At 36.7% G+C, this 144,179-nt stretch overlaps 8 protein-coding genes and 1 long non-coding RNA gene across 10 annotated transcripts; 2 read left to right on the top strand and 7 right to left on the bottom strand.

The window, feature by feature from the left end:
• Positions 1 to 5,021: 5,021 nt before the first annotated feature.
• On the bottom strand, positions 5,022 to 8,239 carry PM-ANT (Mitochondrial substrate carrier family protein). Its single transcript, XM_079029689.1, has 2 exons — positions 7,497 to 8,239; positions 5,022 to 5,897 (listed from the first exon to the last, which is right to left on the bottom strand). The coding sequence occupies exons 1-2, from the start codon at positions 7,854 to 7,856 to the stop codon at positions 5,268 to 5,270; spliced, it is 990 nt and encodes a 329-aa protein (XP_078885815.1). The 5' UTR covers positions 7,857 to 8,239; the 3' UTR covers positions 5,022 to 5,267.
• Positions 8,240 to 42,155: 33,916 nt separating this feature from the next.
• LOC145094344 (uncharacterized) lies at positions 42,156 to 43,058 on the top strand. The gene is made up of 2 exons (XM_079032582.1): positions 42,156 to 42,387; positions 42,475 to 43,058. Exons 1-2 carry the CDS (start codon positions 42,277 to 42,279, stop codon positions 43,018 to 43,020), a joined length of 657 nt encoding a protein of 218 aa, XP_078888708.1. The 5' UTR covers positions 42,156 to 42,276; the 3' UTR covers positions 43,021 to 43,058.
• A 2,866-nt stretch (positions 43,059 to 45,924) lies between these two features.
• On the top strand, positions 45,925 to 48,663 carry LOC145095131 (uncharacterized). Its single transcript, XM_079033065.1, has 6 exons — positions 45,925 to 46,081; positions 46,150 to 46,234; positions 46,320 to 46,431; positions 47,609 to 48,340; positions 48,441 to 48,529; positions 48,651 to 48,663. Exons 1-6 carry the CDS (start codon positions 45,925 to 45,927, stop codon positions 48,661 to 48,663), a joined length of 1,188 nt encoding a protein of 395 aa, XP_078889191.1.
• Position 48,664: 1 nt separating this feature from the next.
• On the bottom strand, positions 48,665 to 52,160 carry LOC145091869 (beta-fructofuranosidase, insoluble isoenzyme CWINV3-like). Its single transcript, XM_079029688.1, has 7 exons — positions 52,015 to 52,160; positions 51,851 to 51,859; positions 49,914 to 50,773; positions 49,659 to 49,817; positions 49,331 to 49,572; positions 49,156 to 49,246; positions 48,665 to 49,058 (listed from the first exon to the last, which is right to left on the bottom strand). The coding sequence occupies exons 1-7, from the start codon at positions 52,088 to 52,090 to the stop codon at positions 48,867 to 48,869; spliced, it is 1,629 nt and encodes a 542-aa protein (XP_078885814.1). The 5' UTR covers positions 52,091 to 52,160; the 3' UTR covers positions 48,665 to 48,866.
• Positions 52,161 to 75,383: 23,223 nt separating this feature from the next.
• On the bottom strand, positions 75,384 to 82,320 carry LOC145094343 (uncharacterized). Its single transcript, XM_079032581.1, has 12 exons — positions 81,937 to 82,320; positions 81,732 to 81,822; positions 79,461 to 79,557; positions 78,236 to 78,311; positions 77,939 to 77,994; positions 77,549 to 77,764; positions 77,327 to 77,453; positions 76,886 to 77,241; positions 76,694 to 76,798; positions 76,168 to 76,353; positions 75,735 to 75,944; positions 75,384 to 75,638 (listed from the first exon to the last, which is right to left on the bottom strand). The coding sequence occupies exons 8-11, from the start codon at positions 77,024 to 77,026 to the stop codon at positions 75,744 to 75,746; spliced, it is 633 nt and encodes a 210-aa protein (XP_078888707.1). The 5' UTR covers positions 77,027 to 77,241; positions 77,327 to 77,453; positions 77,549 to 77,764; positions 77,939 to 77,994; positions 78,236 to 78,311; positions 79,461 to 79,557; positions 81,732 to 81,822; positions 81,937 to 82,320; the 3' UTR covers positions 75,384 to 75,638; positions 75,735 to 75,743.
• A 5,925-nt stretch (positions 82,321 to 88,245) lies between these two features.
• Positions 88,246 to 90,125, bottom strand: LOC145091868 (thioredoxin domain-containing protein 9 homolog). 2 transcript variants are annotated; one of them, XM_079029686.1, is made up of 5 exons: positions 89,973 to 90,125; positions 89,510 to 89,680; positions 89,148 to 89,423; positions 88,774 to 88,932; positions 88,246 to 88,704 (listed from the first exon to the last, which is right to left on the bottom strand). In XM_079029686.1, exons 2-5 carry the CDS (start codon positions 89,528 to 89,530, stop codon positions 88,528 to 88,530), a joined length of 633 nt encoding a protein of 210 aa, XP_078885812.1. In that variant the 5' UTR covers positions 89,531 to 89,680; positions 89,973 to 90,125; the 3' UTR covers positions 88,246 to 88,527. The 2 variants fall into 2 exon arrangements, with proteins under 2 accessions (XP_078885812.1, XP_078885813.1); XM_079029687.1 differs by having other exon boundaries at positions 89,510 to 89,646; positions 89,973 to 90,104.
• A 24,421-nt stretch (positions 90,126 to 114,546) lies between these two features.
• On the bottom strand, positions 114,547 to 116,951 carry LOC145091866 (beta-fructofuranosidase, insoluble isoenzyme CWINV3-like). Its single transcript, XM_079029684.1, has 7 exons — positions 116,840 to 116,951; positions 116,686 to 116,694; positions 115,722 to 116,581; positions 115,475 to 115,633; positions 115,150 to 115,388; positions 114,976 to 115,066; positions 114,547 to 114,888 (listed from the first exon to the last, which is right to left on the bottom strand). The coding sequence occupies exons 1-7, from the start codon at positions 116,943 to 116,945 to the stop codon at positions 114,697 to 114,699; spliced, it is 1,656 nt and encodes a 551-aa protein (XP_078885810.1). The 5' UTR covers positions 116,946 to 116,951; the 3' UTR covers positions 114,547 to 114,696.
• Positions 116,952 to 119,442: 2,491 nt separating this feature from the next.
• LOC145091865 (uncharacterized) lies at positions 119,443 to 121,243 on the bottom strand. The gene is made up of 2 exons (XR_013702320.1): positions 121,141 to 121,243; positions 119,443 to 119,822 (listed from the first exon to the last, which is right to left on the bottom strand). It is a non-coding gene; the product is annotated as an uncharacterized LOC145091865 (long non-coding RNA).
• Positions 121,244 to 129,112: 7,869 nt separating this feature from the next.
• LOC145091864 (beta-fructofuranosidase, insoluble isoenzyme CWINV3-like) lies at positions 129,113 to 132,704 on the bottom strand. Its single transcript, XM_079029683.1, has 7 exons — positions 132,565 to 132,704; positions 132,407 to 132,415; positions 130,568 to 131,433; positions 130,294 to 130,491; positions 129,967 to 130,205; positions 129,782 to 129,878; positions 129,113 to 129,636 (listed from the first exon to the last, which is right to left on the bottom strand). Exons 1-7 carry the CDS (start codon positions 132,668 to 132,670, stop codon positions 129,439 to 129,441), a joined length of 1,713 nt encoding a protein of 570 aa, XP_078885809.1. The 5' UTR covers positions 132,671 to 132,704; the 3' UTR covers positions 129,113 to 129,438.
• Positions 132,705 to 144,179: the final 11,475 nt, after the last annotated feature.

Below are 144,179 nucleotides of genomic sequence, written 5' to 3'. Positions count from 1 at the left end.
TATACGTTGAATGTATTGACCAGAGAGATAGTTTAAATGGTTTTAAAAGAGGTAGATTGAAAGCTTTGAGATTTTGAGTTTTGGTAATAGCTAAATGACCTATTACCTAAAAAACAGGTGAAGAAGGAAACCAAAAAGGGTAAACTAGTTTAAAAAGAAAAAATTCATATTTGCTTTTAACTGAAGTTACAACAGTGGTCTTGAGATTATATCTTTTAATTTCATTACACCCTTTCACTTATATTTGAATTAAGTTAAACCCTCAACTATATGTAACTGTATATGTTTATTTAATTTTAAAAATAAGTAATATGTGTATTTAATTTTTTTATTAGTAAAAGGAATATTTAAGATTAAAATTATGTTTTCTTTATTTAATCTACTGTTGAAAAAAATAGAAAATATAAATGATGTGGAGTGGTAACCATTTCCAAATGCTAGTGTGTTTGTAGTGAACATGTAATAGAGATGACATGATGCATATGTGGTAGCACTTTTCTAATAGGTTGGTGGTGACAATACCTCTTAGCCTAGGCTAGCCTATACCATATTTTTCAATGTTTTATAAAACAAAAGTACATTTCTATTACTTGACACAAATATATTAACCGTGAATAATAAAAGGGTATTTGAATTATTTAATTAAAAAAAAGCTTGCATTATTTCTTTTAATAAGTTTTGTTGATCTTTTGTAGCAAATTCATTTATAAAAAGCACTTGTTCTTATTAGTGAAAAGTACAAATTAGCAAAAGTAAATTGCTATTTCTCATATTTATTCTTTTCTACTTGTGTAGGAAAATTTCTTTTATATATATATATATATATATATATATATATATATATATATATATATATATATATATATATATATATATATATATATATATATATAAAGCATCAAACTTTCAAAGTTTTCTTATTAGGAAATCGTACTCCGTAAGTAATAAGAAGAAATGAAAGTATGATGCTATGTAAAACATATGAACAAAATTGTTTTGCTACTTTTTGACTTTGGCATGCAAGTTTTACCAGAAAACATTAGTATGTACTTTCATTGACTTTTTATTATAACATCCTACTTTCATTTTTTCCTATTACAACATTGTATTTTGAAAAGCTACCCATTAAAACAATGTCATCCATAACCACATTTCATTCAGACCCCAGCAAAACGTTTTTAGTAGTTAGCAATAAAGTCTTCACATTCATATATAATAACAAGAATTTTGGTTATTTAATGTAACATCTTACATAAAATCTAAAGTCAAGTCTTCAAAATAATAATAATAATATCTAAAAGCTTTTAAATAATGTTAGAATTTCAATGAATACAACAAAATTGTCTATAATATAGATAACTCAAGAACATGTATAATATAGATAACTCAATAACATGTCAACCAGTATTGATACTGAAGGTTAATTGTTTTTGCCGTATTCATATATTGCACAAGAAATATCTATTATACTGGATTAAGATTAATCTCCTAAGGGTAATTTAATAATTATGTAAACATCTAATATAAAAAAAAACAATATTTTATTAATCTAATAATAAAAAAACATTATATTGATAAAAACGAAAATTAAATAAAAAGACAGTATAATAAAAGTCTAGTGGTAGTGTTTTTTTTCGTAATTTTTCCTTTCTACTTTAAACCATTACGACCTTGTCTACCAAAAGATGGTTAACACTTTGTGATAAAAATTTCATACTACAAATTTTTTGTTCTCCTTCGTTCTTTTTGCTTATCTTCTTCCATTTTTTGCTTATTTTCTCACGCCTTTTCTTTTTTAACCAATTTATCTTTCTCAAATTGAAAACGTGTGTCAATATTCGTATTATATAATTCAAAGTTCGTTGCGTATTTCATCACCTTTGTCGGATTCCGATTCACTAGACAAATATGCTCTTTTTACCTATTTCTACCTATCAGACGGACTATCTCTTCGAGTTCAAGTTTGTCGTATTGGTTCAAGTAAAACCCGAAAGAAGCATCCGATGAAGTTATGTAACTTGTCTTGGAATTTTCTGTTCTTTTCGAACCACTTTATTCTTCTTTTTCAAATAAGTCTTTCCATTTTTGGCAAGTGGATAAGAACTTCCAAATGATGCTATATTTGAATGGCTTCCTCTTAATGTCGAACTTAAATATTTCTAACATCGTCTCAAAAACGTTGGTAGCACTTTCTGTGCTTTTTGTTGACTTTTCAAGTTGTTTTAGGTCCTGTTGAACTTTGGAACAACCTTGTTCACATAACAAAACTTGACTGTCAGCTTGTATTTTAAACGGTACACGCCACGATCCACTTCATTGTGAAACCGTTCGGTAATGCATAGTAAAAAACAATCATTTGCTTGCGTATTTCCATGCTCGAAATCCTTAGATATATCATCCCATGATTCTGCTAACACTTTTTCTTCTTTCAGTGTCCATTGTTGAGGGGTGTCTTTTTTTTGACATTTTTTTTTCCTTTTCCTTTAGGGTCGGATGGTTTGGGAACGGTTTTTTGGTTACGACTTCGGGTGAGTTTGGTTATGTTTCCCGAACAAACCTTATTTCTGGCTTGGGCAGGGGTTGACTTTGCGATATGTATTTATAGGAGAGGGGGAAATTGTGATATGTATTTCAGGAGAGGGGGAAATTATGGTACATTTTAATAGTGAAATTGTTAGGGTTGGAGTTGGATGGGGATGAAAAAATAGGAGCATCTAGTTTTGTTCGGTAAATCGGCAGATCAAAAACAAAAACATTTCAAATTAGTGTCACTGAACCACTTCCACACGATTTGTTTCAACCGGATCTTGATGTGAGATCGGTGTTGGAGGAAATAGGGTTTATGTTGGAGATCTAGATACCCCTTAGATCGTGTGAACACTTTCCGAACTGATATTTCTACCATATGTCTGGGTTGCAAGAAATTCAGCCTAGAATAATCCAAGAAGACACTTACGAATCTAGGCATAGAAATCGTAAGCCAAATTGTTAAAGGATTATATGCCCGTTTGAAGAAGAAGAAGAGAGCTAATATTTTCATGTGTATCCCTTCTCAAAGAGAAGAGGCGTTTATTTAGGGTTGGCCATCATGGGTTGCTTTGGAAGCAAGCCAGGAAATATGAAATTTAATAATGATTTGGGGTTTCCAAAACTAACCATAATCATCCTCACGAATTTGAATTTCCCAGCAAGGGGCTCTGCCCCTTGGACCCCACTAGGGGCACTGCCCCTAGGCCCCGCCAAAGGGACGCTGCCCCTTTGGAAACCCCAAACCCAGGGGCGCTGCCCCCGGACCCCCGACCTGTCGTCGAACCGACTTCTATTTCGATCTTATACATGTGTGCACTCCGCACAAACTCGTACATATATTAGACTACAAATTATGAAACCCACTTAGCTCACATGTTAGTTCCAATTACATAAAATGACATGGTGACACTAAAATCACCAACAATCGGTGGGAGGGTACTTTGGATTCATATCGGTAAATAGAGGTTTGAACTTTGAAGAGTGGTAGAAAATTGTAGAAAGTTGTGTGATATAAGAAGTAAAAGTTATAATATTTATAGTTATAGTTTTTTTTTAACAGGAAAAAACTAGTCGTTGGAGAGGAGACGAGAGGATAATGCACATGGTATTACTCTTCCGCATGAACCTCACCGCACCACCGCACACCAAATGCTCGTGGTGCTCATAGCATCACCACGGTGCCAACCGCTATGTGTGGGGCTTTTACACCCAATAACCTTGTTTGACAAAACTAGTTGATGATGGGTAGCAAGTAGTGGATAATATTTTGTTAAACACCATGTAAGATAACTTTTAGATTTTGAACGTTTTATTTAAATTAAATGTTAAAAGTTTGTAGTGTCAAACAATGTTTTTTGTTCAAAACAAAACATTTTATCAAACGCTAAAAATTAGAAGTTCTCATAAGTACAATACTAATCACGCTAACTCTAGATCTAAATTTGATAATTCAAAATAATCCAACCGTTTTAAATTAATGATTCGATATTTAGGTAATGATTAATTCGATGAAACTGAATGATGCTAGTGGAACTATGACTCATGTTATTGTCAATATGGTAAAATGATGGAGTGGCCGATGCACTTGTTAAAATAACAAATTATGCTACAATATTACCATATTATTAAATTTATATATATAATATTTAAAACAAAAAACAAAACAAAACATACACTATTAATAAACTAATGTCTTCCTTAGATCCTTGTAAAAAAATTGATGCGATCCAACCCATTTTAGAAAGATGAGGTAATAAACCAATGGAATCTAATAATGAATCTCAGAGAAAAATAATAATGATGGCAAATCAAAGTGCAAAGCAAAATGGATCCAAGTTCCTTAATGGGGTTGTTTGGTGCACAATCTGTCTTCACTTGGTCTACATCACCCTTTTCCCCATTATTCCATTCTTTATACTTTATTCATCAAAACAAAACAAATATATATGAGTAAATAAATAATTCCCATCTTTGGTATTGTACCATGTTTTAAAATCTATGTCGATCTGTAAGATTGAAGTTACGTAAAAGATATAATAACTGAGAAACTTAATTGTAATGTCTCTTTTTGTATCATTTTGCTAATTTAATAAAAATACATTACATAAATGTATAACAACCAAAAAGTTGCTAACTTAATAGCATCAGGTTGTCTCCATCATTGAAGTCGATGATCAAGTCTCGGGATGCGATTAGGAAGTTTAAGAGTATGATATTATAAAACGTTATTCCAAATTTCCAAGGGTATTTTGGAGAAACCAATTTATGACATGACAACATTTTATTTTTATTTGAAAAGAAACCCCCCAAAAAATAAACACCACTAAAGTCTAAAAGAGAACAATATAACTATTAATTATTTAATTTGGTTATGGTGTCAAATATTTGGTAAAGATTCCCTCCAATGAATATTATGCTAAAAACCAAAAGCACCTCTCAATTACATAACCAAAATTATAATACCACAATGACTTCACCTCCACACTAGCAAATACAAAACACTCAAAAAGTAACAATTTTATTTTAAATCCAAATAATGTCGAGAAAAATTACTTATAAGTTTTTTAAAATCTTAAAAGTTGTATGTTACTTTATTCCTTAACAAAATCTCATGGTTGTTGTCACCACATACTAAACAAGTCACATTTCATCAAATCGCCTACCGTGTCTGTGCCTGTGTATAAAAATATAATTCTACTCTACTCTCTCTCTCTCTCTCTCTCTCCTACAACTTTCTGCTATGATCCACTCCAGTCCATAAACTTCTTCACCTCATCATACAACACCAAGATGGCTGCAGCCCCTGTACTTCTAAAAATATTCGAAAGCGCCCCCCGATAAAACGACCGAACACCTTCAGTCAAATAAATCGTTTTCCAACAATCCAAAGTGTTTCTATACATGGGTCGCTCCATACCCGATTGCATCATCATCCGCCTTCTTACGGTATCCATCGGGTATGACAAAAGACCCGCTGACGTGGTCACCCCTTGGGCTGCAATCCAGCGCTTCCACAACGCGACTTCGCCATCTTGGGACATTTTTTCTTTTATGGTATCAAATCCACCAAAATAGATCCCACGGTGGACCACCATGCCCTGAAGGGAGGCCGGGAGGCCTTTGTAGATCCCGCGGGCCCCGTCTTTCGCGTACACCGTGGTGAGGAAGTGGCGGATGCCTTGAAATTGGCGCGAATCGATTCTCCCGAGATCGGCTGCCAGGCGCGTGTGCGCGATGTCAAGCGGGTAGATGATCACTAACGTTGTGCACCCGGCTGCGGCCCCCGCGATGAAGTTGGTTGATGGGCCCGATAACAATGTAGATTGTTGGAAGTTGCTGTTGCTGCGTAAGATGCTTCTATAAAGATCCTGCAAAATGAACAAATTTTAGATGAAAAGGGCATTTACGTCTTTTTGGACGGACGAGTGAAACCTATCTCCGCCTTTTTTGGATGGGACAAAATTGTAGTCCCAGTATCAGTCAAATGCATGTCAAACACAGTACAACTTGCTTTGTTGTTCATTATCATTGATATCTGTGGGAGTTATCTACCGAATGAAGTCTTGTTAGGTGTTATCGAATGACTTGTTGTCGATTCTTATCTATATATAATATACTTGTATTTAATAAATATCTATGCAAAATCCTTTCTTGTTAAGATTCCAAATTTGGTGTATTTGTGAAATAATAGCTTCTGTGAAATTGGATATTTGTAAGATAGAGTCCATGATGTTAGTCTCGAAAGAAAACCCAAACATATTTTCATTTCAATACAACTTTAAAATATTATTCAAACCACAAGTATCAGAAACATAGATCCCTCCCTAGGAACAGTTAGTCTGCCTAGGAGTTAAGCATTCCACATAATCATTTAGACTATTAAATAATTGTTGAATTAGGAGTACATGAAGGGAATATTTAGATTCTTTTATGAGTCATTACATCAATGGTACAGTGAAGCCAGATGTTTAGAAAGCAATTCAAACTAGTATAGCATCAAATTATTTTATTCTCATATGTTTCCATAATCTAAAGATGATTATACTCTCTATATATAGAAAGTCACTTGACTACGTAGCTCTGATTGATGCTTTTCAATACGCTGTTATCATGTAAATTATTCTATAGGCTCCACCACTAAGAAAAATCCACTTAAAGACTATGCTAAAAGAAAATGACTAATGACCCAAAAACCCTTCAAAGTTTTGATAATCATCTCTCCCTTAAGCATATTTCTGTATACTATAGACATGGTCAATTGTTCATCTTACTCTCCCTTAATCATATTTCCCAAAAGCAATTGTGTTCACCAATAATTTTTATCTTCACCAGACATGTCAAGGGTAGCACATCAAGGTAATTTATAATGTGAAACATTCAAAATCAAGAAAAAATAAGTGAAGAATGTGGTTTTTAATCAATGCCTCCATCTTGGTTTGTATCCATAGGCTTCCCCTGATCTTCATCTTGGTTTTGTGAACGTTCATAGTACTTTTGGAAACATATCATTCGAAGAATGCATCATATCAAACACTAACTATAATACGAATCCCATAATAAAAGTATGTGCACTCCATCATAACCATGAAACATCAACTCATGCATATATTCGACCAAGAAATCTAAAGGACGTCTCTACTGGCACAAATGTCCCTTTATAGAAAGACAAATAACTTTCTTAAACTACAAGATATGGCATCAATGCTTAGGTATCCAATTTTAAACCATTTTACTGTATTCATGGGGATCAACTATCAAACAGAGACGATCTTTTGGACTTTTGATTGCCAAGACTCTTCTAGTAATCTATAATAAGTTAGTTCTAGATTCAGTTTTTCAAGAATTAGTTAAAGAAGTCTTGCAAACTAGACCTGGGACTAAACTAAAAACATTTGAGCACAAACCCATATGCAAGAAAGGAATGCAAAAAAAAAAAAAAAAACAAGAATTTAGAGAAGAGGGGATACCTTGAGAGAGAAATTGAGGGCAACAGAAGGGTAATAACGAAGAACACTGCTGCCATTACCTCTCCAAAGTGATAAAACCCCTTCTTCTTTAACCGTACGGGCAATGCAATCAATCATACCTTTAAACCTCCTGTGCTTCCCTCCAACAATGGCGATGTTGCTTTCTTGGGTTTGTAATAGAAGCTTAGCCCTCTCAATTGGAGCTACAACCGTGTGCACCATTCCACCCATCATTGCCCCTGCCATCAGATCTCTAGGGAAATTCGTCAACCAGTAGGAGGAGTGAATCGCCACCATTTCTGATTTCTTGGGTTTTGATCCATTACTGCTGCTCTCCTCCCCTCCATCTTCCGCCACCATCGCCACCGCGAACAAAAACCCCCTTGGCCAATCGAGTTATAAGTCAAAAAATATATTGTATTTGCGTCGAATCTAATGCGGGTTTTGGATGATTCTTTATGTTTTGAAATGGATTAACCAGGAAAGGTAATTTTCTTTGATTTATTCGAGATACGCTTAGGGCGTCTCAGCGCCTCTCGCTGTCTCGTGTTTACAAATTACGATTCATCTCATCCCCAAAGTGAACGCCGCGTTCTTTGATTTGTCTTCTATACGCAAATGAGATTTGATTCTTGGCGAATCGTTGAAGTATTTCAGTAGGGCGCCTCATCATCGCCTACCGCTGCATCGTCTTTACCATTCATCCCCGAACTTTCCGTATTATCCAAATTCTTTAAATAAAGTTTTTATGTTGCTTGTCAAATTGGTTTAATGTTCATTTAAGTCGTGGAGCAGACTTTTTATTTTTTCAATTTCAATAAATTTTATAAATGCGATAAAAATGGTAGATACTACTATCAATATTTTATATGAAAATCTTTAGGGTAAATTACACAAATAATCTCAAACGGTCAGTTGTAATCCGTGTAGTTGATCCTATAAAAAAAAATTTAACTCGGACTTCTCTATTGTAGGTTTTTTTGTTACGCGTTTGGTTTTGATCAACTTAAAAAAACCGTTATACCCTTAACTATATTTTTTTATCTTTCTTATTATTGATTTGTTTTTTTAATAATAAAAAAATGAAAAGAAATATTATTTATTCTCTTCTCTCAAAACATGATCCGTCTCTTTCTCAAAACTTACATGATGCATGAAGACTATAAATAGAGGCATTGACCCTCCATCTTCAGGACAAAAACTTCAGCTCTCTAATCTCTCTCTCAACCTTGATTACAATCTCTCTCTCTCTCTCTTTCTCTCTCTATCTATCTATCTATCTATATATATATATCTCTCTCTCTCTCGCTAATCTCTTAAGACTCATACGAATCTCTCTCAAATCTCTCTTGGTAACAAACACCACACTTCTAACCTCTCCCATTGTCACACCCCCAAACTGGAACAGTGGAAACGTTCGAGTGCAAAGGACGTCATGTTAAGTATCACAATACATGCATTATAGTAATCAAAGTACAACAACCATTGCATTAATAATGTATAAGTTTTTACATAAGTGTTCAAATATTAGATAGACATCAAAAGTAGATACAGTAAAAGACAAAAGACACAGCACGACACTAGGCTGTCTTCTCAAAAGCTCCAGGAGCGTACCTGTCTACTGGATTCTCTGAGAATACAAGTTATTTTGAAAAAGAGGATCAACATTTAAGCTGATAAGTTCATAAGTATTTGTTTTCATTTATGGTTGCATTAGTTTTAAGAAAGTGACTGATTACGTTCTAGAAAATCCTATATTTTCTGCTTTACAACTGAAAAGTAGTTTTAATCTCATAAAACCGTTTCGTTCAAGTGTTATTGTACTTATAACCTAGTATGACATAATTTTAACTCATCATAAAATTATAAGAAGAATGTTTTCTGTTTTGGTTGTGGAAAATGATTGATGCAGTAATATTTCTTAAAAATACACTACTGGTGTAATAACTACCTTATTATTAAACAATTTAATTAGGGTTAAAAATGTGATTAGGTTGTAATCATGCTAATTGACAAGGATGAACATGACGACCTTCTGGCGTTGAACAGTGTGACATTTGTCACCCCTTGGCCTGCCGGCCAAACTGTGGCTAACAGTCGGGATGTGGAATTGTCGGTCTTATATAGATCTATACACACAATGTCCGCTCTCCCTCCAGAAGACTCTGGTTACAGGAATGTGGCATAGCAAGTATATTACTATGTCCTGAAATAATACCATCACATTTTGGTTCATCTAGTTTTAAGTAAAGGCTTAATCATATCCTCTTCTTAACAAAGTAGTTTAAACCTCATAAACTTATCTAGAAAATAGATTTCTCGTTTGTTTCATAAATTATACATATTATAATTTATATGTTATATCTGATTAGCATGATCTCTCATGAGTGTACCCGTTTGCTCAGCATGATACAAAGGTAATGATATCGATTGAAGTAATCTTTTATATATATATATATATATATATATATATATATATATATATATATATATATATATATAATACATAATTAAGAAGGAAACGACCTTCAGACAAATAAACCCACCTTAAGTCCACATCCAAACAAGGAAAAGGAAATAAGGCAATTCATCAGTCCTAAGTCATTTAAATCTTATTTATGTACATATATACATATAAATATGCTTTTGACAAAATATAAGTTTAATGATTTTATAAAAACATTTAAAAGAGTTTAACGGTATTCTAAAAAGAGTTTATGTGACTTTTAAAAGAGTTTACATGACTTTAAGTCATTATGGAAGTATTTGGTAATCCTTTATTGTAAAAGTAATAATTAAAAACATAAGGAAATCTTTTATGTGATTGATATCACATGTAATTATTAATACAATTAGATTGTGTTCAACTTGTATCCCCCCTCCCCCTTAAAATCATTTAAAACCATTTAAAAGGTAGATTATAGGGGTATGAACTCACCATATGTTAGAGATTCGATTGGAGATTTGGTTATCGGACGTTAGCTCCACAAGTGAAATCTTGCTAACAAAACGAGTCCTAAACACGATTCATACAATATACATGTATACTTATAAATGAATATACTCATAAGAGTGCTAGGAAAACGAACTAATCTGCAAGTTTAACTTACAAATAAAGGTGGTAGAAGCAAAGTTTGAAGGCTGTAAGAGAGTTCACGGCCTGATGAAGGGTTCACGGCCCAAGAACACTTGATGTTCTTGAGTTCACGGCCCAACAAGCTTGAAGAATGATGAAGATCCAAGTGTTTTCGGCCTAGAAATCCCTAGAATGATGATGAAATGATGAACACCTTGAAGATCCAAGCAATATTCCAAGAAAAGTTGAAGGTTTGAAAGATGATAACTGAGAGAGAGAAATGTTGGAGTTTGCGGTCAGAAGTGAAAGAATGAGGAAAATCAGTCTCACTTATATATATAGGGTAGGGGTGAGCGCGGTGTGGGTCGGTGCGGTTATTAGCCAAAACTAGGTGTGACAATTTATGACACGACACGATAAAAATACACGACACGAAACGAAATCGAGACGAAACTAAAATTTGAATTCGTGTTCGTGTCGTGTTCGTGTTAGCTGTAAAAAACACGATGTCGTGTCGTGTCGTGTTCGTGTTGGAAATTTGACACGAAATTGACACGATTTAGCAGTTCTTTATCGTGTTTTCGTGTTTGTCGTGTTTATCGTGTTATATTTGATAAAGTATTCATTAAATAAACTACTTTTTAGTATATGTTATATTTGTCGTGTCGTTTCGTGTTTGTCGTTTTTTAATTCGTTCTTTTTCATGTTAGTTAGAAAAAACACGACATCGTGTCGTGTCGTGTTCGTGTTACAAAAAACCTTATCGTGTCGTGTCGTGTCAGACAGAAACACGAAACGATAGTACGATTTGCCACCCCTAGCCAAAACCTCACCACTAACCGCAAATGCGGTTAATCCATTTTCAAAACCGTTTGGTGCGGTTATTTTTGCGGTGCGGTTAGGCGGTTATTTTTGCGGTGCGGTTTTGTTTTTTCTGTGTTGCGGTTATTAACCGCATGAATTTGGTGCAATTATTTTTTGTGGTTTTTAACCACGGTTTAGAGCTCAAACCGTTTTAAGAGTTCAAACATATTACTTGTAATAATAATAAAAATCATAATGTATAAGACAATTAACTTAAAACACAAACAATTAATATCTTAAAACGGTAAATCAATAGTAATTAACAATATATTTCTTAAAATTGTCTAATTTCACAATTTTTCAAAGTTAAACATAACAAAAAACAATAATTTTGTCTTCTAGTATTTTATTCATCTTTCATTCATAAAACTTGTCTTATTTTTAATATTTAATATATTATTAATTAATAAAAAAAGTTGTATATAATATATGCGGTGTGGTGCGGTTTTTTTGCGGTTTCTGAAAACTAATAACCGCACCGCACCGCAAATTTGCAGTTTTTGAAAAACAGAAAACCTCACCATCGGTTTTTATTGCAGTTTGTGGTTTATCGGTTGCGGTTTATGCGGTTAATTTTAGTTGCGGTGTGGTTTTTGCTCACCCCTAATATAGGGTAAGGGTTCACGACCGAAGCCTCGTTCACGACTCTAAAGACTATTCACGGTCCGAGGGTTTGCGGCTCATGTTTGCGGTCGTGAACCTCGCATGAAGGGGGTTTACGGTCCGAAGTTTTGGCCTCGCATGGGTTCTCGGTTCAACTTGTTTCACTTCTTAAGCATACAACACCTTCGGTACAAGGTTTATACACTTAAAACCCATTAATCTAGCCATATATGTTAATAAAAGAAATGAGTTTGACCTTTACACGATATGTTTGACTTTTTACAAGAATAAAATTTTCGGGTTGTCACATTATCCCCCCGTTAAAGGGAATTTCGACCCGAAATTAAGTCTAAGGTATACACATGGACTAAAGGAAAAGAGGTGGATACTTATGTTTCTGATGATTCTCATGCTCCCAAGTGAATTTGGGTCCTCGCTATGCACTTAAATGGACCTTCACTATAGGAATACAATTTTGTTTTGTCCTCTGGGCTCCACTGTCTAGGACTCCTACGGATTCTTCCACAAGGTTGAGGCTCTCATTTACTTTGATCTAATCAAGTGGGACAACAAAAGTCTCATCGGACAAACAGTTTTAAAGATAAAAACATGGAAGGTAGGGTGTATGTTATTGAATTCTTGAGGTAGTCGGGGTCTATAAGCTACTGGATAAAATCTAGTAAGAATCTCGAATGGTATTATGTACCTTGGATTTAGTATTCCACGCTTTCTGAAGCGTATCATTCCCTTCCTGGGTGAGACCTTCACATAACGTTGTCACCAACTTGGAATTCCAAGGATTTTCTCCTATTGAAGTCATAACTTTTCTGTCTGTCTCTGAAAGCTTTACGTTGCTCCAGGATTTGTACCATCTTCTTGGTAGTTTCTCGGATGATTTCCGGACCAGCGAAGGTGTCGTCTGGAAATTGGACCTCTAGCCAATTGTGTGTCACCTACTTTAGTCCGGTGCAGAAAGGATTTGCACTTACGACCATAGAAGCTTTCAAATGGAGCAACTTTAAATGCTAGTATGGTAAAGGACTCGACTAGTTGGTAAATGAGTATCCCATGCTTTACCAAATTCGATAACATATGCTCTCAGCATGACTTATAATGCTTGAATCGTTCTCTCATTCTGCCTGTCGGTTTGTGGATGGTAGGTTATGCTAATGACTAGCCTGGTTCCCAGAGATTTCTAAAGTGAATGACTGCACTGGGAGATGATTCTACTATCTCGAACGGAGATAACAGATATTAGGACACCATACAGTCTAACTAATCTCTCGGACACACGTTCTAGTTAGCTTCTCTATATTGCATGTTTCTTTCAATTTGCAGGAAGTGTTCGGAGTTGGTTAATCTGTCGACGATCACCCAAAATGGTATCGAATCCACCTGTTGCCTTGGGTAACTTGATTATGAAGCCCATTGCAATCTGCTACCACTTCCACTCAGGTATCTCCGGTTGTTGTAGTAAGCCTACGAACTTTTGCTCTAAAGTTCATGATAGGACTCATACTTGGCTCATCCACCATCACCTCGTGTATACAAGTCGTATATAATTTGGATTAACAAAACGTTCGGATGGGTGGCTCTGCCCAAAGTCCACAACCAGACAAGGAACAGGAGATAGGGCGGAATCACACATCCTAAATCTTGTTGAGTCTAAATTATATACCACTCTTGCGTATACACTTAGCAGCGATAGATTAACCTCATGAGTTCTTAGTCTCCATTCTTGAACTTGACTTACGGTACAAGTGGTCTTCCTATGAGATCTATTGGGTATTCTACGGGTGGTTGCTGACTTCTGAGACTTCTTTGGTGCTTTTCGCTTCGAGTTTCTATCTACTGAGTAAACTAGAAGGGCATGGTACCCCTCACATGGGTACTTCTGAAGTTTTGAAGCGGGAGACGATATAAGGGTTCGTATTAGGTTTGCTGTTATAGATTGAAAGAATTTCGTTTGACGGTTGATTTAGGGAAAAGTTCTTTTACACAACATAGGAATTTTCATGGTGAGGACCAAGCCAAACCATGTCGGATGATGATGTCGGAACTTCTCGACATAAAACATATTAAGTCGATTTGGAAGAAAATATTATCAGGACGATGTGCTAATTTATGCACATATGTTTTCACGGTTTCATTCTGTTAGCATTACTGCGAACCCTTTTTGTACCGAATTTAACAAGTACTAACTAAGTGAGGGTTCTGATAATTTGAAATAATGAACTCTCATGACATAATCCCTACTAGGTCTCTCTATAACCGCTTGGTGTACACTCGTCATGTATAATTAAGATTGGGAAGACAGTTGACTGAGTGACCCTACCCTAAATGACCTTAATGTATACACTAAGCCATCATAGCTTACCTGCTAGGGTTCTCAGTTTTATACGAGTGTTGTGATTTGGTTTGAACGAGCGGATAATTATTATTTTAATTAATTATTGGGGTTTCGAAGCGTACCAGAATTATAGCAGGGTTCTTTGATGCTTCCACATGTTATGGGGTTAAACTCCTCCTGCTCCCCCATCATTCCTCTCGGTTGGACAGTCCCTCTTGAAATGTCCTATTTCACCACATAGATGGCATATTGGACTAACTCCAACATTAGTGGTTGAAGTGATGAACTCGACCGGAGTCTTACAGATGTGGGCGGTGTGCCCCTTCATGTTGCATCTATTGCAATGCAGAACTTGAGAAGCTTTAGAAGGTATAAATCTTTAATCTTGCCTAGTTTTCTTTTAGATCTTATCATGAGGAAATATGTGTTCTTAGTCCCCTTTTCTTTGTGTTAATGAGTATGAGCTACTCTAAACCAGAGGATCTGTCCTTTCCGAAGAAAATAAGGTGCATTAAGTCATAAAAATGTTGTCTTGGTTCATTTGGTGCATGCATGCTAATTGTAGAGGTCTTTAGTGGTTAATACAAATTAGAATCTTGGTGTTGGGCCTTATCAAGTCATGCAAAACCATAAAGTTGGAAACTTTATGGTTTGGAACACCTTTTTAGACCTGGATCTGAAAGCTGGACGTTGGACTGAATGAGATAAGCTCTTAATCGAAGTCTTGCATGGCTACCGCATACGCTGGGCGTACCAAGGCGTACGTTGAGCGTAGGTGGTCAGAGGCATGATTTCGGGTCAATGCAGAGTATGCTGGGCGTACAGTTGGGTACGCCACACGTACTCAGTTTGTTGTGTTTAAGAGTTTGGGCTTCAAGTTTCGGGCCACCTTTTGGGCTTGAATGCTTAGGCCGTTTTTAGACTATCTAACTATGAGTGTGTTTGGCTAAGTGAAGCGTTGGGCCTTAGTATAAGGCCCAAGAAGAAGTTTGGGCCCGATTTGGAAAATTAGGCTAATAATGGCCCTTGAGTGATTATTTAATTTTGGGCATGGGTCTTAGCCCAACTAGGGAAAGGGTAAAGTGGCTATTTACCCTATGTATGTATTATTAGTCCAGGATTGTAATCCAATTATTAATTGGATGTTTATTTTGTTGTGATAGCGCAGGGATTTTAGTGAGCCAACAGCCGGAGACTTTCAGTGAAATTTGACAGTGTGAGGTGAGTTGTCCTCATTGTACTTGCGAGCCGAAGGCACCAATGGCGACCCATTGGATTGATATTATGTTATGCATGTTGCAATGTTGTTATGATCTGTTAGATCGGTATCCTGGTAGATAGAATATTGCTATGTTGTTATGATTTGTTAGATCGGTATCCTGGTAGATAGGATGTTGTTATGCTTACTGATCTGTAGATCTGTTTGACTGGCTATAGACTGTTATATGATTATCTGTTATATGCGCACATGTTTGATTGGTGGTTGAGGCTTTTCTTCTTTGTGTGTAAGCCAACAAGTTGGGGCAATCCAACCCGATGGTTGATTGGGCCCGAGGGTATTCCATCCCGATGATGATTGGACCTATAGTATGTTGGCATTCCAACCCAATGGTTGAGGGGACTGGGGTATTCCAACCCGATGGTTGATTGGACCTATAGTATGCTGACATTCCAATCTAGAGTATTCCATCCCGAGGATGACTGGGCTCTATGATTGACTGGGCCTGGGGCTTTCCAACCTGATGGTTGATTGGGCCCATAATATGATGTTTGTATATGTGTTATTGTCTATGTGTTGGTACTTTGGGGGAAACTCACTAAGCTTTGGGCTTACAGTTTTGGATTATGTTTTAGGTTCCTCAGGGGATCGTGGGAAGGCGAAGGCGTGATCATGCACCTCCTCATATTGTTTTTGTGATTTTGGGCAAACTCTGATATTAGACATGTTTTGGAAACTATTTTGTAAACAATGATGATTTTTGGGTTGTTTAAAAAGTTTAAATTTTTCATGAATTTTGTGGATGTAACACAATCCAAGGTTTAAATCACTTGTCCAACATCATTCACCTTCGATAGAGTCTAAAATCCATTCCATTAAAGCCTAAGGCCCCCATGTGATCCATTTATTGTCCATAATCCTGGAATTAGAAATTCTCAAAATAGGATGTTATAATTTCATTTTTGACTTCTCGTATTTCTCAGATCTGTTTTATTTATTGTTTCTTCAAACCTAACAAATGGTATCAGAGCTATCGTTGAAGGTAGGAAGGTGAAGATCGATAGATTTGAAGGCCATGATTTTGGATTATGGGAGATGCAGATTGAGGATTACTTATATCAAAAGAAACTACACTTACCATTATCTGAACAAAAACCTGAGAAAATGGATCTAGTAGAATGGAACTTGTTGGACCGACAGGCCCTTGGCATTTTCATATTATCAATGGCGAAGAACGTCAAATACAACATCTTCAATCAGAAGACCACATTTGGATTGATAAAGGTGTTGTCCAACATGTATGAAAATCCATCCGCAACAAACAAGGTTTTCTTGATCGGACAATTGATAAACACGAAGATGAAGGAAGGGGCATCTGTGACAGACCACGTCAACGAGTTCAACTCGATAATATCCAGGTTAGGATCTGTTGACTTAAATTCAAATACAAAGTCCAGGCTTTATTATTATTATCTTCATTGCTCGAAAGCTGGATTAGAACAGTTACTGCAGTCATTAGTTCTTCAGGAACTATGAAACTCACATTTGAAAGCATCACATATCTGATTCTTGGCGAAGATGTTTGGAGAAGGAATGCAGGAGAAGGTTCCACCAGTTTACTCAATACGGAAGAGAGGGGTAGAAAACAAAACAAAGGTGGATATTGAAAAAAAAGATCAAAGTCAAGGAAGAGAGGACAATCAAGAAGCAGAAAAGAAATATTCTGGTGGAACTATAATGAAATAGGACATTTCAAAAATAAATGTCCTAAACCTTTTGTAGATAATGGCAAGAAGGAGATAAACATGGCTAAAGACTATGGTGATGCACTGATTTGTTGTGTAGAGAATCCAGTCAACTCTTGGGTGATGGATTTAGGATCATTGTTTCACGCTTGCCACAACAAAGAAATCATGAGAAATTTTAGACCTTTACAATGGTATGTTCGTTTGGCATATGGTAAAATTATAAAGATCACTGGTATTGGAGATGTAGTTTTAAAAACTTCAATGGGTACTATTTGGATTTTGAAGAATGTGAAATACATTCATTACTTGAAGAAAATTTTGATCTTAGTAGGAGAGCTATACGAAGAGGGACATGATGTAAACTTTGGAAGAGGTAAATGGAAGGTTATTAAGGGGAACTTAGTCATTGCTCAAGGAAAGAACAAGGGGACTCTATATATGGTGGAGTTGACCATAGGAGAAGCAAATACAACTGTTGGAGATGTGGAGTCCTCTACTTTATGGAACCAAAGACTTGGCCATATGAGTGAGAAGGGAATGAAGATGGTTGTTTCAAAGGGTAGAAGACAATCGTCTTCTATGAACCATGTGTATTCAGTAAATAGAAAAGAGTTACTTTCATGAAGACGGATCAGCCACCAAAATCAAAGAAGCTTGAGCTGATACATTCTGATGTCTTCGGTCCCACATCAATATCATCAATAAGAGCTTCCCGATATTACATTACCTTTATAGATGATACTACAAGAAAGGTATGGGTTTACTTTTTGAAAAATAAATTTGACGTTTTCTCTACTTTTAAAAGGTTTAAAGCTACTGTGGAGAATGAGACAAATATGAAGATAAATTGTATGTAGTCAGATAAAAGGGGTGAATACAACAACAAGGAGTTTACTGATTACTGTGTAGAACACAAAATCAGAATGTTAAAGACTATGCCAAAAACACCTCAGCAAAACGATGTTGTAGAGAGGATGAACTGAACATTAAACAAGAGAGCTAAAATCATGAGGTTACATACATGAGTGCCAAAAATGTTCTGGGCAGACGCAGTGAGCACAACTGCTTACCTCATAAATCGAGGACCCTCAATCCCCATTGAGTTTAAGATTTTGGAAGAGGAATGGCAGAAAAGGGAAGTATCTCTCTCCCACCTTAAAGTATTTGGTTGTAATGCTTATGTCAAGGTTAAAGATGCAGAAAAAGACAAACTTAAAGCTAAATCTAAGAAGTGTATCTTTATCGGGTACGGGCTGGATGATATGGGCTATAGAAGATGGGATAACCAAACCATGAAAGTGATCAAGAGTAGAGATGTCACTTTTAATGAAGATTCCCTCTATAAATACAATTTAGCTACACCTACGAGCAAAACTAAACAAAGTCATAAGGTGGTGTTCGAAGAGTTGACAGATGCTGATGTTTTACAACCTGAAACAAGTAAAGGCTCTGAAACTAGTGGGAGTGTTGAAGATACAATAAATACTAAAGTCAGTGAGAATTTTGAAGAAGATCAATCAGAAAACAAAGCTCCAAACCAGATACATGTTGAAACTCCTAATCTTAGAAGATCGACCAAAGATTGGAGACCCACTAGCAAATATTCTCCATCAGTTAATTACCTGTTACTGACAGAGAGTGGAGAACCGAAGTCTTATCCAAGGTGCTAAAATTGAAAGACTCCATAAAATGAAAGAAAGCCATGAAAGATGAGTTGTATTCACTTGACAAGAACCATACCTAGTCCTTGGTCAAATTACCAGCAGGAAAGAGAGCTTTGCAAAAAAAAAAAAAAAGGTGTTCAGATTCAAGCATGAAGCTGATGGAAGCAAGAGGTATAAAGTCATACTAGTTGTAAAGGGTTTCCAATAGAAGGAGGGGTTGATTACAATGAAATCTTCTCACCAGTTGTGAAGATGACTACTATTCGACTGGTCTTGAGTATTATGGCTGCTGAAAATTTACATCTGGAACAGCTGGATGTTAAGACTGCATTATTACATGGTGACCTTGAGGAAGATATTTACATGTCCCAACCAGAAGGTTTCCTGGTAAATGGTAAGGATAATCTGGTGTGTAAATTGAAGAAGAGTTTTTATGGTTTGAAACAAGCCCCAAGGCAGTGGTATTTAAAATTCGACAACTTCATGTAGAAAAATGGGTAAAATAGATGTGAGATGGACCATTGCTATTATCTAAAAAAGTTTAGGTCCTCTTACATTATTCTATTATTATATGTTGATGATATGTGGGTTGTTGGATTATAAATACAGGAAAACAACAGACCGAAACAACAACTCTCCAGAGAGTTCGAGATGAAGGACTTGGGAGCTGCCAAACAAATAATTGGGATAACATATTCAGAGATATAGTTACTGGAACTGTGAAGCTTTCACAGCGGAAGTATATCAGAAACATTCTAGAGAAGTTCAACATGACTGATGTAAAACCAAGAAGTACACCTTAGGGAAGTCATATAAAACGTTTAAAGAAACAGTCCCTAAAGACAGATGAAGACAAAAAAGAAATGGAAAAAATCCTATATGTAGTTGGTAGCTTGATGTATGCTATGGTATGCACCAGACCGAACATTATAGATGTAGTGGGAGTTGTGAGCATATTCATGTCAAATTCGGGTAAAGTGCATTGAGAAGGGGTCAAGTGACTGTTGCTTTACTTGAAAAGTACTTCCGAAGTCGCTTTATGTGTAACAGCCCGGAATCTCAGGTATTATTAAAATTATGTTTTTGGGGTGATTTAAGAGGGGACTCGGCGAGTTGGAGCCTAGACTCGCCGAGTAGGATCGCAGACTTGGTCGCGGGTCCGCGACTGGACTCGACGAGTCCAGATATAGACTCGGCGAGTCGACGCTGTTTAGCGGAAACCCTAACCGTTCAGGTTTGGGACGTATAAAAGGGGTCCATTGGCCGTCATTGTTCGTTTTGACCTTCTGAGAAGAACCCTAAATCGATTAGTGCAGCAGGAGCAAGGATCTTAGGCCATTGTTGGTTATAGAAGAGTGGGTGTGCAAGGAGGAGGAAGGATTGGCTAAAAGAGCAGCAGGGGGGTCACATTCTGAGGATTGGGAATACAGAGAATACATCATCCAGGTAAGAATTCGTGTATGCTCTGCTATATTGATGTATTCATGAAATTAGGGTTTATAGAACCCATTTAGTGAATTGATGAAGTAATGCCTTGTTACCCCACGACTATAGTCTTGTATTAGGACCTTTAGAGGTCCAGAAGGTCCCATGCATGTGTACTTCGGGACGAGACTTATCTCAGGAAGCAGTTACTCGTCTGCATGGCATGGACTCGCCGAGTTGTTCTTCAGACTCGGCGAGTAGCTTGAAGATTTACTGGGACTCGCCGAGTTGTTCATCAGACTCGGCGAGTGGAGTCGGGGTGGCCCCGCGATTCTTCCACGAGGACCTCGTCGAGTCAAGAGGGATACTCGACGAGTAGAAAGGGAATATTCAGGAATTGGTGAGGACGACTAGACTCGCCGAGTCGCCATGGTACTCACCGAGTCCAGTCGAGTTGACCGTTGACCGTTGACCAGAGTTGACCTAAGTCTGACTTCTTAGGGATAGTCACACTTAGATGATATGAGTGCCAATGAGTTATGTAATGTTATAGGAGGGTTGTAGCTCGTTGGTTTGTGCACGAGTGATTTCAGGAGTTGCTAGTTTTCAGCATTTACGAGGTGAGTCTTCTCACTATACTGTACCCGGAAGGGTTTGACTGTGTGACCGGAAGGTCGGTTATGATATGTGATATGTATGCTATATGTGGTATGTTATATGTTATATGTGCTATGTATGTTATGGGCCGGAAGGCGATTATATTATGGGCCGGAAGGCGATATGATGTGTGATGGACCGGAAGGTCGGCGTGGGTAAGGCCGGAAGGTTTACCCAGCAGGGACGGAAGTCCCCTGAGACACATGGACCGGAAGGTCGGGCCTGGAAAGGCGTATGTGCGTAAGTTGTATATTGGGGAACTCACTAAGCATTTATGCTTACAGTTGTTGTGCATGTATTTCAGGTACTAGTGAGGACCGTGGGAAGGCGTCGGCATGATCGATACACACTGAAGATTGTTTTATGATCTTGGGAGTTTGAATAATTGTATTGACCGAATAATTGAACTGATTATGTCTTGTTTCTAATGGAAATAATTATGTTTTAAAAATGAAAAATTTGTTTGAAAAATTTGAGTTGTTACAATTGGTATCAGAGCCTTGGTTTGAGGGATTCGGGTGCACCTTCGGGGGTAACTGAACTCAAACCGAAGATTTAAAGAAACTTTTCAAATAAAGGCATAAACTTTTGTAAATGGTTTTGTGGTAAGCAAGAAAGAAGCAGTGTGTACGATCAGCCAGCGCCCGAACGGTAAAGATCCCCAAAATACCCTATAATATTATATGATATGAATTGTTATGCATGTTAGAAGACTAGGTATTCATGATAGGACTAGAGTGGCCTGATTTGTGATGCCTTAGTCTAGGGAAGTTGCTTATATGAGATGCTTTGCTAGTGTGCGGGTAGATAGAGCGTATTAGAAGTAGAGTACTCACTATCTGGAGTTTGGGGAGGAGGACTTGGGAGGAACATTGATGCGGTGTGGTCGGTAGTATTGGGCCCGTACTACCGAGGACACCGGGTCAGTGGGAGGCCCAAGTAAGAATCCCTGGATATCTGGGACTGAGTAGGGTTGCGTGTCGAGTACGATTATACTCGGTAGAACCTCTGATAGTTTTATGTTGTATTTCAGAGATATCATGGTTAGACCGCGGCACGGGGCAAGTACGAGCGGTGTGAGTGACGAGGATATTCGTCAGATGATCCACGAGGAGGTGGCGGCGGCGATCCGGGCTGAGATCCCGGAGATGTTTGGGTCTATCAAGACCACCCTGATGGAGACGTTCGACGAGCGGTACGCCGCATTGACTGAGGCTGCAACCGCTGCAGCTACCGCAGCTGTGGCCGCTGCTAGGCCACAGGGGGGTGATTCATTGCTGTTCCGAGAGTTCAGCAACACGAAGCCACCAGAGTTCGATGGGACGTAGGATCCGATTGCTGCGATGAGGTGGATCGCAGATATAGAGGGGTGCTTCTATACTTGTTCATGCCCGGAGCACCTGAGGGTACGGTTCGCTTTGAACCAGCTCCGTCTGGGAGCGAAGGACTGGTGGAAGTTCGTGACAGCGAATTTCACTTTGGCAGAGACTACAGCGGTGACATGGGAGGGGTTTACTGCCATGTTCAGGGATGAGTACGTTCCCCCAGTGGAGAGGGAACGATTGGTGCAGGAGTTCTTAACCCTCAAGCAGGGTACCGATTCTGTTGCGGTGATTACACGGAAGTTTCATGAGAGGGCGATGTTTTGCCCTGAGCTGGTGTCCTCAGAGCAGGCTCGAATGAGCCGATACTTGGGTGTCTTGCGGAGGGATATTCGGGAGTTTGTGTCAAACTCCACTTACCATACTTTTGCTGAGCTTCAGGCGAATGCCAGGAAGCGCGAGATCGAGTTGGAGACCCAGGCTAGGGAGGAGGCCGAGTCTCAGCGGGTGGATCGGCGACCGGCTCAGTTTCAGCCGGCAGCCAAGCGGACCAAGTCCGCTGATTCGAGGACAGGAGGTTCGAAGGGTCGCACTTGCGGGAAGTGCGGCAAGAGTCATGATGGAGTATGTCGATCTGGTGCTTGCTACAAGTGTGGCAAGGAGGGGCACATTGCTAGGGAGTGCCCCAAGGGATTTTCGGTTTGCTTTCATTGCAACCAGACTGGCCATAGGAAGGCCGAGTGCCCTCAGCTTCTTCAGGGATCTGCACCTGCTGCCGGAGTTCCTGCGACTCGACCGGTGAAGGCCGAGGCCCCGAGGGCTCGGGGAAGAGCCTTTCAGCTGACAGCGGAAGAGGTCCGCGCTGCGCCCGATGTTGTGGCAGGTATGTTGTAACTCATGTAATTATTTTAATGTCGATATGTTATGCTTATGTTATTATGCGCGTAGGTACTTTCCTGGTGAACTCTGTGCCTGCCTTAGTGTTATTTGACTCGGGTGCGAGTAGGTCCTTTGTGTCCTTGCCCTTTAGTCAGCATATTGGCGTTAGTCGTGAGTCGTTGAGTCGACCTTTGAGAGTCTCTATAGCTGACGAGAAGGTGATTTGTGCTACGGAGGTTCTTCGGGGATGTGTATTAGAGATTTTCGGGGTTGGATTCCCGATTGATCTGATTCCTATCGCGATGGGGGATGTCTGTGTCATCGTGGGCATGGACTGGCTGAGCCGGTTCGGCGCTGTCATCGACTGTGAGCGTCAGTTGGTGACTATACGAGACCCTAGAGGGGGAGTTCTTTCGGTATACGGCGAGGGTACCCGTTCGGGGTCAGCTTTTTGTTCGGCCGCTAGGGCGAGGCAGTGTCTACGGCAGGGCTGTAAGGGTTTCGTGGCGTATGTGATGGATACGCGGGAGGTTTCGGAGAAACCGAAGTCAGTTGAGGAAGTTCCGGTGGTGCGCGAGTTTTCAGATGTCTTTCCCGAGGAGTTGCCGGGAGTACCGCCTGTGAGGCAAGTAGAGTTTAGTATCGATCTGGTTCCGGGGGCAGCGCCTATTGCCAAAGTGCCCTATCGTCTTGCACCTCCAGAGATGCAAGAGTTGTCCTCGCAACTCCAGGAGTTGCTGGGAAAGGGATTCATTCGGCCGAGCAGCTCGCCATGGGGAGCACCTATTCTGTTCGTCAAAAAGAAGGATGGTTCACACCGGATGTGCATTGATTACCGGGAGTTGAACAAGCTAACGGTCAAGAACCGTTACCCGTTGCCGATGATCGATGATTTATTCGATCAGTTGCAGGGAGCATCTTGGTTTTCCAAGATCGATCTGAGGTCAGGATACCATCAGGTGAGAGTACGGGATGAAGACGTCCAGAAGACAGCGTTTAGGACGCGATATGGACATTATGAGTTTGTGGTGATGCCTTTTGGACTCACCAATGCCCCGGCGGTGTTCATGGATCTCATGAACAGGGTATGCAGGCCGATGTTGGATCGGTCGGTGATCGTATTTATCGACGACATTCTGGTGTATTCGAGATCGAGAGAGCAGCATGAGGAGCATTTGAGGGAGGTCCTTGAGGTATTGAGGTCGGAGAAACTTTATGCAAAGTTCTCCAAATGTGACTTCTGGTTGCGGGAAGTCCAGTTTCTAGGACATGTGGTCAATCAGAGAGGGATATTGGTCGATCCGGCCAAGGTTGAGGCGGTGATGAGTTGGGAGGTGCCGAAGTCACCCTCTGAGATCAGAAGTTTCCTTGGGTTGGCAGGGTATTATCGGAGATTTATCAAGGATTTCTCCAAGATCGCAGTGCCACTCACCAGATTGACCCGGAAGGGTGTTACGTTCTCATGGGGGACCCGAACAGCAGACCTCCTTTGAGACACTTCGCCAAAGATTGTGCGAAGCCCCGGTATTAGCTCTTCCAGAAGGGATGGAAGATTTCGTGGTATATTGCGACGCATCGATTTCGGGATTGGGCGCGGTGTTAATGCAGAGGGGTCATGTGATAGCTTATGCGTCGAGGCAGCTGAAGCCTCATGAGGCGAGATATCCCACGCATGATTTAGAGTTGGGGGCAGTAGTGTTCGCTCTCAAGATTTGGCGTCACTACTTGTATGGGGTTCGATGTACGATATACACGGACCATAAGAGCTTGAAGTATTTGATGGATCAACCCAACCTAAATATGCGTCAGAGGAGGTGGTTGGATGTGGTCAAGGATTATGATTGTGAGATCCTGTACCACCCAGGCAAGGCTAATGTGGTAGCCGATGCATTGAGTCGCAGGGCGGAGAGCACTCCATTGCGAGACGTATGCTTGAGACTGACTGTGATGACTCCAGTATTGAACGCTATTCGTGGGGCCCAGGCAGAGGCTGTGCGCCCAGAAATGCAGAAGAAAGAGCGGGTTGTGGGGTTAATCTCAGAGTTTGTCAAGGATAGTCGAGGCCTTATGACGTTTCAGGGTCGGATTTGGGTACCGTTCGTGGGCGGTACGCGTACTACTTTGATGGAAGAGGCTCATAGATCGAAATTCTCGATCCATCCTGGTGCTACAAAGATGTATTTGGATTTAAAGAAGGAATATTGGTGGCCCTGTATGAAGAGGGACGTGGCATGGTTCGTTGAGAGGTGCTTGACCTGCCGTAGGGTTAAGGCTGAGCATCAGAGACCGCATGGCAAGTTACAGCCATTGGAGATCCCCGAGTGGAAGTGGGAACAGATTACTATGGATTTTATCACCAAATTGCCGAGGACTGCTAGGGGAGTTGATGCAATTTGGGTGATCGTGGATAGGTTGACAAAGAGTGCGCACTTCCTTGCCATCAGTGAGAGTTCTTCGGCGGAGAAATTGGCAGAAATATACGTGAGAGAGGTGGTATCTCGGCACGGGGTGCCGATCTCGATTGTGTCAGACCGTGATGTGCGCTTTACTTCCAGATTCTGGAAGAAATTCCATGAGGAGCTGGGTACTAAATTGCATTTTAGTACCGCATACCATCCCCAGACAGACGGTCAGAGCGAGCGGACAATTCAGACACTGGAGGACATGCTCCGAGCGTGTGTGTTAGACTTCGGGGGTGGTTGGGATGCGTATTTACCATTGGCAGAGTTTTCCTACAACAACAGCCATCATTCGAGCATTGGGATGCCGCCTTTCGAGCTGTTGTATGGTAGGAGGTGTTGGACCCCCATTTGCTGGGGAGAGGTGGGACAGAGAGTGATGGGCAGCACGGAGATCATACTCCAGACGACAGAGCAGATTCAGCAAGTGAGACAAAGATTATTGACTGCCCAGAGCCGACAGAAGAGTTATGCAGACAGGCGCCGATCCGAGCTTGAATTTCAAGTCGGCGACTTCGTTCTCCTGAAGGTCTCTCCTTGGAAAGGAGTGATTCGGTTCAGGAAAAGAGGCAAGTTGGGGCCCCGGTATATTGGGCCATTTCGTGTGATCGCAAGGATAGGTCGGGTAGCCTACCGGTTGGAGTTGCCAGCGGAGTTGGGTCAGATCCATGACACTTTTCATGTGTCGCAGTTGAGGAAGTGCATAGCCGATGAGTCGGCAGTGGTTCCATTGGAGGATATTCAGGTGGATGCGAGTCTGAATTACGCGGAGAGACCAGTGGCTATCAGGGATCGGAAGATCAAGGTTCTGAGGAACAAGGAGGTACCTCTGGTGTTGGTTCAATGGCAACACCGTAAGGGATCAGAAATGACTTGGGAACCGGAGCGCGAAATGCGGGAGCAGCATCCGGAACTATTTGCAGAGTGAGACTTCGAGGGCGAAGTCTAATCCAAGTGGGGGAGAGTTGTAACAGCCCGGAATCTCAGGTATTATTAAAATTATGTTTTTGGGGTGATTTAAGAGGGGACTCGGCGAGTTGGAGCCTAGACTCGCCGAGTAGGATCGCAGACTTGGTCGCGGGTCCGCGACTGGACTCGACGAGTCCAGATATAGACTCGGCGAGTCGACGCTGTTTAGCGGAAACCCTAACCGTTCAGGTTTGGGACATATAAAAGGGGTCCATTGGCCGTCATTGTTCGTTTTGACCTTCTGAGAAGAACCCTAAATCGATTAGTGCAGCAGGAGCAAGGATCTTAGGCCATTGTTGGTTATAGAAGAGTGGGTGTGCAAGGAGGAGGAAGGATTGGCTAAAAGAGCAGCAGGGGGGTCACATTCTGAGGATTGGGAATACAGAGAATACATCATCCAGGTAAGAATTCGTGTATGCTCTGCTATATTGATGTATTCATGAAATTAGGGTTTATAGAACCCATTTAGTGAATTGATGAAGTAATGCCTTGTTACCCCACGACTATAGTCTTGTATTAGGACCTTTAGAGGTCCAGAAGGTCCCATGCATGTGTACTTCGGGACGAGACTTATCTCAGGAAGCAGTTACTCGTCTGCATGGCATGGACTCGCCGAGTTGTTCTTCAGACTCGGCGAGTAGCTTGAAGATTTACTGGGACTCGCCGAGTTGTTCATCAGACTCGGCGAGTGGAGTCGGGGTGGCCCCGCGATTCTTCCACGAGGACCTCGTCGAGTCAAGAGGGATACTCGACGAGTAGAAAGGGAATATTCAGGAATTGGTGAGGACGACTAGACTCGCCGAGTCGCCATGGTACTCGCCGAGTCCAGTCGAGTTGACCGTTGACCGTTGACCAGAGTTGACCTAAGTCTGACTTCTTAGGGATAGTCACACTTAGATGATATGAGTGCTAATGAGTTATGTAATGTTATAGGAGGGTTGTAGCTCGTTGGTTTGTGCACGAGTGATTTCAGGAGTTGCTAGTTTTCAGCATTTACGAGGTGAGTCTTCTCACTATACTGTACCCGGAAGGGTTTGACTGTGTGACCGGAAGGTCGGTTATGATATGTGATATGTATGCTATATGTGGTATGTTATATGTTATATGTGCTATGTATGTTATGGGCCGGAAGGCGATTATATTATGGGCCGGAAGGCGATATGATGTGTGATGGACCGGAAGGTCGGCGTGGGTAAGGCCGGAAGGTTTACCCAGCAGGGACGGAAGTCCCCTGAGACACATGGACCGGAAGGTCGGGCCTGGAAAGGCGTATGTGCGTAAGTTGTATATTGGGGAACTCACTAAGCATTTATGCTTACAGTTGTTGTGCATGTATTTCAGGTACTAGTGAGGACCGTGGGAAGGCGTCGGCATGATCGATACACACTGAAGATTGTTTTATGATCTTGGGAGTTTGAATAATTGTATTGACCGAATAATTGAACTGATTATGTCTTGTTTCTAATGGAAATAATTATGTTTTAAAAATGAAAAATTTGTTTGAAAAATTTGAGTTGTTACATTATGTTTCAACAAAAATAAAGTGGTTTTGGAAAGATTCATGGATGCTGCTTTAGGGGGATGTGCGGATTCGGGAAAAAGTACTATTGGGCATGTTTTCACTGTCTGAGATACAACAATGAGTTGGATGTCAGACTTCATAAAAGTGTTTCTCTTTCAACTACTGAGGCAGAATATATGGCCATTTTAGAAGCAAGCAAAGAGTTGATATGGTTGAATAATTTTCTAGTCAGAGCTGAGAATAAAACAAGAAGACTGTGTTCTCTATTGTGACAATCAAAGTGCATTACATCTTGCAAAAAAATCATGTGTTTCACAGCCGAACGAAACACATGATGATGCGATATCATTTCATACGAGAACTGATAATTGATGGTACACTAAATCTGAAGAAAATCCTTGGTACGATGAACCCAACTGATATGTTTACTAAGGTGGTACTAACTGATAAGTTGAAGTTGTGCATGGCTTCAACTAGGCTTCCAAAAACTTGAAAAGGAGGCAGGGACTAGAGAGAGGGAGAGAGAGAGAGAGAGAGAGAGAGAGAGAGAGAGATGAGTGTTACAGAGGAGTAGAGGACATGGATTTAGTTGGTAGTTAAATGATGATCAAGCCTCTAAGTGGGAGATTGTTAGATATGGAGACTTATCATCATATCTGGAACTTTAAAGACTGAAAAGTTTTTTGGGCAAGCCAATGGCCAATTTCTTTTCTAGGGATTTTTTTTGTGTTTCAGTTGGGCTTGGTCTTTTAGATGTTTAGGCCAAATCCTGTTGTTTATATACTTATGAACGGTCGTATCTGTAACATTGTAGTAGAAAGGCGAGTATGGAATAAAATCTCTCTCTGGTTCGACAGTGGACGTAGCCTATCACAAGATAGTGTGAACCACTTAAATCCATGTGTGCTTTGTTTTCTAAGTTCGTTTCTGATTTCTTGTATTTCTCAAATCTGTTTTATTTATCGTTTCTTCAAACCTAACAGTTGGGCAATTATTTCTTCCCAAGTTTTACTATGTTTAACTGCTTAAAATCTTTCAAAGGGATTCAGTCAAAGAGACTTGCTTGGTTCTTGACGTTCTAGGTGATTTTCTCTCTTTAATTGAAGTATTTTCTATTTTTTTATATCCACTTCGGAATATTTTAAACCTTTTTTAATTGACGTTCTAGGTGATTCACATGCTCTGGTTGTGTGGAGACGATGTTATGAGAGTTGTATTCCATGTGCTACCATGATATCTCCTATTTGTTGGAGGTAAGCAATGAGGGAGAAGGGATTGTTGGTGTGTTTCATCATTTGTTGTAGCTGTCTATGCGTATGTTTGGCTTGAGAGTCATTCAATTTGCTAAGTTTGTTGTGCTATTGGCTGGATTTTTTTTTTCAAATTCTGATGTAATAACTTTTTTTGTAACTTTCTACTGGTATTACGTGGAGTTTTTCCAATTTTTGATGTAAGAAAAAACCTTCTTCTTTAAACTCCTGACCATATAAACCCGCGCCAATAGCGTGGGTGACCTTCATCTAGTTACACTATAATTCCTTTGATGTATTTGGCTATTTGCAAACCAAATGTCTTACTACTGTTTTAAAGATGGTTTTGGGTAGGTTCAGAGATCTATTTTATGTCTATTTTCAAAGTTCCGAATAAAATATTCAGTTTTTAAAATGCTTGGGTCTCGTTTTTTCTGTGGAGGTGAAAGCGATTGAAAAAAAAAATATTAGTTGGGTTAAATGGAAAAATAGTCTTGGCTTTGAATAAAGATTAGTTAGGTTAAAGGTGATATAAAAAAAATTGTCTTACAAATTTGTTAATTTTGTTAATTTTCTATAACTTAAATTCATTAAAGCTATTCATGGTGGTATGGTTGGTTTTTTTCCTCCCATGAAGAGTTAAATTTAAATGGTGTGTTGTGAAAGATTGTTGGTTTTATAAATCAGTTAAATGATAAATGTTTTATTTTACATTCTCATCTCATGAAACAAGTTGATGATGAATTGAAGACTACATTTTGGAAGGATGTTTGGATTAGTGATATTCCTCTAAGGAGGGAAGAAGTTGTAGCGAGTTGGAGGAGGAGAAGGATAAGAGGGAGGAGAGCAAGATAGAAAGAGAAGGGTGTTGGTTTAAGGAACCCATTGGAGGTTGAAACCAAAGAACAAATTTGGGGAAGAGGGGTTAAGAGGCATCCGACTTGGTTGAGTTTGACTTCCTTCATCTTGGGTCCAGTGGCTTGAGCGGGAGGAGAGAAACGATTCCGTCCTCCTTAAAAGATTGTCTTTTAAGATTCATTTTGCTAGAAAATGATACAAGTTGTCTCCTGAAGAATCGACGTTCAAAATCACTACTAGGGTTAGAGTTCGCATAGAGGGGTATTTATGGAAATTTATAATTTTTGGCTTTTCTTCAGTTTAGTGGTTTGTTTGTTCCCTCGGTACATAAAAATGAGTTTTGTATCTTAATTAGTGGCAATAGTTTACAATATGATCCATTAAAAATTATATTGATAAAGCTAGTTTGGAAGTTGTGACTAATTCCACAATGTAATAGATTTTTTATAATATTTTAGTTTGGAGGGCTCTCTTAAATCATGTATCGACCAAATCAAATTTGTTAAATTAGTGTGTTGAGTTGGACAGATAATGTGTCCCTTGTTCTATAATTATTTAAATAACATTGATATTTATTCATGAATTGTGAGGTGTTGGCCGATGTTTGGTCTCTCATTTGTTGGTGGGAGTTTGCGATTCCTATATTTGTAGAGATTCCAAAAATACCAAAGGATTTTGTTAGTATATACTTGTAGAGATTATAGAGACTATGCGGAGTGGTCTCTACAACCGCTTGACAATTGCCTACTCAACACTTGCCACGCCACGCCTCCACTGCAACATGTTGAGTTAAACAAGCCTCTTCGGCAATATGTTGTCGAGCCTTCCCCCTTATCTGACTTCTTTGACCAACCAATTATAAAGGTTACTCTACGAACCACACCACTAAATGTCAAGAAATTTAAATCGTGTGGCAAAAATAAGGTGACATCTACTTGAGAACAAAAAATATGTGGCGAAAAATATACAACAGAAGTGGTGTTGTCGCTACTTCCTCCAACCTTAGCACACTAAGAGGGTGTTTGGATTTCCTTTTAAAATGACTTTTGACTTTATCTTTTAGAAAAAGTCCAAAAAGATGTTTGGTAAGGTAAAAATGACTTTTGTAAATGACTTTTTCCATAGAGTATTTTGAGTCTTTTTGAAAAGTCACGTATACCTGACTTTTCCCAACTTTTCACCAGCTAAAAATTAGAAATTACCAATATACCCCTTATCTAACCTAATTAACGTCATTCACATTCATTCATAGTTCACAGATTCTTGTTCTCTCTCCTCACGCACAATCCCTCTCGCATCTCGACCTGCAACAAACATCGGCGACCTGCAACACCGGCGACACCGCGCGACCTGCAACCCCGCGATCAGGTTTGTTTCTTTTCAATTTGATTTCCGATCTCAGATGTTGCAATCTCTTCCATTTCCGATTTCCATTTGATTTCCGATCTATGATGTTACATTTGATTTCCGATTTCTGATGTTACATTTGATTTCCGATTTCCATTTGATTTCCGATTTCCGAAATTGATATTATATGTAATTGATTTGATTTATGATTTCCGAAATTGATACTATAAACAATGCTCTGATACCAATCTGTCACACCCCAAAACCAAGAACGGCGGAAACGTTCTGGGGCGGAGGACGTCATGTACAGTATCACAACACAGTAAATGTAAATAAGCAAACAACATCATCCATTGCATTAAATAAATAATTTTAATACAAGCGTGTTCTGTACAGTTTTAGACACCAAAAATATAATGTGAATCAAAATAATATGACGAGTCTTGAATGCGCTCCATCTTCTCAAAAGCTGGCATCGGTACCTGTCTACTGATGACCTGAGAATACAAGTTATTTTGAAAGAGTTTATCAGCATTAAGCTGGTGAGTTCATAAGTATTTTAGTGTCGGTGTTTGTTATCAAAAAAAAGTTTGAATGTGTCTCAAGTATAAGTTTGTAAAATGTATGTAAGTGTTTGTAAAAGTTTGAATCTCTCAGAAAAACCTATATTTTCTATTAAAGTAGCCTTCTACCAAGTGTAACTATCATTTAACAAAATATAGTTTGTCCATTAATGTTTAAGTGAGGTTATCACTAAAAATATGTAATGGGTAAATCATTATAGTACTGTAGTTTTGTATTATAGGAACTACTGCTGTACTAACTACCTTAAACCGAATTTATATTAAGGTATAATGTGATAATTGCACCATACTATCGACTGGTAACAACGATATACGAATGGTCGTAATAACGGAATGACGTTTGGCACCCGCAGACTTGCAGGTCCGGCTGTAGCTAGCAGCAAGGTGTAGGATAGTCAATCCAGTATAGATCTATACGCAAACTCACGCTCTCCCTCCAAGAGAATTCTGGCTACAACTCGGGCCATGACATTTAAGGCATGCTCCGATATAGTGGGTCACAATTGTTAACGTATTCTCGTATATGTACTATAATGTTTCTAGTTCTGGTATAGTTGTATATGTTCTCCTCCTAGTATAGTTGTATATGTTCTCTTCCTAGTATAGTTGTATATGTTCTCATCCTAGTATAGTTGTATATGTTCTACTAGTAATGTAATGTATAGACTCATGAATGAACTGACTCATTGATCTAGAAGTTGTAGTAGTATGATCCTGCGTTACCCCGATGGTAACTTACTAATGATGTGTCTAGTACGTATGAATGTGGAAGTACTTTTATGTCTATAGATGTATATTTGATATATAATTAATATTGAAACGACCTTCGGATGGTTACCCGAAATCCCACCAGACCACATCCAAATCGAGAAAAAGGAAATAGGGCGGATGGCCTTCCTAAGACCTTTAAACATTATTTATATATCTATACATATATGGGCATGCAATTTATAAGAAGTAAAACAAAGTTTAAATAATAGCATTTGATAAGTAAAAGAGTTTGTAAAACATTTTGAAGTAAAACAGTTTGATAAACAGTTTGAACAGTGATAAAATCATTGGTTTCCTAGTTATTAATCACATGTGATTAATGCAATCACATGTGATTGAAGCAATAACTATAAGTATTTAACTTGTATTCCCCCCATAAAGTATTTAAAACATTTAAAATCATTTCAAAGGTTGATTAAAGGGGTATGAACTCACTTGTGGTGAGCTGTTTGGATTGTAGTGTCGGATACCGTGCTAGGTGGCAAACGGAGACTTGTTCACACGCACGAGCCTAGTTATCATATAATGAGCATATATATAACTAATTAGCCAAATAATAACTTAATGAAATAATTTAGGACACTTAGGAACATGTAAACACTTTGTATAAGTGTTATAGGTCCTAAGGGTTGCATCTAAGTCGATATGGGACAAGGAAAAAGGGGTTTGAAGCTTCTAAGAACCTTGAATAAGTGTTTACCACCCAACAAACCCCACCCTTGGAGTTTACGGTCGTAAACCCTTGAGTTTATGGTCATGAACTCCACTCTTGGTGGTTTTGGGTGTTTTAAAGTGTCAAATGATTTCTAGAATAAGCCTAGCATTTGTGGTTTAATCCTTTAGGTATTTTAGGGCCTTAGAATGCTCCTTTCAGGAGTTTACGGCCTAAAGGCCATATCCCCTAGAGTTTACGGCCGTAAACTCCTATGGGGTGGGTGTTTTAATTCATTTAAGCCTCTTGCACACAAAGGATAATTTCTAGACTTTTGATTTAGGCTAAAAGGGACTTTAGGCACACTTTGGTGTCTTTACTTGGAGTTTACGGCCCAAGAGCATATCCTTGGCCGTAAACTCCCTTTTAGGGATGATTTTGATGTGTTTTACTCCCCATTCAAGCTACAAGTAATAGAGGGTTAAAGTCTAAAGCCTTAAGGGGTGTTTAGGGCACTTTAAGCCCTTGAAAAATGGTGTTTACGGTCCAAGAAACTCTTGGGCCGTAAACTCCAAAAGCTAAGTGTTCTTGATTGTGTTTTAGCCTTAAAAGATCATACATAATGTCCTTAACTAGTTACCTAACAAGGAAATGGGACTAGGTAGCTTTTAGGCCTTGTTTTGGAGTTTACTCCCCAAGAACGTTCTTGGGCGGTAAAGTCCCGGATCTTACATATTTGGCATGTAAACAATGTTATTAAGCGTATAAAAAGCATTAAAAAACATCTAGGAAAGTAGACTCATGATTTGGGATGAAAACCTGAAGATCCGTGAGAGAGAAATTGGCTTTTCTCTAGTTGGAAATGTGAATAATGAATAATTTAGTTCAGAATTCTATTTATAGTCCTGAAATATTTTGGAAAAAATATTTTTATTCTGGAATTGGATTCTAACATTATGAAGTTTTGAAAGGCTCAAGTTTCACAAACCCATGAGCATCCACTCTCCTGATATCTCCTTAAACGTAAACCCTAATGTACACAAACTTATTCGGAAAAGTCTGAAAATCACAGAAACTGGACTGGCTTCTATTGAATAGATATTGTTCGTACAAAATGGAAATTTCGGGTTGTCACATCATCCCCCCGTTAGAAGGAATTTCGTCCCGAAATTAGAATTTAAGCAAATAAGAAGTTACAAACAATTAAGCGAAAAGACGAGGGTATTTAAGTTTCATCTGATCCTCGCGTTCCCAAGTGAATTCCGGTCCTCGCTTGGCGTTCCAGCGAATCTTCACGATAGGGATACGGCTTTGCTTTGTCTGCTTGACCTCACGGTCCATGATCTCTACAGGTTCTTCCACGAAGTTGAGGCTCTCGTTGATCTCGATCTCGTCGAGTGGGATTACAAGAGTCTCGTCGGATAGACACTTTTTCAAGTTAGATACGTGGAATGTAGAATGTACGTTACGAAGTGCGTCGGGTAGGTCGAGTTTGTAAGCTACGGGGCCGACTCTTGCAAGAATCTCGAAAGGCCCTATGTATCTCAGATTTAGCTTCCCACGCTTTCCGAAGCGTATCAAGCCTTTCCAGGGTGAGACTTTCAGAAGGACTCGGTCCCCCACCTGAAATTCCAAAGGTTTTCTTCGTTTATCAGCGTAGCTCTTCTGTCGGTCTCTAGAGGCTTTCAATCGTTCACGAATCTGAACGATTTTCTCTGTCGTTTCCCGAATGATCTCCGGACCGGTGAGAGTACTGTCGGAAGCTTGCCCCCTGGCTAATTGGGTATCACCCACCTCAGCCTAGCACAGAGGGGATCTGCACTTTCGGCCGTAGAGAGCTTCAAATGGAGCAGCCTTGATGCTCGTGTGATAACTGTTATTATAGGAAAACTCGACAAGGGGTAAATGAGTATCCCATGCCTTCCCAAAGTCAATCACGCAGGCTCGCAACATGTCTTCCAGTGTTTGGATGGTCCTCTCACTCTGTGCGTCGGTCTGTGGATGGTAGGCTGTGCTTATGTCCAGCCTTGTTCCTAAGGAATGTTGTAGTGATTGCCAGAATCTTGAGGTGAACCTACTATCTCTATTGGAGATAATGGACATAGGTACACCATGAAGCCGTACGGTTTCCCTAATGTATGTTCTCGTAAGTTTCTCCATCTTGTCAGTTTCTTTGATAGGCAGGAAGTGTGCAGACTTGGTCAATCTATCGACGATGACCCATATGGTATCAAGTCCACCCGTTGTCTTGGGCAACTTGGTTATGAAATCCATAGTGATCCGCTCCCACTTCCATTCTGGAATCTCTGGTTGTTGCAATAAACCAGAGGGCTTCTGGTACTCGACCTTAACCTTTGCGCAAGTAAGGCATTTACTTACGAAGGTAGCAATCTCTGCTTTCATATTAGGCCACCAATATAGCTTTTTAAGATCCTGATACATCTTATCTGAACCTGGGTGGACGGAATACCGAGTGTTGTGCGCCTCGGTCATGACCAAGTCTCGGAAACCACCGTGTTTCGGTGTCCAGATCCGGCTCATGAAATATAAGGCTCCGTCACCCATGGCTTCTAAATTCTTGTCCATTCCTCTAAGGGATTCACTCGTCACATTTTCAGGTTTCATGGCTTCAAGTTGAGCCGCTTGAATTTGCTTAGACAAGTGTGAATGGATGGTTATTGATAATGACTTGACTTTGCGACCAGAGTATTCCTTCTGACTCAGGGCGTCGGCTACTACGTTGGCTTTACCCGGATGATAACGAATATCGCATTCGTAGTCACTGAGTAGCTCGAACCACCGTCGTTGTCTCATGTTGAGCTCCTTCTGATCGAAAATGTGTTGTAAACTCTTGTGGTCGGTAAAGATAGTGCTTTTCGTTCCGTACAAATAATGTCTCTAGATCTTCAGAGCAAACACTACTGCTCCTAGTTCAAGATCTTGGGTCGTGTAGTTAACTTCGTGTGTCTTCAACTGTCTTGAGGCGTAGGCGATGACCTTACCTCGCTGCATCAGAACACACCCGAGCCCTTGATTCGATGCATCGCAATAAACTACGAAGTCTTCTATCCCTTCAGGGAGGGATAGTATTGGCGCGGTGCACAAGGCTCGCTTGAGCGTTTGGAACGCTCTCTCTTGTTTCTCTTCCCAGTCAAAGGCCACGTCTTTCTGGGTCAGGGTTGTAAGAGGTTTTGCTATTCTGGAGAAGTTCTGAATGAATCTGCGGTAGTAGCCAGCGAGACCTAGAAATTGACGAATTTCAGTGGCGTCTTCGGTGCTGACCAGTTCTCAATGGCTTTAATTTTGGATGGGTCCACGTGGATTCCCTCTTCGCTTACCACGTGTCCTAAGAATTCGACTCTTCGGATCCAAAATTCACATTTCGAGAACTTCGCATAAAGTTTTTCCCTTCGTAATGTCCCTAGAACTTGTCGTAGGTGATCACCATGCTCTTCCTTACTTTGGGAGTATATCAGGATGTTGTCAATGAAAACGATGACGAACTGATCCAAGTAAGGTCGGCATACCCTATTTATCAGATCCATGAAGACTGCAGGCGCATTGGTCAATCCGAATGGCATCACCACGAACTCGTAATATCCGTAACGAGTTCGGAAGGCTGTCTTCGGCACATCCTCCTCTAGTACTCGTAACTGGTGATATCCGGATCTCAGATCAATTTTGGAAAAGTAGTTTGCCCCTTGCAGTTGGTCAAATAGATCGTCTATGCGAGGCAGAGGGTAACGATTTTTGACCGTCAGTTTGTTGAGTTCTCTGTAGTCGATACACATACGAAATGTTCCGTCTGTCTTCTTAACGAACAAGACCGGTGCTCCCCAAGGTGAGAAACTTGGTCTTATAAAGCCCTTGCTGAGCAGTTCGTTAAGTTGACCAGAGAGTTCCTGCATCTCAGCTGGTGCTAATCGGTAGGGCGACTTGGCTACTGGGGTAGCTCCTGGGACTAAGTCGATTTTGAACTCGACTTGTTGTTGCGGAGGTAATCCAGGTAGTTCTTCTGGGAAAATGTCGGGGAAGTCGCTCACTACTGGGATGTTCTTTAGTTCTTTCGTTTCGAGGCTCGTGTCGACGACGTGAGCAAGGAATGCATGGTATTCCTTACGCAGGTACTTCTGTGCTTGAATACTTGATATAATACGAAGACTTGCACCGGGTTTGTCGCCGTAGACTATAAGAGTTTTGTTAGACGGGAGGTTTAGACGGACTGCTTTCTCGTAGCACATGATGTCGGTGCGATGAAGACTTAACCAATCCATGCCAATGATAACGTCGAAACTTTTTATTGAGACCGGCATGAGGTCGATTGGGAATGAATGGTTATCTAGAGTTAGGGTACAACCTAAGTATATGCTATTCGTACTTTCAGTTTTCCTATTAGCCATTTCTACTGTGAATAGTTCTTTGAGTGTGTGTGGTTGTTGTTTAAGCATGCGAGCAAATTTATGGTTTACGAAGCTTCGCTCCGCTCCACTATCGAACAGAATGCATGCATAGGAGTTATCGAGAAGGAACGTACCAGTCACCACGGTCGGGTCAGCAACTGCTTCCCCGTGGCCTATAGCTAGTACCCTCCCTGCTCCTCCAGCATTCTTCACTTTGGGGCAGTCCCTCTTAAAGTGGCCTGTTTCGCCACATCCATAGCAGGTCGGGCTCGCGCCAGAGCCAGAGACTTGGTTGATCGGTTGTGCCGGGAACTTACAGAAACGGACGGTGTGTCCCTTCCTGTTGCAGTTAGAGCACTGCATTTCACGGCAGGGGTCGTTGTGGTGGAAGTTGCATTTGTTGCACTTAGGCAAACTTCCAGCATACTGCTTCTCCGGAGTAGTAGCAGCAGTAGGGGTTACTGCGGCATGCACTGCCACAATTTGCTGCTTTTTGGCAGCTTGCTGCTTCTTCTTTTCATCCCAGAATTTCCGCTTAGTGTCAGTGGGTTTGGAGGGTTCCGGGATGGCTAGGGTTGTTGTGGTTGCAGGGGTTTTGACTCCATGGTTAATGAGTCGTTGTGCCAATCGCTTGGCACTGTCGAAGGTAGCGGGGTTTGATGCTAGGACATTCCCCTGATACGGAGGCACTAGCCCCCATATGTACTTCTCGATCTTTTTCCCCTCAGTGGGAACCATATTGGGGCAGAGGGCCACCAGTTCGCTAAATCGGGCAGTATAAGCGACCACGTTGGTGCCCTTCATAGTCAGGTTCCAAAGTTCCTGTTCCAATTTCTGGACTTCGCCCCTCGGGCAGTATTCCTCCATCATGAGGTTTTTCATCGTTTCCCAGCCCATGTCATTGGCTATGACGAGGGTTAGAGCTTTCACGTGGTTGTTCCACCACGTCAGGGCCTTTCCCTCAAAGGTGCTTGCGGCATATTTGACTTTGCTCGCCGCAGGGCATGAACAGATTTCAAAGACTGATTCAGTCTTCTCGAACCATTGCGAGAGGGCAATGACTCCGCCGGTGCCATAGAAAGGCTTCGGCTTGCAATTGGTGAAATCCTTGTAGGAGCACTCTCTCGAGCACACATGGGTTTCAACCGGGGTTGATTCAACAGGGTTTCCACCTCTGCTGGCATCAGATGAGTGATACTGAGCCATGGCAGTTGCCACTGCTGCAGCTACGGCAGCATTCAGGGCTGCAGTATCAATGACCGGAGGCAGAGGAGGTGGTGGAGGTGTAGGGTTATTCCTGGGAGATTTGAGAGGAGGCATCTTTCAGCTATAAGTTTATAAAGATAAGAAAATGGTAAGAATCAATTTGTAAGCAACGTGAGAGTGACACATGGACTAACTAACCATAGCCCAACTGTTGAATGAGTGTTTGAAATCACAATAAGGAATATTAGTAGGAAAACACAAGTGTACAGATTTTTCCCACAGATTAGATAGATTTCAATAATACTGGTATTACTGATGTAATAAGTTCAGGGAAAATCGACCTAACAGTAGGTCTTACATCATACCATACAGAAAAGTTTGACAGTTCTTAGATTCCTAATTAGAGTATTGAAAGTTAGGAATATTTTACAGACAAGTGCTACTTAGAGCACAGATGTTAAAGGCTATTCCTTAACCAAAAGACAGAGATGCACTAGACATCATCTAACGGCGATGGGAATTCCTCGGGCGAGCCCTGAGGTCTGACACTTGACGAAACACCTCTTGAAGGTGTCGATCCTGAGCCCTCTGACGGGCTCGAAGTTCCAAGACTTCAGCTCGGGAGGCAGCCAGTTGATATATAATTAATGTATAGACTCATGAATGAACTGACTCATTGATCTAGAAGTTGTAGTAGTATGATCCTGCGTTACCCCGATGGTAACTTACTAATGATGTGTCTAGTACGTATGAATATGGAAGTACTTTTATGTCTATAGATGTATATTTGATATATAATTAATATTGAAATGACCTTCGGATGGTTACCCGAAATCCCACCAGACCACATCCAAATCGAGAAAAAGGAAATAGGGCGGATGGCCTTCCTAAGACCTTTAAACATTATTTATATATCTATACATATATGGGCATGCAATTTATAAGAAGTAAAACAAAGTTTAAATAATAGCATTTGATAAGTAAAAGAGTTTGATAAACAGTTTGAACAGTGATAAAATCATTGGTTTCCTAGTTATTAATCACATGTGATTAATGCAATCACATGTGATTGAAGCAATAACTATAAGTATTTAACTTGTATTCCCCCCATAAAGTATTTAAAACATTTAAAATCATTTCAAAGGTTGATTAAAGGGGTATGAACTCACTTGTGGTGAGCTGTTTGGATTGTAGTGTCGGATACCGTGCTAGGTGGCAAACGGAGACTTGTTCACACGCACGAGCCTAGTTATCATATAATGAGCATATATATAACTAATTAGCCAAATAATAACTTAATGAAATAAGTTGGGACACTTAGGAACATGTAAACACTTTGTATAAGTGTTATAGGTCCTAAGGGTTGCATCTAAGTCGATATGGGACAAGGCAAAAGGGGTTTGAAGCTTCCAAGAACCTTGAATAAGTGTTTACCACCCAAAAAACCCCACCCTTGGAGTTTACGGTCGTAAACCCTTGAGTTTACGGCCATGAACTCCATTCTTGGTGGTTTTGGGTGTTTTAAGGTGTCAAATGATTTCTAGAATAAGCCTAGCATTTGTGGTTTAATCCTTTAGGTATTTTAGGGCCTTAGAATGCTCCTTTGAGGAGTTTACGGCCTAAAGGCCATATCCCCTAGAGTTTACGGCCATAAACTCCTATGGGGTGGGTGTTTTAATTCATTTAAGCCTCTTGCACACAAAGGATAATTTCTAGACTTTTGATTTAGGCTAAAAGGGACTTTAGGCACACTTTGGTGCCTTTACTTGGAGTTTACGGCCCAAGAGCATATCCTTGGCCGTAAACTCCCTTTTAGGGATGATTTTGATGTGTTTTACTCCCCATTCAAGCTACAAGTAATAGAGGGTTAAAGTCTAAAGCCTTAAGGGGTGTTTAGGGCACTTTAAGCCCTTGAAAAATGGTGTTTACGGTCCAAGAAACTCTTGGGCCGTAAACTCCAAAAGCTAAGTGTTCTTGATTGTGTTCTAGCCTTAAAAGATCATACATAATGTCCTTAACTAGTTACCTAACAAGGAAATGGGACTAGGTAGCTTTTAGGCCTTGTTTTGGAGTTTACTCCCCAAGAACGTTCTTGGGCGGTAAACTCCCGGATCTTACATATTTGGCATGTAAACAATGTTATTAAGCGTATAAAAAGTATTAAAACACATCTAGGAAAGTAGACTCACGATTTGGGATGAAAACCCGAAGATCCGTGAGAGAGAAATTGGCTTTTCTCTAGTTGGAAATGTGAATAATGAATAATTTAGTTCAGAATTCTATTTATAGTCCTGAAATATTTTGGCAAAAATATTTTTATTCTGGAATTGGATTCTAACATTATGAAGTTTTGAAAGGCTCAAGTTTCACAAACCCATGAGCATCCACTCTCCTGATATCTCCTTAAACGTAAACCCTAATGTACACAAACTTATTCGGAAAAGTCTGAAAATCACTGAAACTGGACTGGCTTCTATTGAATAGATATTGTTTGTACAAAATGGAAATTTCGGGTTGTCACAGAAGCTGATGAAATTTTTTTTTCATGGATTATATTTGTGTTAACAGATGTCTGTTTTGTGAAATTGATATGTTGTGATAATCTATTTTTTCTGTTTTGATTAGAATTTTGATAAACTAATGAAATCATTTAGAAAGGTTAATGAAATTGGTTTGTTGCTTAAATGTTAATACTATATGTATTCACAGATAATGGATGAAAACAACACTACAATTGTTGATTGTGAAACATCTTTAAAAATGAAAAAACCAAAATTTGGGTGGGATAATTGTAGCTTCATGGTGTTTGTTGATTCGTGCTTGATTGAAAAAAAAAAGGCCGTAAACCCACTTCCTCCTTTGATAAAATTGGGTGGGAAAATATACAAAAACGCATTAAGGAGAAAACAGGTTATAGCCTTGAAAAAAAAACAACTAACAAACAAATGGGAGAACATGAAAAAAGAGTGGAAGCTTTATGACCGCTTAATGAGGCTTGAAACCGGACTCGGTGGGACGAGAAGCCTAGTAGATGCGTCCCCCGAGTGGTGGGAGGAGAAAATAAAGGTATGATTACTATTTTTTTAATTATTTTAAGTTATGATTGCATATAGATTGAACATATTTGATTTACAATATCTTTTTGTCTTGTAGGAGAATAAAGATTATGCCAAATTTAGGAACACAGATTTGAGCATATTTGATGAGAAATATGCTATTTTGTTTCGGGATTCTGTTGCCGTTAGAGATCAGACTATGACTCCATTACAATTTCAAAACAATAGCAATCCAAACGAAGAAAATATGGAGGGCAAAGGAGATAGTGATGAAATCAATTTAGATGATGATGAGCCTCTTTTTACTAGTCTCCATGAAAGTAGTTCAAGTAAAAAGAAGAGGTCTAAGTCTGTTTCCAACAACCGTCCAACCAAGAGTAAAAATTCAATTTATGAAGAAAAAGTTGATGCTTTATTGGATGCCATATCATCAAAAAGCACACAAACTTATCCACAAAATAATCTGTCCCCAACAATAGCAGATTGCATGGCCATTGTCATCAAGTTCCCCGATTTTCGTAAAGGGTCCAACAATTTTTCACAAGCCTTGTTTGTCTTCACCAAAAAGCAAAACCGTGAAGCTTTTATGTTTCCAACGACCGACGAAGCCAAGATGGAGTTTCTTAAGTTACTTATGAAATAATGATTTAGCCATATGTGTTATGCTTTGACATTTATGTGTTATCCTTTGACAATATGTGATATGCTTTGACATTATGTGTTGTCCTTTGACATTATGTATTTGACATTTTATATTATGTGTTATTGTTTGACTTTATGTTATGTGTTAATGGTTGACATCAATTTATTTGTATTATGTAGGATGAATAGTGATGATCCTAATTCATCGAATCATAATGAAGAATGTGTAATGGAAGAGGATAGAGAATTTGAAATGTTATGTCGATTAGCTTTGAAAGGGATAATACTCGCTCGTAACTTACGTACACCATGTCACACTTCAGATTGCACAGGGCACATGTTTATTACATAAGTACTAAATGGCCATCCTAGACGTTGTTATGAGATGTTTAGACTCAACGTACCGATTTTTAGACAGTTATGCTTAGATCTTGCTACAAATTACGGGTTACAACAAACCAGAAAAGTATCTATAGAGGAGTCTGTAGGAATATTCTTGATGACTTTGGCGCATGGGTGTAGCAATAGATTTGTGCAAGAATTTTTTAATCATTCAGGGGAAACGATTCACAGGCATTTCCATACAGTTTTAGAAGCCATGCTAAAACTGAGTGCCGACATCATCAAGCCAGACGCAAACTATAATGATGATGTTCCCAAATATATATTAAATAACCCTCGGTATTATCCAATGTTCAAGGTATTATCCAATGTTTATTTTCTTGGTAGTCAAACTTTAACAAATAATTTATTTATGATATATTTTTGAATTTGAAGGATTGCATTGGTGCTATAGATGGAACACACGTTAGGGCATCGGTTCCACAAAAAGATGAAGTGAAGTACATTGGTCGAAAGGGATATGCAACACAAAATATAATGGTTGTTTGTGATTTTAACATGTGCTTTACATTTGTTTGGGCCGGTTGGGAGGGGACTGCACACGATACAAGAATTTTCAATGAAGCCTTACAGAGACCAGATCTTAATTTTCCCTATCCAACGGGTGGTTAGTATTTTTTTTTTTTTTTTTGGAATACAAGTTTTATGTTTTTACTACTTGTTTGAAACGAATAATAAATGTTTGTTTTATTTACAGATAAATATTACGTTGTTGATGCTGGATATCCAAATACGAGAGGGTATCTTGCTCCATACAAAGGCACAAATATTCGTTATCATTTACCAGATTTTCGACGTGGATACACGGCTGCTATTCGTGAACCTCGTAGACCGAAAGAGAAATTTAACTATCTCCATTCATCATTGTGAAATATCATTGAACGAACTTTTGGAGTGTGGAAAGCTAGGTGGACATTATTAAGAGACATGCATGTTAATTACAAGTACAAGAACCAAGTGAAAATTGTGATAGCATCGATGGCGATCCATAACTACATTAGAAAGGTTGGTAGGTTTGATGAAACGTTTAATAAGGCACAACAAGAATCCTACAATCCCGTACGAGGTGATACCGGTAGTGATGTTTATGAAGAAGGTCCAAGTACACGTCGCACGAGCAATGATGATTTATATATGGCAGCGAGACGGGATATTATTGCACAAGATATATTCACATTACGTAGATGAATGTAATATTATCTATGATATTTTTTATGAATTATTTACAATTTGTATAAACGTAATTTTAATATTGTCATGGTCTAATCCAAAAAATTAGAAATATTTTAATTTGTATGAACGTAATTTATATTTTACATTTGTATGAACGTAATTCTAATATTGTCATGGTCTAATATAAAAAGTCCTCTTATGAATTATTTACAATTTGTATGAACGTACTAATTTTAATATTTTCATGGTATAATCTAAAAAATTAGAAATATTTTAAAAGACATTTATATTTTATATTTTCTAATAAAATATTTATAAAATTATAATATGTGTTTAGAAAAAAAATTAAGTATAAAATAATATGTGTAAAGTAGTAAATCAATGTAAATATGTAAACATGTCATTTTTTTGTCATTTTACATATAAAAGTTAAACCAAACACTTTAACTTTTGACTTTTTCCTTCAAAAGCTAATCCAAACACATTTTAAAAAATAATTTTTTCAAAAAGTCATTTTACAAAAAAGACTTATTTTCCCACAAAAGCTAAGCCAAACACCCTCTAAAGTTATACAAAGGAGAGGCTTGTAGGGCGACAATAAAAATTTATAAGTTCATGGGAATGGGGCAGAACAGATTTTCTTTGGGGCAAAACTTTAGGTATAACGTTTGATATGCAAAAACTAATAGTCAAAGTTGAAATGTTTAATATGCAAAAACTAATAGTCAAAGTTGAAATGTAATTAAATACCAAGATGGAATAAGAAAAACGAATTAATGCTTTATACATGGCAATCTTTGTAAAGAATAAAATAGATAATTAAATTTCAAATGAAAAATCCCGTTCTTTTACTATATTTAAATAAACCAACGCATTAAAAAAAAAAAAAAAAGCGATTCCTTCTCATGATTTACTCTTCATTCATCCTATAAGAGTGTTTTCTTCGTGGAATGAAGTGACACCTTGCATCTTATTTTACCAAACAAATTCTTTAAAATAATAAAATAAGGTTTCTTTTTCATATCTTAATTCATTAAAACTATAAAATGTTTTTTTTTATCTTTAATAATCAATATAAATTTGTTCATATGTCTATTCAAAAGACTACCATTGACAATTTCATGAAACAAACACACACACAATTTGCCAAATGCAACATTCCTAGACAACACCATTCTTTGGTTTCATCACCTTAAAAAGACCACATCAAAACAGCCGGCCATATGTACATATCTTTATCAGCATCTTGACCTCCTCTATTTAACACAACCAATAACGGAATCATAGTTCAACTTACACGTATCCACATCCCCCAACCAACAAAACTAACATGAACGGTGGTGGCCGGAGGAAAATGAGTGCACCGTTACCTAACTCCTCAAAAGATAGAGATGAAGACCTTGTTTTATTCCGGGAGATGCATAAACGCGATAAAGATCGAGTTGTTAGCCTTCTTCAACCCGTATCCGATGAATTTGAACCCAATGGTTAGTTATATTATCTATTTTTTCAAAGCAATTAGTACAATTAATATTGATATCATTTTAACATGTAGGAAACTATCCAATCTATGGAATGGCATCCGTGAAGAAACCAGGATTTGGATTCCTTGGAGAAACCGAGAAAAACGACTACGACTGGTAACTCCTTTTTTTATCAATTGTTGCGTATGTAACAACTTCAAATTTTATATAAAAAGAGTAATTGTTGTGCTTTTTAATAAAGGTTGAAGACACCACCCGCAACACCTCTCTTTCCATCTCTCGAGATGGATACAAAAAATGGGCATGAACTAGTCGTTCAACGTGAATTGCCCATAATCCAACCACTTTCACGGGTATGTTCAGTTTTCATTTTATATTTTTAATCCCCCTTAATATTCTTTATTTGGACACATGACATTTTCTAGAATTTTTAAATCTTCTATTTTCCACTTGTCATTTTATTGTATTTTTTATTTTATTAAATTAAAATTTCACATTTAATATGTAAGGTAATATATATGTAAGGTATTTATTAGAAAGAGTTTATTTATATATGTAATGTATTCAATACATTAAAGCCTCATTAATTTTAGAATTCAAAATTTTTCTCATTTTTCTTATGTAATGTATTCAATATATGTAATGTATAAGGTATTTATTCAGTACATTAAAGTCTCATTAATTTTAATAATTCAAAAAAATTCTCATTTTTTTTTATATATTCAAACTTATCAAATTGTTAAAATTTTATATATTTTTTTAAATAAATTCATGTAATACGTGGGTCTCACACCTAGTTTGTATAATAATTATCTAAAACATAGGTAAAGATGTAGTTTGGATAAAATTGATTTGGTTCTTATCTAGAAAGGTAAAATGTTGTATTGCTATATAATGCATCAATTCCACCTTTACATTTCAAAAACAACTTTCCTAATATTCATAATTAGTAAGAGTTGTGAGGATAAAAGAAAAAAAAAGGTAAACAGGAAGGTTAACTTGAGTTATCCTATCTAATAATCTTACCTAATAAATTAAAATAATTTTGACACTTATCATTTTTTCCTTAATTTTGACACATGTTATTTTCTAGAATTTTTAAAGTTGTTATTTTCTACTTGTCATTTTTTGAGGATTTTAATTTTTTTTTAAAATAAAATTCCAAAAAATTCTAATAGGTTATATATATGTAAGGTTATCATTCTATTAATTTTCATAAATGATCCAAATATTTTGATTTTTTTCATAAATGTTCTAAAAGATTATATTTCTTTTTTATAGAAAAAACATTATTTTATAAAATATTTAATATTTATATATTCATATTAAAATTTTACTTTTAATAAACCCGTATAGTATCTGGCTTAGACCTGGTCCTTTATAAAAAAAAAAAAAAAAAAAAGAAGAAACAAATATAAGTAGTAGTAATCCACCACACATTAAGTGCTTTTATTCATCAAACCCTTTAAGTAAAAAGGTAAAAAAGAAACTGAACCTAAAGAACTCGGCCTAACACTAAAATAACCACAGTTTGCAGTTAAACCAGAAGAGAAGGAAACAAAGCAAACAGGCAATGGAGAAGGAAGGGTGAAAATTACAAACCCTAAACCAAGGATTCCAGCGAGATCGGTAACTCCTAGCGGTAGGTCAACCGGTTTGTTCACTGATCAGAAAAAGAACATAAAAACAGCTCCGATCCCGGTAATCACCGGTGTAAACAAGATTACTGATGTCACTAACAAGTCTAATACCACTTCATCCATATCAAATCAGTTGAAAAGCATAACAAATTCGTCACCAAGAACCTCACAGAAAACTCGAGGGGTTTCGCCTCTTGTAACATCGAGGATTCCGGCACGGATTTCTGGTTTTTCAGACGAGACACCGGCTAATTTAAGGACAGATCGGTCTACTTCTGCTTCAAGAGGACGACCTGTTAACACTCCCGTGGCTGCTCCTCAGAAGCCGGAGGTTTTGAATATGAGAGGAAGAAGACAGTCGTGTTCGCCGAGTGTTATGAGAGGTCGGAAAGTGGCGCCTACTAATGAAGAAAGTGTGAACACCATGGCTGTTCAAAAGGGTAACAATAGAATGTTTCAAACGGGAAATGGGGGACAGTTTCTTGGAAGTAGGATGGTGGACAAGATTATGAATGCGAGAAAGTCAAGTGTTGAAGAGAAGGAAACGAGGATGAAACTTAATGGTTCGATTAATGAAGGATCTGGTTATGGAAGGATAATGGCGAAGAGTTCATTAGATATGGTATTAGATATGTTTTGCTTTTGCTCTTAATTAATTTATATATACTTTAATTGGAGTTTGACTTAAAAGGTTTAACACTTTGACTTTTTATGACTTGCAGGAGACTAAGCGGGATTCAGTTCACTCCCGTCAAGTTGGACTATCATCGGGAAGAAAATCTATTTCCACGACCTATGCTCCTACTTCAAGGTCAAATGGGGGAAATTATAAAATGTGATCCATGCATGTAAAACAGTAAAATTCAGAGTGTTTGTATCTACGGTTGACTAATGATATATAAGCTGATTTTAGTGATTTATTTTGATAACAGATTGGAGCAATAGATGCATGAAAACATACGATGACTTGTACTAAATTTGTTACGAGTTTGCAGTGGCATTCAAATTCTCACCATGGAGTCTTATTATCATGTCATAAATACTCAAATCCTCTAGCTAGGCAGATTAGCTTGCTTCCAAATTATTAAAACCACCTTCATGTACGTGTGCATCTTCTTTAGATTATAATATCGATCTGTACATGCAGCTTAGGGTTTTTCAACGTTCAATCGAGCTTTCTTCAAACTCCATGCACTCAGCTCAGAAATCACTACACTTTCAGTTCCGTAGTTGAAGACGAAAAGTCGAGCTACTTCTCCAATGGCTAATGTCGGGTAAACCCTAGCTGTGATGCAAGTCTTTCCTCCTCCTCCAAAGCTCTCAACGATCGAGTGATCTATCTGTATAGAAATCCAAGATCAAATTAACAATTAAACTACATTACACCTTCCATAGAAAAACATATATAACAAAAACAAAACAAGTAGATTTACAAACCAAGGTTCTGAGTGAAATTTCATCTTGTTGAGGATCTACGTCCAGAAATGCTCCATATGTCGTTTTGTCAATCCCGTCCTTCGTGGAAGACCTGGGATTTGTAGGTTTGGAATGTAATTCGTTAGTAATTGAATAACATAGAGAATTAGAGATACTTCAATCGTGGAATACCTACCGGCTTTGATCACTGCACATCACCACGACATATCGTCCGTTTTTTTGAAAAACCCTAAAAAAGACTGCAGTTTGTTCGGCCAAGTCGTTGGAAGCCAAAGCCAACAGCCCAAAGGGTCCAAATTTGCCTTTCTTTGATGCATCGTTTTCGCTGCAGATAACCTGTGGATCATCAAACCAACTCGCGTCCATTTCTTCAGCGTCTTCTAAATTAGCCAGTTTGAACGAAATCTTCACATCAGCCTTTCAAATAATTAACCAATTGTTAGCCCAAATTAAAGAATTCTAAATGGAATTTAAGCAAAGTTACTTAGACTTATATGGCTTACCTGAGAAGCAGTGATACCCTGAATTTCATGTAACGAACCACCTTCAAGCTTCTTATTTTGAAAACTAACTTCGTTTTCATGTAACATCTCGATTTCCTCGATAGGCCATTGTAGGAGCTGCTTCTGGTTTTTGTCGAGCCAAATACTCCTCGGAAACGCCTGTATTTAATTTATAAGTGAATTCATTATTACATGTGTACGTATAATAAGAAGATGAAATAATTGAAATTAATCTTCTATCGATCTATATATTACTTGAACTCCGGACCATCCTTTAGCGATAACATCAGCTTCAGAATCAGTCTCGTTCACCCAAGCAGTCATGATCCTTCGGTTTTTCACAGGATCGAAAAACGATTTGGAAGCGTAGTAAATCCCGTAATCAAGCCTCAAAGTAGTAGTCGTTAATTCGTCTTCAGGAACATAGTGTTCTTTCTCTGGACTATATTCCCCGATCAAGTAGCAGTCTTTTCCATGATCTTGTATTCCCAATTTCAACACATGCTTTACCCGGTTGCTAGGGTTGATGACAGATGCATCCACACCATTTGTGCTATCAACCCACACAGGAAAGAAATCAGGACATTCCCACATTCCGGTCCCAGAAACTTTATGTAATGGCGAATCGGATTTAGTCCAATTAACAAAGTCGTCTGATTGGTAAAGAAACGCGATTCCGGTCTTATCTCTCTGACTTCCGACAAGTAATCTCCATTTCCCGTCTTCTGCAAGCCAGACGGTGGTCGGGTCTCTGAAATCATCCGGTTGAATCTCTTCCGGCAGGCTGATGATTGGATTAGCGGTGTGCTTGACCCATTCTCTGAGATAGGGATCTGATAAGTCCTTTGGGAAGGCCAAGTTCTGGACTTGGCGGTTTTTAGTGTCAATTCCGGTGTATAACATAATAGGTTTTCCCCCGGGGATGACGGAAGCAGAACCAGACAAGCAACCATTGATGTCGAAAGGTTCGGATGGAGCAAAGGCCGGGTCTAGATGGATCCAGTTGATTAAGTCGTGTGATACGGAATGTGCCCAATGCATTCGTAAATTGAAGAGTGGGCCAAAAGGGTTATATTGATAGAACATGTGGTATACTCCATTGTAGCACATTGGCCCTGGATAAATATACATATGGATATACAGTTAGAATTTAGAAATATATGCAATCTAAGTTAGCTGCTTACAAATTTGGTGATTGACCAATGAATTTTGTTAGAGTTCATTACTTAATTAACTTTTTGAATAGGAATATACTATTTTGAAAAGATATTTACCATTTCATTGTGGTTTAAGGTTAGAAGGCATGTGGGAATTAAAAGACTTTTTATATGTCTTTTACAAAAAGAGGACATATTAATATTTTTAGGACTAAGGTCTATTTTTAGGACTAAGGTCTTCTAGAAAACGAATAATTTTCGGTAAAGATATTTGGTTCATTTGTAGTCAAAAGAGCTCAAGAAGAGCTTTTAACCAAAAAATACTACCACTTGTTACATTATTTTTTTATAGTATATATCTTGATGAAAAAAATGATCTTGAGTTGAAGAAAAAATCAAACAAATCAATAAATATAAAAATGAAAGTTTATGTTGGGTTGGAAATCCTTATCGGTAAGTAAAAAAGACTAAGCAGAAAGAACGAGAATTGGAAGACGATAAGAGAACACAAGGTGATGATGAGATCTACAATGTTATAATTAATCATTGTCAAGTAAATGTTTTTTTAACTACCAGTCAATTGGTAAATATTTTTTTAATGTTTTACAGAATACGTACTAGTTTCTTTACTTTAAGTAGAACAAAGTTCAAAGTTGGCCTTATATGTAATTTGACTATTTTTATACTCATGAATCATGATATGGCCCGAATCGGTTTTTTAAGTACAGGTAACTTGAATTATTTTCTTAAAGAAAGTACATAATCTTTTACACGACAAAACAAGTGATTTTGGACGGGAACGTAGAGAAAGTCGATATATTTTATGGGAATCAAGATTTGATGCTATTTTATATCCACAACTTTATTTCAATAAATATAGAAAGACATGGGAAGCAAAGAAAGAAAGTAATCTATAAGCTTTTTTAATTAAGAACAAGTACATTGAACATTTGATTTACAACGTCATAACAAGTATAAAAAACTAATCAAAATTAGGAAACAAAAAGTCAAAAAGTAGGTGTTGATAATACTTACCATTAGGATCTGTGCCATGCAATCAGAATCAGTCATATGCCATGTTCGTCATAACAGATCAACAAAACCATTAATGCGATATAAGAACATGTACATGAGGAAAGTCAAAGCTGAAGAAAAAGAAGATTAAGAGAAGTCAAAATTATATATAAAGAAAATCTCACCGTTCATCCAGTTTTGCGGAGGCTGGAAGTGAAACGCCGTCCTATAGGGCTGCTCAGCAAGAAGAGATTCCGACATGATTAACACTGCTGGGATAGGATAGGATACCAGAAATATTAGGAAGAAGAATGAAGCAGATTGGGGGATTATATGATTACCTCTTTGGGTCTTCCATGATAATATAAAGAATTTCCTTGTCCTTCTGTTTTTTTGTTTGATTAGTTTACAATAATAAATAATTTATGTTTTAGTATCACTAAAACTTAACTCACCAAAACCTATTTCTTAAAAATGTTGATGTACTATATAATAAAAACTCATGGAGGGTGGATTCGTTGATTTTGAAAACCCTGTGCCAAGAGTGAAAATAAACCCCTAAAATTTTCGGTTAGCGATAGGTGGAGTTAAGATCGCGGAACAAGCTAGAATCACGGCTATGGACCTGAAACAAAGAGCAAAACTGAAATGGGAGGTAGACGGCGATGAAAATACACGTTTCTTTCATGGTTACGTTAATAATAGGAACCGAAAAAATCACATTCACAGGATTATGACCGGCGGAGGATGGACCACGGATCCGAATATAATAAAGCAGGAAGCAGTCATATTCTTTGAAGAGAAATATAAAGAAATTTGGCCAAACAGACCCTTGTTTCGTAGTGTTGGATTCCGCAAGCTATCTGAAGCTGATGCTACCTTCTTGGAATGAGAGTTTTCGTTGGGAGAAATAAAAAAACGTAGTTTGGCTGTGTGGTGGTGATAAGTCCCCGGGGCCAGATGGATTCACTTTCAAATTCTTCAAAAAATAGTGGGATTTACTTAAAAATGATATTGTAGGACTGGTTAAATTCTTTGAAGCTGGAAGCAAGCTTACTAATGGATGCAATTCTTCGTTCATCTCTCTAGCCGCCAAAACCAAATATCCAATTCACTTTAGTGACTTCAGACCTATAAGTTTGATCGGATCACTTTTCAAAATCATTGCAAAACTTTTAGCCCTTAGACTAAAAAAGGTTATTGGTAGTGTTATCAATGAGGTTCAATCTGCCTATGTGGAAGGAATAAATATTCTGGAGGGTCCTTTGGTGGTTAATGAACTCTGCTCCTGGGCAAAAGAGAAATAGAGAAAGTTGTTACTGTTTAAGGTAGATTTTAACAAATCATTTGATTATGTGAATTGGGTCTTTCTGGATTCAATTATGCAACAAATGTGCTTCGGTAACAAATGGTGAAACTGGATTCACAATTGTTTGGATTCGGGAAGAGCATCAATAATTATCAATGGAAGCCCAACGGGAGAATTATCCATGACTAAAGGGGTGAGGCAAGGAGACCCACTATCCCCACTCCTCTTCAACATTGCGATGGAATGACTTCATATGGCGATGGAAACGGCGGTAGACAAAAACTCTGACATTTGTTTGTCACATCTATTTTATGCAGATGACGCATTATTCATTGGAGAATGGTCAAGGCGTAACTTCGCAAATCTGGCAAGAATTTTGAGATGTTTCTATGTTTCTTCTGGACTGAAAGTGAACTTTAGTAAGTCTAAAGTGTTTGGTGTTGGAGCGCCCCCTAGTGAGGTTTCAAATTAGTCCGCTCCCCTGGGGTGTGAACCATCATCTATTCCGTTTAGCTATCTTGGTATCCCGGTTGGAGAAAACATGAACTTGAAGAGAGCCTGGAGGCCGATAATTGAAAAAATTCCATTCCAAACTCTCGACCTGGAAAGCAAATACACTTAGCTTCAGGGGTAGACTAATTTTAGCAAAGGCAGTGCTCAATAATCTCTTAACTTATTTTATGTGTACATCTTTGCTGCTCCCAAAGGTGTCATTGATACATTAGAAAAAATCAGAAGGAGGTTCATATGGAGCACTAAAACTCAAAAGAAAAGTATCAATTGGGTTGCATGGGATACTCTTACAGCACCAAAAAAGGTAGGTGGCGTAGGACTTGGTTCCATAAGAAGCCTCAACCTGTCTTTGTTAGCCAAATGGATGTGGAGGTTGAAAGCGGACAACTTTGTCATGTGGGCGGCGTATTCACGGCTTAGACAGAAAACATTGGTCTAGCTTTGCTAATAAAGCTATAACTGGTGTTTGGAAGAACATAGCCAGAACCCGGTCCGCCCTAAAGACTTTTAGTATTGATTCTAACAAAATTGTTAACTGGGACTCAATTGAAAGTCGTTAGGCGTCTGACTTCGTGATTGACTACCAATTCTCTGTAAGCTTGTTGCGTGAACAGATTGAATTGGCTAGTCATGTAGTATGTGATGGACCTTTTGAGTGGAGTAAGGAGGTATCATTTAGGATTTGTTGCTTCATATGGAGAGCGAGGCTGGGTAGGATCCCATCATCGGTTGAGTTAAGTCGTAGGGGGGTTACAATTACTTCGATCACATTTGGTTCATGTTATCTTGAGGAGGAGTCAAGTGACCACATCTTGCTATCATGTCCATTGGCGAAAACTGTGATAGATTCGATTCTATCTTGGTGTGAAATCCAAGATGGAGATTTTCAATCGGTGAAGGATGTGTTACTTTACATATCGAGATGGTCACGTTGCAAAAAGAAAAGAAGTTTGTTGAATGTGGTTTTTTTCGGGGTTTTGTGGTGTATCTGGATTGATAGGAACAATCGAGTTTTCAAAAACATTACATTTGTTCCGGCTAATACTGTGGCAAGAATCAAGTCGATAACGTTCATTTGGTGCAAGCATAGGGTTCGTTAAGAACATAGACCGGAGAGTTTGAAACTTAAATCCTTTTCTCTGCTTGTAATTTTTGTTATTTTTCTTTTTATTTGTACTTTTTCCCCCACATCGTCTTGATGTTGGTGTTCTAATATATTTGCCGTTTAAAACATATTAGCAATGGATTAACATCAAATTAATGACAGATTAGCAATTAGTCACCATTACAGATAGATTAACGACATATTCAATTTTCGGACCCATCATGACACGAGTCATGTGCGACACCTGGTACATGCTCATGGTCCGACTTGCAAAATCTAATACTACCCAAAATATCTTGTTTTATAATATGATAAAAATATAGTAAGTAAAAAAAATCATGATCACAATGGTTTTTATTTTAAACAAATAGCTTATCACCCAAAAGTTCCTTCAAATAAAATTTGGAAGTTGTTATATGTTAATATGTTATGTGTTGTTTTACATCTAACCGGGAATCTCAAGTCTAATAACAAATCGGTTGGCTTACGTACTTAAAAAGTTTAAAACATTATTTTCTTGACTACGAGAGATCTGTATGGGCTTTAAAGATCTTATTGATTTGTCGTGACCTCAACAGTTGGTACGAATAATTCTAGTACTTTATGTTTTCTTTCTTTTTAATGACTTCTTTTCGGATATTATATATTGACCATAGCATTAAGGAATTTAATATCCTGACTTTGCATCTGTCCCTTTAGTTGATAGTAATTTACTATGGATAAATTTGTTATAATAATATAATATCGTCACTCCGTTTTAATTTTGATGCGTCAATATGTGAATAAGTGGCGGACGCAAAACGTTTTAGTAGGGGTGACACTAAAAGAATTTTCGAAAAAATCTAAATTACTAGTGACACTCGTATTTTAAACCGGTGCACCTAATAGAAAAAACATTAATAACATAAAAAAAAATTACACTATGTATCGGAATCGGAGCAGTGAGCCGGTATCCCCCGGGCACTACTACTGATGTGAATGATGTGTATGCATAAGTATTTTTTATGTACATAATGATTGATTGATTTTGGTCATATGACTTTTAATATTACATTACTAGTTTATAACTTGTGAGAACTACGGTTATAATATTAATTAAATTTTCATTGTAAACTCAAAATTATTAATTAAGTATTTTAAATAAATTATTAATTAAGAGATAATTTTTAGTTATATAAAGTTATAACGTTGATTCAAATAAAAACGTGAAATTATATCATTTTATAATCTGTATTTATTTTTTTATTCTAATGTTATTAATTTAATTTAATTAAAATAGAAAAATTAAAATTTAAAATTTAAAATGAAGAATTAATACATTGACAAGTGGCATGCCATTAATTAGAATGTCTAATAAGATGACACGTAGCAAAATAACTACTCTTTTATTAGTATAGGAAGATTTTTTATATCGGTATTATTTTATATATGAAAAACAACAAATATAACCAATTTTCTTGTTTTTTTTAAATAAAAAACATCCAAAATTAAGTGACATGCCACAAATAACCAACCATTTAGCAGTGGGGTCGCTCATAAATAAGGGTGGTCACTAGCGTTGTAAACAAACCAAACGAACATGAACAAAGGCTTGTTCATGTTCGTTTGTTTAAATTAAATGAACACCTGAACGAACACGAACGGATAAACGAACGGGTTTTCTTGTTCATGTTCGTTTGTTTAACAAAGTACCTTCTTCATGTTCGTGAACATGCTAAACGGGCAAAAACGAACGAACATAAACGAACAAAGATAAACAAACACAATTGAACATATATAAACATAAACGAAAATATAATATAGTGATGTAATAAAAAACAATTAAACATATATGAACATAAATAAACATAAAAAACGAACATAAACAAACGTTAACGAATGAACGAATGAGGCCATTGTTCATATTCGTTCGTTTAACTAAACGAAAAAAAATTTGTGTTCATGTTTGTTCATTTATTAAATAAACGAACATAAAAGAACTTCCCACTGTAACACCAAGTTCAAGTTATAATTACTTTTGTGTTCATGGACATTTAATGCTTGGCGACACTCGATGAAACACACATTTCTTTTGAGTGTCACTACATGGCAAGATATTGGTCACGCCGTGGCAGCCACCTGGATGCAAACCCTAATTTTTCAATCCTTAAGCCCTATTTAAGGGATGCGATGACTAAGGTTTGCACACACTCAGCCTCCACTACCTCCCTTTCACCCCAAACAAACAAACGCTAACCCTATTGTTGAGTTTTTGAAGCTTTTGTGGTAATTTTGGTGCCTTAAAGGAGAAAAAGGTGTCCATTGAGTGTAGATCCAGCAAGCAAGCTCTTCATCCATATTCTAGCTCATATTATAGACCATTGTGAGTCTCTAAGTTCCAATCTTTATGTGCCATGCTTCTATATCTAGGCTTTTATGCCTTGTTCTTCATGTTTGGGTTAGTTTGTATGGTTGGATTTTATAAAGTTGGCAAATTTATGATCCTTGAGGTCCCCTTCTGGTTATATGTTCCAGATCTGAAGTTTGATTCCTTGCCTGAGGTTTTTACCTAATTTTCATCATTTTTTACCTAGCTAGAATTCAAGATATGCATTGAAGATGCATGTCTATAAAACATAAACTTTTATGACCCATTGGGTGTGAGAAAGCCTCCTAGAAAGTATGGGTATATAACTTGAAGGATTAAGAGCTTAATGCATTAAGCTGGTCAGAACAGTTCTCATGATGTGGAGGTTTAGCTCCCATAATGTGGCATTAGTTTAACATCGTGTTCCTGGTACGCAATTAAATTATTAAAGTATTTATTTTTGAGCTACTCAACGAGTTGGTAGTCTTAACTCGTCGAATAGATGCCAGTAAGGTCGCGGGGTTTAAAGGGTCTACTCGGCGAGTCCAAGAATGGACTCGACGAGTAAGTCTGCTAGGAGGAAACCCTATTTTCGGGGTTTTGCACTATTTACGTCTCCCGGTGTTGTGCCGGTTTTGCCGTAAAACTTCGACGGACCATAACTTCTTCGTTATAACTCGGATTTCGGCGTTCTTTATATGTACGGAACCCTTGAGATGTATTCTACAACTTGGTTAAGATTATTTATTCTAAATAATATTTTGTCGAAAAGTCGTTTTCGACCCCTATTATGTCAAAATTGACTAGCATGGATCTACGGACGTTACAATTTATAAGGTGGGTTGCACCTAATCCCACATCGGCTTGGAAGGAGAACGAAGCACCGCCTTATAAGAGGTGTGGATACCTTCATTGTCACAACGCGTTTTAAAGCCGTGAGGGCAACAGATCCCATAAGAACTCTGCAGTTAAGCGTGCTCGGGCGGGAGTAGTATCGGGATGGGTGACCCCCTGGGAAGTCCTCGTGCTGATTGGCCCAAAGCGGACAATATTGTGATACGTGCCAGGGGGGATGTTACATGATCACATGGCACACACCACAGTCTTCAGCCTGGGAGTTTTACTCTGATATTTTGATATGAGATTTGTTATGTGATAGATATTATGATACATAATACACGATTTTATTTATGATTATGAATGTTTTCTAGTTTAAAGAATTATTTGAAAACGAAATTTTAGGACCGTATTTTGGGATGTTTCAAGTTGGTATTAGAGCCTTGGTTTGAGGGATTCGGGCACACTTTCGGGTGTGTTTGGACTCAAACTAAGGAAGTGGTATAAATTTTTCAAAAGAAAATCATTTTTACAAAAAAAAAAAAAGGATTTTGGAAAATAGAAAGGAATTTTGAAAAGGGAAAAATGGTGTGGTGCATGTCATCAGCCGAGCTCAAGTAAGTACTCCCAAATTACCCATACAAGTTTATGTTATGATATGTTTTTCAACTTTATGAGAACAACATGCTAAATTAGGACTAAGGATCTAGGAAGAATGCCATATGTGCCCTTTTATATGTGTATCAGCTTTATGAACTGCATGCTAGTACATATTAGATAGTTGAGTAGTATATGCCTGATTATGTGTACTCAATGTCCGAATGCTGCTTGCTATGTGCTTTTAGGAGTTCTCATTGTCCTTCACTAACTAGTAAACGAATATGTTACGTTACATATTGGAAGGAATAAATAATTTCAGAAGGTTAGGTCTAGCTTTATTTCGCAGCTCTTGTTTGAGTCTAACCGTTGTAGGGTAGGATCTCTCATTCGAAGATTTATCTAGTCTAAGTAATATGTAATAGTATACGCGAGCTAGTTAGGGGAAGATAGTGGGGACTTCTTATGCAGCTGATGGCGGAGAGTGGGATGGTGATTTCCCTAGGGCAAGCCTAGGAAGAGAGTAGCGAGTGAAGCAGTAGTAGTAGAAGGGACTTGGTGGAGTCAAGGCAGTTCTTAAGGAAAGTACAGATAGATGTGGAAGGTAGTATGGGCCCGTACTACTGAAAGCAGAGGATTCGTACTCGAATCAAGGAAGGTTGAGATAAAGCCAGGGAACTTGTAGTGTTTGAGATCCCTCCAGTTATGTTCAGTATGTTGATGTTTGTTATGATGTGTTTTTCAGAATGGTGGTTTTACGCCCTAGACCAGCAGTCGGCAGTTCAGGTGCAGGTGAGGGATCAGGATCATGCTCTGGAGCTGAGCAGCTAGATGAGCAGACTAGGGAGTTCATCTCCTTAGAGATCACACACAACATATTAGAACAGTCTCCTGTGATCTTTGGTACGATCAAGGATGGCATTCTTGAGCTTTTGGATGAGAGGTTGAGTGCTTTTCGCACTGAGGTGGCGGCTATGATGGGGTCGTACACACTGACTTTTAGGGAGTTCACGGCTTGTGGAGCTCCCGACTATCATGGGGCTCGAGACCTCATTGCGAGTACAAGATGGTTGGCGGATGTTGCCAACACATTCCACACCAGCAGATGTCCCGAGGGGGACAAGGTTAGGCTTGCGTCTTATCTTCTGAAGGACAGGGCACATGATTGGTGGGAGGAGGTTGGGAGAGACATTGGTGATGATACAATATTGGATGCGATGGCCTGTAGTGATTTCACGACCAGGTTCAGAGCCGAGTTCGCACATGTTATTAAGGTGTAGCAGCTTGCTAAGGAGTTCCAGGATCTATAGTAGACAACAGAGACAGTGGCGGATATTACCACCAAGTTTAGGGAGAGGGCCCTTTGCGTTCAGCAGTGTGTAGCGAACGAGGAGATGAAAAAGGCCCGATATCATGAGATGCTGAGGAGTGATATATCAGACAGTTTGTGAGCCGGTCCAGCTGCAAGACGTTGGAGGATATGATAGCGAAGGATCATGAGAGGGAGATTGATTTAGAGATGGAGAGGAAGAGGAAGCCATAGGCAGTGTCTGGCACGGAGGACTCGGGCAAGAAGCCCAAGGTAGATTCCTGAGGGAAGGGCCAGCAGGGCCGAGGCCGTTGTGGCAAGTGCGGCAGGGGGCATGAGGGACCGTGTAGGGCGGGTAGTTCGGGCTGCTTTAAGTGCGGACGAACTGGACATGTCAGCAGAGATTGTACTGCTACTACCACCACCACTACAACATCTGATCTGATTTGCTTTCAGTGCAATCAGAGGGGACACAAAAAGTCTCAGTTTCCGAGTTTACCATTAGTAGGACATGTTATGGCACCTTCTCCTACCACTTTGAGGATTACAGACGACCGTCAGGGATGGGCTGAGGCGCCAGTGGCGAAAAGCAGAGCCTTCCAGTTTTACAGTAGGGGAGGCACGTGCAGCCCCTGATGTGGATACTGGTATATACCTTCTCCATTATCTCTTTATTATTTTTTATTATTACTCATGTTTTGTGTGTTTGTTTATAGGATCGTTCTTAGTGAATGGTATATCAGTTATGGTATTGTTTGATTCGGGGGCTACCCGATCTTTTGTGTCGCTAACACTTATCAAGCGATTTAGAAGAGCTCCGGGGGAGCTGGATTGCCCACTTGATGTAGAGATAATAGATGATAGGACCTTCAGGGTTGCGAGGGTTCATAGAGGTTGTACGCTACAATTATTTGACGAGCAGTTTTCAGTGGATTTGGTTCCTATTCCCCTGCGAGGGAATAAGGTTATAGTTGGTATGGACTGGTTGAGCTCCAATGGGGAAGTGATTGACTGCGAGCAGAAAATAGCGAGGGTTCACATTCCTAGTGGGGGAGAGTTAGTGATTCAGGGTGAGAGGCCACAACCCGGACCGATTCTTTGTTTAGCGGCGAGAGAGAGGCGCTACTTTCAGCAGGGTTGCGCAAGATATGTCGCCTATGTCATGGATACCCAGAATAAGGTTAAGGAAACAATTAATGACGTACCAGTGGTGCGTGAGTACCCAGATGTATTCCCGAAGGATTTACCTGGGATACCTCTGGTAAGGCAGGTTGAGTTCCGGAGTGACCTGGTCCCCCGTGTGGCTCCGATAGCCAAGGCACCATATCAGTTGGCTCCTCCTGAGATGCAGGAGTTGTCTACACAGCTGCAAGAGCTGCTACAAAGGTTTTATCAGGCCGAGTAGTTCACCATGGGGAGCCCCGCTTCTGTTTATGAAGAAGGACGGGTCGCATCGTATGTGCATAGATTACTGGGAGTTGAACAAGGTGACGGTAAAGAACCGTTACCCACTCCCGAGGATAGATGATTTGTTTGACCAGCTTCAGGGAGCATCTTGGTTCTCCAAGATTGATCTCCGGTACGGATATCACCAGATGCGGGTCAGAGACGATGATGTGTAGAATACCGCTTTTAGAACCCGCTATGGTCACTATGAGTTCGTGGTGATGCCGTTTGGGCTCACCAATGCTCCAGCCAAATTCATGGACCTCATGAACTACGTGTGAAGACCGATGTTAGATCGGTCTGTAATAGTATTCATTTATGACATTTTGGTTACTCCAAGACTCAGGAGCAACATGAGGAGCAGCCGAGAGAGGTACTAGAGACACTGGAAGGAGAGACTTTATGCAAAGTTCTCCAAGTGTAACTTTTGGTTGCGCGAGGTGCAATTCCTTGGGCACCTTGTCAACCAGAAGTGTATTTGGTAGATTCGGCCAAGATAGAGTTCGTAATGTAATGGGAGACTCCGAGGTCTCGAACTGAGATTCGGAGCTTCCTGGGTCTGTAAGGGTATTATAGGAGATTTATCCAGGACTTCTCCAAGATAGCAGTTCTGTTGACCCGACTGACCAACAAGTCGGTGGTTTTTCGTTGGGGTCCTGAGCAGCAGACAACCTTTGAGTCACTCAGGCAGCGATTGTGTGAGGTGCCGATTCTCATCCTGCCAGAGGGAGTAGATGACTTCGTAGTCTACTGTGACGCTTCAATCACAGTTATGGGAGCAGTGTTGATGCAGTGAGGTCAGGTGATAGCTTATGCTTCGAGGCAGTTGAAACTATCCGATGCACGATTTAGAGCTGGGGGGCAGTGGTGTTCGCCCTCAAGATTTGGCGACATTACCTCTATGGGGTCCAATGTACAATTTACACAGATCACAAGAGTTTGAGGTATCTCATGGATCAGCCGAATCTGAACATGAGGCAGCGTCGGTGGTTGGATGTGGTGAAGGACTATGATTGTGAGATCTTTTACCACCCGGGCAAGGCCAATGTAGTGGCCAATGCCCTGAGCCGCAAGGAGGTGGTGGCCCCGATCCAAGATGTGTCTGAGGATGACAGTGATTACTCTACTGTTGGAGTAGATTAGGGAGGTGCAGGCCGAGGGGCTGAAGGAGGAGCGCCAGAAGTGCGAGTGGATTGTGGGCCGAGTAGCTTCGTTTGATTACGATAGTCGAGGGTTGTTGAAACTGCATGGGAGGGTCTGGGTACCATAATGGGGCGGAGTACGACAATTATTGATGGATGAGGCCCACAAGTCTAGTTTCTCCATCCATCCACGGGCGACGAAGATGTACAAAGATCTTCGAACCGATTACTAGTGGCCCTGCATGAAGCAGGACGTAACTTGGTACGTGGAGAGATGCCTGACCTGCAGGAAGGTCAAGGCAGAACACCAAAGGCCTCACAGCAAGATGTAGTCGTTAGACATTCCTGTGTGGAAATGGGAGGATATCACCACGGATTTCATTACTAAGCTTCCCAGGATCACACGTGGGGTCGATTCGATATGGGTCATCGTGGATCAATTGACCAAGAGTGCTCATTTTATACCGATCCAGGAGAGCATCTCGGCCGAGAAGTTGGCCGAGATTTACGTGCGAGAGATAGTGGCACATCATGGAGTGCATGTGTCGGTAGTGTCAGACTGAGATGTCCGTTTCACTTCCAGATTTTGGAAGCGGTTTCACGAGGAGATGGGTACTCATCTCCACTTCAGCACCACTTTCCACCCCTAGACGGACGGACAAAGCAAGAGGACGATTCAGACTCTTGTGGACATGCTTTGAGCATGTGTGCTAGATTTTGGTGGAAGTTGGGATATGTATCTTCCGTTAGCGTAATTTTCGTATAACAACAGCTACCACTCCAGCATAGACCAACCTCCCTTCTAGATGATTTACGGGAGGAAGTGTAGGACCCCGATCTGTTGGGGTGAGGTCGGTCAGAGGGTCATGGGAGTACGGAGGTAGTACTTAAGACCATGGAGCAGATCCAACAGGTCCGGAGCAGGCTCCAGACTGCTCAGAGTCGGCAGAAGAGTTACGCCGACAAGCAGCATTCGGATTTGGAGTTTCAAGTGGGTGACATGGTCCTCCTGAAAGTGTCACCCTAGAAGGGTGTTATCAGGTTTCGGAAGTGGGGCAAGCTGGGCCCTATGTTCATTGGTCCGTTTAGGGTTTTGGCCCAAGTGGGTCGGGTTGCTTACCGGTTAGACCTTCCAGTAGAGCTCAGCCAGATCCACAACATAATCCACATTTCCCAGCTATAGAAGTGCATGGTGGATGATTCAGCAGTGGTACCCATAGAGGATATTCAGGTTGACGACAGCCTGAATTACATAGAGAGACCAGTGGCGATTTTAGATCGCAAGACGAAGGATCTAAGGAATAAAAGGGTTGAGATAGTGAAGGTGCAGTGGCAGCACCGTAATGGTTCAGAGTGGACATGGGAGCCCGATGAGGAGATGAGGGAGCACTACCCAAAGTTGTTTTCAGACATAGCAGACTCCGAGGACGAAGTCCAAGATAAGTGGGGGAGAATTGTAACGCCCTGTTCCTAGTACGCAATTAAATTATTAAAGTATTTATTTTTGAGCTACTCGACGAGTTAGTAGCCCTAACTCGCCGAGTAGATGCTAGTAAGGTCGCGAAGTTTAAAGGGTCTACTCGGCGAGTCCAAGCATGGACTCGACGAGTAGGTCTGCCAGGAGGAAACCCTATTTTCGGGGTTTTACACCCTATTTAAGCCACTTAATTCCCCATTGGGCCTCCTTTACCAGCCTCCCTGTCCTCCAGAAACCCTAATCCGTTGAGAGCTTCACCTTTGAGAGATTATTGAGAATTTGAATGTGTTTTTGTGTTATAGAAGAGACTTGGAAGAGTTTGGAGCTATCAAGCTTGTGGAAGAAGATCAAGATCCAGGATTACATTCATCTTTGGCAGCCTTCTGAGGTAAAAAGCTCTTAGCTTGATAACCTATAGCTTAGATCTCCCTTAATGTTGATTTATGGATCTTTTTGACCCTTTTGAGTAGAATAAGTTTCTTTTCATGGGTTGTATGCTAAGCAATCCCCCTTTCCTGTGATATTTAGTCTCTAGAGTCATAAAAGGGGTCTTGAATCCGTTTTGGTCCAAGCCATGGTCATGTTCATAGAAGTGGGTTGCTATAACTTGAGGTTGGGTCCATTTGAGGTGTGCAAAGCCATCAAGTCTCCAACTTTATAGAAATAGACCATGGAACGACCTGGATCTGCATTTTAGAGCTGTAGAAGGGAGAAATCAATGGTATAGTTTAGATCTGCAAGGGAATCGATGAGTTCATAAGGGAACTCGACGAGTTCGATGAAGAAACCTCGATGATGTTCATAGGACTCGGCGAGTTGATTAAGGAACTCAGCGAGTTGGATGATATTGTCCCTTTTCTGATTATGTTAGGGCTCGGCGAATCTGAGGATGACTCGACGAGTTAGTTCGACCAATCGCGATGACAAGTAGCTTGGGAACTCGACGAGTCATGGGGTGACTTGGCGAGCCGAGTCGCGATTCCAGGATTCTGAGTTCTAGGACTCGGCGTGTCACAAGGCTGACTCGACAAGTTTGGTCAACTTGGAAAATTTACCTTGATAGGATGTTGACTTTTACCAGGGGTACAATGGTCATTTTAATCTAAGAATAGTTAACAATTTTTGACTAAGTGTCATTATGGAATTTATAGCAGGAGAGTCACCGGAGCAGCAAACGGGAATTCCTCACCCAAATTTTTAGCAGTCAGTCATACGAGGTGAATTTACTTTCAGTAGGGATGGGTCGAAGGCACCAAGGTCGGCTCGTCTATATGATATGTTAGTAGTTGAGTGTGGGCGAGGCCCGAATCTCGCAACAGTCTAGTGTGGTCGGGGCCCAATTCTCTTAGTATTACTTGAGCATATATAGGTGATTACTTAGTAAATATACTTGTTATCTATGTGATACTTAGATTCATGTTAGTAGCAGAGTGTGTGCAGGGCACAAATCTCCTTGACAATGGAGTGTGGGCGGGGCCCGAATCTCCTAGATAGCAGAGTGTGGGCGGGGCCCGAATCTCCTAGACAACGGAGCGTGGAAGTGGCCTGAATCTCCATGAGAGTGGGCGGGGCCCGTGTCTCCTAGTTGTCTGATATTTGTATGGTATGTGGTATATTGGGGAGTTCACTAAGTTTCGTGCTTACAGTTTTCAGTTTTGGTTTCAGGTACTTCCACTAGCAAAGGGAAGGGCTCAGGATGATCGCATAGCACACACCACAGTCTTCATCCTCGAAGTTTTACTCTGATATTTTGATATGAGATTTGTTATGTGATAGGTATTATGATACATGATACATGATTTTATTTATGATTATGAATGTTTTATAGTTTAAATAATGATTTGAAAATGAAATTTTTGGACCGTATTTTTGGGATGTTTCGGTTAGGTGGTCTTCACGACTGTTCTGTCATGAGGTCACCATGATGTGGCAAATGCTTGGCCATGACGTAGCGACCGACTGATGGAACTTTGACCATTGACTTTTTGACCAAGTTGACTTTTGATCAACTTGAGGATTTTTAGGCTATGGATTGAGAATAGGTGCCTGATTATCGTATAGGTGACTCGTAGTGCCAATTCTTGGATTGTGCGAGCTGTACTTTTTATTTGCTAAACTACGAAGTGAGTTTTATCACTATACTTTGTACTGCAATATGTATCCTTGTGTGTGGGATATTGGTATGTTTTAGTGATTTGTTAGATTAGTAGATATGTTATGATTACTTATGCTTTGTTGGTTATTGTCTATCTGTTTGCATATGTAGACATATTGTGGTTGGGTTGAGGCGGTCCTTCTTTGTGTTGTAGGCCAAGATACTCGGGCAGTCCAGATGTATTCTAGGCCTTGTACGACAGTCCAATCAGACTTTAGGCCCAAAGGAGTGGTCCAACTATACCTTAGGCATTGTGAGGTGGCCCAGTTAGATTGTAGGCTCGGTAGAGCGGTGCATACATCTTGTAGGTCTTGCTAGGTGGTCTATACATATTGAAGGCTCATGCGTGCATGCATTATATGTGTATTTTTGTGTGGGTATTTTGGGGAAACTCACTAAGATTTGGCTTGTAGTTTTGGATTTAAATGTTTCATGTACTTTAGAAACAACACTTTATACCTAGGAAAACCCTACAAATGGGATGTGAAATAGTGACGCACTACAAAATAGCATTTTAGACCTATGTATTGTTTATATGAGTTATGTGTCTGCTTTAATCATTATATCTGTCTAAAACGCAAATTGCCATATGGCACAATTCAAAACTATGTATTTAACACATGACACTCTTATATGATTCTAGAAATTGTTTTCCTGCTCTTAGCATCAAAAATTGGAATTATAAATTTTGTTCTTTTTCCATACAGAATTACAACTTGAATTTGAATTACCATATGTTTTGTAAGCCACTGTTTTTTGGTTCATCCCTATATCACAACTATCTCCCTCTTAATTTCACCTTTCCATTTTGAAAATCAAACCACCCAACTCCATAGTTTTCGCCTTTCCATTTTGAATTACCATCTATTTTGTAAGTCGATGTTCTTTGCTAATGAAATCTTTTCCTAATCTATCTTTTCATTTTTATAAACACGATCGCACAAAATTAGGGATAAAATCGCAAGAAATCACCTACATATCTGCTTCCTCTCTCTTTATCTTTCACGCCTAGAAGGGAAGTTCTTCATCTCTGTCTTCCTCGTAAGTTTTTATTGAACCCCTAATTAACTGAGGCTGATATTTACGAGAAATCTATCATATCAAGACTCTAATTGAAGCCAAGTTCCATGGAAGTTCTAGCACCGTTGTTTTGTTGAGTGAGAGTTATATAACATTGACCTACGAACAATCAGCCGAAAATATTTTTCATGACTTTTCCACTCTCCAAAAATCCACTCGATTTGATGGCCCAAAAGTTCTTTAGGAAGGTATAAGAATTAAATCTCCAATTGTAGACTCTATGGCCTTGAAGTTATGTAAATGACTACATAGTAAATGAGGCTTCCAATGCCTCAAGTGGAGGGTCTAGTCTGATAAGATCCCAGCCAAGATCCATAATCTGTAAAAAATATGGCGAAGGATTTTATGCATTCAACGCAAGACGAAGAATGGTACGTAGATGCACCCCACGGTGTAAAAGAGATGAATACTCCTCAAATAGAACTCAACTATCTGAGATAAGAAATGTGGTCAAAATGTTTGCCAAAAACAAAGGTATGCAACCCACACCGCGTTCCTATAGTATTTGCACTCAAGTGGGACATCCAACCGAAATGTGCCCACAAATACAAGAAGATTTGGAAAAAAGTGCAAGCAATGGGAGTTTATTCCGGGAAAAATCAAAGGAATTTCAATCAGCCACAAAGCAATCAAAAGTAGAGCAAAAATCAAAACATGGGTTATCAACCAAGACAAGAACCTCCTTACAAATAAAGACCACCATTCCAACCTCAAAATTTTCAGCCAAGGCAACCACAACATCCACCTCAGTAAGAGGCTTCATCAAGTATGTCCTTGGAGGACATAGTCATGAGCTTGGCAACTAGCACTCAATCCTTCCAACAAGTGACAAAGGCAAACATAAAAAAAATAGAGCAACAAATTTCATAACTTGTCACTCCCATAAGCAAAATGGAATCTCAAGGAAAATTTTCCTTCCAAACCGAAAGTGAATCAAGGCACAAAGCTTGTGCCATCACATTAAGAGGTGGAAAGAGTAATAATGATATGAAATTATTGGTTGACCATGAAAAGGAGGAAGAAGAGATTGTGGTGGAAAATTTGTGTCAAGAGGACAAAAGGTAAGATAAGTGTAATGCTCGGTTCCTGGTAAGTATTTTAATAAAGAATTATTCATTTTTGCAAAGGGACTCGACGAGTTGGAGGCCCCAAACTCATCGAGTAGGAATGGGATTTTTGGACGCAGGAATTGAAGTTTACTCGACGATTCGAGAAGCCTCGACTCGACAAGTAGGGCTGCCAGATTGAAACCCTAATTTTCAGGGTTTGCACCCTATTTAAAGACCTTAACACTCCCATTGTGGCCTCCCTCATCGCCTCCTATAGTCCAACAAACCCTAATTCGTGATCTTGAGCTTTGTGAGTGTGTGTGAGCGAAAAAGGAGTGATTCCTTGGTGTTTTCTTGAAGGAGGGGAGGCTAGAAGTGCTTGGTTGAAGGAAGGAGCTTTGGATCCAGAAGAAGAACTCCATTTCCAGTTCATTTGAGGTATAAAGTCTATACCTTGTCTATTTGTTTACTAGATCTCTTCATGGGGTAGTTTAGGACCATATGGAGCATAATATGGAATCATTCATGGATGCAAGCATGTTTTGGTGTAATAACTTCATATCCAGAACCTTTGAGGGACTCCATGGCATAAAGGTGCCAACTTTATGGCCATGGAAGTCCCATGGATCATAAGAACCACTTTTTAGGGCTATTTGAGCTAAATAACCCATGCATGAACGTAAAGTTTGTAACTTTATGTGTTATATCGACCCTAGGAGGTCAGATCTATGTTTTGGATGCATTAAGCCCGATTAAAATCGAATGGATAGATTTGGACTTTGGGGGACTCAGCGAGTTGGGTCGTGGTTCCCTAAACTTTTCTGTTACTAGGAAAACCCGTTGAGTCTAGAAGATGACTCAGCGAGTTAGACGTGTTTATGGATTTAAATATCAAAGAACTCGACGAGTCCAAGGATGAACTTGGCAAGTTAAGAGAAAAATGTTCCGACTAATATGAAGAGGAACTTGACGAGTTCAAGAATGAACTCGGCAAGTTGAGAGCAAAATGCCCCAACTGATGTAACGCTCTGTTCCGAATTGACTCCTAGTCTTGGGTGGTGGCTTGAAGGTCGGTCATTATAAGTATTATGGCTCTTGGGAAGGTAAGATCTAGCTCTTTTGGGTGCGGGTGATGTATTAGAAGTGATCCGGGTGGTCGGTTCGTGTTTTGGAGCCTAGGGGTATTTTGGTAAAATGGCAGTTCACGTTTTTGTGGAAAATGGACTTTTGTCGGAAGGTATTTAGGAATATATGAGTTGATATAAGTGTAGGGCTTCTCTTTACCTTTCCTTGGATATAAGGATCGTCGAAAACGGATTTATAACGAAGAAGTTATGGCCTTCGGAAGTTTAGTAGTTTCAGGCTTAGCCGAGTACGATGGGCGTACACAAGGAGTACATTGGGTGTACTAGTGAAGAAGGAAGTACGTTGGGTGTACTTTTGAGTATGTTGGGCGTACTGACCAGGAGGGTAGCGAATGTTCCCCGGAGTATGGTGGGCGTACCTTATGTACGTTGGGTGTACTCCAGTCAGATCATAACCCTATTTTAGAGTCTTGGACCCTATTTAAGCTCCTTATCTCATAAACTAACCCTAATATCTTCAGCCTCCATCCCTCTAAACCCTAGAAATCGACCCTTAGCATCCATTTGAGTGATTCTTGACCTTTTTGCTGATTTTGTGTGTTTTTGTGCTTATGGTGGAAGAAGGAGTTCCTTGAGGAAGCATTGCCTGGCTTGAAGCTTGTGAATCCAAGCCCTAATCATATTGATATAACTCCAGAAAGTATAAAGTTTGGATCTTGGTGGCTTTCTCATGTGGATCTAGTTGGGTTATGACTTGTTATGTTGGACCTTGAAGAAGAAGGAACTTGGTGATCAAGCTATGGTTAGAGTCAAGCTTCTAGATCGAGAACCTTCATCAACTTTGCAAGCTTTTGGAGGTATAAAGTCTCAACCTTGTCAACTCTTTCATGTAGATCTACCATTGTGGGTGTTAGATCATTTGGGTCCCAAGGATGGAACTTTATGGTTGAAATCCTATTCTTAGGCTTTGAGTTGCCACTCTCAATGTTAAATAAGTCCCTAAGGCAGAAAGTTGCCATCTTGCTGGTCTTAATGGGTTCATGCTTGAGTTAGGGTCACTTTTATGGAAGTAGAATGCCATTTTTGGAGTTTGGGTTTGTTTGGGGCATGCAAAGTCACCAAGTTAGTGACTTTATGGGTTTAGACATTAAGTATAGTTCAGATCCGTGATTTGGACTTATTGGATCAAGTATTAAGCACTTAATGGATGTTGTGCGTGAGCTTTTTGTACATTGGGTGTACTATGTAGTACGTTGCGCGTACAACCCATTTGCTCAGTACGCTAAGCCTACAGAAGAGGTACGCTGGGCGTACACTCTCAAAAGGACTTGGGCCTTAGTGAACTTCGGACCTTTGGGCCCTAATGGTTTTGGGCCTGGATTTGTTGATAGTTGGGCCTAAATGCATCTTTGGGCCAATAATGGAATAGTTGGGCCTATTGGGCCTTGTGGCCCAATATAGAAATGAACTTCGCATTATGAGCCTCGGTTTAGGCCAATTCTTGGACTAGGTTGATATGGGCCTTCGTGGGCCATTTGGGTCAGGATTATTGACTAAGGAAAGCATTGGGCTTTAGTATAAGGTCCATTGGAAAGGTCTGTGCCCAATTTGGAAAATTGGGCCATTGATGGTTTTATGGACATTATAATGTTGGGCTTTTGTTTTAGGTTTGGGCCCTTAGTTTTGGATCATATTGGGTAGGGGTAAAATAGTCAGTTTACCCCATACATGGATTAAGGATTATGGTATGGGATCCAATTGGTAATTGGGTATATTGATTGGTAGTGACATCTCGGGTAGCTGGTGGGGCAGCAGCTAAGGATTTCTTCAGGAAGCTTCTGCATTCGAGGTGAGTCTTCTCACCATGCCAATGGGTCTAAGGTACCAAGGCCGGCCCATTTTATGTTATGTGGCACACTAGCTGTAGTAGAGATATGTAGTATGATAGTTAGCTTTATGCTAAGTGGCATGCTAGTGATTATATGATATGTGTTATGCTAGTTGTCTTTGTGATACTTGCATGGAAGACCCCGGGGGGGAGCCCGTGGCATTGGATGTAAGACCATGTAGGGTAGCCCATGGCAGTCCTAGGTGAAGACCATGTGGGGTAGCAGTCCTAGGTAAAGACCATGTGGGGTAGCCCATGGAATTCTTATAGGTTTATGTATGCATGACTTATGCGATATATGTAGCTTTTATAACTAATATGGTATGTGTTATGTGGATTGTGTGTGGGGTATGCTCTGGGGGGACTCACTAAGCTTTGTGCTTACGATTTACAGTTTTGGTTTTAGATATCATCGAATTGTAAATGAAGAGCCCGGAGTGATCGCAGTGCATACACTTATGATTTCCACAATGAATGATTTTGGGATGAACTCTGATAAATGTTTTACTTAATGATGATTTGAAATGTTTGGAATAAATGGTATCAATGTTTTAGCTATATTAAAAATAAAAATTTTACCCTTGATTTTTGGGTCGTTACAACTGATATGAAGAGGAACTCGACGAGTTCAAGGATAAACTTGGCAAGTTGTGAATGAAATGCCCCGACTTGTATAAAGTGGAACTCGATGAGTTCATGGAAGAAATCGACGAGTAGGATCGAGACTCCAGAGTTTTATGGACTCGGGAACTCGACGAGTTGAGTCAACCAGAATGTTGACTTGGAATAGAAGGTTGACTATGACCAGAGTGTTGACCTTTGACTTGACCATTGACCAGAGTTACCCTTAAAGGGTTATGAGTGTGAAACGATAATTAAAGGAGATTGTTATATGTAGGAGTTTGAGAGGAGTTGATCCCAGCACCGAGGACAATTCAGCTACTTCACAACATTGATGTGAGTTACCTTCCAGTAGAAGTGGGTCTAAGGCACCAATGTCGGCCCACTAGTAGGTGATTATAGTTAAGATGATTGTCTTTGTGATAATTGACTAGTATGCCACTATCTGTTATGCTTTATGTGCTAGTATGCTATGTGATTATGTGATATTGGTAGATAGGGGACTAGTCCCCGGATGCGGTTAAGATATACCGACAGGGTAGGTCGGGCACCCAGATATGTCTAACAATATAATATGTTATGTTATTATGTGGTAGTGGTAGAGGTGAAATTATACCCATAGCCGGTTGAAATAAACTGAAGGGTAGGTCGAGCACCCAGATATGCTTGACAGGGGGTAGGTCGGGCACCCCAGTATGCCTGACAAGGGTAGTTTGAGCATACAGATATGCTCAACAGGGTAGGCCGGACACCCAGATATGCCTAACAGTATGTTTATTGTATGGTATATTGTATGATTGGGGAACTCACTAAGTAACGGAGCCGGTACGATAGTAACGTATCACACACACACGATTTCCGTATATAAGATTCTTGGGATTTGTACTCTGATATTGTTACTATGTTATGACATGATTTTGAGACTTATGATCTATGACTTTTTATGACATGAATTAACTTGATGATGTTTTCTATAAATTGTTTTATAAATTGCTATATTAAAAATAAAATTTTTTGTCTTGAATTTTGGGATGTTACAATAAGTCTAACCAAAAGAATCACATCGTCACTACCTGTAACATCGTAATTTTCACCATAATTTTTTTTCTTTTTTAAAACATTTATTTAACAGAATACGTTAGCAGAAGACTTAGTTTTTAAAACATTTTCAAATCACAACATTACCTCCAAAATCAAAATCATGATTCTAACTCGTTTAAAACTAAACAAAGTACTTTAAAGTAAAGAATCAAAACGTGTCCAAGAGTGGTATCGTTAATATAAATATACTACCCATAAGAACCCCTCTCACCAAGGACAATCTTCTAAACTACCTGCACCAATCAAGGCCAAAAGAGAAAAGATACAAGTGGCATCCCCTGCTGAGTGAGTTCATAAAGTTGCACATAAAACATACAAACCCCAAATGGGTCAATCATTCATTTTATAATGAAGCATAAAAATGATAGACAAATACCACTTAGAAAAAAACCGCATATCATAATTATTCAACCGCAAAGATGCATATATGTTTAATCACAATTCTACCACATAACATATATGATCAACCAAATACCACATAAGCAACCGCATAACATATAAATAATCACATTTCATATTTAAGCAACCTTTTATTAATAACCAACCTTTTTTATATATTCAATCTTTTAATATGCAACCAACCTTTTGTTACATGCTCAACCTTTTATTAATAACCAACCCTTGTTATATATTCAACCTTTTAATATGCAACCAATCGTTTGTTACATGTTCAACCTTTTTTATATCTATCCAACCGATTGATAGAAAAGTGTCTCTTAGTGCTACCTAACCCAAGAGAAACACCCCGTTCACTACTTGTGTGCACGACCAGCCGAATGCTCTAAGTGGCTCATGACTTCCACCCGAAACACCAACCCCGTGACTCCACTTTCGCTACTCTGACTTTGCAAAGTACAAGTACCCCGCGGTGTCGTTCAGGATCGGTACAAACGGTGCCAATTCCAACGATACACCTCCCGATTCCCACATGATGTTTGCGTTGGCCGCGAACGAGGGACCAACATCTCTCCAGCCCACAAACACCGAAGTGCCTGCAAACCATGTGTCACACGGTCATCTAGAAAGACCGGCAACTAATCCCTGTTGTGGCTATAACTCTTCCTATAAGTACTCTTTCAACCTAGTAGGCACCCTCAATGATCCGGATAAGGTTTTAGGCAAAGATCATGAACTACCCAAACCCTCTACGCATAACCCCGCAATGTCATTTATAGATTAAGAATGTCATATAATGCATACCTTATGAATGTGTATTAAACATGCAATGTATTCATAACCAACACATCAAAACAGAACCGTACATCATATTTCAAGCAACTTAAGCTAGCATGTCATATATATCAAGTACATCAAAGTGTAAGCAACATAGCAATTACGTCATATCATGCCATTAGCACAAAGCATATATTAGCATCACAAATATCATATCATCATCAGCACAAGTAATGACATGGTCATCCTAAAGTGAATCAAATCACCATCTACGGATTACACGTTTCAATAATGGCATTAGCACAAAGCGTATTTTAGCATCACAAATATCATATCATCATCAAGCACAAGTAATGACATGGTCATCCTAAAATGAATCAAATCGCCATCTACGGATTGCACGTTTCAATAATGCAACCTTAGTGAGTTAAAACTATGAACTCACATTTAGCCTTGATGAAATTTTCCTTCTATTCCAAGTCTTGAACTTACTTGAAGTTCTCAAGGCTCCCACCTAAACACCACACATAACATTCAAATAACAAATAAAGTATATGTTTCAAAAAATACAATTTTATTCTAACTTTTATATTATTATTTTTTTTATAATTTCCCAGCCCGACCCCCCTTTAGTGCTTTAAGCATAAAACAGAATCTACAGCTCTAATGGGGGAGACTCCATTTCCTAGAACTTCATGAGAGAGAAGCATCTTCCAATTCCGCCCAGATTAGTAGATATATCTAGAAACATGGGTTTTAGAGACGGAAGTATCCGTCGCTATTCCGTCGCTAAATGGTGTTTGCGATGGATCAGCGACGAATTCACTCCATGGGTAATTAATAGGTGGCTAATTTCTCAGCGAGGGTTTTAGCGACGAAGAGGTTTTTCCTTGCGACAAATGTAGCGACAGAATATCCGTCGCTAAATGTCACTCAATACATTTACTCAGGGCATTAGCGACAAAATTTGATAAAGTCATTCCGTCGCTGTTTTGTCGCAAATTTCCTTGAACAGTTTTTTTCCGTAGCAAATCCCTTGCAAAATTCATATACTGATTTTTTTTTCCGTCGCTGATCTGTCGCAAGCTTTAGACATGGTTTTTTTCCATAGCTAATCTCTTGCAAAATTTATACATTAATTTTTTTTTGTTCCATCACTGATTCGTCGCAAACTTTAGAGATGATATTTTTTCCGTAGCTAATCCCTCGCAAAATTGATGCATTAAAATACTTTTTTTTATTCTCACCAATCCGTCGCTAACTTGTAATATCATTTTTTTTTTATGATTCTAAAAGAAAAAAAAATACTACAATCATCAAATTTTTATACTAAAAAACATCGAATAACAATACAACCAAACATTACAATACCAAAACTATCAAAGTTTACCAAAGTATCATTCAAAAAACATCCAAAACCAAAACAATCCATATAACATCAAACTCCCAAAGGTTTAACTTCAAAATAACATTTTAGCACCAAGAAATCCAAAGTATGCAAAAGAGGTACAAAAAAAAAAAAAAGTTTAACCTTCAAAATAACATTTTAGCACCAATCATCTTCGGTTCTCATTCCTATAAAACATTATTCAAAACAATCAAAAGTATCAAATACAAAACGTTAACAAGTCATTCAAAAACATCAAACACTAATGGTTAACATCATATTACCTCTAATTTTCAATTTCCCATCATATTTTGCAAGACTGCATACATCTTCTCCATTGCTTTATATTTTGCATCAATTTGTTGTTGTTTGGCATCTATTGCTGCAGCTTTGGCATCCATTTCCTCACGTATTTGTTGACGTTTAGCTTCTATTTCTGCAGCTTTAGCATCCATTTCCCCACGCATCTCGTTTCGTACACGTTCATAGACAACCTAAAGTACAATGATAGAAAACTTTGTAAGTACAATGCCATGATAGAAAACTTTGTAAGTACAATGCCATGATAGAAAACTTTGTAAGTATAATACCCTGATAGGAAACTTTGTAAGTACAATGCCATGATAGGAAACTTTGTAAGTATAATACCATGATAGGAAACTTTGTAAGTACAATTCTATGATAGGAAATTTTTATAAAGTACAAAATTAAACGAACCTCTTGGGATGTTATTGTACTAGATGTTCCTTCCAAAAAGCTCTCTGGATCAGACACAGATCCAAATCCATATATTCTTCCTTTCTTGGCTCCTCTGGAAACATCACACCATGTTTCATTATCCAAGAGGGGGTGGCAACTAGTATCATCACCAAACTTAGCCACCATAACACTTTCATAAGCCTCCTATTATAGCAAAAAAAAAATGAAAAAACATAAACATGAAATAAGGAATGGAATGGTTCATTCCATTCCATTAAATTCATAATCAAGGAATGGAATGAACCACTTCATAAGCCTCCTATTAATTAATATTGAAACCTTACATAAAGTTTATTACTACTTACAAAACACTTAATTACAACTAGGCAGAGGATCAAACATTTAGAGATAATAATTTGTTTCTTTTCTTTTGTAAGTTGATTACTACTTACGAAAGATTTGTTTTCTATCAATTTGTTGCTTTAACAAAGTTATTAACCCGAGTAGTAGGAAGTGTTGTTTCCTACAAAAGAATTGAAAATACCTTAACTTTAGCTCCCTTTGGTGTAATGTATTCTTGAGTAGACCATTTAGTGTGCAACCTTGCATAAAGTTCAACTCCTGTAGGAGGGCATTTAAGTGTTGCTTGCTACAAAATCCATTAGTAATACATTAAAAAACAAAACAAAAACTCAATAGTCTATGTGGAAACTAAGGTGAGATGCAAACATCTTACCATTCTTTTCTTATGTTGACGAATAGATATAGAACCCCCGGTATGTTTGGAAACAAAGCCATCTTCTAATTTATTTCTGTTATTTTTCCCTGATTGTGATAAACGTTTCCATTTGGATATGGTCCACACTTCATTGATCATTTTTTTCCCAATACTCCTTTTTTTATCCAATTTGGGTGATAGTCCTTTAGCAAATTTAAATCACCTTCTAGTGAGGCATTCACATTTGCGGCTTTGGCAAGTTTCAAAGATTCTTCACGTGCTCTTCGCATTATGTCAGGAAATCATTTCTTCATACAGTCTTCCCATACCTTGCGAGCAAGAACATCAGTCTCTTCGGGCCAAACATACAAACCCTACATGTAGATCACGCATACAATTATCTTTTTCATTTTACACCAAGTTTTACTTTGATAAATCATAAAAATAATAAGTACAAACCTTGAAGTGTTCCCACATTGCATCACGATGTTCTTTGTCAACCTTCTTCCATGAGGTCCATGGGCCGTCAAACATCGTCTTCAATATACATGTGATGGCTCTGATCATTGAAATCTGATCCGTAAATCTTGCAAAAAATAAATAATTAAAAAAATTAGCGTTAGTATTATCATTAACAAGTAAATTCATTTTCATAAACAATTGTAAAATTAACATTAGTACTCGTTTTCAGAATCGACTTCAATGAACTTCCTTTTTGATGGGTTACTTCGAACTTGTTCCAAGATGTTTGATCCTCTAATTGAAGAAGAAGGTTGACTTTCTGCATTATTGTGTGATTGAGATGCATTTCTATCTCCAGCATCACGACCACCAATGTGACTACCACTGCGACCACCACCACGGGCTCCTCGTGGCGCCATTAGTCAAAAGATAACCCTTAAAATCAAGAATTAATAAACTATTGGTTAGAACAAGTATGTATTATAATAGAAAATTATAGAAGTAAGAGAAGGTAACATGCTATAATACACAAATAAATGAAAGTGCAATGTATATAGAAAAAGAAAACGATCATTTTAGCTAAAAAGTTATTGACAAGAGTTAGATTACCTGCTGTTCAGCTTGTTTTTCACTGATGGAACTTTGGATCACCCTTTCAGTCAAACCTATAAACAACCATGACATGGCTTAAAACTAAATTCTATTAAAACATAACATTTTATATTAAAATTCTACTTAAATAAAGCAATGGGAATGGGTTTGTTTTAAAAGTGTACGTTTAGTGTGAACTTTTAGGTTTCCTGTGGAAGGAACCTTTCTAGTTTCTACCCGGTGAATAAAAGATCAAAGTTTACTTGGCATCACATTTGGTTATTATATTATAATAATAATAAGTTCACAATATACCTTTGCATAGAGCTCAACATAAGGGCGGAATGCAGGAAGTTTCAAAAGTCCCTCTGATTCACCTTTCAGAAGCTCCCTGGTCCCACATAATCAGGGCAATTAGGGAGATGTTAAAAAAAGTAATTATTTTATTACAAATACAGAAAGGAAATGAAGTTTTACAGAAAATATGAGTTATCAAATTACAGAAATGAAGCATGCATACACACATACACACGTGAATTAAACAAGGTTAATTAACCAAATAATGGAAATTTACATTATTGTATATATGAGTGATTAATGACCCAATTTTTTGCACAGGCTTGTTGAAGAGGATAATGTCGAGGAGCTCTCTGTGAATGACATGACACTGAAGCCGAAGAGAATCCGAAAAGAAGGAAGAACAAGGCTAAGAGAGTCAAGGACAAGAAGGTGGATTGCAGCATTGGTTTGGTAAGAGAGTTAATGTTTTTTTGGAAGGAATGTAATCTGTCTAAATAGTTGGTATTGAAGGAATTGGAATTGGAATTGGAATTGAGAAGTTGTAAATGTATGTTCTATTTTCGATTTTTTTGGATTAAGAAGCAGGGGCAATGTTGTTGTAGAAAGAAGGTCCATCACGTAAATCTATTGAAAAATTTCACAAATCTTACAAATCAAGGAAGTAGATAAAGAGTTGGTATTGAAGGAATTGGAATTGGAATTGAAATTGAAACTTTTCTTGTGAAATTGTAGGGTTAAAAGGGTATTTTGGTATTTGTTCCAATTGTTTGGCAATTCAAGGAAAGGGGCTGAAACTTGAAGACATTAAAGTTGTTCTATCACATGCATCTAATGATTTAGGGCAAATTCGTCATTTTACCATATAATTCCAAAACAAAATGAAACCACAGGGAGAAAAAAATCGCAGAGGGGCTTATGTTACCAAAATAGAGCAAAGATCCATGCATTGGTGTCCAGGGGTAAAATGGTCAGAAAAGAGAAAAGCAAACCAGGGGCAAACAAAATAACATCCAATGCATTTCAATTTTGATCAGAATGAAAAATATTTTTTTTTGTTCTTTTTTTTTTTTCTGTAACCAGATCCAGTTAACAAGCATGCAGGGAACTTACAAAACAATCAAACAACTAAAATATTTTTAAACGGAGAACAGAGGATAAACTTAAGTGTCACGACTATTATAAATATTTTTGTCACAACTAAAACAAAATAAATATTTGATCAAATATAAAATAATCACACCTGTTTGAACAGAGAACAGAGGAGAACAGAGGCTCAACAGTTGCTTCTCTCTTGAACTATGGGTAAAGCACGACTGGAACTTCTTCACTCCCACCTCCTATTTAATAAATACGAAGAAATAAACATAATGTAAGGCACATAAAACATAAAAAAAAAAAAAAAAAAAAAAAAAGCAAAACACTTTATCCTAAACTACATTTTAGGCTTTCGAATATTCCTTAAATACCCCTGAATATAAAACTTCCCATTCCCATAAAACCTCTCTTCATGCGTGTAATAACAAATGAATAAAGTCAGAACCCAATCCTTATCATGTTTAAACCCCTTCTCAATCAATCTAACACAATCTCTATATATATGACCAAAATGCCCTTGGTTCCAACTCCAAAAAAATCGAACACCGTGAGCCATATTTACAACCCAATAACTTTTATTCACCTCATGTTCACCATCCAAAGGATTAAAACAATACCAAATATGCCTCCCAATGCCAACATCAATCTTCAAATGCCAATCAAAGGTCCAAACCACCATAATAAAAAATTGATTAAATTGCGTCACACCTTTCTTCTCAGAACATTCAAAAAAGAACTCCCACCATTTCCGATAATAAAAAACCCAGAAGAATATATGAAAAGGAAATCGAATACAGGGAAGCAATTAATATGCACAACAATCCAACCAGCAATCAGATCGCTCCAGCCCCAAAATTCATTGAGGAAAAAAGAAATTCCCAAAATGCCCACCACTTAAACCTCCATTAAAAGAAAGATCCCAAGTACTATTCACCCTACAACGACCAGCAATCTCTTCCGACCAGAAACAAAACTCACCAAAAATTAGGATATACCCAATATGCCCCTGACCCAAAATTCTCCCATCCCAGTAATAAAGATCTCCAAATCGCAAGTATCCCTCCCTCCATATGATCCTGCGATAGCAGGCCTGAGATAAAAAAATCCAATCCTCCTCATTATCCAAAAAAAATCACAATCAGACCCTGTTCTTGAATTCGCATCCAGCAATCTCTATTCTTCAAAATATTATCCCACCAAGAATCCAAAAAGATCAAAGAAAAATAGATACTTTTGAAATTGCAACTCACGATACCTTCTTCTAAATTTCTTATTTTCCAAAATTAACAAAAATACCCTTTAAGCCAATTGCTCAAAACAACACATTTATTATAATCCATCCTTATTCTCATCAACCTAAAACCACGACAGCAAACATGCCAGCACTTCCTTTTAACCAAAAAACAATTCAAATCAATCCCCATCAGAACCATTGACATTTTTGATTGGGATGTTCCAACTTTTACAAATCTCTATATTCAGCCCCAAATAACCAAATTTAAGACCAAATAACTTCAATCTAATATCTTCCATAACTCTATGAACAACAAATTCAATAGAATTAATTTCTTTTCCAAACAATCAACATAAGTCAAATGATTGCATGTGTTGGTCAACAAATCAGTAGGAAGTCAACGAGCTCCAAACGGATTCATAGATAGAAGTCTTCCCCATTTTCAAAGAATTTCAAAAACCCCTGCTGTATGTTTTACATTTTTACCTCTCATACATTTAACTATCATATTTCTTTCTTTTATATTTATCTTTTTTTTTCTTCAATTCAACCTCGTTACAAAGTCTCCACATAACATAATAAAGCCATGAGAACAATAGTGACAGCTTACTATTGACAGCCTGTTTGATCTTGTGACAGGGATCCTAGGTGTCCCACCTTAAAAAAAGTTCTCGATGGACATACTAGTAATAAGAATTTGTCTCCACCACTATTTCAAAATCCCATAGACCTTCATCACTTTAGGGCATTCTATATAATGTCTTTTTACTTGATCAGTAAACTTATTTTGACTTGCATTTAGGCATATTACACAGGTGAAAACAGCTGACACGGATTGCAGGATTTATCAGTTTACTTTGATTGCCTATGAAACTGGTGTTGTTGGGCTTGTTGCTGAGCATGTGGATGCATGCACATAGATGACACAGGAGAGCTTCAGGGTGAAGCTTTGATGCACAAAACTTATGCTACCAGGCTTATATAGGACTAAAGCAACCAATCAAGCCCTATATCAAGTTCTAATTCTAAGTATCTATTCTACTATAGATGCAATCGATATAAGAGGAACGACGATTGAAAAAGGAAAAAAATGGAGAAATTAAACCCTAACGTAATATATTGTGCAATTGAACCAAACCTAACCTAATATATGACTAAAGCAAATAAAATCAAGAGGTTTACCTGAATCGGAAGTTAAGGAAGAATAATTTTAGATTTCAAAAATGTGGAGGCTGTCGGAATCGGAAGCTGCAATGGTCCATGGTGTCGTCATCTGTTTGAACGGAGATGGTGAGATTAGGTTAAGCTGCAACTCGTGAGTCAAACTTACACAAACTTCGTGTTCAATTGGAGTGATAAAGCAGATTTGGGAGGGAAGGAGACTTACACAAACTTCGTGAAACTGGAATTGGATTCGTCAATTTCAGCGAGAGATCTTCAATTAAAAAAACATAACGTGTGTATGCTCCGTCGGCATTCTCTCGCTAAATACATAGCAGATGGCAAAAAGTCGACGATTTTTTTTCCCTCGTTGAACCCTCGCCAAATGCCTTCGTTTTCCACCGATTACCGACGAATAAGGGCGCGTCGATAAAGACTTGTAAGATCCGTAACTTATCCCTCGCTAAACCCTCTCTAATACGCTATATGTTGAATAAATAAAATACTTGTTTAAACCATCGTAGATCTCTCGTAATTCCCTCTCTATAAGCCAAAATTTTGCTACGGAATAAATCCCTCTCTAAATCCGTAGCTGAAACTCAAGTTTCTAGTAGTGATATAGCTCTCGCAAAATGGGGAAAGGTTGTTGTGCAGAATTCCAACATTCACCAAAAATCACCATATGTTTCAAGACTTTAGGTAAAGGATTATAGTCACTCAATTTTATACACAAGAGGATTGAATGATAGTATTAAGACATCAAGAAATCATTACTTTTTTTTTTATTTGTATAAATTGCATTCTAATAATCCACAATAATCATTTGGAGATTATGTGTAGGAACTGTCGACCTATCTTGATTTTAATTTACAAACACCTCAAAACTATTATCCATTAAACCTGATGAGATTATTATTATCATATATTGCACATGGTATATGTATTAATTCGGCTTTTAATGTACTCCTAATTAAGTCTCTAATATACTACGTACTTGATTATGACTCCTTGATCAAAGCATCTTAATCAGGTTAGGATATTAAAAGTTGATATTTGTATATGGACATCGCATACTGTTTCATGAATATTGATGATGCAAATTAATCCCAACATGTTTGACTATATAAAAAGGTCATGTAAACCTTTTGTACTTGCATTTCAGTAAAAGCAGTATCTATATTAGACTACAAAGACAAGCTATGGAAGGTACCTCATTTGACAGTGACTCCTCATGCATTTGTAAAAGACTCATTGGGTTCGCATTTTCAACGTCATAATTAACCGAAGAATACAAATCATATCCATGTATACTACAAATACGTCCACGTTTGACTGCATCAAAAGTCTCATTGTTGTTCCGTTTAAATGTCGATTACTTATATATGATCAAACGCATGTGGGTTTTTGTTTCCGATCTCTTAGACCCCCACCCATGCATGAACCGTGAGCCGACGAGCTGCTAGTCACGGCACCCCTTCGGAATCCTGTTTTCATCGTCGTATCCGAAGTTGTATCCATCGGAAACCACGACTTGAAATCCAAACGCTTGGTCGATACCATGTCGTGTCAATGGACGTTCTAATGATCCCGTATTATGTGTACAAACCATGCCCTTTGAATCTCAATACGTACTGTAACCATTAGTGGCACGACTCCCCTTTACGGAACCCTAGCCTCGCCGGAGTCGTGTGCCTTGCCTGAAATTAAAAATCTCGCAGCGACACCTTGCCACCTTTCTTTCTTCGTCACTTATCTCCTCTCTCTCCATTACTTGTGTATGTAGCCGCCCTAACCAATTAGGCGATCAATTATAGGATTTGGGGATGAAAACGTAACTGTCGCCAAAAAGCAAAGGAACCGACGGAGGATTTGTGAGAAACGCATGAATTAAATTACATGTAAATTTCAAGTTACGCTAATAGTCCCTTGTCTTCCCTCCATATCCATAATCACCCCAATCTTATTTTAATGTAACGTTTCATATTTCTAAAGTTACATTCTACCCCCTCAACCTTTATAACTTTTAAATGAATCATATATATCCTAAATATTCCCACAAATTATGTAGTTAGATTCATACATCATTTTTATTTAATTTATTTGATTTATAATCCTTAAAACGAAAATCATTTTACAAAAATAAATATTCGTGTAATGGAAAACTAACATCATTTAAAAAAGGAAACTTGGGTCGTTACACTACCTACGTGAAAGTCACACCTCCATTTCTCACATAGTTGAAAAACTGGAAAAGAAGTGCGAGAGGATAATGAAATCATGAAAATTTTCAGAAAGTTGAGGTTAACATTCTCACTCTAAATGCAATAAAACAAGTCCCTACATATGCAAAGTTCATTATGAAAATCTGTACATCTAAAAAGAAATTAAAAGGAAATAGAATCATAAAAGTCAAGGGAAATGTATTCGCGATGCTACAAAAGAGATTTTTCCTAACTAAAAGTACAAAGATCTGGGAGTTTTCACAATTCCTTGCGAATTGGAAAATCTACATGTACTCCGCACAACGCCTGACCTTGGAGCTTTCATTAATATTTTGTCATATTCTTGTTATAAATAAATGAGAATCGGATCTTTATAAAAAAAAAATAGGGTTATCACTCAACTTGTTGATCGATGTATAGTACATCCTAAGGGTATATTAGAGGATGTGTTGGTGGAAGTTAATGAGCTTGTTTTTCCAGCCGACATTATGTGTTAGACATGGGTCATGGTGACAACCTCAATTCAAGCTCCACACTTCTGGGAAGACCCTTTATGAAAACAACAAATATATATATATATATATATATATATATATATATATATATATATATATATATATATATATATATAGTAGTCGTTTACCCGTGCTAAACGACGGGTGACTATAATTTCTTTCAGAAATCAATTTATAGAAGCTATTAGTTTTTTTAGAGTTTACTTGTAACCCTAAACCTAATACTAATGTTCATAACCATATGAAAACCACCACAATCAAACAAATTATATAATTAGTTACCGCGACGTTCCAAATTGCCCAAATCCATAAATCTTGTAGGAAATTTATTTGAATTTTTCTAATATGCATAGTTTGGTTCTATTCATTTTTATTATATTAAGAACTAAAATAAAAAATTTACGTTTTTTCATTTTTTGTAAGAACTAAATTGATGTTTTTTACGGTTTTAATTCTTTGGTTTCTAGTTTTTTTTATTTTAAGTCAATAATATTTATGATCATATGTGGTATCATTTTTTATTTGTATTTTTACCTTTACATATTACAAAAGTAAAATTCAAGAAAAAATTGTAAAATGTTAGTAAATTTTGGTTATAGATAAATTATAAAATGTAAATATGATTTTGACATTTACACATAACAAAACTAAGTTTCTTATTTTGAATTTAATTCTAGGAAAGATGTTTCACAATATGTGTTTCTAGTGATAGCTTTTTTGATAGTTTGCTATTAATTATTTAAAATTTTAAAAACAGGAAGACGCAGAATATGGAATGGTACAACTATTTATGACGCGTTTTTATAATTTTAATATACAAATACATTAAAAAAAGTATAATATTTACATTGTACATACTTTTGTTGGACATATCTTCTTCATCAATAAACCATTAACCTGCAAAATGATTATAAAATAAATAAATAAATAAATAAATTATCATATTTGCTATGTCATCAATTTACATATGGTCATTCTAGGTTCCAAACATAAGAATTAAAAGATCAAATACCCATGCCTTACCCAAAACTGATAATTTCCATATGCTCCATGGTACTTTCTTTGGTTGCAAAGATACATTCATTCCACTTTCTTTAAACTTCCATTTCCACAAGACAAAATAAATAACCAAAAAAAATGCAATTCACACATATACTCAAACAACTGGACACATATACACTCCCATAAGTTTAAGTTTGTAGATGATGAGTTTAAAACCAATTGGTAAAAAGAAATCAGTGTCATGCTTCTATAACTTCTTCATAAATATTACATGTTAAAGGAAAAAAGTTCATTGTTATTATGAGTTAAAAAAGTAGACACGAGAAAGAAAGTTGCAACATTTTGTTGCAAAATAGATAACGATTAAATGAATGTCATTATTCATAGCAAGATGTTCAACCGTCCACAAAAGTAATAAAAAAACATCTTTTACCTTTAGTTTTCCACACAATGGGTCTTTTGAAGCATATATCATTGTTTTGAACCTCTTACTATAGATCGAAATCAATTGAAATCATCTGTTATAAAACAATGTGTTACATTATTAAATTAAAGTGAAAATCAATATTTAATCGAATATTACCTCGCTTAAAATCATGTTGGAAATTCCAATATAATCACTACTGTTTCCATGTATTTGACCCTGTCTATATAAACCCAATCAACTCAAGATAGTAAAACTTAAATCAAATAATACAACAAAAATCAGAAAAATCATAATGAAACCTTTAGCAACCACAATAAACACATTGAAATATATTAAATTAGAACACGTAACAACAGTTAGAAAAAATAGCAAAGTGATTAACAATTCAACAACCAAAAGAAACAAAAAAGTCAAATCAGTGAAAGATGAACTCAATTAGAGTTTTTACTGAGGTTATAAACCTTACATGACAGATTCCAAACAGAAAAGGCCCTTCTTTGTGCTTGAGTTCCTAGATTAGTGAAATCTGTGTCGCTTTTGGTCTCAAAGATCTTAGAAAAAGTGAATATCAATTAAGAAATATGATTGATTTAAGATTTCAATAAGAAAACATATAATTGTTTAAAGTATCCAGACAAAGTGAATGTCAAATAAGGTGCAGAAGAATGTATGTGATAGAAACCTTATGTAAAAGCTTACCTTGAGGGCGTTTCCTGGGGTAGAGTTCCGAATCCAAATCAATGACAGCTCAATGTGACATGTGTGTGAGTAAAAGAACAACAACATATGTGGTGGCAAAGAAGAATATCAACAGTGTTTATTGTTGGTGGCTAAGATTAGGGTTAGAGTGTTTAGAGAGAAGAAGATGGGAGTTGGTTAGAAGAGACGACAATAAATGTTGTGTCTAGGGTTTTAAGAGAGGGTTGAGTGGTGTTAGAGACGGATGTCTCTAGGGTTTTCAGATAGGCGATGGTTCACTGGTGGTGGGGTTGAGAGAAGAAGGGGGCACCAGTTTGAGGTGGGGATAGTAGGAAATACTCGCAGAGGAGGCCAATTATTGAGGCAAATGGTGGAGAAAAAGGGTTTTCTAATGTAGATATGGTAACCATAAGTCGAATATGAGGGATATCGTGCAGTGATGGTTGAATGCTGAAAGATGGATTCAACACTAGAAACGTTAGTCATGATGACCAAGGCAAATGGTTGTGATATATATCCAAGATTTGTGAACAGAAACTGCAAAATATGGAGAAATACCAGAGATAAGGAATGAGCCAAGTCAAAACACCTTGATAATAGGGATAAATCTTTATTCTTATCTTTGACTTTTTCAAATATTGACCAAACCAATATCCATCATTTGTCACTGCATAAAATGATTGTAAACAATGCATGAGAGCTTGTACAACTTAAAATTCAGCATTTTATATATATATATATATATATATATATATATATATATATATATATATAATGACACTGTTTGTGGAGTTTGATGGGGAGATTATCAATTTCAACATATATGAGGCTATACGGTATCCGAATGATGTTCATGCTCTTAGCTTTATTGTTGTAGTTTGAACCAATAGTCAATGAATGTTTCGATGTTACTAATCAAGAGTTGTTAGCATTAGTCTTAAACAAGAACATAGACAAAAACGCAACTATAGAGTTGACAAGAGAGTTTAGCTTAAGAGAAGAGTTAGTTGAGATTGTATAATGCATGGAAAGAAAGAACATGAAAGGTAAACATCTAAAGCTGAAACTACCAATTACTAATGAAATAATTGCTTCCTAATGAATAATTGCTTCCTGCTATTGTGCAGTCAACAGTTCTAGAGTTGAAGACACTTCCCGACCACCTCAAATGTGCTTATCTAGGTGACAAAGAGACCTTATTGGTGATTATTTCCAGCAAATATTAATGGCCACCAAAAATATGCTTCTTCATTTTCATCCAATAGTATGTTTATGAACATTCATATTAGGTCATTCATAGTTGGTTTGGAAGACCAAATTCAAAATATGTCAAACCTAACATATCAATGACTTTCTATTTTTGCCAAATCATTTTGCACCAGCTTTTGTTTATCAAAAACTTATCTTTACAAATCTTCTCCAATGTAAAAACCTTTTTTTAAACAGTTAAATATTTAACATCATCTATTCGAAATGTGCCATAAAGCCCCCTTCTCTAATTTGTCATATGGGGACGCTGTATTTTCAAATATAAATATTACTTGATATGAACATTTTAAATAACTAGAAACATGGGTGATTATGCCGTGGGTTTATTTCTACTAGTACATATGAAGAAACTACAGACAATAAGCAGGCAATTAAAGATTCTAAATTAATAAACAACAATATAATAACAAATACACATAAATCTGAAGAACTAGTGAAAATGCATCCGAGTTTCCAAATCTTGGTCAAATGACCACACAAGTGCAACAATATATTTTGAAGCTGCAACCTAGTTTGTTTTCTGTCAAAAAAGGTAATGACTAATGACTATTAACTACGAAATGACCAAAATACCCTTACACTTTTGATTTGAAATGAAAATTTGAACTTGATGAGGTAAAGAGGAAGAATGCGAACAGTTTGTTGGGGAAGAAAAGAATGAATTGTTTAGAACCAGAAAAGGTTTAATCAGAATCCGAAAGATGAGAGTTGGAGCCATGTCGAACATTTCTTGTTTGAGGCTTTTTTGATGGTTTCAAAGATGATTCTCCTTCAAAAAATATAACTTCACCTTTCCCCAACCTCTCCTCCAGTTCTTCAGTGCTAAAATCATCACTCCCACCAAGCTCATCAAACCCCACCTATCATCCATACATCATTCATTTTATAAAAATAAAATAACATAATAACAGTAACACATAGATATATACCACATAATCTTCAACTTTGGCATTCTTTATAAGAGCAATTGTTGGAAGAACAACAATCTTGAGCTTCTCAGCCAAGAATGGGCTTTTCTCTGCTTGAATCTTGATGAATCGGGTCTCTATATGCTGTTTTGCCAATATCCCCAAGTGTTTGTCCACTACCTGTTTTGTCAAAATATTCAAACAATCTTTAGTCTAATTGCCAAACAACCAGTTTGCTGAACCCTAAATCGGTTAACTTTGTTATATTCATTGCAGGTTTTGTCATGTTGATACTACTCTATGTTCTGATTTGCTAATAATTTCTAGTAGGATACTACTCTACATAAACCCTAAATGATAAACAATTGGGTTAATGAGGGGCATTTATGATTTACCTTGCAAGGCCAATTTTCACGATAGAAATGGCAAACAACGCGATCGCTTGCCTTAACAATGGTGAAAAAGTCCTTCTCGGAGAATATCTCAGAATAATCTCCATGGCCAAGGGAAATCCAACGGCTCCGCTTCTCCGCCATCTTCTTCATCTGTTGCAATCGGCGCTCTCTTAGGACTTCAATATCGTCTAAATCCAACTTCTCCAAAGCCGCGATTTCATCATCGATCTTATCCTCTACAGCTTTCGCAACACTCAGCACTTGCTGCTCTATGATCTGAAGCCAACCAACATCAGGGGCTAAAGTAATTCATATCAAAACAATGATAACAAATCGAAATGAAATGAAAAAAAATCACAAACCTCTTGAACCCTATTCTCCATTGGATTTGATTTTTCTCACCAACTTTGAAATTGAAATGAAGATCCAGATCCAGACGAGGGTTTTCTTATTCAAAATTTCGAGGGTGTTTGAGATTTCTAGAACCTTCAAATACCACCTAACCAATATTTTTGTATCTGGTTCAGATTACTCTGCGAGGGTGTTTACATTACATATGAGGTTTATCAATTCCAAAAAAAACAAAAATACAAACCCACTGTGTATGTATCACAGGGGTACCGAACCAGATACACCCAACAAACAAATTCATTTGCTGATTAACCATACCCACCGAGTATCAAAGGGGTAAAAATCATACAAGAATTGAGTTGATAAAAACCAAGATCGAAAAAAAAAAAAAAAAAAAAAAAAAAGAAAAAAAAAACCCATATATTCATCAGAGGCAATGTCAACAGAAAAACCAACATCGGAGGTGGCACTTACCAGATCGGAAATGGAAGTAGCATCCGGCGCCGGCAGCGGTGGTCTGGAGCGAGATCGGAAGAGGGTCGCCGGTGGGAGAAAAACGGAGCTGTGGTGAAAGACGGAGAGGGCTATATTTAAAAATGTTTTTTTAGGAGGTGTTTTGGATCGTTACTTTTTTGACTTTTTTTTAAGGGAAAATGACTCTTGAGGTTAATTAACTTTTGCGTTTGTATTCATTTGGTCCTTTTTTTTTTTTGTATTCAATATACCATCGAACTTGTTGTTGGTGTTTACCATAGCCCTTTTGACCGGCTTTTGACCTGTGATAGCCGGTCAAAGGGTTATGGTGAACACAGACAACAAGTTCGATGGTATATTGAGTACAAAAAAAAGAAAAGGGACCAAATGAGAACAAACGCAACAGTTGGTTACCCTCCTGATTCATTTTCCCTTTACTCATTTACAACAAATCCCACATCATTTCCTACTGATATTAATGACTTTTATGATATTCATTCTTGCTTCTCTTCAAAACATAACCCTTTGACCGGCTATCACAGGTCAAAAGCCGGTCAAAAGGGCTATGGTAAACACCAACAACAAGTTCGATGGTATATTGAATACAAAAAAAAGAAAAGGGACCAAATGAGTACAAACGCAAAAGTTAATTACCCTCAAGAGTCATTTTCCCTTTTTTTAAAAGAACTTGTAGAAATAACTTTTTGGGAGGAAGGAATCGGTGGTTTTCTAATAGACAAAAAAAACATACTTTTTGGGTTGATGAGTAACAAATTTTTGTTTTTGTAATTATTTAGGTAATCATGTTTTTTTATTTACGTTTAAACATTGAACTTGTTTAGCCTGTTTAAAATAGAGTAATGTGACCAGTAATTATAGTAATATTACATTATTATGAATATGTCAAACAAGTTTATTGGTCAAATGTGTACGAAAAAAAAACATAGTTACCTAAATACGGACAAAAACCAAAGTTTCTTACCCGTTTTGGTAATATTGGACAAGAACTGTTTTAGGGACTATGTACCCTGGGATCAAGCTCCGACAATTAATGAACAATTATGTTAGGCTGGGTCTAAACCAGTTTACTCCCGGCTAGTCATGGGCTAAGCTGTGTTGCTCGGTCTTTAAAACACATACAACTAGGGTTGTCAAATCGGGCAGTCGTGTCGTGTTTTTGTCTGACACAACACGACACGACAATGTTTTAGATAACACGAACAGGACACGATGTCGTGTTTTTTTTCATTAACACGAAAACGAACTAAATAAAACACGACAACATGACACGACACGACAAAGATAATTTTACATAACTATTAGTGTATTTCATTCATACTTAAAGATATATAACACGACAAAAACGACAAACACGAAAAACACGACAACCACATGCTTAATCGTGTTAATTTCGTGTCGATTTATGAACACGAACACGAACACGACACGACATCGTGTTTTTTAATCTTGATACGAACACGACACGAACACGAATTTGAATTTCGATTTCGTCCCGATTTCGTTTCGTTTCGTGTATTTTTGTCGTGTCGTGTCATAAATTGACACCCCTACATACAACCTAGCCCCTTAAGCGTATACAACCTAACCCCTAACTAGCTGGGCCTAAACTCGGTTGGCCCAAGACTTAACCATCTCCTCATACATAAGACCGGACAACCCAATTTCATTTCACATCAATGGATCTTATGACTACTTGCACTTAACATAAAGAACCCAATATTACCAAAATAGGTAAGGAACTTTGGTTTTTGTCTAAATTTAGGTAACCATGTGTTTTTCGTATACATTTGTAACGCCCGCAGATCCGGGCTAGTCAATTTAGAGGCGATAAGTGTCGAAAACGACTTTTCGGCAAAAGATTATTTATAATAAATAGTCTTAACCAAGTTGTAGAATATGTCTCAAGGTTTCCGTACATATAAAGAACGCCGAAATCCGAGTTATAACGAAGAAGTTATGGCCCGTTGAAGTTTTACGGCAAAACCGCACGACACCGGGAGACGCAAATAGTGAATTTACGATGAAGGACTTTTTAGCCTTAGTGATCTAAACGAAAGTCGTAGAATATGTTAAACCGAGAAAATCTATAAAAAGAACGCCCAAATCTGACTTCGTATGAAGAAATTATGATTTTTCTAAGATTTGGTTTAGCAGTGCACGACCCGAAACTCGAATTTTAGTTCGAGCGGTTTTTGGCTTACGCGACCTAAATGAGAGTTGAAGATCTCATTAATAGGAACCCAACGGTAAAAAGATAGATGAAAACGGAGTCCGTATGAAGGAGTTACGAATACTTCGCGGTCATTTAACAGTCTAAACGCCTCCTACTATTAAATTTGAGATCGCCCGAGAATTAGCCGACGGAGTCTAAATAAAAGTTTTAGATCTTGATTTTACCTACGCATTGAAAAAAATAACGTCAAAAACGGAGCTCGTATGCGAGAGTTATGATTTTTCTAAGTTTGAAGGCTGATACGCGATAGGGGTGACGCAGGGCCAACCTTAAGGTTGTGTTTGTAAAGGTAGGGCTTAGAGCCCCAAATTGTAAGGGGCCCTATTTCCAAGTCCAATTCTCTATTGACAGTCCATCCGAATCCGATACGACATTCCTCAACAAAAAAAATCACCCCTGCGAGAGTCTACAACTAATCACGCTGCGATTTTGAGAAACGATTCAACTTCCCTTCTTTTCTCCGTTATCGGACTCGATTCTAGCCTTCTTCTCCAATCGTCAATCAGAAATCGCATTGAATTGAAACGGTAATGTGTTGTATTTTCCCTTTTGATTTTTGATTTTCCTATTGCCAATATTGACCCTAACAAAACCGTAAGCTAAACTCGTTCTTAAAGTTGTAAACATTGCCACTGGAAAGGCCGCTGGATTTCATATTGTCATCGTAAGTTGTAAACATTTTTTTGCACTACACCTTCATCCATTAATGTCAAACATGTATGCTTCCACTTTTATGGTCATGGCTTTATAATATGATGGTATTTTCTTTTAATTCAATTTAATACTTTCTGGGATTATTTGGAGTCTTTAATTCCTTTTATGTGAGTTGTTTTAAGGATCACGTTGATAGATTGATGTGTAACACATTTATGGATTTTGATTTCCCTAGAAAACAATAGAAGACACCATAATAGATATTTGACTTTCCCATTATGTGATTATTTTGTTTGGTGAATCATTACTAAAAAATGTTGATTCTTTTTGGCTCTTGGTTTGATTGATTGGCCCCAAAACTGAATTTTGATGGAATATACCCATATTATAGAATGATAGAACAAACTTTTTTGATCAAACATGCAATATTTGATTTGAATTATGTGGTTTGGCATCATAATTTTATTTTGTTTTTAATGAGATTCTTGTTTGACATGTAGTTATATAATGTCTTTTAATTAAAAACAAAGTTTTATTATTAAGTTATGTAATTTGTATTCTAATTATTTTTGGCTTTTTTCAAATGGCATGAATGATCAAATTTGTTAATCTTTTCAATTTTCTGATTTTTTATTTCAGATTAGCAGATTTCATTGTTCATCGATTCCAGATTGGCAGATTCCATTGTTTTTGAGCTTTCCATTATCTTAAAGGCGGTATAATCCTAATCAATATCTTCTATACTTATAGTTATTATTAATCAAATAATTAATAAACATGTCAAAGAGAAAATACGAATCAGGTGCTTCAAAAAGGAAACGAAAAATGCAAGAAGAAGCTTTTATAGATAAACAAAAAGGTTCGTTTTTAAAATATTTAACTACAAACAAAAATGTTGATAATGAACAAGAACAAATTAATGTTGATAATGAACCAGAACAAGCTAATGTTGATAATAATATGGAACAAAGTAATATTGAAATTGATAACGCACAAACTAATAGTGAAAATAATAATGAACAAACTAATATTGAAATTAATAACGAACAAACTAATAGTGAAAATGATAACGAACAACCCAATATTGAAATTAATAACGAACAAACTAATAGTGAAAATGATAACGAACAACCCAATATTGAAATTGATAACGAACAAACCAATATTGAAATTGATAACGAATAAACTAATAGTGAAAATAATAGCACGCCTTTAAACATATATGATCCAAGTAGATGGAATAATATTAGTACTAATTTAAGAGATTTAATTGTAGAAAAAGGTCCTATTAAAATTTATGATTTTAAATTTCCAAAAGATCAACATTTAAGAAGCTTTAGTACATCTCTTTATATGCAAAAAATACCAAATGGAGAAAAATACGAACGAACATGGTTGGTTTATTCTATAGATGTAGATAAAGTTTTTTGTTTTTGTTGTAAATTATTTAATGTGAATACATCTACATATTCATTAGCACATAAGGGTAACAATGATTGGAATAATATTTCTAGTATACTAAAAAGACATGAAGCAAGTAACGGACACATTCTTAATATGAGGTCATGGATTGATTTACAAACTAGATTAACAAATAATAAAACAATTAACAAGCAAATCCAAGAACAAATAAATAAAGAAAAAGAACATTGGAAAAATGTGTTAATAAGAATCATTGTTATAGTAAAAACTTTAGGAAAAAGTAATTTAGCATTTTGTGGAACAAATGAAAAAATTTATGAAGAAAATAATGGTAATTTTTTAACTATAATTGAAATGATTGCTGAATTTGATCTTATTATGCAAGAACATATTAGGAGAATTAATGACAAAAAAATTCATAATCATTATCTTGGACATAATATGTAAAACGAACTTATTAGTTTATTAGGAGAAGAAGGTAAAAATAAAATTATTAAAAAGGTAAAAGAGGCTAAATACTTTTCAATAATACTTGATTGTACTCCTGATACAAGTCATAAGGAACAAATGTCAATTATCTTACGATGTTTAGATCTTTCAACAACTCCAATAGAAGTTAAGGAGTACTTTCTAGGATTTTTAGTTGTAGATAATACAACCGGTAAAGGCTTATATGATGCTATAGTTGATGAAATTAAAAATATAAGACTAGATATAAATGATGTTAGGGGTCAAGGTTACGACAATGGTTCAAATATGAAAGGAAAACATCAAGGTGTACAGAAACGATTGTTAGATATTAACCCCTAGAGCATTCTACACTCCTTATGGTTGTCATAGTTTAAATTTAGTAATTTGTGATATGGCTAATTCGTGTGAAAAAGCTAGTGAATTTTTTGGAGTTATACAACGTATATATTCAATATTTGCTTCATTAACTCAAAGGTGGAAAATATTACAAGATAATATATCAAACCTAACACTTAAATCATTATCACAAACTCGTTGGGAAAGTAGGGTAGAAAGTGTAAAAGCAATTAGATTTCAAGCACCACAATTAAGAAAATCACTTTTACAATTATCTAAAAATTGTGGAGATCCAAAAATTAAAAGTGAGGCTAAATGTTTAGCTACATATGAACTTGAAAACTATGAATTTTTATTAGGAATAATTATTTGGTATAATGTTTTGTTTGCTATTAACACTGTTAGTAAAAGCTTGCAATCAAATGATATGTGTATCGATGATGCTATAGATCAACTAAATGGACTTTTGTGTTTCTTTGAAGAATATAGAGAAAACGGATTTGAAAAGGCTTTAGATTATGCAAAAGAATTGGCTTTAGAAATGAATGTAAAACCAGAATTTCGTGAAAAACGTATCATTCAAAGAAATAGACGATATGATGAAAATGTTGCTAATGAAACTATTAAAACTCCTATTCAGTTATTTAAAATTGATTACTTTTTATATATAGTAGATAAAACCATTACTTCACTTAACAGTAGATTTGAGCAATTTAACGAGTTCAAAAATATTTTTGGTTTTCTATTTAGTATAGAAAAATTAAAATAATTTGATTAAAATACTTTAAAAAAACATTGTTTAAATCTTGAAAAAACTTTAAAGCATGATGATAGCTTAGATATTAATGGTTTAGATTTATTTCATGAACTAAAACTTTTAAGACATATTGTACATTTAGAACGTGATACAATTATTAATATACTTAATTACATTAAAAAGTTTAGTTCTTTTCCAAATGCATATGTTGCCTATTGGATTATGTTAACTATTCCTGTAACCGTTGCTTCTGCAGAAAGAAGTTTTTCTAAATTAAAACTATTAAAAAATTATTTAAGGTCTACAATGTCACAAGAAAGATTAAATAGATTAGCAATTTTATCAATTGAAAAACAGTTAGTAAAAGATATTGATTATGAAAATTTCATTAAAGAATTTGCATCTAAAAAAGCTAGAAAAATTAACTTTACGTCATAAAATATATTCAGAAAAAGCATATACATAAAAAAAAAAAATTTAACTCCGCCATTTGTAAACTTTTTAGTTTATTATTGTCGGTCCCAAGCCCGGATAAAGGATGAGGGTTTATAACATTAAGTATAGTAAATGTCAAAGGGTCCCAAATTTTTGGTTTGCTTAGAGCCCCCAAACTCGTTGAGCCGGCCCTACGGTGATGTGGCACCACTAGAATTGGACACGTGGCACCACCAGAAGGCCACCACATGCACCAACTCGGCGAGTAGGTCCCCCTACTCGGTGAGTCCATCAGATATTTTCACTATAAATAGAGGTGTTGGGTCTAGCCTCTTCTTCACACCTCCCAAACTCACTTTCTCTCTCTAGTTTCTCTATCTAGCCTCCCAAACCCCCCCTAAAGCCTAGGTAAACCCCCTAGCACCCGAAGGAAGCCCCGAGGCTCCCGGAGTCCCGAGAAAAGTGCCTTTCGGCTTGGGAACGCTGCTCCAGCGAAGCCCGATTTTCGAGAAAACCCGCTGTAAGTGAGCTATGCCTACCCTATCTTTAGTATAGCTTATGTTTTAATAGAGTAATGTTATTAGGAACTTATAATGAGTATTTGGCCTATTATTATGAGTTATATTGAGTGTTATTTAACGCTTATATAATAATAATAATAGCTAGACTATTAATTTGTCGCGGTTATCGTTAGACTAAACCCTAGTGGTATTAATACTAGGTTTCGTCAAGGGATAATTGTTTTGAGAGTATCGATGCGCTGTCCGAGTGCTGAGTCACCACCTTTCAGGTGAGTGCATGGTCCCCTTCAACTTACACAAAGATATAAATTATTTACTATGTGCTATGTGTGCATATTGTCTGTTTACTTGCTATCTATGCTCGGTGAAAGATTTATACATGTTTTTGATTTAAACTATATATGTATTTTATATCTACGAAAATGTTGGGGGAAAACCTGGGTAGATATAATAGATGAAATATGAGTTGGACGATGAGTTGAGAGGTGATATAGACCATGAGGTATGGGTGAGAGGTGTACGATGTGAGAAGCCTTTTTCTTAAACGATGTCCCCGTCATTCAGCAGAGTATGGATGACAACCACGGACTATTCTAGACAGTCTAGTGGAACACTAGTAGGCTCGCAACTTGTAGGTGTTGTGAACGATGTGTTCACCTGGTGTACTCTAAACCTTGGTGACCATGCAGACTTGGTGCCTAAACCTTGGTGATCATGCAGACTTGATGCCTAAACCCTAGCGACTATGCAGACTTAGTGCCTAAACCCTGGCGACTATGCAGACTTAGTGCCCGTTGTGTAAACCATGGCAACGATGGACTTCGTGCTGATTCCTTTGGATGATCCTTAGGAACGAATGAACGAGGAATAAGCTGATTCTTAGGGTAGATCCTTAAGAATAGAGAATATAATGGGGATGGGTAATGGGGTTTAATTGCTTGATTGTTTAAACATAATAATTATATTATTGTGGGTTGAAAACCCTGTGTACTCACCAGGTTTCCCAACCTGACCCACTCAGTTTATTTATATCACAGGTGTTGATATGAAGTCACATTACACTGAGAGATTTAAAGAGATGTAGATCACTAGTGTGAATAAATGTAAGTTCTGTTTATGCTTATGTTTCTGTATTAACGATGACATCCCAAACGTTTTAAAATGAATAAAAAACCTTTCTTCGAAAATGTTTTAATAACGTATTTATCATGTTTTTCTGGGAACAAATTCCGCAACATTTTTATTAAAAGAAGTACTCTGATTTTTATAAAGCATAAACAAAATCGGTCTTTTCTGGCCGTGAAAATGGGGATGTCACAACATTTGACCAGTAAACTTGTTTGACCTGTTCATAATAGGGTAATGTTACCGCTAACTACCGGTCATATTACCCTATATTGAACAGGTCAAACAAGTTCAATGGTCTAATGTGAACGAAAAAAACATGGTTACCTAAATGTGGACAAAGACCAAAGTTCGTTACCTTTCTAGGTCATTAACCCTACTTTTTGTGACTTTTGCCCTCTTATAAGGTAAATTACCTTCGAAAATCAAAAAATATTTGACAAACACTTTTTAAAACTGACTTTTGACTTTTACTCCCTTAGAAGTTAAAATAAAAAAGTTCTTTAAAAAAAAACTTTTCGCCTTGAAAAGCAATTCCAAACTCTCCCTGTCAACTTAAAAAGACTATTATACCCCTTAGATTTTTTTTTATTTATCATAATATTTCTAATTAATTAAAAATAAAAAAACGGCCCACCCCCCCCCCCCCTTTTTTTTTTTTCTGGTTTTATTTACACACACACACACACACCGAAGGGAACACACCCATAGTTGCCACCAACACCACCGACTTCCATCACTTGTTGTCACTATCAACGACTGCTACCACTGTCCACCGCCAACCACTATCATCTATCGTCCGCCCACACACCCCCATCTCCCCTACGTCAGAAAAACATGCTTAGATCAAAAACCACTGTCACATTTGTTGGGAACCACCATCAGAAACCATCTGAGCCATCCATACCCAACCCACCTTCAACGACGCCATCTGAACATCGGATGGTGTTACAGATCTGGACCGTTAAAGCCACCTCCCTTCTCATCGGAAATAGGATTTTCAAAAGGCTCTCCATCCCGATTGTCATCTACAACCTCTCCCTCTCTATCGCCGGATCTGAAAACCACTGTTAAACCACCTTCACCAAAGAATACGACTCGAGCTATAAATCTGGACTACGACATTATGGGTTTCTCCACCACTCTTTCTCCCTCTTCTACTAGTACGATTGTTAGAGTTTTCCAAAATAAGATAAGGTTTTCGATGGAGAAGATGAACACGAAGGGACGTGCTACCAGAGATGGTGGTGGTTTCTAGCTAAAAAAAAAGTAGATATGACGGTGGTTTTCTATTGAGAAAACGAAGACGAAGGGCAGCATTACCGGTGACGGTGGTGGTTTATGGCTAAAAAGGGGCAGATCCGACGGTGGTGGTGGCCCGGTGACATATAGAAGGTGGTGGCCCGGCAGCGGTGGTGGTCCGGTAGGTGGTGGTCCGTCGGCATTAGTGGTGTCAATAAATGAAGTGTGAGAGGGAAATGGAGTCACTGTAAGGACTGGGAGATGTAGAGGGTGGGGTGAGTGTTACTTAGGAGGGGTTGGGGTGGGTTGGATTTTTCTTTTTTTGTATTTATTTTTAATTAAAATAATAAGAAAACAATTAAAAAAAATTTTAAAAAGTTATATAAGGGTATCGGACCAAAACCACATTAAAATGTGAAATATTGGGACCAAAACCACACAAAATATTCAAATTTGGACCAGTGGTGCACCAACGTTTCGTTTTGGACTAAAAACATAGAATTTTGCCAACCACAAGGACCATTTTTGCAATTTTGTCTTTGGAAGAATACTTGTATTTTCTATTTTTTAGATTATAAAAAATTTTCGCAGCCTCTCTAATGGCGGAAGATATTACAAGGTTCACTAGATCTCACTAAGTACAAACAAAAAAAAAAAAAAAACAAGAAAACAAAAAAAAAGTCAAAGAAAAATTGATAATCTAACATTTTTTTTATATATAATATAGTATAATTATACGAATCTGTAATCAAAAATATTATATTTCATAGTCAAAAGGAACAAAATTATAGTCAAACTTACAGATTTTATTGGAAAAAATTAAAATTTTCGAGGGGAACTCACAGATTGGAGCAGAGGAATTCGGAGATTCAGCATAACCATTTGCTATTTATGTATAAAATAAAAAAATTTAAAAAAAGAACTTTTTATAGATACTCACTTTTGTCGGGTCATGGGCATAAAATTGGGCCAAAGTCGTAGTCTAACAACATACGCCGCAGTTAGAGGATAGCAAATAACAGATGGGGTCTAGCCATCTGCTATTTCATTGGCTACTTTCGGAAAAAATGATTTTTTGGCTTTTTAAAAAAAATTTATTAGTGTTTTTGGTTAAGTTTGTAATTTTTATTTTATTTTATGTACATGCATAAATTATATTTGTCACTTCTAACTATCATTTCATGGTTAATAAGTTCTTATAGTAGTTATGCATTTCGAGAATCAAGGTTGGCATGTATCTGGTCGAGTCGATCCCAGGCTTTGTTATTTGTAGACGTCGATCAGTAGTAGTACGAACCTAAGTAGAGGAGAATTGAATACGCTGATTGGAGGATCAACGAAATTTTCAGTTTTGTGGTTTTAGTGCAATGGATCATAGGAATATATTGTTTAAGCATGCGAGGTTTTTTATTAAGGTTTATTGTTGCATAAGAGAATGAAGGTAGGCTACCATCAAAGTGCTCGTAGCTAGGAAGTTGTCTCGCTGTGTTTCTCAAGGATTCGTCGGAGTCCTTCGTGGTCAGAGAGAATTAAAAAATTGGTCAGATCATAAGTGCAGAACGAGTTGTCGTTAGAATTATGTCTTCAGGGATGCATGAGTTGTCCTTACAGTAAGAAGTTGTTGGGGAAGGGGACTCGATGTGGTTAGTAGTTCCTTTCGGGAGAACCAAGGATCTTTGTAGAGAAGGTTTAATCCGCTCAGGTTGTGTTTCGGGTAGGGAGAGCATGGTTAGCTCGCAGTATGGGTCGATTGTTTGTGGTCAAGGATGGGCAATTATTGATATGTCGACCAGATTCAGGGTTCGATATGTGTATTTTCGTGTGAGCTTTGTTTAGCAGTACGTGGGATCATTTGGTTTAGTTTGATGATCTATGTTCGATAGTTTGATTATTTTGTTTATCGTCATTACTTGAGGCTATTCGAGGGTTTAGGGAGGTACCAGTTGAAGGTGTAGATGGGTGTCAACCTTTCGACAAGTTCCGTCAATTATATATCTAGGTTTTTGGGTGTGTGGACCCTTGGTTGTTAGGTTATGGAATTGTTGTTTCTAGCAGACTCGAGTTTGACAGTTGTCCTTGGTTATTGAAAGTTCGGATGTCGGAGCAACGTTGTTTAATTTTTCAGGTGTGACCTTGGGTTTATGCAGAGTTTGGTTTTGGATGTCACGTTGGCAGGATTGGCATTTTGGGACGATCTGATCAGGGTTCTGACACGTTATGGGTGATTTTGTAATTCTTCCTTTGAATTTGGGAGTTTTATTAGGTTAGTTGCGCATTGATGGAGATATGCTCAGTTTTATTTAAGGCTTGAGATCTTGTTCCAAATGTTTATAAGAATGTTTCTGTTAGCGGTTAAGGCTCGTCAATTAGATGGATCCGGTTATACTTCACTCTTTGGGTAAGATCGTGATGAAGAAGGAACACAGTCGTCCTAAGACATATTGTGTGTTCTCCTGGGGGGTGTGTAATCATAGTAGTTCATCAGTTGTTGCCGTGAGGGGTATATGTAGACTAAGTAAGATAGTTTGAGAACACTTGGTTCGACTTTATGGCATGGTTCTTTTTTGATTTATTTCTTTCGAGTTGGAACGAGCATTTAAATGTTTATCTTATTTTTTGGCTATGTACAACCATGTTTTCGTCTATTGTTACGTCGATAGTAGCCTGTAGAATGGTTTGGGTGTTATATAATTGTTTGGCTTGTGTTGTGTTTGGAATAGTGTTGCGAGGGATGATTGACTAGGTTCCTGTAGGTCGGTGCGGTGATGGTAGTGTCCCTATAGGACCACGGGCCCACTAAGGTGCTGGTCGTGAGTCTTCAGGCCCGTGGTTGAATGATGGCAAGAGCGGTGTAGTTGTAACACCCGCAACTTGAGGCTATACATTTAAGATATAATTACACATGGATTGTCCTACAAGGACTGAAAACACTTAAACATGTAATCTTAATTAATGTTTATATTGATTACTTATAAGACATCGCAACATATTTTTTCTTTCATTGGCATGTACACAAATAACAAACATTAATTTACCAAAAAACAAAAATTAAAAAAGAATAATAGCTTTTTAAACCAAATAAGTTACAAACTTTCACAATTATTTTGAGAAAATAAAATTACGATTTAATAAAAAATAATGTAATAATTTTTAAAGGGATTGTCATTGTAAACTACTTAAATCAAAGTGAGTCAATTTGATAGTGTAAATTAACAAAATAAAAAGATTATTTTTTCATTCCAACTATTATATTCCTCCCTTAAATCATATTACTTCATGAATGATTCATTTGAAAAATAAGCAAAATTAATAAGGGGGAACAACAAATTCCAGTTAAATCAATTCTTACCTTAAGGTTGTGTTTAATAAAATCAAGAATAGACAACTCCATTAACTTGGCACTACAATCAACTTCACTTAAGATATCTCAAGTTATACTGAGTGGCCTAAGAAATGTTATGATCACTGACTTTGGTTGTAAATACTTTTGGTAATGAAACATTGCCACTCTATGTGCCTCCATGATGGCTTCCAAATCCATGGGTTAAAATTCTAGCTTTAAGGTGATCTAAGCATGAAGTAGCATTGATTAAATACACCTTTGACAAATATGCAAAAGATCCTAATAAGGTGGAAGGCATCATGGTATTTGTTAGTTGATCATGTAACATCCCAAAATTTAAGACTAAAAATTTCATTTGATAAAACATTACGTTAAGCAAATTCATCGTTTTCAAACATAAACAAAGTGTTAGTTTCCAAAATACATATTCGTTATCAGAGTAAATATTCCCAGGCTGTCTAAGCTATGGTGGGTGCTATGCGATCATCCCGAGCTCCATCATCCGCTACCGGAGGTACCTGAAACCAAAACTGAAAACCGTAAGCACGAAGCTTAGTGAGTTCCCCACCCTACCACATACCATGCATAACCACATACTGCCATACCGGGCCACGCCCGCTATCCTGGGTCTCGCCCCTACCTCGGGCCTCGCCCGCTACAACGGCCCCGCCGCCCCAGGCCCCGCCTGGCTTCGAGCCCCGCTCGGATACAGATCTGTTTCACTTAGGCCTCGCCTGTCATAGGGCCCCGCCCACTAACATATAATAGCACATACACATATCACATAACATCACATAAGCTAAACGTATGCTAACAGCTCTAGCTCTAAGGCCTCGCCTATCTCTGGGCCCCGCCCGTGTCCTGCTACTGATGAGTCATGGAACCTCGTCCATGCTCCTGCTGATAGTGAGATACGGGCCCAGCCCACTCTCACTCCTTTCCTAACTTGGACCTCGCCCCTGGGCTGCTGCTACTGAGATGTGGAACACCATCCACACTCTGCTATTGGTGAGATACGGGACCTCGCCCACACTCACCTCCCTACCAGGCACATACAAGTATCACACAGACAACAAGTATAAACTATCACATAAACCATCTCTTGGGCACCCGCCCTCTATCATTGGACCTCGTCCGAATAACCTACTCTGCGGCCGGCATTGTGGCCGCAGACCCATTCATACAAAGGGAAACTCACCTGATACTGCTGAACTGATGCTGCTAATCCCTTTGACCGCTACCTGACCACTGACTCCGAACTGCTGCTCCACTAGCTCCCCGAGCTACCAATATCAACATAACACTTAGTCTAACTGACCTTCAAAGGTCAACCAAGTCAACTCTTGCCAAAGTCAAAGTCCTGGTCAAAGTCAATATTCCAAGTCAACCCTACTCGCTGAGTCCACTTACTGACTCGCCGAGTCCCTATGCTCAAAGTTCTTCCAATCACGACTTGACTCGCCGAGTCTACTGATTCCCGAATCCTGTCCTTTCCAACTCACTGAGTCCTTGCTCGACTCACTGACTCGAGTCTTACTCGAAGGGTTTGGGACTACGCGACCTGACTCGCCGAGTCTAAGAACAGACTCGCCGAGCACACGACAATCTTCATCCAACTCGCCGAGTTGTTCATCCAACTCGTCGAGTTCATGCCCATCTTCATCCGACTCGACGAGCTGTTCATCCCACTCGTCGAGTTCATCCTCATCTTCTAGCTACTCGCCGAGTCCACTCGAAGGACTCGCCGAGTCCATTAAGATCTACTTACATGCAGAGGACTTTCGAGTCATGCATGGACTCCAAACTGTAGATCTACCCTTCCTAAGCCTATTCCCCACGTAAAGTTGCAAACTTTACGTGCAAGGATGGAGATCTAAGCAAAATACACCATGAACTAGGGTTTAAGACCAAGAGGCTCCACAATCCACCCAATGGCTGATACTTTACGGGATTCTAAACCAAAACAAGCATGGATCTGAGGTAGCAACCTCAGATCTGGACCCCAAGCTCGAACTTGATCTTAGACATGGCTTAAAATCCCCAAAACTCATAACCAAAGAAGATCTAAAGGAGGGAAACGAATTAATACCTTCAAATGCTCAGAAATGTTCCCCAAACTTCGGATCCAAGGCCACTCCTTGATGCTTCAACAATTCCCACTTCTTCTTCTTCCTCGAAACCACTCAAAATGGCTAAAAGCTTGAATGAGCACAATGGAGGCTTAGGGTGCGGCGTTCTGGGAGTGAGAGGCAGTAAAGGAGCCCTAGGAAGAAGAATGAGGCGATTAAATAGGCTCCAAGCCCCGGATTTAGGGTTTTCCTCGCACAGACCAGACTCGCCGAGTCACCTTGGCTGACTCGCCGAGTCGGTCACTTACTCCTCGACTCGGATCCCGCTCGGACTCGCCGAGTCTCTCCTTGGACTTGCCGAGTCGACCCCTAAACTTAGGGTTTTCTTTCCTTTCTTGGCCTTCAAAACTTTGGGTGTTATAGATCACTTAGTATATCATTTGTTATGTTGTATTTGTTTACTTGGCGTTTGTTATGATGTGGCCTAATGTATTTATCCCTATATTATATAGCCCCTTTTCCCTTTCCCCTTTCCCTTTTCCCTTATATTTTATATGTTATTGGTGTAATGCAATTAGTGAGTTATGGGAAAATATTGAATTAACATGGTATCATGCTAATTTCAAAAACTCTAGCCGATCCTTCCAATATTCTTTATGTCAGTTGTCTTCGTCCTTCCTATTGCTATATTCTTCTTTGACCATATCCTATATCTTCTTAATTATCTTTCTTGAATGTCGATCCCTACATATACGATGTACGAAATCACAAATATAAAATCCTACGCGCCTCTTCTCATTAACTTGGATCGATTGAACTCTGATTCATAGAGGGAGTTGTTTAAAACTCATTTTTTTATACTTGATTCTAGAAAAGTGGTATCAGATCTAGTTCAAGATTAGAATAATCAAGTATAAAACGCAATATAAAATAAAGAAATGAGTAGAGACTCATTACTGGTTACATTGTATCCATGTGCTTTTCCGTAAGTTTCTGGTGAATGACAAAGATATATAAAGGAATTATGGCAAAGAAACTTTTGGGAAGAAGTGAAAAGAAGGAACGAAATGGAAGAAGACAACCATACATGATATGTCTTGTAAAACATGATTTTGTAATGTTCACTATTACAGGCTTTCCTTTAACCATGGCCCATGGGATGATTTAAGTAGAGATAAGTTGTCAGAACCGATATGGATAATACCATCAAACAAGACATTTTTAGGAAGGTTGGTGGCATTCAATAGTTCATGAAAATTCCTTATTGTATATGTTAGGGCTAGATGATTTTTCTTGTAAAGAAAGGTATGATTGCATGAGTGGCTTAATTCTCAATAGGAGGCATAGATTTTGCAATATTAATTCAAAAAGGAAAATATGAAAAAGTATGGGTTATCATTCTTATCATCAAAGAAAGTGTGTTGTCACCGGGAGGGGACTAAAAGAACATATAAAATGGACTCGTGAAATACAACGTCAAACATTGAAAAGATATTTGTTTCAAGAATTAAGAATGGTCAAAGCTTGATTCTCTCATTAAACCAATGGACAAAATAAGAATAGGATGCAAATTATTTTAAACTGACCAATTTGAAGCAATATAGCACCGATCCACATGGTTGTCATCTGAGAATGATCTCTTAAAGAAATAGTAATGGGGAAGTGGTTGTAGCATGGGGCTTCAATGTCAAAACATAGACAAACATATTCATTATGTTGTATGTGACCAAGTAAAAAGATCTTTGTGTGATTGAAGTTTGCAGTTTTCAAGTTGTTGAAGACAATGTTTGGTGATACAACGCGGATCGATGATAATGAAGATTTTGTGGATAAAGAGTGATTGTGTTAACATCTCGAGTAAATTACATGAATGGTCCTTATTGTTTGGGGTAATATGTGCGCTTGGTCCCTAACTTATTTTTTTTAACTCGGAAGGTCCCTATTGTTTGTTTTTTTTACGTGCTTGGTCCATACTTTTTGTTTTTGTTACACGTTTGGTCTCTATTTTACCTAAAAAGACTATTATTTAAATACGAGAAAAATAGTGGGTATGTAAGGTAAGGTGAGGGGGTGGGATTGGGGGTGTGTTTATTTAAATAAATCAAAAAATCAAGGACAAAATTTAGGCAATACAGAGATCAAACACGTAACAAAAACAAACAATAGTGACCTTCCGAGTTAAAAAAAATAAGTTAGGGACCAAACTCGCGAATCACCCTAAACCATAGGGACTATTCATGTAATTTAGTCTAACATCTCCGATGAAAAGATTTTGGATGTTATTTATGATAATATTTCCATTGCTAAATTAGAAGTTGTGGAGTGTATGGTTATGGATGAAACTCTCCATATCAATATGAAATCTTGTCTAACTTAAGGAGGTGTATTGAAAAGTATAAGCTAGACAAGGGTAACTTGATCAAGTATGTATTAATTAAGTAATATTTAATAGATTTTATGTTAAACTGTTACTCTAAACATCGTGATGGTTCAGAAACGTTGTAATGGTTAGGAAATGTAGTAACTGAAATGTAGTAACGGTTAGGAAAAGTTATATATATATATATATATATATATATATATATATATATATATATATGATGTATAATCTGATGTAAATTCAATTGAAGCTTAATAAAAACTCTTTGTTTTGTGAAGAACTCATCTCCCTCCTACAATATTTGTTGTTTTATACTTGAATTCAACACTAACGAATCTAGAAAGCAAGAGACATAATATAGAAGACTACAAAGTATGTAAAAAAAGTTTGTATTGTAGAACTAACTTCTTCACAAGAAATTTTCTCTATGGTTTGCTACAAACAACTGTACTCCTACGTATAGGGTTCTTACACCTTCTCAACGGTAGGTTCTAGACCTAAACTATGCTACGGTTCCTATATAATCTTTATATATTTATAAGGTTCTATAATATTTTAAACTATGATATGGTGTCCTAGAGAACTCTAGGATGTTTCAAGGTCTTCTTGGTTGCTCTTGTATGATCTAGTGTCTTCTTGATCAGTTTGAAAATTTCTAGAGTCTTGGTTAGTGACACCCTCCCCCACCTAATTCCTTATTAGATTTTGGGTATAAGAATATCAATATTAACTTGGATAATTCAAGGATCGTGATTGCAACACTTTCCAAAATCAGTGATATCAATCCTATAGCCTAGGGTATCATGAAATCTGATTTGGGATAATCCGAGAATAACAATACGGAATTCCGGCTACTTCCAAATTCGAAATGCAGACAAGTACCTTGCTATTTTGCATTTTTGGTCAGACAAACAGATGCTCATAATCAAATTCAGGTATAAAAAATGTTAACCATTTTATGGAATATTCATATTCCTTTTATACTAGGAAGAAGGTGGTTAGAGTGTACCAAATTGGCACAAAAAATAGTTGGTTGAATGGTGGTTATATGAACCATCACCAAGGGATTTGCCCCTTGGACCCTGCAAAGGGGATTGCCTCTTGGAACCCTGTACCTAGGGGCACTGCCCCATGCCCCTGTTTTCCTGAGTTCACATTTATCACTTCGAGTGTGCACCCTACACCTCCAGTCTCGGTGAGTAAACAAAGCGTAAATTGTCTCGATATTAATAATAACTACATTTAAACATGTTGATAACACTAAAATGACCAACATTCCTTGACATCCTCGTCAAGTCTTGGTAGGATGTCAAGTCCACCAAGCAAATTACACCATTTGTTTGCAAATAAAACATAATATAATGGTAAAAAGGGGTATCGATCCTCGGGGAAATGGTTGTATTCAATCACCAATGCAATCCAATAGAACTAGTGTAAATAAACTAACTAACTGCAATTAAACAATAAAGGGGGGGGGGGGGTGTTATGATTGCTTGAAAACTAAAAGACTTGAATAACTAAAAAGCTTGCAATTAAGCAAGATGGTGAGATGCTCAAATATTGGAGAGAATTGGTTAACCAAGGCAATTCAACACAGTAAACATTTGTGTGTTTATCATTAGGATTCAATATTGAAGCTTATCATTCATCCCAAATTGGTTATAGCAATCATGAAGCATGATATGTCAAGATTCCTCATAGGTAGTATAGAGGTTGGGGAAGCCCACAACACACCTTCTTAATCAAAATCAAGGATTCAATTGAAGCAATTGAACCCAAGACGTTGATTAGCCTTAAGAATAAAGGAATCCCCAATTCCTAGAGGATGTCAATTCTTACACATCCATAAAGGAGTCATGATTCATAAGCTAGAGATGATTTCTACCATCATAAAGCTAGAGATGATTTCTACATTTAGTTACTTTATTTATTTCATTATACTTATTAATGAGAATTAAGTGTCCTCTCAAACCCGTTCGGCTAATGACCGTCCACCAATCAAGGGAGCGGTGCGTAAAAGTGGATACCCAATGATAGTCATTTAATGGGCCACTTCCTTAAACTCCCCTTATAGATCGGCTTCGTGAATGAGGCGTACTAGTGGTTCGACTGACTTGTCTTATACATATAGTAAATATTAATCTTTTAATTTTACATATAGTATAATGGTGTATTTTAAACATTTCAAAATACTAGGGTTTTTAAATCTATTTAAAATTTTGAAAATTAAAAACAATTTAAATTTAAATTTTAAAATTCAAAAACTTTGATTTAATAATTATCGATTAGTTAACCTTTAATTAATTTATTAAATCATTTAAGGATTATCCATTAAATTAAACAAATTAATTTAACCTAATCCCTTATCCCCTAAATCTCGAAAATATGGGAGGGATATATCAAAAAATCTTTAATTGTCTAGTTAAGTAATTAAGAAGATAATTACCAAAATTAACAACCCTACCCATAACCCTAATTTTCAAAATTTCCAAGACTTGGGAAGAAAGGAAAGGTTTTCAATCCTTGCCTTAATTTCGAAAAACCCTAGGGTTGGCAAACCTTATATCTCAAAATTTATGAGGCCAAAGGAAAGGGTTAAAAACCCTTAGCAAATTTCCAAAAACCAGGGTTATGAAACCCTAATTTGCAAAAATTATAAGGCCTAGGGTTTAATTTCCATAAACCTTAATTTTGTCAAGTTCAATCAATTTCATCATATCTAATTGAAAACAAAAAACAAAAGCTCTGATACCACTAATGAGTTTTGAGCATAACAAACAATTCCTATGTGTGCATGCAACCATAATATATTGGATCTATGTTTTCTCTATTAGACATACAAGCATTGAACACAAAACAAGAAACCCTAGGAGGCAACTACAATTTTCGAAATTAACAATAAACTAGAGTTTAGATACATACCTTGATTGTTATATTGTAATAACAATGAAATACTTGAAGACCATGGACTTGAGAGCAAGTGTCACAAGTGTAACATCTCTAATGGATCACAAACATACTAAGCAAGAGGATGAGAGGATAGAGGGGGAAGACACTTGAAAATTTTGGCTATCCTTAGGGTTTGATGGCATGGCCGAAATCCATAGGGTTTAGGCTCCTTAAATAGTTGAGGTTGCTTAGAGCCAAAGTTATGGTTTGCTGGAGGAAACCTTAATTTCAAACTTAAGGCCTAAGCAACCCATGGACTCTCCATCCTTAAGGACACAGACAAAAATTCTAGGGCCTCCCTATAAGTTTTTTTTCCAACCCTTCTAGGTTAGTCCAAGAGCCCAAAACCACAACTATTAATTAATTGCTAATAATCTCCTGTACTTTTAATTAATTCCTTTAATAATTCCAAATTAATTTCTAATTAAATATTAATTAAATAACATGATTTCTAATTTTTATATTATTTTCATAATACATTAATAAATCATTTTCTATATTAATTTATTATTCCAAATAATAAATTCTTCCTCTTTCTCAATAGGTCATCTTGTATAGTTGCTAGTATGAAGGCAACCCAAAAGGTCTGTGCTACTATCAATTCAAGTACATACCAATTATAGTTATAGACTTAGATACCTAATCCAACAGTAACAAGGTCAAAAGGACTAATTTTCGTAGATTCGTTATGTTGTAAGTGTATGCTCTATTCTTGTTCTTCATCAAACGAGAATCATATTTCATATGAATGGATTTGTTGCAACTCCAACACACAACTTTTGGTCTCTTATGCCATCAATCTTTAAGAAAAAAATTGTCTCTTTTGAGAAATGGAATTAAAAATCAGAAGTGGCTTTACTCTAAAAATAAGGATATTTAACCCGAATTTATGGAGTGCAAATAGAAATCCATATCTAAATGGGTGTTGGAAGGCTATGAAAAGTCATTGTACTTTCACATGTTGATCAACATACATCTTTGTTCAAAATCACGAAGGATCAATTACCTTGAAATAGACAATATATGGGTTATGGATCCACTGCTGATTAGTCAAGAAAAAAAGTTGTCTTTTTTTTTTTGAAAGAAAATTGATAAAAATTATGATTAACTTTCATTATTAAAGAAATCGATTAATTCTTTTTTTAGGTAACTATCAATCATTATAAACAGGTTTTTGGAGTTATGATCCAATTTTAATTTGTTATAATTTAATTAAAATACATAACTACTAATTTTTCTTTAACTGATAAATATGATAACTGCTATTTAGCCTTTGGATCATATTGATTGTATGACTTAGATCTGTTTACACATTCTTAATCTTTTAATTAGTGTTTTCAAATTAGCCTTCCATATATAGTATGATATTCAAAATTTTGTACACACTTTTCAATATTTTAATTGGTGCTCTCAAATTAATTTTTCCTATACAACATGATACTCATGGGTCTATTTGTCTTTTCACTTTTAGAGTTGCTATTCGGAGTAGTGTTGGTTTTCTTCTTCCAATCTCAACCAAACTATAGAGGGAGAATTCTTGGAGCATTTTTTAGGCCGTTTTCTAGGGATTTTACTCACATTTTCTTGCATTTATCTTTGGAGATGAATGTTAGTACAATTTACTATTTTCTTGCTTTAGTCGTGAGCAACTAAGTTTTTATTAGTAGATTTTAGGTATAATCTATGAACAACTAGTTTTGCATTGAAGTTTTTTAATCTTCTATATCTATGAATGCAACTTCTATTTGAATTTTCAAGTTACTATTGTGTTTTTATTCATGAATTTAAATGCTTGAGTAATATTAGTTATTTGTTTTCTTGATTACGTAAAATATTATCAAAACATTTAGTAACAAATGGTTTTGAGAGATGTTTGCATTTATTTTTAAATCTTGGGTTCGTATTCTCCAAATAGAAATATAAGCTTTTGATTCTTGTTGGACTTGATGGTTCTTGAATCATAATGCTAGTCAACTTATATGAACCAAATGCTTATTTCATTCATGATTTTGATTAAGATCTGTTAAGAGCTTTTCTAAGTATCATACTATGTAAGAAGGATCTAGGTGATTCAAGCTTTTAAATTGTTATAGTCAAATTAGATTAAACTAAAAGTATTACACCATAATTTTTGATGATAAACGAGCTAGTTGTTCTTGTGACAATATCCCAATGTTGATTACCTCTCCATTGTTAATTATTTCACTTGATATTCATTCACTCTTGCAAATTACTTCCCTTGTTCAAACTAGAACTCTAAACAAACAAATACACCCTTGTTCAAACTAGAACTCTAAACAAACAAATACACCCTTTTCTTATTTAGAAAGCCTTTGGCCATCAACCACCTCCAATTGTCGACGACTTCTTTGTCGTTCTTAAAACCCAAGCCAATAAAGCTTGATAGACGCACATGTGAATAAGACGAGCACCAGATTCCGGAATTGGTGATGGTTTCACCGAAGAAAGAGAACAAATCGGAATGACATTGCGAGTGTGGTCGTTTTAAACCCTCCTCTTTGTCGTTTATGTCAGGCTGTCGTCATTTGAAACCCTCCTCAAAACCATACCCGACTGTTTGAAACCACCATCGACGAAGATCTTAGATCTGAGACGAAGGAGTATCAGATCTGAGAACGGGTATCCGATCAGAGAAGTAGTAGTAGTATGATGATGATGATGATGATGATGATGATGATGATGATGAGGAGAGAGAGAGAGAGAGAGAGAGGTTCCGAACAATGAAAATGGTGGTGAGTGGTGTTCCGATGATGGTGGTGAGTGGTGCTCCGGTGATGGTGATGGTTGGTTCTCCGGTGATATCAGTGCTCCGATGGTGGTGGAAAGGTAATGATGTTGTTGGTGATTTTTTGTGGTTGAATAATAAAAATATAAGATAATGGAAGGGTGTGGATGGAGTTGGAATTTATTTTTCTATTTTTTTAAATACATCATAAATTACAGTTAAATTAAAAATAGTATAAGGAGGATAATATTCTCATTTTTAAGTCTAATAAAGGATGCAACGTGCATATTTAAACTAAGGAGGGATGAAGGTTATATGTTGTAAAAAAATAAAGGACGATCCGAGTTAATATTTGAAAATAAAGACCAAACGTACCTTTTGACACATGCATTAGAAACGATAAGTGTAATTTACTCATATTTAAATGATGTTAGAAAACCAATTTTAACTTTTAAGAATAGATCGCATAATTTTACAAATTGAGTCGGTCTCCACGGATATGATCCGTTCATGTAAGGATCAATGTCATATTATCGATCTCTGCACCTTATAGTTTTTTTCCATTGTTAGGTGCTGTTTGTTTTTCTGAAGTCAAAATGTCCGCAGTCTGCAGACCACATCTGCAAGCCTCTGCAGCAGAAGAGGTGGACCAAACGTCTGCAGTCTGCAATAAGAAGACTGTTTGTTTTTTAATGTCTGCAGGCTGCTAAAATAAACTAAATTTTAAATAAAAATTATTTTACAAACTTAAAATGATTTTTCAACACCAAAATTTTAATAATAATAGTCATACAACATTGAAAATAAAATTAATGCAACTAAATTCGTCAAACAATCAAAAAATGGTTTTAACTAACATCATTCGCCATGACAATGTTTTTGTGTATTGATTTCAACTAACATCATTCACAAATATGATTTCATAAGGTATTGTAACATAGACAACTATTCAACAACAATTTTAAGCACATTCAACACCAATTTTATGCACATTCAACAACAATTTAAAGAACAAATCAACAAGAATGACAACATTCACAGCAATATTTCTTATTTCTAGCACTTGATTTCATCAATTTCAGCAACATCTAACATCAAATTTAAGAAAAAACAACTATTTTCAGCAAAAGGAATCAAGAAATTTGACTAGATTATAGACTTTTCAGCATGAATAAACATCAAATTTAAGAATAAACAACTGATTTCAGCAAAAGAAATCAAGAAATTACAACATTCACAACAATATTTCTTATTTCCAACACTTGATTTCATCAATTTCAGCAACATCCAACAAGAAACTTATGCAAGAAAGGAAAAAGGAATCAACAAATTTGAGAAGATTATACACTTTTCAGCAAGAATATACACCAATTCCATGTGAAATTTGAAAAAAAAGGAAACAGAGCATACCTTCGATAGCTACCAGGTCCGACAGCCGAAAGGAAGATTAGCGCAACCTGAAGTTTGGTGTTGTGGTCGGCGACGGTCGGCGTAGTGGTCGGCGGAGAGCCCCGATGGAGTGCGGCAGGGAGATCGGTTGTTGAGCAAGGGTTGAGGAGCCGATGGTGGAGATGGGTTCGTTCAAGGAGAAGTCGACTGGAATAGAAGTAGCGGCGTTTTTTTAGGTTAAAAGCCCGCAGATGTGAGAAGTGGGTGGTCCATGTCTGTGTGGTGAAAACTTCGCGCAGACGTTTTTAAATCTTAGCCCTTCGAAAAAACAAACAATCTGCTGAGAGAAAAGTCTGCGCGTTGTCTGCGGGGCGAAGACAAAAGTGGTGCTGCAGATCTTTTAAAAAAAACAAAAGACTCCTTAATTATTTCACTTCATATCACCCACTCTTGCAAATTACTCTCGTTTATCAAACTAAAATTCTAAACAAACAAATATCCCTTTTTTATTTAAATGTTGTTAAAAAACCGTTTTTACGAATACATATCATAGTTTTACAAATTAAGTCGGTCTCCATGGTTATGATCCCTTCATGTATGTATCATTGTAATATTATCGATCTCATACACCTTATGGTTTTTCTTTGTTCAGTCGAGCTTTCTTCAAACTCCATGCACTCAACTCAGAGATCACTACACTTTCTGTTCCGTAGTTGAAGGTGAACAGTCGGGCATCTTCTCCAATGGCCAATGTCGGGTAAACCCTAGCTGTTATACAAGTCTTTCCTCCTCCCCCAAAGCTCTCAACGATTGAGTGATCTATCTGTACAAATCCAAGATCAAACAAACTACATTACAGCTCACAATAGGAAAATATATATGTAACAAAAACAAAAGTAGATTTACGAACCAAGGTTCTGAGTGAAATTTCATCTTGTTGAGGAACTATGTCCACAAATGCTCCATACGACGTTTTGTCAATTCCATTCTTTGTAGAAGACCTTGGATTTGTAAGTTTTCGACATGTTATATCTTTAATATTTGAATAAGTTAGAGATACTTGAATCAATCGTAGAAAACCTACCGGCTTTGATCACTGCACATTGCCACAACGTATCGTCCCTTCTTTTGAAAAACCCTAAAGAAGATTGCAGTTTGTTCGGTCAAGTCGTTGGAAGCCAAAGCTAAAAGCCCAAATGGTCCGAATTTGCCTTTCTTTGCTGCATCACTTTCGGTGCAGATAAGCTGTGGATCATCCCAACTCGGGTCCAGTTCTTCGACTTCTTCTAAATTACTTAATTTGAACGAGATCTTCACATCAGCCTTTCAAATAATTAACCAATTATTAGCTGAAATGGATTATTAAACTAGATTTATCAAGAATTGATGGCTTACAAGTTGCTGCTTACCTGAGAAGCAGTGATACCCTGAATTTCATGTAATGAACCACCTTCAAGCTTTTTGTTTTGAAAACTAACTTTGTTCTCATGTAACATCTCGATTTCCTCGATAGGCCATTGTAGGAGCTGCTTCTGGTTTTTGTCGAGCCAAATACTCCTCGGAAATGACTGTATGTGATACGTGAGTCAATGATCTTATATATAATTAAGGAGATAAGATAAAAGTAATAAGTGAAATTAATGAATCTTTGATTACTTGAACTCCGGCCCATCCTTTCGCGATAGCATCAGCTTCAGAATCAGTCTCGTGCACCCAACCCATAATTATCCTTCGCTTTTTCACAGGATCGAAGAACGATTTGGAAGCGTAGTACCTCCCGTAATCAAGCCTTAAACTGCTGAGTGTTAATTCATCTTCAGGAACATAGTGTTCTTTCTCAGGATTGTAATTCCCAATCACGTAGTAGTCTTTAAATTGATCTTGTAATCCCACCTTCAACACATGCTTTACCTCGTTACTAGGGTTTATGACAGATGTATCGACCCCATTCGTGCTATCAACCCACACCGGAAAGAAATCAGGGCATTCCCATATTCCAGTTCCTGGAACTTGATGAAGTGGGGAATCATGTTTACTCCAATTAACAAGATCGTCGGAGTGGTAAAGAAAAGCGATTCCCGTCTTATCTTTCTGACTTCCGACAAGTAATCTCCATTTCCCATCTTCTTGGAGCCAGGTGGTGGTCGGGTCTCTGAAGTCATCGTGTTGAATCCCTTCCGGCAGGCTTATGACTGGATTGCCGGCGTGCTTCACCCATTCTTTGAGATATGGATCGGATAAGTCCTTTGGGACGGCCAAATTCTGGACCTGGCGGTTTTCAGAGTCGATTCCGGTGTATAGCATGATAGGTTTGTTTCCGGGGAGGATGGTGGCGGAGCCAGACCAGCAGCCATTGATGTCAAAGGGGTCGATTGGAGTGAAGGCTGAGTCCAGATGGATCCAGTTTATCAAGTCGTGTGATACAGAATGTCCCCAATGCATTCGTATGTTGAAGAATGGGCCGAAAGGGTTGTGTTGATAAAAGAAGTGGTATACTCCATTGTACCACATTTGTCCTGTTTTAGAATTAAAAATAATCTTCTTTTTAATTAGTTCACAACAAAATAAACAAAATGAAATAAATCAAAAAGTAGGTGTTGAAGATCAGTAGATCACGTACCATTAGGATCTGCGTCAATGAATCAGTCAGATTTCATGTTCGTCGTCACACATCAAGGAAACCATTGCGATATTAGAACATGTATGGAAAGAAAGTGAAAGCTGAAGAACAGAAGAAGAAGACGACAAAGTGAAATATGAAAAGAAAAGCTCACCGTTCATCCAGTTTTGTGGAGGCTGGAAGTGAAATGCCGTCCGATACGGCTGCCCCGACGCGGCAGCAAGAGGAGATTCCGCCGGCGTACTGCTGGGATTAGACATGATCCAAGTCAAGCACCAGAAAAAATATCAGGAGCAAACTGGCGCTTTTCAACACCACCAAACGCAGATCGGAAGACTGTGATTCCCTCTTTTGGTCTAACATTTTAATATAATATAATTCCTGATCATTTGGTAATAACACGGTTAGGTTTACAATAATTCACTTTTTTTTAACATACTTCAACAATATATTCTTTTATAAAAGATTGACGTGACATATAACCATCAACAATACTCAATAAGGTCCAATATAAAAATCTTGTTCTTGTTTTATAAGACCACAATATAATGATATATCAAGTTTAATCTAATTGAGTAATTTCTTGAGTAAAACAGATATTCTGGAAAACATAGTTATATTTTGTTATCGACAAGTTATTTTATGAGAAATTAATATCCTTCTACTTTTTTTTTGTTTCTACATATCCTTCTACCGAATAAAAAATGGTGACATGTGTAACATTTTAATGTTAATTTAATGAGATTTAATGATATTTTAGAATATTAATATGACACATGTTATCATTTAAATGGGTAGAAGGGTTGGTAGGATCAAAACGTAAAAGGATATTTAATTTCTTTTATTTTATTTTACTAATTTATTTATTCATGTTTTAATTTACAAAAGAAAACTAAAATAACCGTTTTATATAGTGAGCCTTTTGCTAAATGTGAAGCCTCTACAAAACAGGTATTTGTCAATTTAACATGATGGTTTTGTCACTTTAACATTGAGGATCACCAACTGCGAAATCGACCCCTTCGAATCCCTCCTCCCCACGTTTGACATTTGGGGAGAAGTTGAGTTTTTCAATTTTTTTGGGCCTTTGGGAGAAGTTGACTTTTTCGTTTTTAGGCTTTTTAGTTTTGTTGTGGGTCCTCAATGGAAATTTGAGTTTATCGGGTTAGATTTTGTACTTTGTACACTACTACAATTTTTTTGGGCGTATAATGTAAAATTTACAATTTTGGGTTAGACGTGTAAAAACTAAATATGATAAAAGCTAATAAACAAATGCCAAAAGATGAAATAAGAAGGTATGAAAGGGACTCAATTTATATCCTAATTATGAAAAGGGCTTTATGTGAAAATTACTTAATTAAAAAGGAATTAAGTGTCAAAACATAACACTAAAACGAAAGAAAAATTAAATATAACTAAAATAAATATAAGTGATGGAACATGGGGTGTTATTTGTAAGTCTCGTAATACCAAATATTTAGGTACTAAAAGGATAGAAGGGACCATAAATTTTTATAGTGGGTTTCGTTGCCAGTGAGGTGGGCGGAGGACAACGGTGACGACAACCAATGGTGATGAAAATATATCCAGGGTTTTTAGAGAGATTAAAAACGAATTCAAATTATGAACGATGAGGGGAGAGGATGCCAAATATCTTTTTTATTCTTTGCACTATTTTTTTTAGTCTTTTCAGGATAAAGTATGACGAACTGTTAGGTTTAACATGAGATGAAGAGTCTACACATTTTTAAGAGTAATTTGGGTCAAATACACGATGACATTCTATGTGATACAAATATTGGAGTGACCGCCTCATTGTCTATATGTTACAAATATGGGAATGACCGACTCATTTTTTCAATTTTCACGTGGTTGTATCTTGAGCATAGTAAATTGTATTTAAGAGTTTTTGCTTAAAAAACATGTATCTTGTGCATAATAACTTGTATTTAAGAGTTTTTGTTTAAATGCTATATAAGTAGTTAGTGTGTGTGTGTGTATATATATATATATATATATATATATATATATATATATATATATATATATATATATATATATATATATATATATATATAGTAGTCGTTTACCCACGCTAAGCGTCGGATAGAAATACGATGATTGAACATAGAGCTTGATGAACATATCGAGTGTAGGAGTTACCGGAGACCATGGAGATATTTTATTTACCAAACTAGAAGTAAAGATATTAAAATGTTTACATATAACTTATATAATTTGGAAAATATTTAGTGATGGTGTGTAAAGATAAAAATAAGGGGTTAATTGCTATGGATTTACAAAGTTTATAATTATTGTATAAATAATCAAAAAATGGTGCTTTTGTGATGGGATCTTAGTTACTTTTTTCATTTTTGTGATTATCCTAGAATTTGGCTAAAAGGTAGTTCGGTTTATGTTCGGATCTTATTTATTCTTGTCATTTTGTGTTGGAAACAACAAATCAACCTAAATCATTAACCGTGTTTTGAGGTTATGTGTGTATGTATGTATGTGTATGTGTGTGTGGAAGGTTGTTAAGGATTTGTATCATTGCGTTGTTTTGATAAGGCAGTGAGCTTTATAACTTTTATTTTTAATAATTTAATTTAATATTTTTTGTTTGTTGATAATCTTTTAAGTAATAAAGTATTGAATAATATCTTAATAAAAACTTTAAAAATGATAATTTGTTTTCATCTAGAATAATTTATTTTATCAATGAATATTAATAGATAATTGACCCGTTAAACAAAAAAAAATATAAAAAAAACTTATCATAACATTTATGATTGGGAGCTGATCTATACACAACAATTTTCCCCGTACACAACAATTGGTGTTTTAAAATGTTGTATTGTACAACTATATAATGCATTAATAGTTGTGTATGACAAAAAACTGTTATGAACGAAAATAATTACAACTCTAAAGGAACCACATGATTAGCATTATTAGTCAACTTATACTGTCACTTTAAACTTTAAAATTTTAAACAAAAAATATATAATCATCAAACCTTCGTATAACAATTATGAACATCAACTTCAACCATAAGTTAAATCCACACCAATTTGAAATCTCCAAAGTCCAAAGTTAGTTGCTATTTTAAGATTGAGTTTTGGTGGCGTTTTCTGCCAATAAAACACAAAATTAAATAGAAGTCAATATACAAACTAAATAAAAGAAATTAAAAACAAAATCATATTTCATACAAAAAATTTATTATCACACATTTAAATTACTTGTTTCGAAACTAAGACCCAAAAAAAAGACTTTTCATTAATAAATTAGGGTTTTTTCTATCCAAAAAATATGAAAATTTTCGATACCTAAAGGAAAATTTATATGAAAGATGGTTGTGAAGCAAGGATGACATAAACTGACCTATGATCATTATTTGTTAGTTACTTTGAGTCTTTAACCTTGTAAATCTAAAACAAGAAGCAGAATATCAACAAATTTTTAAATGACATCCAAGGGCATAATGATCATTACTCTATAAATTTTTTAACATCAACAATAGCACTCAAGCATATCAAGAAGTGGCATCATACCTTATATCTAATCATTTGGTAACAAAATACTCCATGGGATGCAGATAAAAAAAAACAGTAAAATTAGACCTTCAACATCAGACCTCAACTAAGTCAATAAACAATGACACATAAAAATTAACCCAAAAATATTTTTTTAAAACTACATCAAACCTGACTCTTTTGCTTGAGTTCCTGAATTAATCAACCAGTTTCTCCTTAAAAATAAAAACCCAACGGCTCCTCTTTGTATTTCAAACACATCAGTAACCAATAACTTCTGATATCTTACGGTTCTCATGTATTTAAACAAAAAAACCAAGTTTAGCACCACTTATGTTGTAGAATGGCCATTTTCTTGAATAACAAAAACCTAAATCAAATATTTTTAAGGAATACACACATGCCCTGTTTCTTATGCCTTTTAATGACAACCAACGTCACACACACACAATCGAGACTATTTCTCACTTAGATAGTTACAAACACATATATTTAGAAAAACTCAAGAAAACTAATATGGAAGAAAATAAAAATGAAACACAAACGTGGTATACTTATTATTTGACTTCTTGTTTGGGGTTCATTGCTAGCTAGTGATATAGGTCTGATCTGAAAAAAAAATTCAACAATATAACCAAAAAAGAAATTCATCAAAAAGAAAACCTCGATCGATCACTAATGGTCGGAGCTACAAGTCTTAAAGAAAATGATGAACATTTGATTTATCTTCAACAAAAAGAAGACTATTCGGAAGAATCTTTGAAAAAGGAAGAATCACATATAAATTTGTTAATTAACCTTAAATTCGCAAACAAACCCGATACAAATAAACAAAAATGAAACGCAATAGAAATCACCCACAAAAAGGCGAAATTTATCAGGTTCAATATTGTATAGACAAAGAAGGAGATACCTCTTGATTTGAGAAATTTTAAGGCTTAGTTGATGGCAGTGGCAGAGATACAGTCTGAAACAATTTTTTTTTCTTCACAAGATCAACATATTTAAATGCCGAAAAAAATTAGGTGGTGCAACAGTGGATCTTATAGAGGAACAAAGATTTGAATGAGTCTTCCAAATTTTAAGCAAAAAATTAAGGAGATAGTGATTTGAATTAGTCTTCACATGAATAATCTATTTTTAGCCTTGACTTATCTATTTTTGTTGACCAGAAAAGATTTTAATGCATAACTTCGTTGTACATGTTGCAATAAGGTTTGTACGACTTAAAATTTAGTATTTGACTAAATATGCTTTATAAGGTTATATATATATATATATATATATATATATATATATATATATATATATATATATATATATATATATATATATATATATATATATATATATATATATATATAGTAGTCGTATACCCGCACAAAGCGGCGGCTGACGAGTGGCTTATATCGGCAATTATTTTCTTTTCTGCAGACAATGATTTGTTTCGGTTTAACAATTTATTTATTTTAGGAAATATGTCATATTAAATGTATTGACAATTAGTTTCATTTTGAAACATGTTATTTTCTATTAACACAATGTAGATACATATTGTTACCGGTTTTTATGCAATAAATAGTTGTAACCCTTGCAATAGAACGTAAAATAAGTTTTTAGTGTGCATAAGTTGGGGCCTTTATGGTTTGTGGTTAATAGTATCGATTTATGTAACGCCTGTGTTTCCGGGCTTGCCGTTATTAGCAATATAATAGTCTAGGTTAACCTTTGTAACCCGTTTTGAAATAATAAGATTGTATTATTTGAGTATTATGTGTTTTGTGATTAATTGCTTAATTATGTGGTCTGATTAATTAAGAATAAAAATAAGCGTCAAAATTTAAGTGTAAAATAAACTTAATATCCTTGGTTAATGTTGTAGTAGTCGAAACGAGGTTTCCGAATATATATAGAACGCCCAAATCTGACTTCGTATGAGGAAGTTATGATTTATCGAAGTTCCGGCTTAGCGGTATACAGCCTGAAATACTCGAATTGAGATCGAGCGGTTGTTAGCTGAAGCAATCTAAATGAGAATCGAAGATCTCGTTGTTGGTATCGAAGCGATAAAAAGTTAGGCGAGAATGGACGTCAAACGAAGAAGTTATGAATTTATAACGAAAGTTTCTGTCGCGGCCTATTAAATATAATTAATAAAAATAAAGTCAAAATTAGCCGATGGAGTCTAAACGAAAGTCGTAGAGCATGGTCTCACCTTTCCGTGGATATAAAGAACGTCGAAAACGGAGTTCGTATGAAGAAGTTATGAATTTCCGAAGTTTATTAATCATTTTGTATTTAAATTTAAATCAAAATTCGGAAGCATTATCCGAAGGAGTCACCGATCTGATCCGAGGTACGCCCCGCGTACTCGAGTACGCCCCGCGTACTCCGAGGGATGTCGACACTCGCACTCGAGCACTTCGGATACGTAAGCAATGACGTTTTGGGCAGTACGCCCCGCGTAACGCAGTACGCCCCGCGTACTCCGAGGTTCCAGCCTCTATATAAAGGATCCGAAGGCAGCCTCATTTCTTGTTCATTTTCTTCTCTTCTCTCTAGTCTTTTACATCGTTTTTCGTGCCGAAGCTACCCCGAAGCCCCGGTATCATACTCTAGCCCCGAGGCAAGTCCTGAGATCCCGAAGATCCCGAGAAGCGCGGTTCCCGAGTCGAAGCTCTGCCCGCGAGAAGTTCGATTTTCGAGGAGATCTTCCAGATCTGCTGTGGATTACTACTTCTATAAGCCGTAGTGCTGTCGGATCGTCTTCTGATCAAGTGAGTGTGTAGTTATTTCTTCTAATACAATAATACGAAGTATTTTATATAAAAATACGTGCTATGTGTATATATTTGGTTGTGTTATGTGTGAATGAGTATTCACTCTCTTCTATCTTATAGATCTGCTTATTTCGTTATGAGATATGTGTTATGTGTGTGTGTGCCTCATCTGTTATGCGATATATGTGTTGATTAAAGCATGCTATACAGGTTTTCTTTAAACTACGTATGAAAATATATATTTTATCTACTAATATGTTGGGTAGAACATGGGTAGATAGTTGGTGTGTAATAAACAGATGAGAGGCCTCGATGTTGTTGTTGTTGTTGATCTAGTTATTCAGCGGAGTATGGATAACGACCATGGACTCTTTCTAGACAGTCCAGTGGAACGCTAGCAGGTTCATAACCTGTAGGTGTTGTGAACGATGTGTTCACCGGTGTACTCTATCCCCCTCATGGTTGCCTTTAGGATATCTATTGTTGAGGAAACCCCTTCGCAGTGATGTCCGTCCCGATGAAAATCCTAGATTAGGTCCCTTGAGATAGTTGTTTTAGGGACGTAAAGTGAGGATAACGGGAATGGGTAATCGGGATAGTGATTGGTTGGTGAAATTAAATATAACTTATTTATTGTGGGTTGAAAACCCTATATGCTCACCAGGCTCCCAAGCCTGACCCACTCAGTTTTATTTGTATTACAGGAAGTGGCACAAGGGCGTAAGATGGATGGATCATCTTGTTGTTTTGTTTACAAGTCTGTATATGTATATATTTGTTGAATGACTTGTAATGTTTATCGTTTATGCTTTATGGTCTGTATCGGAACATGACATCCCGAGTTTTGATTATATAATGAAATGCATCTCTTGATGAAATGCTTTGATAAATATTATTTTATCATGTTTTGTTTTGGGAACAAATTCCGCAACTCTTTCAAATCAAAAGGATTTACTCTGAAAATATTTAAAAGCATAAATGAAAATCGGTCTTTTCTGGCCGAGATTTTGGGGATGTCACAATTTAGGACTTAAGATTAACGTTCGTTTAATAAATATATGGTCTCGCATGAGTCGTCATCGATGACATGGAAGTAAAACCTTCGGTCTTTTATCCAGACTTATCCACCTCACAATAGGGATTAAAGTGGGCCAGGACCAACCTGAATGGACCCGACACCAAAAACCTGGAAACCATAATTAAAGGTTAAGAAGACCCAAGAACCGGACTGGTATAAAGGAACCGGTTCCGGTTTAGTTTCTGGTACCTAGGGGTGTAAGTGAGCCGAGCTACTCGTGAACTACTCGGGATCGACTCTTTAAAAGTTCGGCTCGAGATCGAATTAAACGAGCCTGAGCCGAGCTCGAACCTAAATATAAGGCTCGTTTATTAAACGAGCTCGAGCCGAGCTTCAGTTAGTGAGCCCGCGAGCCTAAACGAGCTTAAACGAGCCTATATATATATATATATATATATATATATATATATATACAAACACACACATACATACATTCATACACACATACAGACACACACACACACACACACACACACATATATATATATATATATATATATATATATATACACATATACATGGAGGCTCGTTTAGGCTCGATTAGGCTCGCGAGCCCACTGAATTGTTCACGAGCCGAGCCCGAGCTTCATTTTAAGGCTCGAATCGAGCTCGAGCTCGAGCTTCCTCAAAATTAAACGAGCCGAGCTCGAGCTTGGTCAAGCTCGGGCTCGGATCGACTCGTTTACACCCCTACTGGTACCGATATGGAACTTGTTAGAACCAAAAATTAGTACTTTGAACCGATTTTGGGTTTTAGACTTGAATGGGCCTGGAAACCTTGAAAGTTTGGTGTTTGAACTTTTGAATTGGTTTGGGCAATCATGTGGCGGGTAACGAACATGACGAACGTTGTTATTAGGGTTAAAAATAAAAGTACGTTACTATTTTATTTTAAAGTATGTTGCTATTATGTACATTGTCATTGTGATTAAAATTAAAAGTACTAACTATTTAGGCTATACATTACATGAAAAATAAACAAAATAATACGAATCATAGTCCTTCCCATTTCCATGCAAAACAAACATGATGAAATTGAAGTTCTCGTAATTCAAACACAATGTAACTTCTTTTAGCTTTTAGATTTCATATCCTTGTAGTTGTAGCTAGTTTTTAGAAAATATCATGAAACTGAAGTTCTCATAAGTCGAACACAATGTAATATCGGTTTACTCGAGCAATTTAACATTTATTAGCTACAACTTTTTTCATGCCTACCTAATATTAAGTCAATCTTAATAAATTCGATATTTTAATCATTTTTTTACTATTACATCTATTAATTGTTTTTTTTTTCAGTATAATAAATATAGTCATTTTATAAACCTTTCGTTGACTACATCCTTAAAACATTTTGATTATAAAGTTCATTTGTATAGTATGAACTGGGTGTGAGACCCATGTATTACATGAGTTAATTTAAAAAAATTAAATATAAAATTTTAACAATTTGAAAAGTTTGAATTTAAAAAAAAAATGAGAAATCTTTTGAATTATTAAAATTAATGAAACTTTAATGTATTAGATACATTACATATATAAACCCTTTTTAATAAATACCTTACATATATATTATCTTACATATTAAATGTGGAATTTTAATTTAATAAAATGACAAGTGGAAAATAAAAAATTTAAACATGTTAGAAAATACCATGTGTCCAAATGAAGGAGAAGAGGACATGTGGCAAAAAAAACCTTCATTTATTATAGTAGATTTGAAGGGTTAATTAGTATAAAATATAACTTCATTAATTTCAAAATACAATGAAAAAAATGTAAAGGTTGGACCGTTCAATTTCTAAAACAGATTGAAGTAACAAAATGATAAAGTATAATTTCTTTTATAATTTTCCATTTTCGAATTTGAAAGTTTATATGGTTTTAACAATTTCTTTAATGGTAAATAATTCAACACTTAACCCTTTTGGGATAGATTAATTACTATATTATTTTTATTTTTATTTTTACAAAAAAACAACCATGCTTATAGACACTTACATTAGTCAAACAACCCTGCCATAAGTGGTGTGAAATCAATAAAAACAACACAGAAAAAACAAAATATGTTAAAAAACATCTATATAAATCTCATCACACATCATTTCATTGTAAAACCAAAATACATATTTTATTAACTTCATGTACTATAAACATATTTACAAAGAGTTATCATCTTTGACAAATTCAGTTGTTATAAAAGTCATACGCAAATATCCAAACACGTGATCAATGAATCTTTAATAGATTGTAATAAAAGTCTTGCTAATACATTTAAAATACCATCTAATTCATTGTGACACTTAATCTTGAAACTCAATTTCATGTAAGCATTTCCATATTTGCCCTCATCCACTTATGATTTACTATTTCCAACTTTACCCTTGTTTTGCTAAAACCACCTTACCTTGACACATATCTCATGTATGTTCATAACCTTCTAAAAAGGTTCTTCCATCAACACTTGGGTTTAATGCAGTTAACTCATCAATTTGAGTAATTACCCCTTTACCCATTTGATGACTCTAAACCTGCCATATTTGATATAGTTAGCCTGTGAAGCTAACTTTATAACCATAGACCACATAAACAAAATTAAAAACCAAACACACCACCCAACCATGTTCCAACTAAAACCTGACAAGAGAGCAGTGAAGCAATGGAACAATTTTTACACAACATTATGTCAAATATGTACAACATGATCTAGTACAATGCATGGATTTTGGAAAAATACTAAAGACTGATAGAAAAAGCATATTGAGGGTCAATACAAAGAATAAATAATAATATTTTTATAAGGTTTGGATATAAAAAAAACCTTGAAAAAACTCAAATACTGCTTGGTGCTGGTGGTATGTAGTTGCAATTACCTTTTTGGTGAAGATAGTCTTTTATCGCAGTTAAGTATAAGGTCCTAATGAAATGCCAATTTACTGTAAACATGCAACAATTTCATCAACATAACTACTAATTCAAATGTTGTTTTACCATAAGAGGGTAATCCTCAAGATATTGAAGTTAAAGATTGTCCATCATAATTTCAGATTCTCTGATTACCAACATTTTCCAAACGCTTAGGTAAGAAAATTTTGTAGAATGTTATAATGTTTTTTTTGAAAGTACAACATTGTAATAGAATTAAATGAAAGTAAAATGCTCTGCTATCTAACCAAGTGTGTTTTGTAGGTTTGCATTAATTTGCAACTTCCATCTGTTCACACCTTTCCTTGAAACCTATATAACCTTCAACTTTGGTTGTGCAACATTTCATGGTCATGAGAAATAAACATGAAAGATAGGACGATTAATAAAGGTCATAAGAGATAACCAAGTTTAATTAAACTTAATGAATAATATTTTTAGAACTAGAATATATAAAGAAGAAAATAGACGACCAGCTTCCAGCTGAACTAATACAAGGTGTTTAAACATAAAAACAAAGGTTACATGAAAAGAGGCTAGCTATCAAGACAAAACACAACATAAATTGATAAAGATACTGTATGATTCATATTTTAATCAACCCATTGAAATATGTGTAAGGATCAACCAATCCAATAAAAGCAGCAGAGAAGTTGCATCAGCAACCAATAAAAGGTTCATGAACTTATCAACCAAGGACCAAGGGATATTAGACAAATCTAATTTTCTTGGAATTTTATCTATTTTCAAACAAAATGTATTTAATTTCGAGCATTTGTCTTTCTTTTCATTAACGGATTCATCATTTCTCTTCTAACTATTGCAAATAATGTCTATGTATAGCTATAAATATGGAAAAATAGTTTCAAAATCATAATATGAAAACAATAATCAACAAAAGCCAAAAAAACAAACCTTAGAAAATGGTCAGCAAGCACTTTATAGCCTTGACCCCTCTATATTTCCTTCAGTAAACAAACCAAAAATAACTCTTTATATGTACGAATGTGTATTAGGAATGTAGATTTGAATGCAAAAGCTTACATGATTATCTCTATTTATTTACATGGTGGTGTGAAGGGAGAAGAACCTTGGTCCACTTTAGTAGATCGAAAAGCTAATATGAATGGAAACATAACAATAGAAACTATTTATATGTATACACCATTAACATTCCCAACATGTAATAGTATGTGCTTGGGTCGGAGATCACACAAATTGAAACTTGCAAATGGAGAAGAAAACATAAATAAGAAAGCATAAGTAGAAGATCACAGCCAATTGCAATGACTGATTTGAAGGTGATGAAAGTGGTGGTAGCGGGAGCGTTCAATCTAGGTTTTATGGATGTAGAGAATAAGGTACGCTCAATTTTCTGATTTGTTGAGTTAGAAGGAGAAGTAGACGGTCAAACATCCACAATAGTAGCAATGAATGGTGGCCTACGATGCAGTTAAGCGATGTTATAATGGTGGTGACCGGTGAATGGGGGTGGCAGTGGCAAATGGATTTTTGGTTAGGCTTCTACTTTTCAGGGAGAGAAGGAGGATGTTGAAGAGTGAATGATCCAATGATGGTGGTGATTGGTTTCTGGTGTGCGTGTGACTTTTTCTTTTATTTGACCGAATAAGATTTTGATGCATAAATTACTTGTACATATAGCAATAAGTTTTGTACTTCTTAAAATTTAGCCTTTGACCAAATATATATATATATATATATATATATATATATATATATATATATATATATATATATATATATATATATATATATATATATATATATATATATATATACCTCCTCTAATAAATGAAACCTAAAAATGACACGTGTCGGTTTTTTATAATGTCTTTTTGACACGTGACATTTTTCTATAATTTTTATTATTTCCTTTTTTTTGTAACAAATCAAATTCAATCAAAAATTTGAAAATACAATATCTTATCCTAATAACATTATTATTTTATTTTGCTTAACAAATTGATACATAATTATTTACAATCGACAATATCTTTGTTTTTTTACAATTACTTCCACGGGTTATAACGTAATATATATATATATATATATATATATATATATTAAACATTAAGAAGACATAACCAGAACATAAATTTTGATGTTCAAAAGTTCAAGATCAATCCAAATAATAATAAAAAACATAATAACAATACCAAAAAGTTCAAACATCAAACAACAATTGCCATAAGTTTACATTGAATCTAAACATATAAAGATCGAAACAAATCACAAATACTGGCACCTCAATGCTTTGTGAGCTTATTCCTGAAAAGTTTTTTTTGTTAACCGTGGCTTATTGTAAAACTGGATGGTTTATTTTGAATCATAATTTAAAAAACTTGCTTTTAGTTGACCTGATCTCTGCGCAAATTCAATATTCAACGGGACAGATCAACCTGCTGTTTTAAACATTGGATTCTTCAATGCTCATTTGAGCTGACTTTACACTCCACGCATTCATCTCAGAGATCATGACACTCTTTGTTCCGTAGTTGAAAGCGAAGAGTTTGGCGTCTTTCCCAATGGCTAAACTGGGGTAAACCCTAGATGTTATACAACTCTTTCCTCCTCCACCAAAACTCTCAACGATTGAGTGATCTATCTGTAGAAATCCAAGATCAAACAAATTAATGACATTACATCTCACAACATATATATATATATATATATATATATATATATATATATATATATATATATATATATATATATATATATATATATATATAAGAAATAGATTTACGAACCAAGGTTCTGAGTGAAATTTCATCTTGTTGTGGATCTATGTCCAGAAATGCTCCATAAAATGTTTTATCACTTTCTTCCTTTTCCTTTTTAGATGACCTGGGATTTGTAGGTTTTAATTGGGAGATGTTAATTAGTTGGTTAACATTTGATTAATTTGGACATATCTGAATCCTAGAAAACTTACTGGCTTTGATCACTACACATTACCACCACGTATCGTCCGTTCTTTTTGAAAATCCTAAAATAAATTGCAGTTTGTTCGGTCAAGTCGTTTGAAGCCAAAGCTAAAAGCCCAAACGGTCCGAATTTGCCTTGCTTTGTTGCATGATATTTCGCGCAGATAAGTTTTGGATCAACCAAACTCGGGTCCAATTCTTCGGCCTCCTCCAAATTATCAAATTTGAACGAAATCTTCACATCAGCCTTTTCAATTTTTAAAACGAATCAATTGTTAGCCGAAATGGAATGAAATAATTTACCAAGAATTGATGGCTTAAAAGTTACAGCTTACCTGAGAAGCAGTAATACCCTCAATTTCATGTAACCCTTCACGCTTCTTATTTTGAAAACTACCTTCAATTTCACGTAAACCTTCAAGCTTCTTATTTTGAAAACTAACTTGGTTTCCGTATAACGTCTCGATTTCCTCGATTGGCCATTGTAGGAGCTGCTTCTGGTTTTTGTCGAGCCAAAGACTCCGTGGGAATGACTGTATGTGATATATGAGTTAGTAATGTTTATATACTATAATAGATGTAATTATAGTGAAATGAATGTTTGATTACTTGAACTCCGGCCCATCCTCTAGCGATAAAATCAGCATCAGAATCAGTCTCGTGCACCCAAGCCATAGTTATCCTTCGGATTTTCACAGGATCGAAAAACGACTTGGAAGCATAGAACCTCCCGTAATCAAGCCTTAAACCGCTGATCTGTGTTAAATCGTCGTTTTCAGGAACATAGTGTTCTTCTTCAGGACTGTACTTCCCGATCATGTAGTAGTCGTGAAAACGATCTATTAATGACACCTTCAACACATGCTTTACCTCCTTACTAGGGTTTACGACAGATGTATCGACTCCCATGGTGCTATCAACCCAAACCGGAAAGTAATCAGGGCATTCCCATATTCCGGTTTCTGGAGCTTGATGAAGTGGGGTATCATATTTAACCCAATTAACAAGGTCGTCAGAGTGGTAAAGAAAAGCGATTCCCGTCCTATCTCTCTTACTTCCAACAAGTAATCTCCATTTCCCGTCTTCTTCGATCCAGGCGGTGGTCGGGTCTCTGAAGTCATCCGATTGAATCCCTTCCGGCAGGTTTATGACTGGATTGCCGGCGTCCTTCACCCATTCTTTTAGATAGGGATCCGATAAGTCCTTTGGGACAGCCAAATTCTGGACTTGGCGCTCTTGGGTGTCGCGTCCGGTGTATAGCATAATAGGCTTGTTTCCGGGGAGGATGGTGGCGGAACCAGACCAGCAGCCATTGATGTCGAAAGGTTCAGTTGGAGCAAATGCTGGGTCTAGATGGATCCAATTTATCAAGTCGTATGATACAGAATGTCCCCAATGCATTCGTATGTCAAAGAGTGGGCCAAAAGGATTGTGTTGATAAAAGAAATGGTATACTCCATTGTACCACATTTGTCCTGGATGTATATATACATGCATTAGTACAAATTAAAAACCCATATATTATTCGAATGTTCTTGTTCTGTACCAAGGAGAAATACGTACAAAACTAACGTATTTACAGAAATGTGTATTTTAGATAAAAAAGAAAATCGATGATTGAACGAATGTCATGCATGAAATCCGATATAGATTCCTTATCTTAGTTGATATTTGTCACAAAAAAATAACAAATTAATTAAGTAAAAACAGAAAGACGAGGATGTGAATGCCAATGAGATAGAGATAGAAAAAGCATTTTGAGTAAAAAATGACGAATTAATGTTTCTTGAAGGCATTTTATTAACTGCTTTAATTCGTTATATATGACTTGAATATTTTTGTAAAAACTATAAAGTATAAAATCAATTTTTTTTTACTCAGGCGAATTGATAATTTGTTTAACATATTACAATTTATGTAACTTCAATGTTGATTCGGAAGTATAAAACTATAAGTTCATTAACTTCATAAATAATTCATTAACTTCAAAAATAAGAAAACTTTGATAAAGTTTCCCAAATTTAAATCATTTTTATAGAGCAAAAGCTTGACTTTCCTTTTATGTAAGTTGCCCTCTTTTTATTATATATATACCACGTGGATCCTCCCTTGACCAATACACATAAACCAATTTATGGATAAAATTTGTCTTAAATAAAAGTTTTTATAACTATTCTATTTTGTTTTACAAGTCAGACAAGTGGATATACAGTGATTTTGGACTGTCAAATAATTTATGTTTTTGAGGGTTCTTTTTTATCTCCTAAACCTGCTTTCAAAATTTGGGATTATGGAAAGACGAAGAGAGAAGAGAAAGAAAATAATTTATAATATTATTTCTAATAAATTATGTATAATATAATCATTGGTTCACAACAAAATAACAAGCAGTTTCAATAAACAAAATGAAAAACACAAATCGAAAAGACGGTTTTAAGGATTACGTACCATTAGGATCTGCGCCACTCAATCAAAGCCATGTTCGTCGTCACCAATCAAATAAGACATTGTGATATTAGAACATGTACATGATATGAGGAAGATAAAAGCTGAAGAAGAAAAAAAAAAGAGTCGGAATTAAATCATTAATAAGAAGATAAACTCACCGTTCATCCAGTTTTGCGGAGGCTGGAAGTGAAATCCAGTCCGATACGGTTGCTCCAACACGGCAGCAATCGGAGATTCCGACGTAGAACTGCTGGGAATGGACATGGTTCAAGTCAAACAACAGAAATATAGAAAGAAATATCAGATGCAGATTGGAGAATTGTGATTACCTTGTCAATATATACATATAGACTATAAGTGAATTACATAAATGGTTCTTAAGGTTTGCTGCTACTTACACAACTAATCCCTTACTTATTCTTTTCACATGTGTCATCCTTAAATTCTAATCTAATTATAGGCTTGGCCCCTATGTTAGCTTTGCGAACACATGCCTTGCATGGTGGGGGTATTTTTGTTATTTCGATTGATCATATTCATAAAAATAAAAACAATATGCCTTTCTTCTTTTCTCATACATTCCATCTCCTTTTTTGTTACTCTCGTGTGCTAGTGACCAAATTCCACACCAAAGAAGTCAAAATGGTAGAATGTGATTTTGATTATGTTGCAATAACTAGTGGCGGAGACAATAGGAGGACATGCGGGTGTTGAGCCCCCTTAAGTCTCTTAATTTATTTACTGCATCTTGTCCATTTAGGGCCCATATTGAGCCCCCTTAAGTCTCTTAATTTATTTACTGCATCTTGTCCATTTAGGGCCCATATGAGATCGCTAAACCCCAAAAGTCCCTCTCATTATTTTTTTAAGTTTTAATTTATGTACTTCATTTGAAACTAATTAACTTTTTAAACAAAAAAAAAAGTTTGGTATTAATTTATATCTTCATAACTCAATCCTATAAAATTTAAAACCCTAAATAATTACCAGACATAGACATATCGTAGCCGCTGCTCACTATCTGCATAACAATAAATCAATTCTTTTCAAGTTTGCTGTAAATTTTTGCTACTTTCGTTTTTGTTTATAGATAAATAAAAAGAAAGAAATAAAGTTTTCTTCTTTTACAACAGAGAAGAAGAGATCAATCTCTTATTCTAAATTGTTTCAACCTTTTATGATGTTTCAATCTTTTATGCTGTAGCAAAACTGTTGACATTGTTGTTGTATGGTTAAGAAGAAGAAATCAAGAAGCTATTGTTTGTGATTCTCATAGAAACAAAATGTAACCTCCTATTACTACTTTGCTTTTATCCTTATCATTTTACTTGTATTGGTTTTGTTGTTTTACTGTGTTGAATAATTATTTATCATTTGTAAAATAAATCTTATGATTAAATAAGTTGAGATAAGTCTCAAGAAACAATTTCAAGTTGTAAAACAATCAAATCGAAAGATAGTTATCACTAGGTTTATTAGAATTTAACAAAAATACCCTAGTTGATTGTTATTTACTATCTTAGGTTTTTATTTTTATTTTGTTTTTTTAGCAAATAATTTCCCAAAATAATTAGTTGTTTGAAAAAACTTATTTTTTAATTGTTATTTTGGTTTGTTAAACATGTAAAGTTTTTCAAGATCATGATGACCTACTAGTCTACTAGATTGTTTTCGATTAATATACTCTACGTTTAATGATTTTATTACCAAGAACCAATCTAGAAAAAAAGAGAAAATATTGGGTATTTCTTTGGGATTGTTTTGAAGTTTAGTTTTGGTCTTTCTAGTTTTTGTGTTTGTATATCCCCTTTGATTTTAATGTAAGCCCCTTTTATTTCAAAATCCTGGCTCCACCCCTGGCAATAACGTCAAATGTCATCTATTTTGTGGTGATATATATATATATATATTAGACGTGTGCCCGTGCAAAGCGACGGTAATAAATAGATCTTTTGACAAATAGTTTCTTACGGAGATTTTATTATTAGTTATTTGGTAATAAAAGAATTATCATTTTTAAATAAAATATTTACATTTCTAACTTATATTTATAGTCTGTTTATACTATTGATCTAAATTAATTAATATTGGTATCTAGTTTAAAAACGTAAATTAATTTATATAAATGAATTTAATATTTTAAAATTTTCACTTTTGTTCCAAATTAAATTTGTTAATCAGTTTTCATAATTATAGTCTTCAAACTTTTGACAAGTATTAATGATTTATTTATGCATAACTGATTAGTACAAAAATTTTTGTAAGTTATACCTCTTAATTTTCAAGATATGATTAATATGCTTTATAATATAGTATAATATATATATATATATATATATATATATATATATATATATGTGTGTGTGTGTGTGTGTGTGTGTGTGTGGGGCTAATATGTTTGATATATCATATACATGTGGTATATCTTTAATATTAAAAGAAATAATGCCCTTCCACATGAAAAATAATATACACCATAAACCGATAATAGTCTGTATTTAATGTACATCCAACCTAAAAGACAAAACTATAAAATTGGTGTGTGGTTTGCAAAAAACTGTAGATATGATCTAAAATGTTTGCGACTTGTATGGAAGGTTCAAAATCAGAAACTTTCTATAGATTTAGTCACTCTTAAACTTAAAAAGATTGTTTTGCTTATTTATTTATTTATTTACATTTTTTGCATTTTCTTTGATAGTTTTTAAATTTTTTTTAATGTTTTATTAAATAACATACAAAATGTCACTTAATCCACCCATCAACTTTCTCATGTTCTTTTTTACATCTCAATGTTTTCCTTCTCTTTCTATCTTCTCTAAACTCTAGCTAGATCCCCATCACCATCAGATGACCGTCACCACCAGCCACCATCGCACCTCCACTGTTACACGTCTATAATCACCATTGTTGTATTTAGACCAATGCCTACACACCAACTGCGATAAACATATGCATTCCACCAATATGAAAGTTCATTATAAAGAACGGCCTTCAAATCATTGAACCCAAAACATCATAAATTATTTCCAGATTGAGATTTCGAGGAGTATACCGGGGCGGTGGCCCTCGTTGCTTATGTTGTGTATCGGTTGTGAGAGCGGAGTCTCCTGTTTCTATGATAATCCACACGATGGGACGTTGGAGGAAGGATTTGAGACGAGAGGTGTGATAGTGGATTATTTCCAAATTGAGAGACATGACTGATTAGGGACAGATGGGATATCCGACGGTGTGTTAGTCTGAGATTTCGAGATGGCTGGAGGATGTCAGGTGAGGAGGTTTATGAGATTGGTAGGATTTCGGGATAATTGGAGTTATGTGGTTATTATCCGGAAGATCATCGAGCGCGGTGTGGTATATTCCATGAGGCAGAATTAGGGCATCTGGCAAGCTAGTCTGTAGAGTAGACTGCGGTATACCAAATGGTGATGGTTCGAACCCTGAGTGGGGGAGAACTGGATTATTTACTGAGAGAATCAGATAATTGTTCTAGTGCGGTTAGAGAACATGATATGGAGACCCACGGTGTGGATTCATGAGATAATGGTTATTTGTGATCAAGGCAAGGTGCAGGGCGAGATAATGCGTGTTGTACGTACTCAGGGAAGGAGGAGTGTCTCCACAACGAGTAGCTGTTAGGCAGGTGCCTTAGGGTGATGAGAAACTCTTCGAGGTTGTAATAGTCGAATTCGAGGTGGTTGGCTCGTAAGGATAGTTTCGACGGTGGAGAATTTCCGGTTCGATGTATGGGTTGTTATGTTCACTTTGGGAAGGGCAACAGTTATTGGCAGTCAACTTCAGAGTCAGTATGAATATTCTCGCATGAGTTCGAGCCATAGAGGATGGGGTTTCGGATTGTCGTCAACGTGTTCTGATTCATCGTTGATTCCTTCGTGTTTCAATTGAGAGTTGGAATATTCCGAAGTTACGAGTTGTTTGAGAGGAAGGTCAGTTGTGAGATTCTGAAAGGATGCATTGCGGTATCTGGGTATGATGTCGTAAGTAAGAGATCAGTGGTTAAGGCAAGACGTCGTGAGATTCGGTGATGATGTACCGAGGTATCCAAGTATGATGCCCTAAATTTCGGATCATTTTGAGACTTGAGTTATGAGATGGCGAGTGGTGCATCAGGTGTCTATGGTTCCGGTGGGAGCCCTTTCAGCTAATTGGCATTAAGCGGGATTATCTGAGAATGTGAATTGCAGCTAGAAAAAGTGTTTTGTCGATGGCGGTCTTCAGGAGTAGTGATGCTTAGCCTGGGTGGGTGTGTGCACCTATCTATGTTGGGCCGCAAAGCATAAGTTAATGAACGCAGTGAAGTAATGAGTTGAGGATGAGATTATGGGGATATAAGAGAGGGTGTTGTGATACTGCGGGGATCCGTAGTACTCACTAGTTAGAGAGAGGGTGTTGTGATACTGCGGGGATCCGTAGTACTCACTAGTTAGAGAGAGGGTGTTGTGATACTGCGGGGAGCCGTAGTACTCACTAGTCAGCAAGAGGGTGCTGTGATACTTCGGGGAGCCGTAGTACTCACTAGTCAGCGAGAGGGTGTCGTGATATTGCGGGGAGCCGTAGTACTCACTAGTCAGCGAGAGGGTGTCGTGATACTGCGGGGAACCGTAGCACTCACTAGCCAGTGAGAGAGTGTCGTGGTGCTGCGGGGAGCCGTGTTTTTCATTAGTCGGAGCATGACGTAATAGAGTTCTTAGGCTTGAGTAGCCTTATTGGATTGAGTCTTCGGGAACCCGGTGGCCAGAACAGGAAAGAGACAGAGGTCTCCATAGTGGTCAAGAATCATTATATTCTGAGTTAAGTTGTGGTTATCGCAATCGAAAGGACTTGGAGAAATGATGAATGTGTGAGTTGCGGGTCATGGATCATGAGTTGGGTGCTCTATTGGGACGAGTGGTTCCAATTCTGTGTCGGACCAGACTCTCGAGTATGAGTTTGGCTTTGGTAGTGTATTGAGTAGGCGAATGACATTCCAGATTCAGAGAAGGGTTTCATTTTTGGGGGTATTGTGTGTCTTATGATGTCTTAGACCGGAGTGGATCAGTTCGGTTGTATGGGAAGGACCGCAAGATGCATGGAACTAATGAGTAGTAGACGAAAGAGGTCGAGGGTGAGATGATTTCAGTTGGGATTGTAGTATTCGCTTGGGATAAAGCGAACCCCGTGACTTATGTGTGTCACACTGGGCCGAGATAGTTGTTATGAAAGGAAGTCGATGAGACGTTCGGGGACATGCAATGGGTAACCTTTGGAGGTTCAACTGCTGGGTCGGGAGATGACCCGGTGCTTAGTTTTGAGAAGGGAACTGAGGTTTATGTTTTTTTAGATGTCGGAGGACGCTTCTGAACAAGCATGATCATTTTCCGTGTCTGAGGTCAGGGTGTTGAGGATTCGTTATTCAGATGGGTTTGATTGCAGTACAATGGATGGGTCCCTGGTGTGATGTGATCCTTTCATTCCTTGGTATATAATCTGGATTGGTTATCATGTCTGGGATGAGTGACTGGTAGCCAGTTTTGGGCATGGACTTGTTTTATCGGTCCCAACTAGAGAATCAGAGGGGCAGTGAGTTATCGGGGTTTGTTATTCGAGGAGCATCTTGAGAGGGCGGTCTGGCTATGTGACAGGCCACTAGAGTTTCCAGATTCTGGAGAGTCAGAAGGGGTAGCGTAGTGGCAGGTGGGTTTGTCCTTTTTCCAGGGAGGAGTTCCTGTTTGGATTCAGGTGTCCAGAGAGGAAGATAGTTGTGTGGTATGAGATCATTTCAATGGTGCGGTTCGGTTATTGGATTAGATCTATATGTTGTTGAGGAGCGATTTCGAGGGCGAAATCTAATTCAAGTAGGGGAGAATTGTAACATCTGGATTTTTAGGGATATTATTATGTATGTTAATCTTGAGGTTGAAGGAGAGACTCGACGAGTTGAGGGTCCAACTAGCCGAGTCGAGTCGAGTTGCTGACGTGGATTTAATGAGTGGACTCGACGAGTCAGAGGAGGGACTCGCCGAGTAGGTGATGGGCAAAGAAACCCTAATTTCCCGGGTTTGGGACTTATTTAAAGGCACTTATAGCCTCATTTGTGGTTACCTTCCCCTGAGAGCAAACCCTAATTGCTATTAGAGCTAGAGAGTGAGAGAGAAGCTTATATTGTGGTTCTTGTGCATCATTTGAGAAAGAGGAGGAGGTTACCAAGCAGGGAGCTGGAGGTGAGGCTGTTGGATCCAATGATTTACTGTCCATAGCTCCTAAGAAAGGTAAGAAGTCTTTACATTTCTTCTTATTTTGGATAGATCTTATATCTATGGAGTTTTAGGGCTTTTTGCCATCTTTTGTTTGGGTTTTTGAGTAGCATGGGTTATTAAGAAGTCTAGACCTTAGATCTGGACCTTGTGAAGCCCTTAGAGTCTAGGTGTTCCAGCTTTATTCATCCACATGAGGGTTTTTAGGCTTAATCATTCATGAAGGGCATGTATTAGCACTTTGGAGCAATAACATCATGCATGAACGTAAAGATTGAAGCTTTACGTGACTATTGAGCCTGGTGATAACCGATCTAGTGTTGGGAGTGATAGATTTGTTTTAAATCGTCTGAATAAGCAATGGGTCTGAATGAACTCGCTGAGTCGATGAGCCGACTCGACGGGTTGGTTAGGGTTTGTCCTGGAGAGCTGAATCATGCGATAGCTTGGCGAGTTGGGGGTCAACTCGACGAGCTGAGCTAGACTTCCACGAGACTTCAGAGGAAATGAATGGACTCGATGAGTCACAGGGGTGCACTCGGCGAGTCGGGTCAAACATGGACTGTTGACTCAAGTTTGACTTATGTTGACTTTAAGGTTTGGTCAACATGAGTAATGGAGACCATGGAGGGGTAAAAATGGTCTTTTACCCAATTCAAGAGTTAGAGAGGAAAGGATAACATGTGGTTACTTAGAGTCAAGAATCGGGTATTAATTTGAGATATATACCCTATGTGTTAGGCGGTGGCTAGTTCGAGATTCGAGTTCGAGGATATTTGCTTGCTTGATCGCAAGGTGAGTCTTCTCACTATACTTTACCTAGAGTGGTACTTATGTGTGACTGGAGGGTCTTATGTGCTTACATTGAATATTATGTTATCCCGCCTTATGTTTTATGATGTGCATTATGTCTTTGTGATTTATGCTATGCGGAGCTTTACAGACCGGACTAGAGGGTCCAATGAGCCATGAGATCGGAAGGTCCTCACTGAGACCGGACCGAAGGGTCCAACGAGCAATGAGACTAGAGGGTCCTCACAGAGACCGGACCAGAGGGTCCTACGAGCCATGGGACTGGAGGGTCTCACTGAGACACATTGACCCGAGGGTCTTACAGAGTTGTAGCCTCGAGTGGCTAATTATATTGTGTGTGGTATTTTGGAGAACTCACTAAGCTTTGTGCTTACCGTGTTATGTGTTTCAGGTTTTCTCAGGATCACGGGAAGACACCGACTTGATTGTACACACCAGTGAAAGAGTTATGTTTGAGGATCTTGGATTTGAATCAAATAATTTTGGAGTTGCGATTTATAGATTAAATAAATGAGATTTTCGTGAAATGTATTATGAGAATTATGTGATTTTAAATGAAAATTTTATTTGAAATTTTACGGTGTTACATAATGCGTGTAAAAAGGTAGTATCTAATGGTATTGACTATGTTTCAAATAGTATCTTAATTTTACTACACTTTATGTTGTTAGTATACATTTATAACATTAATCCAATAAAAACTCTCCATTAAAGATGCTTTTAAGTATTAAGTTCAATTTTGAAATGAAATTTTGATTGCATGCCAATCACACGAGGTTCAATAAACCCTAAGAAGTTAAGTTCAATTTTGAAATGAAATTTTGATTGCATGCCAATCACACGAGGTTCAATAAACCCTAAGAAGCATAGGGTCTGCCGGTGTGGGCAACGAATACAAAAACCTCTAGATTTACATTTTTGTTCCAATTCTAAGATCCATAACAACAAGTATCATATACAATCTTCTCAACTAAATAAAGAAAAACAAGATATTGAAATCAAAAGCACCAAGAGCATTTAAAACAATATTTATTGACAATCGATGGTGTAAAATTCATAAATTAGTTGTTGTTTAATGACAAATTTCAGGAAAAAAAAACGATATAAATTTAGATTTTGGTAAATATTTATATTTTGGAAATTTAGGAAGGATATAAATGATATTTTCTAATAATATTTATAAAAGGGTGTAATGGTCAATTAATAAAGATAAGAATTTAAAATGATTATTAAATGTTTAAAAATATTAAATTTAAAGATTTTGGCAAATTTTATATTATTAAATCTTATTAAGGTTATATTAAGGTTAAATATGATATTTCAAAATTAGGCTAGACAAATATGATAATGTATATATAAAAGTCTCCTTTCTTTAAACTACAACACCAATTTTACAGTTACAGTTGTGAGAACCAAAAATCTCACGTCTAATAACAATTTGGTTGACTTACTTATAAGATTTAAAAATATTATATACTTGACTAGTCGAGATTTGTATGGATCTTAAACGTAATATATATTGAGTTGCCGTGAACTCGTGAGTTAGTGCGAACAATTCTAATACTTTATGTTTTCCTTAATTTTATTGACTTTTTATCCGAATAATTATATGTTGACCATACCTTAATCAATTTAAGATTGTGACTTTTCAATTTTTGCAATTTTCTATGAATTAATTTGTTTTAACAATCTGTTTTATATCATTGATAAAACCAATAATTGAAAGTTACTATATTTAGAAAAATATATTTTAGACATCTCGTTGAGTTGTGTTTTCTAACAAAAATATATTTTAGACTCACTAAATGTACATTTTATATTAGTAATCGGTGTTTTTAGAGGGTTATCATTGGTTGTGACCAAGTAAAAACGAAGTGCAGATTGATACAAAAAATTAAGAATAGATTTTGATGTCGGAATCAATACAAAAACAATGTTTTGAAAACTGGACTAAACATCAAACCGGTCGTCTTACACGGTTGATGGTTCAATTGGTTCGACCGGTACTAAATACCTGATGAGCGCGACGATTATATATATATATATATATATATATATATATATATATATATATATATATATATATATATATATATATATATATATATATATTAGTAGATAAAACATAATTTTGTGAGACCGTGAGACGCAATCCTAGCCACTCATTTAGTAGATAAAACAAAAACATTTTTAAAATGCAAAATAATTGAAAATTTTTGAATTTTTTTTCCAATATTATTTTCGCAATATATATTTTCCAAAAAAAAATACCAAAAAAATAAAAAAAATACATTTTTTTTTACATATTTTAGTAGAATATTTAGAATATTTTACATATCTGGCAAATCTAGTAGAATATTCTAAACATTCTAAAAATCATATTAGAATCGTACAGTATAATATTCTATTAAAATATTTCACGTATTTTAAAAAAAATGGTAATTTTTTAGGTAAATAAAGCTCCGAAAATAATAATTAATTTTTTTCTTTGGATTTTTCCTTTTATTTTGAATTTTAAAATTATTTTTAGATTTGGTCTCACGGTCTCACAAAATTAGCATGGTCTCAAATGAACCTGAACCTATATATATATATATATATATATATATATATATATAGAGAGAGAGAGAGAGAGAGAGAGAGAGAGAGAGAAAGAAAGAGAGCTAGGTTCATGTATTTAAAGTAATTATTGTGTTATTGTATGCATAAATATAGGTCAATCAAAATTTAAAATAAAAATAAATAATTAAATAAATAAATAAATAAATAAGGGTAAATAGGTAATTTGATAATTAGTTTCCACAAATAATATCATATAATTATGGTAATTTGATATTAATCACGTATATTTATAGATGATAATTTTAGGGTTTCAATTTTCCAATTGACTTCTCCCAAGAGCCAAGATCAAAATCCCGATTACTCGACATCAACACATCACTCACCAGCTTCGTGACATTCGTCGTCTGTCGATACTCAATTTCCTGTCCGTCTTCACCGAATCACCGTCTCTGGTCGTCTTCACCGTCTCCGGTCGTCTTCCTTGTCTCCGTCTGCCGAATGCCGACTGCCGACCTGTTTTCCCGGTTAATTAAAACCCCATTTTCCCTCTCTGAAGTTTTAGTCATCTCAATCTTCATCGATTTTGTGGTACAACTGAGTAACTAAGACTACATTTTGAAGAAGAAGAAGAAGAAGAAACACAGAGATGATTCGATTTTTTTTTTCTTTTTGTGTGTGGTTTTAATATTTCCTTTATGTTTGATTGGGTATAAGTTTTTCGTGTATATCTTTGGTTTTAGTTTAATTGTTGAAAGCTAAGTATTTGATTTTTTTATTTCTAATTCACAAATGACATCCTTTAGTGGTTTAATTTTATTTGGGACTAATATACATATCAGAATGAGCAGTTTTTTGGCTGCATTTTATGAATTGATTCATATTTCAATTTTATTTTTTTTCTGAATTAACACTTCATTTATGTGGACAATGCAGATCTTGACAATGTTGAATTCTGAAAAGATATCAAGTATGTTTATGTAGATGATTCAATGGATGATATTGGCGAGATTCCAATTCCATTGGAATGGAATCACGAATTCCAATTCTGTTGGAATGGAATCATGAATTCCAGTTCTGTTGGAATCACAGAAGTTGATGCTTGAAGAACAGACCACAAAATTGAAACAGACCACGTTATTCTTTTAATTTTTATTAATTAAGAGATTTTTTTAGTTATTTAAAATTATAATCATTGATTTAAATAAATATATAAAATCACATCACTTTATAATTTGTATTAATTTTATTTTAATTTTTATTCTAATGTTATTAATTTAATGTAATTAGAGTAGGAAATTTAAAATTTGAAATGAAAAGCCAATAGGTTGACAAGTGGTATGCATTAATTAGGAGATATAAAATATGCATTAATTAGGAGACCTAATATGGTGACACAAGTCAAAAGAAGAATAAAACTTTTCTTTTATTAGAATATATATATATATATATATATATATATATATATATATATATATATATATATTAGTTTATAACCCGTGGGAACCACGGCTATACAATTAATTAAACTTTTAAAATAAAAACATAAAAAAATTTAAAATTAATTATTTTAAATAAATTATTAATTAAGAGATTTTTTTAGTTATATAAATTTTAATCATTGATTTAAATAAATATGTGAAATTATATCACTTTATAATTTGTATTAAGTTTATTTAAATTTTTATTCTAATGTTATTAATTTAATGTAATTAGAGTGAGAAATTTGAAATTTGAAATGGAAAATCTATAGTTTACAAATGACATGCATTAATTAGGAGATATACTATGATGACACATGGCAAAAGGAGAATAAAATATGCATTAATTAGGAGGTCTAATAAGATGACACATGTCAAAAGGAGAATGAAACCATTCTTTTATTAGAATAGGGATATATATATATATATATATATATATATATATATATATATATATATATATATATATATATATATATATATATTAGCTTTTGTTGAATGTAGAAGAGAAGTCCTCAAATTGATCCTTTAGGCGTATCCCACATCGCCAAAAAACTTGAGTGGAGGTCTTAGACCAACTCCAATGAACCTCTAAAACACCATTTTAGAGACCAATTTTACTCCAACGAACCTTCAAAAGTCACACCATTTTTGTGTTGACTC

This window comes from Lactuca serriola, chromosome 3 (genome assembly GCF_051521515.1).
Source record: "Lactuca serriola cultivar US96UC23 chromosome 3, Lser_US96UC23_V15, whole genome shotgun sequence".
Taxonomy (NCBI): domain Eukaryota; kingdom Viridiplantae; phylum Streptophyta; class Magnoliopsida; order Asterales; family Asteraceae; genus Lactuca; species Lactuca serriola.
The sequence above is the reverse complement of the archived record's forward strand: the minus strand, read 5'-3'. Positions and strand labels throughout refer to the sequence as shown.

Bases quoted from the DNA above. Each gene is read 5' to 3' on its own strand.
- PM-ANT (XM_079029689.1), bottom strand. From the start codon at position 7,856: ATGGTGGCGGAAGATGGAGGGGAGGAGAGCAGCAGTAATGGATCAAAA. The intron at 5,898-7,496 runs GTATCCCCTCTT...TTCATTTTGCAG, and splicing joins CCCTCAATTTCTCTCTCAAG to GATCTTTATAGAAGCATCTT.
- LOC145094344 (XM_079032582.1), top strand. From the start codon at position 42,277: ATGAAAAAAGAGTGGAAGCTTTATGACCGCTTAATGAGGCTTGAAACC. The intron at 42,388-42,474 runs GTATGATTACTA...TTTGTCTTGTAG, and splicing joins GGTGGGAGGAGAAAATAAAG to GAGAATAAAGATTATGCCAA.
- LOC145095131 (XM_079033065.1), top strand. From the start codon at position 45,925: ATGAACGGTGGTGGCCGGAGGAAAATGAGTGCACCGTTACCTAACTCC. The intron at 46,235-46,319 runs GTAACTCCTTTT...TTTTTAATAAAG, and splicing joins GAGAAAAACGACTACGACTG to GTTGAAGACACCACCCGCAA. The intron at 48,341-48,440 runs GTATTAGATATG...TATGACTTGCAG, and splicing joins CGAAGAGTTCATTAGATATG to GAGACTAAGCGGGATTCAGT.
- LOC145091869 (XM_079029688.1), bottom strand. From the start codon at position 52,090: ATGTCGGAATCTCTTCTTGCTGAGCAGCCCTATAGGACGGCGTTTCAC. The intron at 49,573-49,658 runs GTAAGCCATATA...ATTATTTGAAAG, and splicing joins AGGGTATCACTGCTTCTCAG to GCTGATGTGAAGATTTCGTT. The intron at 49,247-49,330 runs GTAGGTATTCCA...TACAAATCCCAG, and splicing joins ATGTGCAGTGATCAAAGCCG to GTCTTCCACGAAGGACGGGA.
- LOC145094343 (XM_079032581.1), bottom strand. From the start codon at position 77,026: ATGATCAATGAAGTGTGGACCATATCCAAATGGAAACGTTTATCACAA. The intron at 76,799-76,885 runs GTAAGATGTTTG...TGGATTTTGTAG, and splicing joins GTCAACATAAGAAAAGAATG to CAAGCAACACTTAAATGCCC. The intron at 75,945-76,167 runs GTTCGTTTAATT...ATTGTACTTTAG, and splicing joins GTACAATAACATCCCAAGAG to GTTGTCTATGAACGTGTACG.
- LOC145091868 (XM_079029686.1), bottom strand. From the start codon at position 89,530: ATGGAGAATAGGGTTCAAGAG. The intron at 88,933-89,147 runs GTAAATCATAAA...TTGACAAAACAG, and splicing joins GTGAAAATTGGCCTTGCAAG to GTAGTGGACAAACACTTGGG. The intron at 88,705-88,773 runs GTATATATCTAT...TATGGATGATAG, and splicing joins CCAAAGTTGAAGATTATGTG to GTGGGGTTTGATGAGCTTGG.
- LOC145091866 (XM_079029684.1), bottom strand. From the start codon at position 116,945: ATGTCTAATCCCAGCAGTACGCCGGCGGAATCTCCTCTTGCTGCCGCG. The intron at 115,389-115,474 runs GTAAGCAGCAAC...ATTATTTGAAAG, and splicing joins AGGGTATCACTGCTTCTCAG to GCTGATGTGAAGATCTCGTT. The intron at 115,067-115,149 runs GTAGGTTTTCTA...TACAAATCCAAG, and splicing joins ATGTGCAGTGATCAAAGCCG to GTCTTCTACAAAGAATGGAA.
- LOC145091864 (XM_079029683.1), bottom strand. From the start codon at position 132,670: ATGTCCATTCCCAGCAGTTCTACGTCGGAATCTCCGATTGCTGCCGTG. The intron at 129,879-129,966 runs GTAAGTTTTCTA...TACAAATCCCAG, and splicing joins ATGTGTAGTGATCAAAGCCA to GTCATCTAAAAAGGAAAAGG. The intron at 129,637-129,781 runs GTTCGTAAATCT...GGATTTCTACAG, and splicing joins AAATTTCACTCAGAACCTTG to ATAGATCACTCAATCGTTGA.